Here is a 142,429-nt window from a genome sequence, read left to right on the forward strand (position 1 = left end):
CCACTTGGTCGTGATGAATAATTTTTTAATGCATTGTTGTATTCGATTTGCTAGAAATTTGTTTAGAATTTTTGCATCCGTATTCATCAAAGATATTGGTCTGTAGTTTTCTATTTTTGTGTTGTCCTTACCAGGTTTTGGTATCAGGGTAATGATAGCCTCATAAAATGAGTTAGGGAGTACTGTCCCTTCTTCAATTTTTTGGAAGAGTTTGAGCAGGATTGGTATTAGAACTTCTTTGAAGGTTTGGTAGAATTCACTAGTGAAGCCATCTGGACCCAGACTTTTGCTTTTGGGAAGGTTTTCGATGACTGATTTAATTTCGTTACTGGTGATCGGTAGATTTTCCAGTTCTTCATGGTTCAGCCTTCATGTTTCTAAGAACTTGTCCATTTCTTCTAGGTTATTGAATTTGGTGGCATATAGTCCTTCATACTATTCATGGATGATTCATAATATTTCTGTGGTGTCCGTGATAACTTCCCCTTTTTCATTTCTTATTTTGTTAATTAGTATCTTCTCTCTTTTTAACTTAGTGAGATTAGCCAAGGGTTTGTCAATTTTGTTAATCTTTTCAAAGAACCTGCTCTTTGTAACATTAATTTTTTCTTTTTTTAGTTAATGTTTTAAATTTATTGGGGTGACAATTGTTAGTAAAATTACATAGATTTCAGGTGTACAGTTCTGTATTACATCATCTATAAATCCCATTGTGTGTTCACCACCCAGAGTCAGTTCTCCTTCCATCACCATATATTTGATACCCTTACCCTCATCTCCCATCCCTCACCCCCCTTACACTCTGGTAACCACTAAACTATTATCTGTCTCTATGAGTTTCTGTTTCTCATTTGTTTGTCTTGTTCTTTTGTTGTTTTTGGTTTATATACCACATATCAGTGAAATCACATGGTTCTCTGCTTTTTCTGTCTGACTTATTTTACTCAGCGTTACACTCTTGAGGTCCATCCATGTTGTCACAAATGTTCCTATATCATCTTTTCTTACCGCCGAATAGTATTCCATTGTGTATATATACCACAACTTCTTCATCCACTCATCTATCGATTTGTGACAACATGGATGGATCTTGAGAGTGTAATGCTGAGCGAAATAAGTCAGACAGAAAAAGCAGAGAACCATGTGATTTCACTGATATGTGGTAAATAAACCAAAAACAACAAAAGAACAAGACAAACAAATGAGAAACAGAAACTTATAGACACAGATAATAGTTTAGTGGTTGCCAGAGGGTAAGGGGGGTGGGGGGTGGGGGGTGGGAGATGAGGGTAAGGGAGATCGAATATATGGTGATGGAAGGAGAACTGACTCTGGGTGATGAACACACAATGGGATTTATAGATGATGTAATACAGAATTGTACACCTGAAATCTATGTAATTTTACTAACAATTGTCACCCCAATAAATTTAATAAAATAAAATTTAAAAAAGGAAAAAAAAAAGCAAGCTAAAAAAAAATTAAAAATAAAAATAAAATTAAAAAAAAGCAAGCTAAAGAAGAGATACTGACAGGAGCCCAAGAAACAACAGATTCTTCAGAGATATAAATGTGTCGGAAGAATTCTGGATAACTAGGCTGTTGTTGCTGTTTCAGAATCATGCCATTTTAGTAAAGGAGAAGGAATGAGGGAAACTGTCCTGAATTCAAGCCAGGCAGTCATGGAGTAGCCAGTATTAGTTCAGTTGGCAATGCTAACCTTGGAAGGGATTGGGCATTGCCTCCAGAGGAAATGATATAAGCACCCCCTCAAAAATGGTCTTGCCAATGGATCCCAGGAAATAGAGGGGGCGGTCACTGCAATGTTGCTGGGTTGCTTAGATCTGTGTGAGTCTCTAAAGACTTGAGGTGGTTCACCATGTGGCCCAGGTGCTTGACAATGAAAGAGACAGGTGCACCTGCTTGATAACTGGATAACAAGGCCAGCCTTGTTTACATTCAAACGTATTATCAGTGCAGGAGGCCAGGCTCTCTCTCAGGCCAGGGCAGCCGACCTCCCTCAGATGTAGCTCCCTCCGCAACAGGCCTCCCCACAAGGTTTTTGCATAACTCAGCGGAGCTTGGAAATTTACCAACTCCGTCATACTCTGCCTGTAGATTGTAGGCTGACACTGGCACCCATGCCAAAGAGAGCCCCAGCTTTCAAAATTTGGCAAGCTCCTGTGCTCTGTTTTCCTGCTGGCCATTACCTTATAGCTTCTTTCTCACCAGCTACCTTTGTGCTTTTCTTCTTCGGAAGACTGCGATCTCCCCTGGTTGCAATCTATGGCCTACTTGCTTGCAGGGTAGGAGAAACACAAAAATAGTTAGTGGAGAGAGCGTGGCAGAGCAGAAAATAGGAGGACTCTAATAAAGTGTGAACTCCACTTACCCATCTTGGCCCAGTGGGGGGGGCTCGGGAAGGGGTTTTGTGAAGCCTTTCTTTCCAACCAGCCAGAAGTTCTCTTCTGTGCCTTTGCCCTTATAGAAAATATAGAAAATCTTAAACATGCTATAAACCTAAAGAAGTCCTTCTGGTCAATAGGGTACAAACATTTAGTTTGGCTCAGCAATTGCCTCTGCTTTCCTTTTGTCACCACTCCTTGGAGTCTTCCTTCCTACGTGGCTTCCTTGTCATATACACCTGAGGCTCAGGCAAGCTCCATAAGCTGCCATAGCAGCCAGATGGAAAGTGAACACCATATCAAGCTGCCATCCAAATGTTTTGTCTACCCATCGCCATGCAGCTCCATCTTCGAGAATGTATGGCTGTTTGGCTTCATAGCAAGCAAATATCTGGATGCTCAACTGAAGAGTTTGTTTGCCATTTTTGCCCTGATCTTTTGGCATTAGGCAACACATTGTCTTTTGTATCTAGAGTACATACTTTCAGAGTCTACCTCCCCCAACTCCCCGCCACCCAACAACTCTCACAAAACCCAGAAAGGAAACAGAACTGGAAACCGGGCTGTGAAACTTTGTTTTTAAGGCCAGGGCATCCTGGCTGCTTTGAGAGGTCTACATTTCTGCAGTGTTCTTTTCATCCTACCAAGGCATTCAGTTTGAGACATACCCCAGGGAGGTCTCTATATACAGCCCAGTTAATTGGCTGTCAAGAACCATAGGTCTGAGAAGACAAAGGGAGTGTAAACTCAAGCCGGTCATCCCACAGCTTTAGTGATGACCTCAGGGGAGCCAAATTTTCTGCCTCTGCTCTGTCCTCCCTTTCTTCCAATAAATGCTCCTCTCAATATGTTTCTCTCTCCTCCTTTCAATTCTTTCATCTATCCTCTCATTTCCTCCAATCCATTAAAAAAAAAAAAAAGATGTGTTTACTAAGACTGGGGGAAATAATGGGATGTGTTTCCCACTCATTAATCTGAAATATGGTCTTAATTTCAGGAGATCTCATTTGGAACAGTTCTAAATTGCTTAACTTAGAAATTCCAATTAGGTTTGCCCCCTTTAAATATCAAATCTATTGTTATCTATTTTACATCACATATATTCATTCCTTAATAATAATGACAACTATAATAATAATTAGCACTTTTAATTGGAGAATCTTAAACACTTTGCAAATATTTTGTTCAAGGCTCTGAACAAGCAAGCCCTTCATGAAACAAGTAGGAAAAGAATATCACAACAGCCCAACCTACATTGACTGGCAACCAACTCACTCTAAACCTCAAATAATTGGATTATTTGGGGTCACTCTGTTTTCAAAAGAGATGAACAAGTTGGAAATATATTCACATCACTCATTCTTACATTTATGCCACCCTCACTGTACCAGGGCTGAGAATACAGAGATGGCTTTGTCTTTATGGTGCTCACAGAGTAGTTATATAAAAACAACAATCAAACCATGTCTTGGGCTCTAAACACAAGCCCAAATCTTCTGCCTCCTAAGCTCTTTCTTTTCCTCAAAGTACTTAGTACAGTGCATTATACAGAGCAGTTGCTCAGTAGATAATCAGACTGTTCCGTTAACTAGAACATTCAACCTTTGAGCACTTGGAATGCTGAAGGTATTATTGGACTTCATTTTGGTAAAACATACTCTTGAAGGTCAAACGTGAGGACCCTAACCCCCAGTCCTATTTTACTATTTGTCTTAAGATCTAGAGGCTATCAGGACAGCATGCCAATCCACAAGGGAGCTTTGCAGATGCCGGGATTGTCCGGATATTTGGATGAGTCCTGGGGACACACCAGGATGCCAAAACTAATGGTTGCAAAAGAGGATGGGAGAGTTACAGGCTCAGGCAAGCTTCCAAATCGAAGAGCATGCAGGGGAGCTCGAGGGGCTCTCTGAGGTTTTGGAGCCCATCTAGGGGAATCTGTAGAATCCTAGCTCTGGTAACCCACCTTACTTCCAACATTTTGCTGAAGGGCAAAAGGGGAAACAAGTATGTAACAACTAAAGCCTAAAGCAAACTGTTTGACTCAATATCAATCTCTACCAGTCCCAGAAACCACCCCCCAAATAATAGCATCTCACTTTGGCCTGACACTTTCTTTTTTTTCAACTTTTACTTATTTAAGTGTGCTTTTCCAGGAACCATTAGCTCCGAGTCAAGTAGTTGTTTCAATCTAGTTGTGGAGGGTGCATCTCATGGTGGCCCATGTGGGGATCGAACCCGCAACCTTGTTGTTAAGAGCACCGCGCTTTAACCTACTGAGCTAACTGGCCGCCTGGGCCTGACACTTTTAAGACACTAGGCATCTCCTGTCTTATTAATCCTCACAAAACCTCTGGAAGATAGGTTTATTACTAACTGAGGTTCGTGAAGATTAAATGACTTGTCAATAAGCAGACATAGCTGGCACTTGAACCCAACTCTACTAAACTTTTTTTTTTACTATGATTTTGCTATTTTTTTATTGAGGTATAATTGACATGCAACATTTTATTAGTTAGGTGTACAACATAATGATTCAATATTTGTATATATTGTGAAATGATCACCATAATAAGTATAATTTACATCTTAGATTCCAAATTTGTATTGCTCTTGCCTCCACACTACATAGCTTTGCCAATATACTGGAGTCAAGAGGCAGGTCTAGAGGCCAAAAAGCAACTGTTAGGAATTTTAAAGCTTGTGATTAATGAGCTTCCTGATAATCACTGGTCAGAATAAGCCTCTATGTGGAGAAATGGAAGCAGAGAGGGGATGAAGTTACATGTCTAATGTCACACATTGAGTCCTTGTTGGGTCAAAAAATACAGACCAGATCTTCTTCTGACCTTCAGGACTCTGTCAATACAACCTCATTATTTCTTAGCTCAATTGCTGGTGTGTGTGTGTGTATGCATGCGCACATGTTAGTATGTATGCATGCATGTTCATGTATATGTATTAGGGGTTGAGGGTAGGGGTGGAAAAGGCTGGGGGGAAAAGAGAAATCGCAAACAAAATAGGACTACTGTTTAGGGGCTTGAGAAACATACTGTGTAGTCCCAGAATTCAGAAACAAGGTCAGAAAGTGTCCACCCCTGGCAAAGACAACATAAACTGGCTGAGAACAACCATTTGTGAAAGTCTTTTCAGCATGTAAATCTTAAGAGGCTCTGATAAATACAACAGATAAGCCAAGATATATACAAAGTCTCAGCAAGGAGCTTCAAACTTGTCAGGAAAACAGTAACTGAAACAGGACTCATGTAAGAAAAGAAGTAATAGAATGACTTATTACCAGGCCATTAGGAAAGAAATACTGAAAAAAGCAGAATTGGCCAGTTAAGTAAAGATGATTTATTCCTGGCATAGGACAAAAGGGGGTTGGAGTGGGCAGTGGGACAGCTCCCCAGAGAAGCTGAGCTTCAAATGAGTCCTCCCCCAAGCTACCTCAGCTTCCTCATTTTTGGTCTCTTTCTTTGTATCCACCACCCACCCAATTACTCAATTTTTCTATGTTCTCTTCTCTCACCCTGTCCAATCCGCATTTTTTATTCCACTGAGGGAAACAATTTAAAGTATCATCACTCCAATGAAGGAGATGGGATGGGGGGGGAAGAGTGTTGTTGTTACTAGATCCAAGTCTTGGGCCCAAGAGAAGAGACTCTGATGGGAAATTTCAAACATCAGCCAGCTGGAAGGAGAGGATGCTTTTAGCTTTGAAATCACACCTTGCTGGCCATCATATGTGGTCCTTCTGACCCACGTACTAGAGCAATTCTTGCTTTCCAGCAGCACAAAATGGATGAGTGGTGGAAAGGTTGAATCAGAATTTCTGAAGAGTGCTGGTGTTTTGGTCTTCTTAGGGATATACTGCATGTCCTCAAGGGACAAGAAATCCCCCAGTCCCTACTATGTAATGTCCAATACCTGCCCTCTGGTGGGGAGGTGGCGGGACAGTGATAGAAAGGATCTCCCCTTCTCGTGCTTCCTTTTTTGGGGTCTCACTTCCTATTATCTTCCTTCTCCTTGCCTCTTCCTTTCTTCTGAGGCCCCCTCTCTTCTTCTGTCCCAGTATGTCTCAATCTCCCTTCTTCAGGAGGCTCCTGCCACCCCAATAACCAAGACCTGACGTGGCATTAGGGGAAGGCTCTCCCTGCTTCTTCATCCAACTTGCTGTACAGCACTTTCCCAGATTCCTGGGGTGGGGGAAACTGTGAAGCTTCAAATGTCCCTTTTGAAGTAGTCCTGCTTTTGTACTTGAAACATCCAAATATATGATTGTTTCTGACTGGAAACTGCGGGGGGGCAATAAAAACCATAGAGGTAGGGGCATATTTTTCCTTTTTAGTTTCCAAAGTGGCACCTCATCAGCTCGTCAGCTTTTAAATGAGAGAATCTGTGCTCAGCAATACAGAGAAAAAAGTGCTTCAGTAAACCAAGCTGGCTTTGTCCTCCTCTACTGAGAAATGACACTATATATTGGGATCACAAAAGCCTTCGGTGATTTGATTCACTGCCCAAGTAATATCATCACCCCCATCATCTCACTGAGTTCTCCATAGAGGTAGGAAAGGAACCTCTGTCCCCTCATAAGTTACTTATCCCATCGGCTGAGAGATATTTAAAATCTTTTGGAAGAGACAAACTAGGACCAGCCAGAAAAGGAATTGTTCAGCTATAATCAGGCCTTCTAACCTTTAACTTCTGAAATCCTTTTCCATGTAAATTGCCACCACTTGGGGAAGGCATGCCAATGAGAGAAGAAGAAAAAACTGCATTACTCAGTGAGCAGGTTTTATTTTGCCCAAGAATAATCACTGAGGAAATAATTTTCATACACAATGGTGTCATGGAATCATGGAAAGGGTACTGAACGGGAAGTCAGGCTTCCTCAGTTTTGGCCTGACTTTGCTATCAATTGACTGTGTGACCCTGATGAAATTACTTCACCACTCTGGACCTTGGTTTTTCATCTGAAAATGAAGGAGTTAGATTATCAGATATTTAGAGTCTCTGACAACTGGGACAGCCATAGGCCCTGGAGTCATCCAGAGAAAGATGAAAACAATCCATTGAAATGGCAAAAAAAGAAAAATTATTCTAATCCTGAATCCCAGATCAAGTGATAGTCCCAATAGAGAGAAAAGATGGTACAAAATATTTCTCTTTCATAGGAACTGACTTTATTCCTCCTGATCCTTGGAGAAAGACATAAACAGGGGATCAATGGTGGGGATGAAAAGTCAAAAAGCATGCCCACTGATCAGGCAAATAGAAAACTCAAATTCACCAGTACTGTAGCTTATTGAACAACGTCTGTCACTGCCAAAGAGTAAACCAAATGGAAGTTAGAAAATGTAAATAATAGTGCAGATCATTGGAAAGCCAAGAGTCGGAAAAAAATGGAGGAGTTTTAACAATCCTCCTCACTGTAGGCGCATTTTAAAGAGAAGAAAACTGCAGCAAATGGGAACGATCTTTTAGAAACCACAAATGGGGCTGAAAATTCTGCCCAAATTATAGCTTTGAGGCTCACATACGATGTAAAACTCATTCAGCAGACCATGACCTCTCCAGAAGCAGGTGTGTTCAAGTGGTTTGACTCACAAAACAAATGGACATTATATCTTGAGCTCTGTCCTTCCTTGAAACTCTGCTTCACAGCCCTCATTCAGAGCTGGAAGAATTGTCATGGCACCCTGACTGACATGAATGCAATAAGCTATAAAAGAAACAGAGGCATGACTTTGGATTTTTTCAGGGAAAAATCAATGGGAAAATATTAATGTGATAAATGTCTCCACTTCTTAACAAAGTAGACCCTAAACAAAGTCCCTGAGAGAGAGCTGTAGTTAGGGTTTCACAGAAGGAGGAGAGGGAGGGATGGCCTTCATCACCAGGCCAAAATGAAGCATTAGCTGTGGCACCTATCAACTCCTAGACACTATTCTGATGAAAGGCTATGTAACAGAAAGGTGTTAATTTAACTCCAGGGCTGAGGTGGAGAAACCATCAACAATACTGTGCTCTCTGCTGAAACACAACCTCTTATGAGGGAAGTGAGGCTTCAAGCAGCCACTCTCACAGGCTGCTGCTAGGGCTGAACTCCCAAGGTTTACATATCCTACTTAAGAAACAAAAGAGTGTCTCCCATGTACTTCCATACAACTATCTTTCACTATTGCTATACTTAAAATAAAACATCAATGAGAAATGACCCAAGACCTCTGTTAACATTTTGTGGCGACTGTATATTTATAGCTGTCTTTTGGGTGGGTACATCTACATCTAGCTATGTACACACATAAATACATTATTTTCCAACTAATGATCTCAACCTTGGATAAGAATTTTACATGGGGAACTACAACTAAAAATTTTGTTGGAAACTACGTGCAATTCTTTGGTGAAGAACAGTTATTTATTAACCGAGTCAGGATCCTTGGCCTTTCTGAAAACTGTCACCCTATGAAGTAAGACCTTGCTCAAGTTGAGCCTTAAATAAAAGGCCAAGACTTATTCTCATACATGCTTTCTTATTCTCACAAGAAAGTCATTCCTCTAGAAGCTGAGTACAATTTAAATAAGAAGGCATGGCTGAAAAGAACTGGAAGAAATTCCTTCTATGTTTACTCACAATGACTATCCTTCTTTTGACAGCTCAATACTGTTGTTGGTGTCTTCCTCACTAACTCATGCTCACCCAGAACATCCGCTCAGAAAAGGTTGTCCCATTCCTAAAAGTCATGTGATCATCTAATGTGTCCCTAGCCAGCTCTATGTGTACCATTTCACTAGCATCTGGAGTCTTTTGGTAGTGTAATCCTACTGGTGGGGAACACACAGCTCAAAAGACAGAGCTCATTTCAACCACCATCCAGTTATGTGGCAAGGAGGATCACTCCAGGGCTCGGTCACTAGTCACTTCTATTCCAGAATCAGTGGGTTCAACTGGGCACAGAGGAGATATTGATGAAATTGGTTTTTTAATAGACCTATGACATGCGCCAGTCTCATATCCAACATGAGGTTAGAGGCTACCTCTTCAGAGACATTCAGTCAGGTGTGGAGTTTAATGCCATATTTCAGTGATATTTTAGCTTCCAGAAAAGCACACTAACCAGCTCCTTTAGTGCAAAGACCACATGTGTATCCCTCCTACTGCCTTCCTTGCATTGCAAGTGCTTAATAAATACCTGCTGTGTATGATTTACTCCATTTTATTCTTCCTAGCTTATCACTGGACAAGAGCTGCCCAAATCTGAAATTTCAATTTCTGCTGTCAGCTCTATATTTTCAATGTGAAATGTGTGGAGTTTCCCTGGTGCAGACGAGAATATGACTTTATTAGTCTTCTACAACCTTACATCATTCCAGGGTACTGTGCCAAATCTGCATTGCGGTTCCATGATCAATTTCACTTCATCTTGAGTTGCACTTCAAGAGCAAAGTTATATGCTTGCAGACGTTCCTGGATGACTATGTCCATGGCCTCAGCCATGACGAACTATAGAGTTCGAAGACTTTCCCAGATGTCATAAAATTTATTCTGACAACAGCTTCTAAGTTCTATGCTGCCTCCTTAATCATGGCTGCATAGGCTAGATTGACTAAGACTGGACCCATTGTGCAAGCATGTTTCTGCATGAGTGATGAGGAGTGGGGTCAGACAGGGCACCACCCACTGTGATATAGGCCACCATATCATCAGGGACTAGTTTGTGTATGTTGATAAAATTTTGGAATGGTCTGTCTTGCTTAGTAACTGCCCAAGCCAGAGGTACTAACGGCTTAAGTGTTTGTTTGTTTGTTTTTTAATATAAAAAGCATGAAAACTAAATATAGAACCTATTGTTGTTCTCTATGCTTTTCCTGTACTAGCACAAACAAATCTCTTTGCTCAACCATGATATTGGTAAAGAAAGGCACATTGTGATTCTGACATTGCCTCAGTAGTGACAGTACATAACCAAGAAAGAGTTGCAGGCAACAGACAAGTGTCATAATGGTTTGTACAGTTTTCTTCTCAAAGAAGGGAGAAAGAAGTGCTATCATTCATACCATGGATGTTTTGGTCAAAGTTAAGAGTATTATACGCAAGTTGAAATTAATTATTGAATCCCAAGCTCCTTAGGTTGAGAGATTATTGCTGGATAAATTTTAGAAGGCTATTTGACAAAGCCAGTACTCCTTGGGTCCTAACTAACTCAAAAAGAGGACTACAGCAGCAAACAGCAGCTGGCTAGGAGGCAGCTGGCTCTGGGTATGTCTCAGCAAACTAGTTGAAAAACTAAAAATGTCAGTTCCTTACCTATTTCTTTTTTCAACATGACTCCCCCAAATCCACCAGGCTGGCCAATTTTTTCCTTTACCCAAAGGATTTTTTAAGTTGTTTTGATCAAATACTGGCTGTTTCATTGTCACTTAGCTACAGCTTTATTTCTAGAACAAGAAAGGTACATGTTCAATCCAACATCACCCTCTACTGGTTTGCCATTAGAGACCACGAAAACTACGTGTTAAATCTCCTTAATCTTCTCAAATTACAATTTATTTTTCTTTAAAACATTTAAACATCAAGTACCCTGCTTTCTTTCCCCTCTCTTCAGGAAGAATCACTTTCCCAACAGTAGGAGGTTACCATCCAATCCATCCTGGTATAGATACTCACGTAACCCTATTGATTCCATGTGAGAAGCTGTGTTCACAATGTCTCCGAACAAGCAGTATCTGGGCATAGTGAGGCCTACTACTTCAGCAACAACAGGTCCTATAGAGTAACATGCAGTTGCGATTGCAGTCAACAGGAATGCAACCAATACTAATAGAAGAGCACTACCAAGGAAAGGGATGTAGCTGCCTAAAAGAATAAAGTTGCCACCAAACAGATCTGGGAATCTGAAGGAAGTCTTACAATGAGTAATAAACTCTTTGCCCTACGAGAAAGCAAGTTTATAATGATGTAGACATGACCACCCTTCTGATTTACAGTTTTTTTCTAAGCAATAGTTATACCCAAGATGCTTATATCTGTCAACAGGGGCAAATAAACATCAAACGCAAACCAGAAAAGCCTGGGCAAGGACTCAGGATCCAAACACGTTCTTTACAAGGAAAAAATGTGATGCTTTCTTGTGCCTTTGGGTTGGAAGGAGGAGTGTCATAGGGCTATCTGTCTCCCAATCTGAGTCTTTCAAGAGAATCACTGCTAAGACAGCTGGAAAATCTGAAAAGAAGTAGAGTTGATTTTCAATCATTTGTGTTAGTGGAATGGAAGAGAAGTATATGAGGTCGGACACTTAACTTTGAGAACTTGCCACCGTGCGCTTACGTTGGCAGCACTGTACAAATAGCTCAGTGAGGTATCATAATCTTGGTACATCAGGGTCCCATAGCTGTGTTCATGTGGACGTGTGGCGGTGTCTTGCTGAGTGGTGTTCATTATTGTTGTTGTATGGTTTTGTGTTCCATCACGAGAATGTCTGAGCTTGAATTAGAGCAATGAACAAACATAAAATTTCTTGTTAAACTTGGCAAGAGTGGAAGTGAAACCAAGCACATGTTAGTCCAAGATTATGGGGATAATGCCATGAAGAAAACAGCAGTGTACAAATGGCTTAAATGTTATTCTGATGGGAGAGAACATGTCACTGATGAAGAAAGGGCAGGGTGGCCAGTAATGAACAGAACTGATGAAAATATTGCAAAAACTTGTGGAATTGTGTGTCAAAATTGTCGGATGACTGTGAGAAGCATAGCAGACCAAGTAAACATTGATAGAGAAACAGTTAGGAAAATGCTAACTGAAAATCTTGGCATGAGAAAGGTGCAAAGATGGTCCTGAAGGAGCTCAGCAATAAACAAAAGCAAAAGAGAGTCAAAGTTTGCCAAGTCCTTTAGAAGAGGTAAGACAAGGTTTTGCACCGTGTTATCACTGGTGATGAAACATAGGTGTACCAATACAACTCTGAAACAAAGTGTCAAAATGCACAATGGAAGTAGCCAATTCTCCACGACCAAAAAATTTCCTTCAGTCCAAATCAAGAGTTAAAACGATGTTGTTAACCTTTTTTGATATCAAAGGGATTATTCGTTATTAATTTGTACCTACTAGACAAAGAGTTAACCAAGTTTACTATTTGGAAGTGCTGAAAAGGCTGCATGAAAAAGTTAGACCACCTAAACTCTTCACCAACAGTTCATGGCTCTTGCATCACAACAATGCACCAGCTCACACGGCACTGTCTGTGAGGGAGTTTTAGCCGGTAAACAAATAACAATATTGGAACACCCTACCTACTCACCTGATCTGGCCCCCAATGACTTTTTTCTTACCCGAAGATAAAGGAAATATTAAAAGGAAGACCTTTTGATGACATTCAGGACTTCAAGGGTAACACGACGACAGCTCTGATGCCATTCCGAAAAAGAGTTCCAAAATTGCTCTGAAGGGTGTACTAGGCACTAGTGTCAGTGCCTAGCTTCCCAAGGGGAGTACTTTGAAGGTGACTGTAGTGATATTTAACAATGAGATATTACGCAGTACTTGTTCTAGGATGAGTTCACGAACTTAATTGTCAGGACGCATATATAGATAATCCAATAGTTTCTATTTGCACTTAGAATGTTTTTTATTCGTACGTTTTAATATGGCCATCTTAGGTGTTCATAGAGTAGATATTGCTTTAAAAAACTTCTGCAGCTATACTGAAAACCTAGTTCAGGAATATCTAGGAAGCTCTCCCCCTTCACCTTTCTGGCCTCTCCTCTGTTTCTATGCTAAAATTGTTCAGCATGATCTTTTTGATGCTTCATAAGTCAGAGCAAGTAATTAATGTTTTTGCTTCAAAAAGCTCTTTCTGGACTTCAATTTTTAAAAATAAAAATGAGTACTACATCACTTATATTTCTCATTTGAATTCATTTCTTACCTATTTAGAAGCATTCATTGAGCTCTGAGCTAGGCACCAAGAGGCATCAAAAAGAAACGTAACACATGGTCTCATTTCTCCAGGAGTTTATAGTCTAATTGAATAAAGAGACTACCAAACAGGAAGCAATTCACCAACAACACAAGACATTGTATGATTGATGCAAGATAAATGCTATAGGCAGAAGAGCTACAATACTTTAAAAAATGGGGGAGGTTGCTTATTAGGATCTGATTCAGTCAAGAAGGGACCAATGAAGAAGGTAGAATTTGATTTGGATTCGGATAGGTGGGCAGGATTTGAATAGGAGAAAAGGGACATGAATCAAGAGGTTTGTGGTTGGGACTGAGCATGGAATTTTGGGGAGTTCATAGAGAAAGCAGTCTGTGTAGTTCAGGTGGCTGGGGAGAAACTAAAGATAAGGTTGGATATTGAGTTGTACAAGCTGGAGGACCTTGAACAACTAGATAATTTTGAGAAGAAAATTATGTGATGAAAATGATCATATCTTTTTTTTCCTCATATCAATGTATAGAATGCATTGAAAGGGGAGAAAGTATAACCAGGTAAACCTGCTAAGTAGCTGTTGCAGTAATTGAATTATAACGTTGTGAGTACTGGCAATGAGGTGATGATGGTAGGGGGCGGTTGAAGAAAGAGAGACATTATGAAAGGAGAACCAACAGACTCATTGGTTGTCTGATTGACAATCATGAGGAAATTGGCATGTGCTTTTGAAGTTATGCTGGTTTTTCGGAAAAGATGACTTGAAGTTTTAGACATATTAAATTGGAAGTAATGGTGAATCAGCCAAGAATAGATGTGCTGAAGAGGGTTGAAGATGTGAAACTGAAGTATAAATGAGAGATGAAAGCTTTTCTTTAAAGAAAAATACCAAACACCTACTATGTGCTAAGCATTCAGGATACAAATATGAGGAAGACATAGTACTAGCCATCTATCAAGGAGTTTATTATAGTGTAATGGACGGACAGATTAACAAACGTAGATTATGCTAATGATTATGAGAAAGATGGATAGACAGAAGTAAGAGTGGAAGCAAAAAGATGCTACTATAGATGATCAGGCAAGAGATGCTGGTGGCTTAGCCGTGAGTGGTGAGAGCCAATAAGAGACAAGACAAATTGAAGAAATCTTTAAGAGATAAAATGTTCAAGACTTAGTAATTGGTTGAACCGTGAAGGTCAGGGTGAGACAGGAGTCAAGGAGAATGACTCCCAAGACCATCTGCAATGAGGAGGTGAATGGTGATACCACCCATTGAAATAAGAGAATAAATACAGAAAGAAGAGAAAGTTCAGCTGGGAAGAAAATAATTTGAGTTGGTCATAAAAATGGCAGTGTGAGGTGAGCCTCTTGAAATCTACCCTAGAATTTAAAACAAATTGAACAACCATACCTCCACAAAGGACTCCTTGCGCAGCAGACAGGCAAGACTAAGAGGCACACTACAGAAATCACACTGTAGGCAAAATGTGCAAGCTGGGGAGGAGAGATGGGAGAAGTGCGGAGACAGGGCCGCAAAGCACAGGATGCAGGCCTAGCTCAGTGCTCCGACCTCGCTGCATCCCGAAACTACTGCAGCTGCGAGACAGAGAACAACTTGGACTGCTAGGGGACTGCTTATGGACACAGGACTGAGGGGACAGCATATAAAACAGGTGAAACCAACGCTCATGGCAGAGAACTCGTAGCAAAGACTGAGGGAAGAAGGCTGAAAAAGGTGGTTTAAGCACTCACTGCTGAGCAGAAAACGGAAGCTTTAGGCATTGAAACTTGCCGCCCCCACCCTACACTCCCAGAGCTCGCCCCGCCCCCACCTGCCCAGTGCTAGAAGCGGAACAGTAGCAATACCAGATCAAAAGAACAGAATATTTCACAAAACCAACTGAATGGGAGAAGATTTTTGCAAACAGTGCCTCCGATAAGGGGCTGATATCCAAAATATACAAGGAACACATGAAACTCAACAACAAAAAAACAAACAAACAAGTTGAAAAATGGGCAGACGACCTGAAGAGACATTTCTCCAAAGAGGACATACAAATGGCAAATAGGCATATGAAAAAATGCTCTACATCACTAATCATCAGAGAAATGCAAGTAAAACCCATAATGAGATATCACCTCACCCCAGTCAGAATGGCTATCATCAACAAGACAAATAGTAACAAGTGTTGGAGAGGCTCGTGAGAAAAAGAAACCCTCATACACTGTCGGTGGGAATGCAGACTGGTGCAGCCGTTATGGAAGGCACTGTGGAGGTTCCTCAAAAATTACGAATAGAATTACCATATGACCCAGCAATCCCTCTCCTGGGTATCTACCCAAAAAATCTGAAAACATTTATCCATAAAAACACGTGTGCTCCAATGTTCATTGCAGCTTTGTTTACGGTAGGCAAGACATGGAAACAACCAAAACGTCTTTCGACAGATGAATGGATAAAAAAGTTGTGGTATATATACACAATGGAATACTATTCGGCGGTAAGAAGAGACGATACAGGAGCATTTGTGACAACATGGATGGATCTTGAGAGTATGATGCTAAGCAAAATAAGTCAGACAGAAAAAGCAGAGAACCATATGATTTCACTGATATGTGGTATATAAACCAAAATAAAAAAAGAATAAGACAAACAAATGAGAAACAAAAACTCATAGACACAGACAATAGTTTAGTGGTTATCAGAGGGTAAGGAGGGTGGGGGGGGAGGTGAGGGTAAGGGGGATCAAATATATGGTGATGGAAGGAGAACTGACTGGGTGATGAACACACAATGGGATTTATAGATGATGTAATACAGAATTGTACACCTGAAGTCTATGTAATTTTACTAACAAATTCACCACAAAAATTAAAAAAAAATAGAATATTTGTGGTTCTGAGAACTGGTCTGTGGACACAGATTCGCAGGCCAACCAGTTCTGGCAAAGGGGAGGGAGCTTTGGAAGCAGGACTGGCTGTGGTGGTGGTTGCCGCCATTGCTTTGGGCCACCTCTCACAACCCACCCCGCCCATGTCCCCACCTATCTGGACAGATCCCTGTAGGAGTAAACAGAACTGCTGAAACACACATGTTCTAAACCTGGTGCAAAAGAGCTTTGGAACATCAAAAGCTCTCCTCATCCCCACACGGACGTGGCGCCCTATGACCTAGTTAACAGAGGAGAAGCCCACCTTCCAGGGAATCCCCCCATTTTATGAGAAGCTGGAATACTGCAGAGAAACATAACACTACAGTGTGAGAAAGAAAAAAAGGGCTGCAGTTGGAGAGAAAATAAAACATTCTATCAACACGTATTGGAAAACAAAAGAAAGACCTCTTCCTATCAACCTGTTGTAGAACCCACTCCTATAGATGTCTAGGAAGAGAAATAATAAATCATTAATTGTCATGAATAACCAAGGCAACAAGACAGCTAAGAGAGAAAATGAAAAGTCTTCAGAAAATGAACTTAAATATATGGAAAATATGTGACTTAAATGACAGAAATTTCAAGATTGCACTTCTGAAAAAACTCAATGAGATGCAAGAAAACACAGAAAGGCAGTTTAAGGAACTCAGAAACACAATCAAAGAACAACATGAGCATTTTACCAAAGAGATTGAGGTTTTAAAAAAGAAACAACTAGAATTTCAGGAGGTTAAGAACTCAACAGAAGAAATGAAGAATGAAACAGCCAGCTTAGGTAGTAGAGTTGACCAGATGGAGGAAAGAATCAGTGGCATCAAAGATAGAAACCTGGAAATGACACGGATGGAGGAAGAAACAGACTTGAGACTAAAAAAATGAAAGAATTCTACAAGAACTTTCTGACTCCATAAGAAAGAGCAATATAAGAATAATGGGCATACATGAAGGGGAAGGAAGGGAGAAACGAAAAGACAGTATATTGAAAGAGTCAATCAGAACTCCCTAAACTTGTGTAAAGAACTGTATCCACAAATCCAAGAAGCAAATAGAAAACCTAATTACCTCAACCCCAACAAGCCTTCTCCAAGGCACATTGTATTGAAGCTGTCTAAAATCAACGACGATGAAAGAATCCTCAAGGCAGCCAGGGAAAAGAAGATGGCAACCTACAAAGGAAAGCCCATTAGATTATCATCAGATTTCTCAGCAGAAACTCTACAAGCAAGGAGGGAGTGGAACCAAATATTCAAACTATTGAAAGAGAGAAATTATGAGCGAAGAATAATAGATCCAGCAAAGATATCTTTTAGATATGAAGGAGGAATGAAGACCTTCCCAGACATACAGAAGCTGAGGGAATTTTCTAATACATGACCTGAACTACAAGAAATACTAAAGGAGGCTATTTGATGACCATGAACAGGAACAATTTGTGGTAACGAAAACATAAAAAGGGGGAGAGTAAAGATCTGAATCGGAACTTGGGAATGGAGGAAGAAAGCATGCTGAAGAAAATGGAACATTCAAATTTCAAACTTTCTTTTGCATAAACTTAAGGGTAAGTGCTCAAAAAAAAAATCAAGAACTGAAATATATAATATAATAAAAGAAGAAACAGAGGGAAACATCATAGAATACCACCACACAGAAATAATCGACAAAAACAAAAAAGCAAAGAAACAATGGAGACACAGTCTTACCAGAAAACTAAAGATAGAATGATAGGAAATCCTCACATATCAATAATCACCCTAAATGTAAATGGACTGAACTCACCAATAAAAAGGCACAGAGTAGCAGATTGGATCAAAAAACTAAACCCAACCATATGCTGTCTCCAAGAGACACATCTCAGCTACAAGGACAAGCATAGACTCAAAGTGAAAGAGTGGAAATTGACAATCCAAGCAAATAGTATCCAGAGAAAATCAGGTGTAGCCATAATGATATCAGGTGAAACAGACTTCAGGGTGAAAAAGGTAACAAGAGACAAAGATGGACATTTCGTAATGGTAAAGGGGACTATACAACAGGAAGACATAACAGTCATCAATATTCATGCCCCCAATCAAGCGGCACCAAAATACACCAAGCAACTACTAACAGAATTAAAGAGAGAAATTGACCAAAACACAATTATACTAGGGGACCTAAATCCATCATTGTCACCTATGGATAGATCATCCAAACAAAAAATAAATAACGAAATAGCAGCCCTAAATGACACATTAGATGAAATGCACATACTTGACATTTATAGAGCACTTCATCCTAAAACATCAGACTATACATTTTTTTCTAGTGTACATGGAACATTCTCAAGGATAGACCATATATTGGGACATAAAACTAGCCTTAGCAAATTTAAGAATATTGAAATCATACCAAGCATAGTCTCTGATCACAAGGCTTTAAAATTGGATATCAAGTGCCAAAAGAAACAAATGACAATGTAAATATATCCCACCAAGTTTTTTGTGATGAGCGAAAGCAGTTTTAAGAGGGAAATTTATATCATTACAGGCCTGTCTCAAGAAACAAGAAAAATCCCAAATAAATAACCTCATGTCACACCTTAAAGAATTAGAAAAAGAAGAACAAATGTAACCCAAGGTCAGCAGAAGAAAGGAAAGAACAAAAATCAGAGCAGAACTAAATGAAACAGAGAAGAAAAAGACAATAGAAAAAGTTAATGTGACAAAGAGCTGGTTCTTTGAAAAGATTAACAGAATTGATAAACCCCTGGCTAGACTCACTATGATAAAAAGGGAGAAGACACTAATTTAAAAGTCAGAAATGAAAAAGGGGAAGTTATCACGGACACCACAGAAATACAAAGGATCATCCAAGAATACTATGAAGGACTACATGCCACCAAATTCAATAACCTAAAAGAAATGGGCAACTTCTTAGAAACATATAGCCTTCCTAGGCTGAACCATGAAAAACTGGAAATTCAAAACAGACCCATCACCAGTAACGAAATGGAATCAGTCATACAAAACCTTCCCCAAAACAAAAGTCCAGGACCAGATGGCTTCACTAGTGAATTCTACCAAACCTTCAAAGAGGCTCTAATACCAATCCTGCTCAAACTCTTCCAAAAAATTGAAGAAGAGACAGTACCCCCTAACTCATTTTATGAGGCCAACATTATCCTGATACCAAAACCTTGTAAGGACAACATAAAAACAGAAAGCTACAGACCAATATCTCTGATGAATACAGGTGCAAAAATCCTAAAAAAAATTCTAGCAAATCGAATACAACAATGCATTAAAAGGATTATTCAACACGACGAAGTGGGGTTCATCCCCGGGGCACAAGGACGGTTCAACATCCGCAAATACATCAATGTGATACATCACATAAATAAAATAAAGGACAAAAATCATGTGGTTATGTTAATTGATGCAGAAAAAGCATTTGACAAGATACAACATGCATTTATGAATAAAACACTTAAATAAAATAGGTATAGAAGGAAAACACCTTCACATAATAAAGGCTACATAAGAGAAAATCTCAGCTAATCTCATAATTAACGGTGAAAAACTGAAGACCTTTGCTCTAAGTTCAGGAACAGAACAGCTCTGTCCCCTATCACCTCTGCTTTTCAAAATAGTGCTGGAACTCCTCGCCAGAGCAATCAGGCAAGAGAAAGAAATAAAAGGCATCCAAATTGGGAATGAAGAAGTTAACTTGTCTCCCTTTGCAGATGATGCTATATATAGAAAACACTAAAGACTCCACCAAAAAGCTATTGGAAACAATCAACGAATAAAGTGGCTGGCTACAAAATCAACGTACAAAAGTCCATTGCATTCCTATATACTACCAATGAAATCTCAGAAAAAGAAATACAAAAAACAATTCCTTTTGCAATTGCATAAAAAAGAATAAAATACCTAGGAATAAACTTAACCAAGGATGTGAAAGACCTGTATGCTGAAAACTATAAGACATTTTTAAAAGAAATTGAATAAGACAGAAAGAAATGGAAAGACATTCTATGCTCATGGGTTGGAAGAATCAACATAGTTAAAATGGCCATATTACCCAAAACAATATACAGATTCAATGCAATCCCCATCAATATCCCGATGGCATTTTTTAAAGAAATGGAACGAAAAATCATCAGATTTGTTTGGAACCACAAAAGATTCCGAATAGCCAAAGCAATCTTAAGAAAAAAGAGCAATTCTGGAGATATCACACTCCCTGACTTTAGCTTGTACTACAGGGCAACAATAATCAAAACAGCATGATATTGGCAGAAAAACAGAGACATAGATCAATGGAATAGAATTGAGAACTCAGAAATAAAACCACATAAATATGGACAGATAATTTTTGACAAAGAAGCAAAAAACATACAATGGAGAAAAGACAGCCTCTCCAATAAATGGTGCTGGGAGAATTGGAAAGCCACATGCAAAACAATGAAACTGGACTGCTATCTGTCACCATTTACCAAAATTAATTCGAAACGGATAAAAAACCTAAGCATAAAACCTGACGCAATAAACTTCATAGAAGAAAACATAGGTAATAAACTTATGGACCTTGGGTTCAAAGAGCATTTTATGAATTTGACTCCAAAGGCAATGGAAGTAAAAGCTAAAATAAATGAATGGGACTATATCAAACTTAAAAGCTTCTGCACAGCAAAAGAAACCATCGACAAAATAGAGAGGCAACCATCTGAATGGGAGAAGATTTTTGCAAACAGTGCCTCCGATAAGGGGCTGATATCCAAAATATACTAGGAACTCATGCAACTCAACAACAAAAAAACAAACCCAATTGAAAAATGGGCAGACGACCTGAAGAGACATTTCTCCAAAGAGGTCATACAAATGGCAAATAGACATATGAAAAAATGCTCTACATCACTAATGATCAGAGAAATGGAAGTAAAAACCATAATGAGATATTACCTCACCCTAGTCAGAATGGCTATCATCAACAAGACAAATAGTAACAAGTGTTGGAGAGGCTGTGGAGAAAAAGGAACCCTCATACACTGTTGGTGGGAATGCAGACTGGTGCAACCGTTATGGAAGGCAGTGTGGAGGTTCTTCAAAACATTACGAATAGAATTACCATATGACCCAGCAATCCCTCTCCTGGGTATCTACCGAAAAAATCTGAAAACATTTATACATAAAGAAACATGTGCTCCAATGTTCACTGCAGCTTTGTTTACAGTGGCCAAGACATGGAAACAACCAAAATGTCCTTTGATACATGAATGGATAAAGAAGTTGTGGTATATATACATAAATGGAATAGTATTTGGCGGTAAGGAAAGATGAAATGGGACCTTTTGTGAGAACATGGATGGATCTTGAGAGTATAATGCTAAGCAAAATAAGTCAGACAGAAAAAGCAGAGAACCGTATGATTTCACTGATATGTGGTATATAAACCAAAAACAACAAAAGAAGAAGACAAACAAATGAGAAACAAAAACTCATAGACAGAGACAATAGTTTAGTGGTTACCAGAGGGTAAGGGGGGAGGGGGTTGGTAGATGAGGATAAAGGGGATCAAATATATTGTGATGGAAGGAGAACTGAGTCTGGGTGGTGAACACACAGTGGGATTTATAGATGATGTAATACAGAATTGTACACCTGAAATCTATGTAACTTCACTAACAGTTGTTACCCCAATAAAGTTTAACTTGAAAAAAAAAGAAAATAATTCTGTTTTGGATGTGTTAAATCTGACGTCCATTTGGAACATTTAGGTGGAAATGTCAGTAGCAAGTTTCATATATAAGGCTGAAGCCTAAGGAGGAAGACGCTGATGTTGTGGAGTGTAAGTCATCAGCATACTAGCAGTAGTTAAACCATAGACGTGAATGATGTCACCCAGAAGAGTATGTGAGGAGAGAAAAACAGTGAATGAAGGACAGAACCCTGGACAATATCAATATCTAAGGAATAAGTAGAGACCAAAGAGAATATCAGACAATGGTAGAAAATGAAAGCCAGGTTGGAGTAGGCTGAGAAATTTAGAGTTCAGCATGTGCAGAAAGCAAGGGTACCACAACTCAGAGCTTTGTAGAAAATGTGAGAGAGCCACAGTCAGAGAGCAGAGATTGCTAAGAGAGCAAATGTAGAAGAAGCATTCAGTGAATAAGGAGCATGTCAGAAAAGCCAACTGATGGAAATTTTAGGGAGGGTTGTCAGGAATACCAAATGCTGCAGAGATAAGGCAGACTAAGACTGGGAAAAGAAGTGAGGGCTGAAACCAGATTGCCAAGGGACTAAAGAGGGAGTGGATACTGAAGAAATGGCACAGTGAGTGTTAATTGCTCCTTTTAGATATTTGGTAGGAAATGGATGATAAGGATGGGGGAAGAAAAGGAGCCTAGAAGAGCAAAGCAATTATAAAGAGGAGGTGAGTGGAGAGGGGAGCCAGAAGGCTAGTAGGTGAAATATCTGTGACATCAAGTGAGGTGTCTATCAAGATACCTGTGAATGTGGGAAGGTAGATGGAAAGCATTCAGTGAAAGAGAGTTCCTGAAGATATTCAAGCAATTGGGGAGGAATGTGTGAGAGAAATACATGAGGAGTGGAGACTTGAACTAATTAAATCAATTGTCCTAAATACAACATATGCATGGCGCTCTTGTGTCATAGTCAAATATGGAAATGTTGGCTTTAACAAGAAAGGTGGACTGAAAGGGCTTGGTACTTTGAACAAGGACTGCTGTCCATTGGGAAGAGAGTAAACTGGACTAGGCTTAAAAGAATTATGCAGTACTAGGCACCTGGATGATCCAGTTGCCAATAGACAGGGAAGAGTTACCCTCTCCCCCCTTTTCTAATCTTCCCTTGAGAAGCGCAGAAATGTCATCTCTTGGTTTAGCTGGTCATTGTTACCTGAATGCAGGCCTATTCGAATCTGGACTTCTGTCATGTGCCGCATGTTGAAGGTACCCACAGAGCTCAGGATATCTCGGGACATGTTTGCAATCTCAGCTGCATGTGAACTGCCATTCCTCTTTGAGAGGCCTGAGGCCACCATGTAAGCATCTCCAATAGTCTCCACCTAGGAATCGGGGGAAAGAATTAACAAGCAAATATTTTCCGTGTGTGTGTGTGTGTGTGTGTGTGTGTGTGTGTGTGTGTGTGTGTGTGTCACAGAGTTTAAAAGGTATGATGGCAGCCAAATGTTCTTCTTGTAAAGTGCGGAAAACAGAGAAAGATTTTCAGGGGTCACAGGTCTGGCTGCACATTAGAATCACTTCAGGAACTTTATTTCACAAAGACTGATATCTAGGTCCCACATGCATAGATTCTAAAAGAAGTGCAGCTACTTTGCAGGCTCCTGGCTGGTCCTAGAGAATTATTAGGCTCCAAGTAACTCCTGGAAGAGGGAAAAGGAGAGATTTCTTTCTGGGACTGTCTGTGAATGTCCATGGGGAGCACTCCATGAAAAGGTGCACATGGTGCTACACCCACAAAACATTTCCCTAGGTGATTTCAGGTGAATGAGCTGGGGCAGCCTTAAGGAAAATGTAGGAAAAGGGAACGGAAGGTGGAAGAGTTCATTCCTTCTGTTTTGCCTTGCTAATATGAGAAAGTCCGTTTTGTGGTGCCATTGGGTATGAGAATTGGGTGTTTCACCACCAGCTACCTCTTCTTATCCTAGTGCCTGCCTCTTAAGGGGCAGAAGTACTAACCCTAATTGTTTTATGCAGGGGCCAAATAGAGCTGGACACCTGAAAATAACGGCAAATCTGTATTCCTCACCTTCCCTACAGAAGTGTGCTCACTCTTAAGTGACTAGTAAGTTGGAGCTTTTCAAGTAAATCCAAAAGATAAGTAAGCTGAAAGGACTTCTGTGAAATCTGCCAGTCAGGCTCTGCTAGTGCAAATTTGGATCCAGTTAAAATCCATGTTCTCCTAGAGAACTGCATTCAAGAGTACAATGGTTGGGTGGTGGAAATGCGGTCCACATCTGTGACAGTGGAAACGTGGTCCATATCTGCGGCTGTGGAAACGCAGTCTGCATCTGCAGCGGTGGAAATGCGGCTGGCATCCGCAGATGCAGAGACGCGGGGGATCCCAGGACAGAACAGAGAACACAAAAGCCAGGAGGTGGGCTCTTTCCCTGCGTCCCAAAGCTGATCTATCCCGCCAATGGGACAGCATATACAGCATTTGAGGCAATAAACTCAGTGAGACCTCCAGTTGGGCCCTAGGCCGGACAAAGGACACAAACTCCATACCTGGGCCCCTTCCACTGCTCTTCCAATCCTACCGCCGCCCTTCCAGAGACTTAAACTGGCCCCAGAACTGAGGAGTAGTGTCAGGTTACAGAGGAGACTTAGTGCTCGGGCTCTGGGAAGACCAGTGTGCAGCTCTGACCCAGGGAAGAGTCAGGGAAGAGTGTGATTTTTGCTGGACTAGGAGAGAAGAGACTCCTCCACCCCAAGCCACCAACTTTTCTGGCCTGCGGGAAGAGTATGACATGGCTGGGCTCGGAGAGAGAGAAGACCCCTCCATCCCCAGCCCCCACCCTTTCTGGCCTGCATAGGGGAGGGCAATTACAACTGCGGAGACATACCCAGGGGTCAGCAGTAGGTGGCAGACGCAGCTCTGGGCTTTCAGCAGCTCAGAAATCTCTCGCCTGCCCCCCCCACACACACACACACAGACACACACATGAAGGAAGTTCCCTAAGACTCAGGAGAACTGGACACAGGGCTGGTGGTGCTACTCTCAGTGCACATAAGTGCAGGCAAGGGCAGAAACTGCACTGACATTGTAGAAACTATCACCCAGACCCCTCAGCCCCACGCATCTAAATCTGCAGTCCCAATGTCACTCTGGACAGCAGGCGACTGGCTCTGCCTGAACAATATACAAAGGACTCTTTGGTACAGCACAGGACAACCTGGAGATTACTTGGTGGGCTTAAGCCAAGACTGCTGCTGCTTATTTTTTTTCAGTTTTTTGTTTTTTCTTTTTTGTCTTTTGTTTTGTTTTGTTTTGTTTTGTGTTTATATCTTTGATATCTTTGCCTGTGTTGAGTGGGGGTTGTTGGTTGTTTTTACATGTGAATGTATTTGATTTTTTTCTTCGTTGTTGTTGTTGTTGTTGTCCTTGGTGATTTGCTTTCTTCTGAAATTGCCCTACCAGGGCCCAGCTGAAGAGGCACAAGATTCAACACACCCAAAGGCCAACTCCAGACCAAACCAGAGTACTACCGGGTTTGACCTACAAGTGACACACCCAGAGGGAATTCTCTACAGGCACGAGAACCCATAGAGGCCAAACCACCATAGAGGTCAATCCTCACGCAAGAGAACACCCTGCAGTGGGCAGAGCCAAGTCTCACAACTAGTCAGCCTGGGAGTTAACCCCACCTAGTCACAAGCGAAAAGCAATTAAAGATCTTCTTTAACAGGACAATATATACAACGCAACAGTCACCTTTGGAGCACACGCAGAGGAGAAGAACGAAGTAGTGCAAGTCAAATATAAAGGTCACATACTACATAAGATAACCCAGCAAGAACTAAGAACTCTAGGGGATCTACCTAATACATCGAAGCAAACACAGAGAGTCAGCCAGAATGGGGAAACAAAGGAACATGTCCCAAATAATAGAACAAAAGAAACCTCCAGAAATGGAACCAAATGAAACAGAGGTAACCAACTTATCAGAGACCGAGTTCAGAACACTAATGACAAGAAGGTTTAAGATGTTTAGAGACGACATAAAGAAGGACAGAGAAATCATAATGAACAACCAGTTAGAAATAAAGACCACAATTACTGAAAAAAAGAACCCACTTGGAGGAATTAACAGCAGGCTAGATGAAGCAGAGGATCGAATCAGCGACTTAGAAGACAAGTTAGCAGAGATCACCCAAACAGAACAACAGAAAGAAAAAAGAGTAAAAAACAATGAAGATGGTTTAAGAGACCTCTGGGATAACATAAAGCAAAACAACATGTGCATCATAGGAATACCAGAAGGTGAAGAGAGGGAGCAAGGGATTGAGAACATATTTGAAGTAATAATGTCCGAAAACTTTCCTAACCTGATGAAGGAAACCAACATACAAGCCCAGGAAGTGCAGAGAGTTCCAACCAGGATAAACACAAACAGGTCCACACCAAGACACATTATAGTTAAAATGGCAAAGGTTAAAGACAGAGAGAATCCTAAAAACAGCAAGAGAAAGACAGAGGGTTGGTTACATACAAGGGAACTCCCATAATACCATCAAATGACTTTTCTACAGAAACATTGAAGGCCAGGAGGGACTGGCAGGAGATACTCAAAGTGATGGGAAACAAAGGTCTACAACCTAGATTGCTTTAACTAGCAAGGCTATCATTTAAAGTTGATAGAGAGATAAAGAGCTTCCCAGAAAAGAATAAGCTAAAGGAATTTATTACCACCAAGCCAGCATTGCAAGAAATACTAAATGGACTTCTGTAAATAGACGAAAGATGAAAACAATCTAACTACAAATTTAGAAATGACAATAACTATGTACCCATCAATAATCACTTTAAATGTAAATGGATTAAATGCTCCAATCAAGAGACATAGGGTGGCTGAGTGGATAAGAAAGCAAGACCCTTGTATATGCTGTATACAAGAGACTCACCTCAGATCAAAAGACACACACAGGCTGAAAGTGAAGGGTTGGAGTAAGATATTTCATGCAAATGGAAATGAGAAAAATGCTGGAGTTGCAATACTTATATCTGACAAAATAGACTTTAAAACGAAGAACATATTAAAAGACAAAGATGGGCACTATAGAATGATAAAGAATCGATCTGACAAGAGGACATAACCCTAGTAAACATCTATGCACCCAACATAGGAGCAGCTAAATATGTAAAACAGATATTGACTGACATAAAGACAGGGATCAACAGTAACACTATCAGAGTAGGGATTCAACACACCCCTGACAACAAGGGACAGGTCTTCCAGACAGAAAATCCATATGGAAACAACTGCCTTCCTTAAATGACACATTGGACCACTTGGATTTAATCGATATTTTCAGAGCATTTCACCCCAAAACTGCAGAATACACGTTCTTCTCAAGAGCACATGAAACATTTTCCAAGATAGACCATATTTTAGGCCACAAAACAAGTCTTGATAAATTTAAGAAAATTGAAATCATACCAATTGTCTTCTCTGACCACACTGCTATGAAATTAGAAATGAACTACAGGAAAAAAAATAGAAGACACACAAATTCATGGAAGCTGAATAACATGTTACTAAATAATGAATGGGTCAAGCGGAGATCAAGGAAGAAATCAAAAGTTATCTCGAGACAAACGAAAATGAAAATACGATGACACAAAATCTATGGGATATCGTGAAAGCAGTCCTAAGAGGGAAATTCATAGCATTGCAGGCCTACCTAAAGAAACAAGAAACATCACTAATCAACAGTTTATCTTCACACTTAAGGGATCTGGAAAAAGAACAGCAAAATAAGTCCAAAGGGAGTACAAGCACGGAGATAATAAAGATCAGAGAGGAAATAAATGAAACAGAAACCAGAAAAACAATACAAAAGATCAATGAATCCAAGATTGGTTCTTAGAGAAGATAAACAAAATGACAAACCTTTAGCCCGACTCATTAAAAAAAAGAGAGAGGACCGAAATTAATAAAATCAGACATGAAAGAGGAGAAGTGACAATAGATACTGCAGAAATAGAAAAAAAATTTAAGGAACTATTATGAGCAACTATATGCCAACAAATTTGACAATCTGGAAGAAATGGACAAATTTTCTAGAGGCTTACAACCCTCCAAAGCTAACTCAAGAAGAAACAGATAACCTGAATAGACTGCTTACCACCAGGGAAATTGAATCAGTAATCAACAATCTCCCAACAAACAAAAGCCCTGGACCAGATGGCTTTACAGGTGAATTTTACAATACGTTCAAAAAAGAATTATCACCTATTTTCCTCAAGCTCTTCCAAAAATTCCAGAAGAAGTGAAGATTCCCAAACACTTTTTATGAAGCCACTATCACCCTGATCCCAAAATCAGACAAAGACACCACAAAAAAAGAAAAGTACAGACCGATATCTCTAATGAACATAGATGCAAAAATTCTCAACAAAATATTAGCGAACAGAATTCAGCAATACATTAAAAAGATCATACACCATGATCAAGTGGGATTCATCTCTGGTATGCAAGTGTGGTTCAACATCCGCAAATCAATTAATGTGATACACCACATTCACAAAATGAAAAATAAAAATCACATGATCATATCAATAGATGCAGAAAAAGCATTTGATAAAATCCAGCAGCCATTTATGATAAAAACCCTTAAGAAAGTGGGAATAGAGGGATCATATCTCAACATAATAAAGGCCATATATGATAAACCCACAGCTAACATCATACTCAATGTTAAAAGCTAAAACCATTCCCCTTAAGATCAGGAGCAAGGCAAGGTTGCCCACTTTCTCCACTTCTATTCAACATAGTGCTAGAAGTTCTAGCCACAGCAATCAGACAAGAAAAAGAAATAAAAGGCATCCAAATCGGTAAGGAGGAAGTAAAATTGTCATTATATGCAGATGATATGATACTATATAGAGAGAACCCTAAAGACTCCACCAAGAAACTATTAGAGCTGATAGATGAATTTAGTAAAGTAGCAGGATACAAAATTAATATTCAGAAATCAGTTGCGTTTTTATATACCAATAATAAAACATCAGAAGGAGATATTAAAAAAGCAATCCCATTTACAATTGCTTCAAAGACTATAAAATACTTGGGAATAAATTTAACCAAAGAAGTAAAAGATCTGTACTCAGAAAATTATAAGACACTTTAGAAAGAAATGAAAGAAGATACAAATAGATGGAAACACATACCATGTTCATGGATAGGAAGAATTAATATAGTTAAAATGTCCATACTGCCTAAGGCAATATACATATTCAACGCAATTCCTATCAAATTACCAACGACGTTTTTCACAGAAATAGAACATATAATCCTAAAATTTATATGGAACCATAAAAGACCCCAGAGAGCCTCAGCAATCTTGAGAAATAAGAACAAAGTGGGAGGTATAAAAATACCTGATATCAAATTATACTACAAGGCTACAGTAATCAAAACAGCATGGTACTGGCATAAAAATAGACACATAGATCAATGGAACACAATAGAGAGTCCAGAAATAAATCTATGCCTATATGACCATTTAATGTACGACAATGGAAGCAAGAATGTACGGTGGGTTAAAGATAGTCTATTCAATCAATGGTGCTGGGAGACCTGGACAGACACATGCAAAAAAATGAAGCTGGACCACCTCCTTACACCACATACAAAAATAAATTCAAAATGGCTTAAAGACTTAAATGTAAGATCGGAAACCATAAAATTCCTAGAAGAAAATATAGGAAGAAACTTCACAGACATTACCTGGAGTAAGATTTTTACTGATATATCTCCTCGCACAAGGGAAGTAAGAGAAAAAATAAACATGTGAGATTACATCAAACTAAAAAGTTTTTTCACAGCAAAGGAAACCATCAGTAAAACAAAATGGGACCCTACTGAATGGGAAAAGATATTTGCCAACGATATATCTGATAAGGGGTTAATATCACAAATTTATAAAAAACTCAACTCAACTCCAAAAAAACAAACAACCCAATTAAAAAATGGGCAGAGGACATGAAGAGACATTTTTCTAAAAAGGACATACCGATGGCAAACAGACATATGAAAAAATGCTCAAACTCACTAACCATCAGAGAAATGCAAATAAAAACCACAATGAGATACCACCTCACCCCAGTCAAAATGGCTATCATCAATAAATCAACAAACAACAAGTGCTGGCGTGGATGTGGAGAAAAGGGAATGCTTGTGCACTGTTGGTGGGATTGCAGATTGGTGTTGTCACTATGGAAAACAGTATGGAGATATCTCAACAATCTGAAAATGGAACTACCTTATGATCCAGCAATTCCACTCCTAGGTATCTATCCGGAGAAATCCAAAACTCTAATTCAAAAATCTTTATGCACTCCTATGTTTATTGCAGCACTATACGCAATAGCCAAGACTTGGAAACAACTGAAATGCCCATCGGTAGATGACTGGATTAAGAAACTGTGGGACATTTATACAATAGAGTATTATGCAGCCATAAAGAAGAAAGAAATCTTACCATTTGCAACAACATGGATGGACCTAGAGAACATTATGTTAAGTGAAATAAGTCAGACAGAGAAAGACAAATACCATGTGATCTCACTTATATGTGGAATCTAAGAAAAGAATACGTGAATGAACTAATCAGAAACAGTTTTGTAGACATAGAGGAAAAACTGAGGGTTGCTAGATGGGAGGGTGGGTGGGGATAAGGGGAAGGTGAGGTGATTAGAAAACAGTCAGTAACCACAAGATGGCCACGGGTTTTTTTGTTTGTTTGTTTTTTGTTTTTTTGTTTTTAAAGATGCAAAGCAGCTGTAAGTCTCATTTATTGTTGGTGGGAGTGCAAATTGTACAGCCAATCTAGAAAACAGTTTATCATTATCATTTTTTTTTTTGGCGGTAAGAAAAGATGATATAGGAACATTTATGACAACATGGATGGATCTTGAGAGAAAAAAAGGGGTTTTGAAAATTAATTTGGGGAATGTAATCAATAATGTTGTAAAGATGTTTTAGGGTATCCGATGGACACTTGTCTCATTAGGGAGACCACCTCAGGGCTGATGTAGATGCCTGATCACTGCACTGTACCCCTGAAGCTGAACAATAATGAATGCCAACTATAATTATATATATATATATATATATATATATATATATATATATATATATATATATATGTATATATATATATGTATGTATATATGTATGTATATACTTACAAGAAGCAGAGTACAGCATTAGGAATAGAGACAGTGGAAATGTAATGGCTGTGTGCGATGTCAGAGGGTTAGTGGATGGGGGAGGGGGGTTCACACAATGTGAGGGATATAAAACATAAATGTCTAAGTGTCACTTTGTTTTGTGCACCTGAAACTAATAAAAAAAGAAATAAAAAATACGAGTACAATGGTTAAGAGCATGAAACTCTGAATTTATGCTTCCTTGGTTAAAATCCCTGATGCACCATTTGTAAACTGAGCAAGTCACGTAACCTCTCTGTGCTTCAGTATCCTTCTCTGTAAAATAGGGATAATGACAGTACCGACCTCATAGAGTTTTGTAAGGACCAAAAACGTAATACATGTCAAAGCTCTTAAGACCTTCCTGGTGGATGATAAATGAAAGCTATGAAATCATCATCATCATCAAAGTTGTCATTGTCCTCATCACCAAACTGCTGTCTTGAAATGAACCATGGGGCTGTGGTTAGGACTCAGCTCCAGAGAAAGGTTAGTAATCAGCAAGAGGCCCCGCATCATGATTTCCTATACAGCCAATAACAATGATTATTTGCACTTATGGGACTTTGTAGCTCAGTATGGTTCCATCCAGGTCCTCCCTTGCCTGGCACACTTTTTTTTATTTTTTATTAAATTTATCGAGGTGACAATTGTTAGTAAAATTACATAGATTTCAGGTGTACAATTCTGTATTACATCATCTATAAATCCCATTGCTGGCACACTTTTAAAAAAGGATCCTTGCTCCCAAATAAGCATGCCTGCCTGCACAGAGGAAGGCAATGGATACCATGCAAATGCTTTATGGGAGGGAGAAACTCATTGGCTGGCCATTATCAGAGATCAGTGGTTGAAACTTCAGCTGTCAGTCAATCACCTGGGAGTCCCCAAGGACATGGATGAGAAGATTAGAAGGGAAGGGAGCATGGGCACTGCCTGGCCTTGGTGTAAGACTGCTGTGGGGAATTGTGGGTTGCATAAGCCAGCATAAGGATAGAGAAAGGGAAGAGGAGGTATAAGAAGGGGTCTGGTTGAGATGAGGTTGTGGAAGGAGAATTGAAACTGAAAATAAATCACTAACTTCATAATTCTGCAGTAGTCTTCTCACTTCCATTTCAGATTATCAAGTACGAGGGGAAGTGATTCCAATTTACAGGTAAAGAAAATGAAAACACAAACAGGTTTGGTGAGTTACTGCTGGCTCAATTTTTATTTCCTGTTCACTGTGTATGCTTTTTATAAACATGACTAAAAATTAAATTCCATTTTTTGATTCATATAGTTCTGCTCTGTCCTGGAAACAGCCCACTATCTCCCTACTGCATCCATGAAGTACCAAAATACCTTATGGTCTCATCCTTAATACCCCCAGCAATTGTCTGAATGAACAGTATCATCTGGGTTGATTAAACCAGTGGCTGTGTTACTGCCCATGCTGAATCATCTTGGATTTTACTTTCAACTGGATTAGTTTTCAGCGGTTTGTTTTTCTCTTTAGCCTGCTTGAGTTCAACGAGTTGAGACAGGTAGTCTGATTCCATGGTTTTTTCCTCCTCCTTGGTCTCCATGTGTGCTTCTTGATTAGTTTGCCGCTCCTACTGATTGACAGGTATGATGTCTATTTCTGAGACCTATTTAGGTGGCTTGGTCTAACCCTGAGGCTCTCTACCTGACCTGAAAGGGCCCTGTCTAGTCTGAGATAAACACACTACCCTGTGTGTAATTTAAGACTTGGAACATTACTGACTACTATGAAAGATCCACTGAATGGAGCTACTCATTCTCCAGCTCTACCTTGGTTCCTGGGAGAGAGGAGCTGTCTAAAGTTTGGGATGCCTGGGGTATCCATCAATTAGATAAGTATCCCTGTTGCAGACAACATGCAAATGTCCCTGCACAGCTATGAAAATTTTAGCAATTTTCTGCCTAGGGACAAGATAACACATAAAACCAAGGGCAAGGAAGCATGACACCAAAATGAGTGAATGTTGTGATCTGTTCTCTACTCATGTTCTGCAATCTTTGGCAGGAAGAATGGACACTGACAGGCTGGAGGGGTAGGGAAAGGTGGGAGCAGAGGATTGCAACCTCACAATGAACCACTTCCCCAGACTTCAGACCAATCGGCATGTTTTTAGTCACCCTGTAGCAATTCCAAAAAACCTCAGGTCGAATAGCTCATTGACATGTGTAAGGCTAGAGTTCCCTCCTGTATAAAAATGGTACCTAAAGCAGGAAATCAAATTTTAACACCAAATATTAGATCTCCGAACTTTGTCAAGATGAACTCTGTTTCAGTTACCAACTATGGACAAAACACCAACTCTTCGTCTGTATCCCCTTCAGTGCCTAGCATCACACTGCCTACACTGTGGGTAGTCAGGCACTGAAGCGCAATAACACTTTTGGAGCCAACCACTTCTTAGTTCCAGTTCTATAAAACAGCTCAAAAGAAATCTTACCAGCAACCTCTCGCTTAGTTGAGACTGTTACTTTGTAAAGTGTGAAATTATATGCATTCTATCTGGCTTTCATTTCCAATGGGACACCAAAGGAAGCTTCAAAATTTACTATTTAAATTTTAATTTCTATATAATAACATTCAATAAAGTTGCACCCTTCAATTTTGAAGTACACATAGATAAGCTTCATAAACAAATTTCTCTCTGAAATATATTTCTCTGCTAAGTAACTTACTTTGTAGACATCGTGACTGCCAATGATGGCATCAAAGAGTGTGTACAGGTCACTGAGAAGATCAACCACCTCAGTGGGTTCATTCATGGATGAGATGGTGGTGAAGCCCACAACATCACTGAAATACAAGGTGACCAAGTCAAAACCCTCAGGTTCGACCGTGCAGCCCTTTTTGAAAGATTCAGCAACTGATCTGAACAGCAGACATAGCTACTCCTCAGAGGATACAGGCTTCGCTCCATGCCACACACACATCTGCTAGAATGCAATTTCTCCAAAAGCCACTGCCAAGTAAATGATGAGGAAGAAAATGTCACGTGGTTGAAAATATTATTTCATTTATTCTACAAATATATATTGAGTGCTTACAATGTGTGAGGCACTGTGCTAGGTTGCTGGAATACAGCACTGAACAGACAGCCCTGGTTGTGCCTTTGTGTAGTTTTTTCAGCTCTCTATCCTTCCTCAGCCCCTACCCCACCATGCCCTCGGGGATTGTTCCCTGGTAGTTGCCTTTACAAGAGACTAATTTCCCCAATTATTTCCTAAAAGATCATGTTACAACAGTGTAAGGTGCCTTGGAAAATTTGGAAATTGTAGTAACAGATAAGGCTCTCAATTAAGGGAGGAAAAACCTGAAAAACCAACCCCTGCTACTTTCCTCTAGGAGCTCAAGGAACTGCCTTGTTTTAATCGGTCAACTTCCAAGCAAAGTCATGTAATGACACATAGAAAAACTGAGGCACTAAAGACTTAAATGACCAGCATGATCCACAGGTAGTTGAAAATTAGAAAGTGTGCTCTGCTCCCTTGATTTCCAATTCTTCTTTGACCTGAAGGTGTAACTCAAATCTCCTGGGAGTAGAGAGAGTGCAGGAGAGGGAAGAAAGCAGTTAATTGATGGGTAAATTCTTTTTCTATTTTTAATAGAACACAGTATTACAAGGATTTACACTCCTCAGGTGTTCACACATACGGTTGTAGCATCTGTGTTAGAAGCTTTTCCATCTTCTGTTTTTCAATTTCCAGCTCTTTAGTTCATTCCTGGATCAAACCTTCCGAGTTGCTAGAATATTGCTCCAACATCCAAAGCATAGAATCAATGATATTGGGCTTCTTCCCTTTATTGAAAGTTTTAAACTGGAAGTAAGACAGAAAGAGGAACCATGGAATTCTTACTTCCACAAACTCAGAGATGATAGAGCAGGACCCCTTATGACAAATCCCTTCCTCTAAAATGCTAGAGTAGAGGGGGATCAAATATATGGTGATGGAAGGAGAACTGACTCTGGGTGGTGAACACACAATGGGATTTATAGATGATGTAATACAGAATTGGACACCTGAAATGTATGTAATTTTACTAACAATTGTCACCCCAATAAATGTAAAAAAATGCCAGAGTAGGAGAGGTAAGCCCAAGTAAAAATAGCAAAAGTCACCACCCACCCTTATTTTTACCCTGGCCCATTCGCAGGGCTCTTTTTATTTAAGTAGTTCTTCCCCTACACTTATGCTTCTTTCAAATCTGAGCAAAGGGTGCTCTGGGCAGGATCTTTCAGTTCTGAGATGCTATCACATGAATAGTAGCCACTTCAGAGGCAGCAGGATTTGGTCTTCAGCCCAGTCCAGTTGTGAGTGGGGTAAGGGGTAAAAGAGGGCAGGGAGTGCTATTTTACTCTTCCAGATCATCGGCTTATTAAATCATCCTTATCTTCTAATGCTACTGCATTGCTAGTTCTTGGGCAGTAGAAGGTTTCTTAACCTCTTAAATATGACCCAAGATCTACAGATTTACCCCTGTTTCTTACCATGGAGTCCAGGAATAATGGTGTCCCCTAGCAATTGCCCTTCATGTCAGTTGGGGTCATGTGAAAATTCAACTGGTCTTGCCCCATTCTTTAGAAATGGCTGCATGTCACAGATGTTTTATATGCTCCCTGCCCATCTACAGAGATGGGGAGCTTAGCATAGCATTGGAATCATGAGGGGGTAGCTCCTCCTTGCTACTGTGTTCAGCATGCACAAGGCTATGTTCACAACAAAAAGTCTGGTGGTGGTTTTGCTGAGCAGACACCTAGCAATCGGTCCCAATGAACCCTCCTATAAGGCTGGTTAGCACATGCTCCACTTAGCATTCAATGCCCCAAAGCCAACACTAGCTCTTCTGAGCCTGGTCCACATCTACAAGTCCATCAAGGTCCTGCAGGTAATCTCAGGAGGCAGATCAGATGCTTTGGGCTCCCCCTGTTGCCTAACCCAAGAAGCCTCACTCTCCTCTTCCCATTTAAGTTTTATTAGCTACAGGGAATTGGGAGGCTACCCCTGTCTTTTAGACAGTCTAAACTTCCACTGAAGCATTTCAGTGAGGGCAGCCCCAGCAATTTCTTGTTTGAAGGTCGTATGATGTGCATTCTTTCTATCACCAGCTTCCCTGCTGCCTTCTGAAATACTATCTCTAGCATCAACACGAGGGCAAATGCTTTTTCTCCTGCCTCATGGTAAGTTTTTAGAAATTTGACTTTCATGGTCTTTTGCCTTTTCCATACTATTGAACACCTGTTTGAGTGTCCTCAAGAAGCCCAGCCAGGCTAATGGAGGCATTGTTAGCTGGGGACATGGATGACTTCATATGCAGGGCCCCTCAGGCTTTCAATCCAGCTCTTTCTTTTTTCTGCCTCAGATATCTGCCACTCACAAAGCACCTCGGTGTTGTACTCCAGCCAGGCTCAAAAGCCTCCTCACCAGAGCTGACACAGCACTCACAGAGAGCATCTTCATTTTCAGTATCCTGTAGTTTCAACAAAGCCCTAAACTGCCTGCTCCAACATAGGAACCACATCCTAACTTCCTTAACAAGACTCGCTGTCCTTTCCTCATTTCCCCAACTCCAAGGAAAGAACTAGCTTATTCATAAATTCAGTATCTTAAGGAGAGAGTTCATCAGTTTTCATGCACTCTGTTTGTTCAAGTTGTTCCCTAGGAACCTAAGGAATCTCCTGCTTTTGTACTCCACATTTATATTTTCTTCCATCTTGAAGACCCTTTCAAACACCCCATATTTTTCCTGACACTCCCAAAACAACCTGACATCACTTCAATGGTATACTGGTCAGAGTTCTGTGGGGTCTCCAAAGCAAACACAGCTGCATGAGGATCTCCATCTATTCCAAAACACATATCTTGAAACCATCTCAATGCTATTGCCTTGCAAATGCCTGGTAGTTCAATTCCATCTTTGAAAGCTTGGATAGCTCAGATTGCGGATGGCCTGGAACAGAGTTTCAGATACAGAAGAGCACCAAAACCATCTTCTGTGTTCTCAGAAGACGTGTTGGGATGCTCCAGCCCCAAAGGCCTCTAGGTAGCCTTCTTTCTCAAGAAGAATGTCTTTTTTTCTTGCAAGAGCTTCCTACCATGATATGACAAGAACCCAAGGAATTAGTTTAGGGTACGATGGCTTCAGGATGGCTGCTGTGCAGTGCTAAGATATACACGGTCCTTGTCTGGTTAAATATTTCATTGAAAGTTGGTCGCTGTTCTGCAGCCTCAGCCCAGCACTGCTTCATAAGCTGGAGACATTCTGGAGGGGTATGCTCAGAGGAACCACTGGTCTGTACACAGGAGGAGGCTTCTTAAGTCTGTCTATGATTTCTGTCCAGAAGCAAGAAAAGAAAGGTCTACAAATTATGGGAAAAGCATCAATATTTAGCAAAGTTAATTGAGTTTTAGCCAAGAAAGGGATTGGTCAGGAGAAATCAAAGAAAGCCTTGCTTTCTCCTTCAGTGGAATGAATATAAATTGTACCTGAGCAAAGGTTGCATCAGTCAATTGAACAGGAAATGAAAAATTAGTCAACTGAGCTATTGGTATCATTTAGGCACAGCTTTATCCTGCTTCTGCTAGGTTTCAGATGTGGCCTGTCTGGTGTCAATGATAACACTCCAATAACTTGGCTCCCTTCACTCATCCCCACAGTAGTGAGACAGGTTAGTTAGCATGTCCTTAGGTGGACAGGGAGGTCCCTGGTGGAATAAACAAAGACAGCCATATCCTGGAACTCCAGGTTTTGAAATCACTCCTTCGCTCCAGGACAAAATGTAACGACACCTTGAGGTTAATCATAAAATTCCTTTTGGCCTGACAAATGGAGCATATTTGATAGATAAGAGTGGGTTATTTTGCTAATTCCTTCAGGATGGGCAAGCAGAACAAACCTGGTAGACAAATTTCATTAAAAGGTGCTAGCTCCCCTTCCCCAAACAGGCAAGGGAAGGTATAAAAGTAAGAGCTTTTGCCTCAGGCACCCCTATTCGGGACCCCCTCCCGCTCGGGAGCTCTAACTCTTTGCTTCCAATAAACTATCCTCTTTTTAAAACTTTTTGCCTCTCCTGAGTCTGTGTTTCCATTCTTTGGTCTCACGAGACATGATCCCAGCACTCACTCACTCAAAAGTCCCCTACATCATTTGAGGACTCACAGAGACATATTGGGGACTCACAGAGACATATTCCTACTTCATTAGGACAATTACTCCCCCCATGACCACCCCCGAAGGCCTAAGCCCAACTCAGATACAGACTAGGGCCCTGCATGGTCCCTAGAGAAAGGAAATTAAGAACTCCAGCAAATCATTCAGGGCCCACCTGGGATCCTCCTGGCTGCTGGTCCTTGAACTCAACTTTCAGTGGAACATTTATCAGACTATGAGTTGAGTGAGGACTTTGCATGCATTTTTTCGCTTGATTCACATTACACACAGATGAGGTAGGAACTATTCATTTCTCAGAAGGGAAAACTGAGGCAGAGAGAGAGTACGTAATTTACTTAAAGTCACATGGCTAGTAAGTGACAGAATTCAAATTTAATCCAAGGCAGTCTCACTCTACAACACTGTCCTTGTTCCAAATGCCTCAGACCTCAACTGGGAGTTTTAAACTTCAAATTCAGACACATTAGTGACCAGCAGTCTAGATCAGTCAGACTACCCTTTTTACAAGGGGAGAAAAGTCCCTGGAAGTAGGACGAAATGGTTAGCTTTCAGTGGCCCCAGCAACCTGTGATAGGCCTCAATCTGGTCTCTCTGTTTCCTGCCTAGCCTTCTTCAAACCATTCCTAAAACATGACTGTGGCCATGCCGCTTTCTTGCTTAAAACCCATTCATGACTTCTTATAATGCTCAGAATAAAATCCAAGCCCTGACTATCTCTTCAGCTTATTTCCTATCCTTAGTCCCCTCCCCACAACCCCAACCCTAACATTCTCATCATGATCCAAACCTTGCTTGCCCCAGCAGTGTGTCCTTCCCATTGGCTGTAACACTCCAACAGTGCTGCTTCATACCATGAGTGTCCCCTTGTCCCTATGAAAGAATTCTAAGAATTCCAGCTGTTGCCCCTGACTTCTCAGCTTCTTGTGACATCACACCTTCAGCTCCTTTAACCCAGGTTGGCCTATATGAGTAATGGTTTCTCCATCACAGCACCCTGCTCTCAGTACAACAGATGTCATGTGAATCAATCCCTTGGGGCACGACCTCCCCAACCATTCTCTAGTAGAGGGAGTCCTTGTCTCTTTCTCAGAGCACCATTGACTTGAATGGCTCAGCTCTCAGTGTAGGTCCAGCATGATTCACACCCTTGAAAAGCTCAGAGTCCAACTGAAGAGATAAACAATGACCAGCAATATAAGTGCTCTAGCAGACATACACACAGGTGAGCACAGAGGGGGGCACCTGACTCACACTGAAAAGGTCAGAGAAGGCTTCCCAAAGGAGGTGACAAAAGTTGTGTGAGGCAAGGTGAGAAGGTGAGGGCATTCCAATTATTGTGAACAGCGTGTATGTAGGCACTGAGGAGGGAGAGACCATGGTACTTTCAGCGCAATGCTAGTCATATGGTTTAGCTGGAGTGTGGGGTGTGCCAGAAGACAAGCCTAAAGAGGTGGTTAGGGGCCAGACTGTAAAGAGCCTCATATGTCATATGAGGAATGTGTGCTTCATTTAACAAGTGATGGGACATGGTTGGGGAGCCTTGAGTAGAGGAATGATACAGTACTCTGAGTGGGGCAAAGGGTAGCTATTTGGGGATTTTTTCTGTTTGCATTTTTAAAACCCTGTTTTAAAATAAATTTAGACTTCCAGAAAAGAGTACAATTGCCTCTATACACTTCACTCAACTTCTCCTAATGTTAGCAACTTACAAATATACCACCATTGCACAAGGCAAATTAATATTGTTACTATTGCTAATCTAGGGTCTTTATTGTAATGTCATCAGTTTCAACCCCCATCCAATATTTCTTTTCTATGTCACAACCCAATTCACTATCTCATATTCGATTTAATTGTTGTGTCTCAGTCTCCTCCAATCTTTGATGGCTCCTCATTCTCACTCTGTCTTTCATTACTTTGATACTTTTGATAAGTACTGGCCAGTTATTTTGTAGAATGCCTCTCAGTTGGGGTGTATCTGATGTCGAGGTTATGCACTTTTGACAAGAATGCCACAGAGGTGGTGTTATATCCTGTCAGTGCATCATATTTGGGTACATGCTGTGGATGTGACTTGATCACTTGGTTAAGGTGGTTTCTGAAGGATCTTTCACTAGTAAACTTAGTTTTTATCAGTTTCAGGTGTATAAAGCAATGTAATAGTTAGACATTTATACCCCTCACAAAGTGATAGTCCCCCTCCCCCAATCTACTACCCCTCTGACATCTTATATAGCTGTTACAATACCATTGACTATCTTCCTTATGCTATGTGGACTATAGCATAAACTTAGTATTTTTACACTTGTAGTTAGTAAATATCTAGTGGATTCATACTTTTAACATATGCAAGTATCCTGCTTCCCCTCAAACTTTTGCCTACTGTTTTTACCATCCATTTGGCTTTTGGCCAAACATTTTGATGGGTGATGAGGATGAAAGCCTGTGGCATGTCACAGGTAAAGCATGGGAGGACTTTGCCATCCAGTAGTACCAATGAGGGATACTGAAATACCTGGCAGGAAGTGACTCAGAGGAGTAGAGGGGGCTGCTGAAATAAAAGACTGGCATAGGTCCTGTAGGCCCCTGGCTTATGTCACAGTTTGGAAAAGGACCATCACTTCTTGCATGATGATGGCAAAGCTATAGATGTCTCCTGAAAAAGAACTTAACCTGCTGCCCCTCAGGCTTTCAATAGTTCATGGGTTGTCCACAGTAACTCTGAAAAGAAAGCATTGTGTGGTGAATGCAGGAAGGATTAACTGGCAGTACTTGCAATGCCCTCAAGGGCTCCAAGGGTGCTGCTTCATTGACTGCTTTGTATTTTTTTAGACAGACTGGCATGCTAGTGCCTACCAAGGGTCTGAATCTATGAATCTAAAGAATTGCACACAAAGAAAGCATACTACTCTCCCCACCCCAGGACCATGCAGGTAGAAACTGCAGAGGTGTAGGGAAGGGCATAGAAGCTAAAAGTAGAAAAACTATTTGGTGTTTGCTTTCTTGCTCTCTTGAGCCTGCAAGTAGCAGTTGGCAGGTCCAGAGAAAGGCAAATGCACGGCCAAACTGGTTGCCATGGATTTGTTGTTTGCCAAGATCTATATGTGTCTGGTAATTTGATTTTGCTGGAGCTCAGAGATTCATAAGTTGCTTTCTCTGGGTCTTCTCTAAAAGGAAAAGAGGATCCTCAGGCCTCCTCTCTTCCTTACTGAACACAAAGATGCAGCAATTCCTTCAACTCAGTTCTTCAAATATTTATTGAGGGTCTGCTATGTACCAGAAACTATGCTAGTGCAGGGGTGGTTCCAGAGATGAATTAGGCCTTGCCCTTGCCTTTGCAGAGTTCACAGTCCAATAGTGATGAGGCCCACAATATAGTGCAAGAAAATGCATCTATTGAATGTCAAAATTGAGCCTCACTGTGTGTTCTGCTCCATTTCAGGCCCCATTGGGGTAAAAAGATATTTCTGCTTCCAGAGACTTATGACGGTCAGAGGCTCAGAAATAATTTGGGAGCACTCTTTAAGCGATATGTAAAGAAATATACATTAACGATATAAATAGAATAGTCAAAAGTTGGAGGGAGTATTTTACACTGAACCATTTGAAATTGCCAGTTCTATTGGTCAAAAATGGTTAAATATTGACAATTCCTTGAGGTTCAAACAAGTGAAAAACTGAGATGATCAACCTAATCCAGGAAGTCTTCCTGGAAAAGTTAAACCCTAAAAGAGCTTGTTAAGATTGTGAGAATGCAGTTTCCTAGAGCTGAGAAGGTAATAGCTTTCTCATTAGAAAGAAAAGTATGTGCAAAAGAACAGAGATCGAAAGGAGCAAATTGCAGATGGGGGTGGTGGTAAACAGATTAGCTTGGCTGAAGAGAATGGCTCAGTTAAGAAATAATGAGAGGTGTTATCAAAATGGCGGCATGAGGTGAGCCTCTGTAAAGCTCCCCTGGAAATTACAACTAATTGAACAACAATAACTCAATAAAGGACTCCCTGCACAGCACACAGGCAAGATGAAGAGGGCCACTACTGAATTCACCTAAAGGTGGGCGAATCGCTCAAACAGGGGAGGAGGAAAGGGAGAAGTGCAGAGACGGAGCCCCGCGGGCAAAGGACGCAGACCTAGGTCAGTGATCCAAGCTCGCTGCATCCCGGAACTACTTCAGCTGTGGGAGAGGGAAGAACTCGGACTGCTTATGGCCCACAGGGCTGAGGGGGCAGCATATAACAAGGCTGAACCCGACGATCACGGCAGAGGCCTCGGAGAAAAGACTGAGGGAAGAAGGCTGAAAACGGTGGTTTAAGCCCTCACTGCTGAGCAGACAATGGAAGCCTTAGGCACTGAGACTAGATGCCCCCTCCCTACCTTCCCAGAGCTCGCCCTGCCCCCACCTGCCTGGTGCTATAAGCAGAAAAGTAGCAGTATCACATCAAAAGAACAGAATATTTGCTATTCTGAGAACTGTGGACAGCAGACACAGATTCGCAGCCCAACTAGTTCTGGCAAAGGGGAGGGAGCTGTGGAAGCAGGACCTGCTGTGGTGGTGGTCGCCGCCATTGTTCTGGGCCACTTCACACAACTCACCCCACCCCTGGCCCCACCTATCTGGGCAGATCCCTGCAGGAGTAAACAGATCTGCTGAAACATACGGGCTCTGAATGTGGTGCAGGAAGAGCTTTGGAACTTCAAAAGCCCTCCACATACCCACATGGACACTGCACCCTGTGACCCAGGTGAACTATTAACAGAGAAGAAGCCCGTCTCCCACGGAATCCCACCATTGTGTGAGAACCTGGAATAGTGCAGAGAAAACAAGGCACTACCGTGTGAAACAGAAAAAAAAGGCTGCAGTCTGAGAGAAAATAAAACATTCTACCAACAGTACTGGAAAACAAAAGAAAGACCTCTTCCTATCAACCTGTTGCAGAAGCCACCACTGTAGATGTCTAGGAATAGAAATAATGAATCAGTAATTCCCATGAATAACTGGGCAACAGGACAGCTCAGAAAGAAAGTGAAAAGTCTCCAGAAAAGGCACTTAAAGATATGGAAATATGTGACATAAATGACAGAGAATTCAAGATTGCAGTTCTGAGAAAACTCAACGAGATGCAAGAAAACACAGAAAGGCAGATTAATGAACTCAGAAACACAATTAAAAAACAAAATGAACATTTTACGAAAGAGATTGAAATTTTAAAGAAGAATCAAATAGAATATCTGGAGTTTAAGAACTCAATAGAAGAAATTAAGAATGAAACAACCAGCTTAGGAAGTAGATTTGACCAGATGAAGGAAAGAATCAGTGACATCGAAGATAGAAAAATGGAAATTACACAGATGGAAGAAGAAAGAGATTTGGGACTTAAAAGAAATGAAAGAACTCTACAAGAACTTTCTGACTCCATAAGACAGAGCAATATAAGAATAATGGGCAGACCAGAAGGAGAAGAAAGTGAGAAGAGGACAGAGAATATATTTAAAAAAAAATTGTTGATGAGAACTTTCCAAACTTGTGGACAGAACTGGATCCTCGAATCCAAGAAACAAATAGAACACCAAATTACCTCAATCCGAAAAGTCCTTCTCCAAGGCACATTGTATTGAAGCTGCCTAAAATCAACAATAAAGAAAGAATCCTCAAGGCAGCCAGGGAAAAGAAGATGGTAACCTGTAAAAGAAAGCCCATTAGATTATCATCAGATTTTTCAACAGAAGCTCTACAAGCCAGGAGGGAGTGGAACCAAATATTCAAACTATTGAAAGAGAGTAATTACGAGTCAAGACTAATACATCCAGCAAAGATATCCTTTAGATATGAAGGAGGAATAAAGACCTTTAGAGACATTCAGAAGCTGAGGGAATTTTCTAAAACACAACCTGCATTACAAGAAATACTAAAGGAGGCTATTCCACCACCATCCACAGGGATAATTTGTGGCAACCGAAACATAAAAAGAGGAAGAGTAAAGGCCTGAACCGGAATATGGGAATGGAGAAAGTCAGCGTGCTGAAGAAAATGGAATACTCTAAATATCAAACTTTGCTCTACGTTCAGGAACACGACAGGACTGTCCCCTATTACCTCTGCTTTTCAACATAGTGTTGGAAGTCCTTGCCAGAGCAATCAGGCAAGAGAAGGAAATAAAAGGCATCCAAATTGGGAATGAAGAAGTTAAATTATCACTCTTTGCAGATGACATGATGCTATATACAGAAAACCATAAAGACTCCAACAAAAAGCTATTAGAAACAATCAACGAATACAGTAAAGTCGCTGGCTACAAAATCAACGTACAAAAGTCCATTGCATTCCTATATACTAACAATGAAATCTCAGAAAAAGTAATACTAAAAACAATTACTTTTGCAATTGCAGGAAAAAGAATAAAATATCTAGGAATAAACAACCTAGGATGTGAAAGACCTATATGCTGAAAACTATAAGACATTTTTGAAAGAAATTGAAGAAGACAAAAAGAAATGGAAAGACATTCCGTGCTCATGGATTGGAAGAATCAACATAGTTAAAATGGCCATATTACCCAAATCAATATATAGATTTAATGCAATCCCCATCAAAATCACAACGGCATTCTTTAAAGAAATAGAACAAAATATCATCAGCTTTGTTTGGAAGCACAAAAGACCCCGAATAGCCAAAGCAATCTTAAGAAAAAAGAACAATAATGGAGATATCACACTCCTGACTTTAGCTTGTACTACAGGGCTACAATAATCAAAACAGCATGGTATTGGCAGAAAAACAGACACATAGACCAATGGAATAGAATTGAGAACCCAGAAATAAAACCACATAAATATGGACAGATAATTTTTGAAAAAGAAGCTAAAAACATAAAATGTAGGAAAGACAGCCTCTTCAATAAATGGTGCTGGGAGAATTGGATAGCCATGTGCAAAGGAATGAAACTGGACTGCTATCTGTCACCATGTACCAAAATTAATTCAAAATGGTCAAAGACTTAAGCATAAGACCTGACACAATAGACTGAATAGAAGAAAACATAGGTACTAAACTTATGGACCTTGGGTTTAAAGAGCATTTTATGAATTTGACTACAAAGGCAATGGAAGAAAAAGTTAAAATAAACGAATGGGACTACATGAAACTTAAAAGCTTTTGCACAGCAAAAGAAACCATCGACAAAATATAGATGCAACCAACTGAATGGGAGAAAGTTTTTGCAAACAGTGCCTCTGATAAGGGGCTAATACCCAAAATATACAAGGTACTCATGCAACTCAACAACAAAAAAACAAACAACCCAATTGAAAAATGGGCAGAGGACCTGAAGTGACATTTCTCCAAAGAGGACATACAAATGGCAAATAGACATACGAAAAACTGCTCAACATCACTAATCATCAGAGAAATGCAAATAAAAACCTTCATGAGATATCACCTCACCCGAGTCAGAATGGCTATCATCAACAAGACAAATAGTAACAAGTGTTGGAGAGGCTGTGGAGAAAAAGGAACCCTCATGCACTGTTGGTGGGAATGCAGACTGGTGCAGCCATTATGGAAGGCAGTGTGGAGGTTCCTCAAAAAATTAAGAATAGAATTACCATATGACTCAGCAATCCCTCTCCTGGGTATCTACCCAAAAAATCTGAAAACATTTATCCATAAAGACACGTGTGCTCCAATGTTCATTGCAGCTGTGTTTACGGTGGCCAAGACATGGAAACAACCAAAATGTCCTTCGATAGATGAATGGATAAAGAAGTTGTGGGAATCTTGCATGATACCACTACACCAGCAGCGCCCTTCAGAAGGAGAAATTAAAAAAGCAATTCCATTTACAATTGCTCCAAAGACTATAAAATACCTGGGAATAAATTTAACCAAAGAAGTAAAAGATCTGTACTCAGAAAATTATAAGACACTGAAGAAAGAAATGAAAGAAGATACAAATAGATGGAAACACATACCATGTTCATGGATAGGAAGAATCAATATCGTTAAAATGTCCATACTGCCTAAGGCAATATACATATTCAACGCAATTCCTATCAAACTACCAACGACATTTTTCACAGAAATAGAACATATAATCCTAAAATTTATATGGGATAACAAAAGACCCCAGATATCCTCAACAATCTTGAGAAATAAGAACAAAGTGGGAGGTATAACAATACCTGACTTCAAATTATACTACAAGGCTACAGTAATCAAAACAGCATGGTACTGGCATAAAAACAGACCCATAGATCAATGGAACACAATAGAGAGTCCAGAAATAAATCCACGCCTATATGGCCATTTAATCTATCACAATGGAAGCAAGAATGTACGGTGGGGTAAAGACCGTCTATTCAATAAATGGTGCTGGGAAACCTGGACAGACACATGCAAAAAGATGAAGCTGGATCACCTCCTTACACCACATACAAAAATAAATTCAAAATGGCTTAAAGATTTAAATGTAAGATCTGAAGCCATAAAATTCCTAGAAGAAAATATAGGAAGAAACTTCACAGACATTACCCGGAGTAAGATTTTTCTGATATATCCCCTCGCGCGAGGGAAGTAAGAGAAAAAATAAACATGTGGGATTACATCAAACTAAAAAGCTTTTTCAAAGCAAAGGAAACCATCAATAAAACAAAAAGGGATCCTACTGAATGGGAAAAGATATTTGCCAATGATATATCTGATAAGGGGTTAATATAACAAATTTATAAAAAAACTCACTCAACTCAACTCCAAAAAAACAAACAACCCAATTAAAAAATGGGCAGAGGACATGAAGAGACATTTTTCTAAGAAGGACACACAGATGGCAAAAAGACATATGAAGAAATGTTCAACCTCACTAACCATCAGAGAAATGCAAATAAAAACCACAATGAGATACCACCTCACCCCAGTCAAGATGGCTATCATCAATAAATCAACAAACAACAAGTGCTGGCGTGGATGTGGAGAAAAGGGAACGCTGGTGCACTGTTGGTGGGAATGCAGATTGGTGCAGCCACTATGGAAAACAGTTTGGAGGTATCTCAACAATCTGAAAATGGAACTACCTTATGATCCAGCAATCCCACTCCTAGGTATCTATCCGGAGAAATCCAAATCTCCAATTTAAAAATCTTTATGCACTCCTATGTTTATTGCAGCACTATACACAATAGCCAAGACCTGGAAACAACTGAAATGCCCATCAATAGATGACTGGATTAAGAAACTGTGGTACATTTATTAAATGGAGTATTACGCAGCCATAAAGAAGAAAGAAATCTTACCATTTGCAACAACATGGATGGACCTAGAGAACATTATGTTAAGTGAAATAAGTCAGACAGAGAAAGACAAATACCATATGATCTCACTTATATGCAGAATCTAAAGAAAAGAATAAGTGAATGAACCAATCAGAGACAGTTTTGGAAACATGGAGGAAAAACAGAGGGTTGCTAGAGGGGCGGGGGTGTGGGGATAAGGGGAAGGTGAGAGGTTTTGAAAAATAGTCGGTAACCACAAGATGATCATGGGGGTTTGAAAATTAATTTGGGGAACGTACAGAGGGATAGTGGATGGGGGGAGGGGGGTTCACACAGTGTGAGGGATATAAATGATAAACGTCTAAGTTTTGCTTTGTCTTGTGCACCTGAAACTAATTTTAAAAAAATAATAATAAATTAAAATAAAATAAAAAAAAAAAAAGAAGTTGTGGTATATATACACAATGGAATACTATTCGGTGGTAAGAGATGATACAGGAACATTTGTGACAACATGGATGGATCCTGAGAGTATGATGCTAAGCTAAATAAGTCAGACAGATAAAGCAAGAACCATATGATTTCACTGATCTGTAGTATATAAACCAAAAAGAACAAAAGAACAAGACAAACAAATGAGAAACAGAAACTCACAGACACAGACAATAGTTTAGTGGTTACCAGAGGGTAAGGGGGATGGGGGGTGGGAGATGAGGGTAAGGGGGATCGAATATATGGTGATGGAAAGAGAACTGACTCTGGGTGGTGAACACACAATGGGATTTATAGATGATGTAATACAGAATTGTACACCTGAAATCTATGTAATTTTACTAACAATTGTCACCCCAATAAACTTTATAAAAGTAAATAAAATAAATAAATAATTAAAAAAGAAATAATGAGAAATGAGAAATGGGATTGATGAGGTGGGGGAGGGAGGGTGGCTGGAAGAATAAGGGCAAAAGGTGAGAGGCCCTGAGAGCCAAATGAAGGCATTTGGAGTGAATACAAAAGGCAGTAGGGGTGCAGGAGTTGGAGAGGGATTTGATGAAAACCATGTTCAGGAAGATTAATCTGGCACAAACTGAATTGAAGAGTGAGAGAGGCTGGAAACAGGGAGATCAGCTAGGAAGTTATTACAGTAAGAGCTGGCCGCAAGGTGAAAGGGCCTTGACTGGGCGTGGGAATGGCAGCAGCAGTATGGGAACCAGATATATTGGAAGTCAGAAGGCGGCAATGGAGAGGGAAGTGACAGGACTCGGGGTAGTGCAATGTGCTCTGAAAAGGGGAGAAACTTGTAGTAAACAACAAGTTGATGACCACATAGGAAGGCTAGAAAAGTGTGTCTGCTGAGGGTGGAGGTGGCAGGGAGGAAGTACTGTCTTACTTTTCATCTTGTTAAATTTGAGGTAGTGGGAAGGGAGTCCAGGGGACGAGTTCCTATGAAGCAAGAAGGAGAATGAAAAGTCTGAGATTATTTTGGCTTGTTAGTGAAACCCAGGAAAGAGAAACTCACCTTGGAAATTCTTATTTTAAGTCAATCCTGATCAAAATGGTAAAACAGGGAATTCTAACCTTACCCTCCATCATATCCTCATGTTCTCTATTTGTCCTCCAAGTATCCTCAGCCTTTGTCCTCCCCCACCTTCACCCGCATGAAAGTATCTGATATACTCCCTACAGTGATTTTGCCCTTATGTTTTATTGTCCAAATGGATATTTACAAATAAAACTGAAAATATTGAATTATACTTAAGTCAAAGGAAGACATTTCTGACTATGGCATTTCAGGCATATCATTTTGGGGAGAGGGCAGCAGGGATATTTGGGAGCAAGGAAAAAGGTATGTGCCTGCTTCTGACTGGCATCCTCTCTCCCTGCACATTTAAAAGCACAAGAAGGGAAAAGAGGACAAAACTCTCTGGTAAAAAGCTGGGTTATTAAATTCAATCATTACCAAATAGTATTTTCAGAGAGCACTTACATGTATGTTGTTAATGGCTAAAATGAGGCTTTATCTGCACTATCCTTATATAATTGAGAGTAGGCAGTAATGAAGACACTTACAGCCCACCCCATTTCCCCATTCCCACTCCAGAGCCAACTAAGAGCCACTATCTACCATTAGACTTGAACTCTCAGGCAAACTAGAAAAATTACTTTAGCTTGTTTTGTATCTGCTGAAGGCAGTACTATTATAACTCTGAGCCTTGCTATGGTGATAAAATCACCTTTGGACAGCCAGTGTGGTGCAGTACAAAAGAACACAGAGTTGGAAGCCAAGAGAGCTGGGTTCAAAAATCTCAGCTTGGTCATGAATTAGCTCACCTTTCAGAACCTCAGTTTCCCCATCTGTGAAATGGAAGTTGAGCCACATGATCGCCAAGAGCTTTCCAATTATAAAATTCTACCAGCGCTGTCATCTAAGAGAAGGAGCAGCAAGTTTCTTTATTTCATTTTATTTAACCCATTCATTGATGCAACAAACATTTACCCTGTCAGGTAGTAAAAGGCACTGAGGGAAGAAAACCTGTTTCTAGCCTTCACAGAGCTTATAGTATAAATAGAGAGAGAAAAGAGCTAATTAAACATGTAAAAGCAACAAAGTGTGGTATAACAATCAAGTTCAAAGCCCTACAGGAAGACAAAAAAAAAAAAAAGAAGAACTTAGCCCAGCATACGGGGTCTTGGAAAGCCTCTGGAATTAGTGGTATTTCTGTTGAGGCTTAAAGAAGGAGAATTTAACCAGACTCTGATGAGTGTATAACAGAGTGGGGAGGGAAGTGTCCCAGGCAATGGGCACAGTATTGCGAAGGTCTGGAAGTAAGAGAAAGCCTAGTGTAAATACTCAGCTAGAAGGAGTTCAGCATTGGCGCAGCATAGATATAGAGGGGGACTGAATAAGCATGAAATGTCTGCAAGACCCAGACCATGCAGGGCTGGTAAGCCATATAAAAGAATTTGAACTTTATCCTAAGAGCAGTGGGAAGCCCTTCAATGAATTTTGACACAGTTTTAACATGATCAGATTTGCAGTTTAGAAAACTCCCTCTGGCTGCAGTGTGTGAAGAATGGATTGAGCATCCAGACTGCCATTGCAATTTGGAGAGGGAAACAAAACACTAAGAGAAAGAGAGGAAGATCAAAATTGCGACATGAGGTGACCCTCTGTAAAGCTCCCCTGAAATTTACAATGAATCAAACAACAATAACTCCACAAAGGACTCCCTGCACAGCACAGGCAAGATGAAGAGGCCCACTACCGAAGTCACCTACAGGTGGGCGAATCGCACCAGCGGGGGAGGAGGGAAGGGAGAAGTGTGGAGACAGAGCGGTGGGGGCACAGGACGCAGACCTAGCTCAGTGCTCTGAGCTCGCTGCTTCCCGGAACTACCGCAGCTGCAGGAGAGGGAAGAACTCAGACTGCTAGGGCTCTGCTTATGGCCCACAGGGCTGAGGGGGCAGCATATAACAAGGCTGAACCCAATGCTCACGGCAGATACCTCAGAGAAAAGACTGACGGAATAAGCTAAAAACGGTGGTTAAGCCCTCACTGCCGAGCGGAGAACGGAAGCCTTAGGCATTGAGACTGGCCGCCCCCTCCCTACCCTCCAAGAGCTCGATCCGCCCCCACATACCCGGTGTTAGAAGCAGAACAGTAGCAGTGTCAGATCAAAACAATAGAATATTTGCTGTTCTGAGAACTGTGGACCGCAGACACAAATTCGCCGCCCAACTAGTTCCGGAAAAGGGGAGGGAGCTGTGGAAGCAGGACAGGCTGTGGTGGTGGTGGTCACCGCCATTGCTCTGGGCCACCTCTCACAACTCACCCCGCCCCTGACCCCACCTATCTGGGCGGATCCCTGCAGGAGTAAACAGAACTGCTGAAACATACGGGCTCTGTGTTGGGAGCTGGAAGAGCTTTGAAACATCAAAAGCTATCCGCATACCCACCAGGACACTGCGCCCTGTGACCTAGACAACCTATTAACAGAGGAGAAGCCCGTCTCCCAGGGAATCCCCCCATTGTGTGAGAAGCTGGAATAGTGCAGAGAAAACATAGCGCTACGGTGTGGGAGAGGAAAAATAGGCTGCAGTTGGAGGAAAAAAAAAAAAACTTTCTACCAACAAGTACTGGAAACAAAAGAAAGACCTCTTCCTATTAACCTGTTGCAGAAGCCACTCCTGTAGATGTCTAGGAAGAGAAATAGTAAATCAGTAATTGCCATGAATATTTAAGGCAACAAGATAGCTCAGAAAGAAAGTGAAAAGTCTCCAGAAAAGTCACTTAAAGATATAGAAATAAGTGACTTAAATGACAGAGAATTCAAGATTGCAGTACTGAAAAAACTCAACGAGATGCAAGAAAACACAGATACACAATTAAATGCACTCAGAAACACAATCAAAGAACAGCATGAGCATTTTACGAAAGAGATTGAAATTTTACAAAAGAACCAAATAGAATTTCTAGAGATTCAGAACGCAATAGAAGAAATTAAGAATGAAATAACCAGCTTAGGTAGTAGAATTGACCAGATGGAGGAAAGAATCAGTGACATCGAAGATAGAAACCTGGAAATTACACAGATGGAAGAAGAAAGAGACTTGAGACTTAAAACAAATGAAAGAATGCTACAAGAACTTTATGACTCCATCAGAAAGAGCAATATAAGAATAATGGGCATACCAGAAGGAGAAGAAAGAGAGAAGGGAACAGAGAATATATTCAAACAAATTGTCAATGAGAACTATTCAAACTTGTGGACAGAACTGGACCCTCGAATCCAAGAAGCAAATAGAACACCTAATTACCTCTATCCCAAAAGGCCTTCTCAAAGGCACATTGTATTGAAGCTGTCATAAATCAACGACAAAGAAAGAATCCTCAAGGCAGCCAGGGAAAAGAAGATGGTAACTTACAAAGGAAAGCCCATTAGATTATCATCAGATTTTTCAGCAGAAACTCTACAAGCCAGGAGGGAGTGGAACCAAATATTCAAACTATTGAAAGAGAGAAATTATGAGAAAAGAATAATACATCCAGCAAAGATATCCTTTAGATATGAAGGAGGACTAAAGACCTTTCGAGACGTAAAGAACCTGAGGGAATTTTCTAATACACAACCTGCACTACAAGAAACACTAAAGGAGGCTATTCCACCACCATCCACAGGGATAATTTGTGGCAACCGAAACATAAAAAGGGGAAGAGTAAAGGCCTGAACAGGAATATGGGAATGGAGAAAGTAAGCGTGCTGAAGAAAATGGAATACTCTAAATATCAAACTTTCTTTTACATAAACTTAAGAGTACCACTCAAAAAAAATCCAGAACATTAATATGTACTGTAATAAAAGAAGAAAGAGAGGGAAACATCATACAATACCACCACACAGAAATAATAGACAACAACAAAAAGGCAAAGAAATAATGTAGACACAGCCTTACCAGAAAACTAAAGATAGAATGACAGGAAATCCTCACATAACAATAATCACCCTAAATGTAAATGGACTGAACTCACTAATAAAAAGGCACAGAGTGGCAGATTGGATCAAAAAACTAAAACCAACCATATGCTGTCTCCCAGAGACACATCTCAGCTACAAGGACAAGCATAGACTCAAAGTGAAAGGGTGGAAATTGACATTCCAAGAAATGGCACCCAGACAAAATCAGGTGTAGCCATAATGATATCAGATGAAACAGACTTCACGGTGAAAAAGATAACAAGACACAAAGATGGACATTTCATAATGGTGAAGGGGACTATAAAACAAGAAGACATAACAGTCATCAATATTTATGCCCCCAATCAGGGAGCACCGAAATATACAAAGGAACCACTAACAGAACTAAAGGGACAAATTGACCAAAACACAATAATTCTAGGGGACTTAAATACATCATTGACAGCTATGGATAGATCATCCAAACAGAAAATAAATAACGAAATAACAGCACTAAATGACATTATTAGATGAAATAGACATAATTGACATTTATAGAGCACTTAATCCTAAAACATCAGACTATACATTCATTTCTAGTGTACATGAAACATTCTCAAGGATAGACCATATATTGGAACATAAAATCAACCTCAGCAAATTTAAGAAGATTGAAACCATACAAAGCATATTCTCTAATCACAAGGCTTTGAAATTGGATGTCCAGTGCAAAAAGAAAGCAGGAAAAAATACAAACACATGGAGATTAAACAACATATTTTAAAGAACGACTGGGTCAAAGAAGAAATTCGAGGAGAGATCAAAAGATACATAGAAACAAATGACAATGGAAATACATCCTACCAAAATTTTTGGGATGCAGCATAAGCAGTTTTAAGACAGAAATTTATATCATTACAGGCCTATCTCAAGAAAAAAATCCCAAATAAATAACCTCATGTTATACCTTAAAGAACTAGAAAAAGAAGAACAAATGAAACCCAAGGCAAGCAGAAGAAAGGAAATAAAAAAATAGAGTAGAACTAAATGAAATAGAGACCAAAAAGACAACAGAAAAAATTAATGTGACAAACAGCTGGTACTTTGAAAAGATTAACAAAATTGACAAACCCTTGGCTAGACTCACTAAGATAAAAAGACAGAAGACAATAATTAACAAAATCAGAAATGTAAAAGGGGAAGTTATCACGGACACCACAGAAATGCAAAGGATCATCCAAGAATACTATGAAGGACGATATGCCACCAAATTCAATAACCTGGAAGAAATGGAAAAGTTCTTAGAAACATATAGCCTACCTAGGGTGAACCATGAGGAACTGGAAAATCTAAACAGACCGATCGACAGTAACGAAACTGAATCAGTCATCCAAAACCTTCCCAAAAGCAAAAGTCCGGGACCAGATGGCTTCACTAGTGAATTCTACCAAACCATCAAAGAGGATCTAATACCAGTCCTGCTCAAACTCTTCCAAAAAATTGAAGAAGGGACAGTACTCCCTAACTCATTTTATGAGGCCAACATTACCCTGATACCAAAACCTGGTAAGGACAACAACAAAAAAGTAAACTCAGACCAATATCTCTGATGAATACAGATGGAAAAATCCTAAACAAAATTCTAGCAAATTGAAGACAACAATGCATAAAAAAGATTATTCATCACGACCAAGTGGGTTAATCCCCGAGGCACAAGGATGGTTCCACACCTGCAAATCCATCAAAGTGATACATCACATAAACAAAATAAAGGAGAAAAGTCATTGATTATATCAATTGATGAAGAAAATGCATTTCACAAGATACACATCCATTTATGATTAAAACACTTAACAAAATAGGTATAGAAGGAAAATACCTTAACATAATAAAGGCCATATATGACAAGCCCTGAGCTAATCTCAAAATTAAAGGTGAAAAACTGAAACCCTTTGCTCTACGTTCAGGAACAAGACAGGGCTGTCCCCTATCACCTCTGCTTTTCAATATAGTGTTGGAAGTCCTCGCTAGAGCAATCAGGCAAGAGAAAGGACTAAAAGGCAGCCAAATTGGGAATGAAGAAGTTAAATTATCACTCTTTGCAGATGACATGATGCTATATATAGGAAACCCTAAAGACTCCACCAAAAAGCTATTAGAAACAATCAACGAGTACAGTAAACTTGCTTGCTACAAAATCAACGTACTAAAGTCCACTGCATTCTTATATACTAACAATGAAATCTCAGAAAAAGCAATACAATAAACAATTCCTTTTGCAATTGCTGCAAAAGAATAAAATACCTAGGAATAAACTTAACCAAGGATGTGAAAGACCTATATGTTGAAAACTATAAGACAAAGAAATTGAAGAAGACACAAGAAATGGAAAGACATTCCATGCTCATGGATTGGAAGAATCAACATAGTTAAAATGGCCATATTACCCAAATCAATATACAGATTTAATGCAATCCCCATCAAAATCACAATGGCATTCTTTAAAGAAATAGAACAAAATATCATCAGCTTTGTTTGGGACCACAAAAGACCCCGAATTGCCAAAGCAATCTTAAGAAAAAAGAACAATAATGGAGATATCACACTCCTGACTTTAGCTTGTACTACAGGGCTACAATAATCAAAACAGCATGGTATTGGCAGAAAAACAGACACATAGACCAACGGAATAGAATTGAGAACCCAGAAATAAAACCACATAAATATGGACAGATAATTTTTGAAAAAGAAGCTAAATCATAAAATGGAGGAAAGACAGCCTCTTCAATAAATGGTGCTGGGAGAATTGGATAGCCACATGCAAAAGAATGAAACTGGACTGCTATCTGTCACCATGTACCAAAATTAATTCAAAATGGATCAAAGACTTAAGCATAAGACCTGACACAATAAACTGCGTAGAAGAAAACATAGGTACTAAACTTATAGACCTTGGGTTCAAAGAGCATTTTATGAATTTGACTCCAAAGGCAATGGAAGTAAAAGCTGAAATAAACGAATGGGACTATATGAAACTTAAAAGCTTCTGCACATCAAAAGAAACCATCAGCAAAATAAAGAGGCAACCAACTGAATGGGAGAAGACTTTTGCAAACAGTGCCCCCGATAAGAATCTAATATCCAAAATATACCAGGAACTCATGAAACTCAACAACAAAAAAACAAACAACCCAATTGAAAAATGGGCAGACGACCTGAAGAGACATTTCTCCAAAGAGGACACACAAATGGCCAATAGACATATGAAAAAATGCTCAACATCACTAATCATCAGAGAAATGCAAATAAAAACCACAATGAGATATCACCTCACCCCAGTCAGAATGGCTATCATCAACAAGACAAATAGTAACAAGTGTTGGAGAGGCTGTGGAGAAAAACCCTCATACACTGTTGGTGGGAATGCAGACTGGTACAGCCATTATGGAAGGCAGTGTGGATGTTCCTCAAAAATTACGAATAGAATTACCATATGACCCAGCAATCCCTCTCCTGGGTATCTACCAAAAAAATCTGAAAACATTTATACATAAAGACACGTGTACTCCAATGTTCATTGCAGCTTTGTTTACGGTGGCCAAGACATGGAAACAACCAAAATGTCCTTCGATAGATGAATGGATAAAGAAGTTGTGGTATATATATACAATGGAATACTATTCGGTGGTAAGAAGAGATGATACAGGAACATTTGTGACAACATGGAGGGATCTTGAGAGTATGATGCTAAGCTAAATAAGTCAGACAGAAAAAGCAGAGAACCATGTGATTTCACTGATCTGTGGTATATAAACCAAAAGCAACAAAAGAACAAGACAAACAAATGAGAAACATAATCTCAGAGACACAGACAATAGTATAGTGGTTATCAGAGGGTAACGGGGGTGGAGGTGGGAGATGAGGGTAAGGGGGATCAAATATATGGTGATGGAAGGAGAACTGACTCTGGGTGGTGAACACACAATGGAATTTATAGATGGTGTAATACGTAATTGTAGACCTGAAGTCTATGTAACTTTACTAACAATTGTCACCCTAATAAATTTAAAAAGAATCTCCAGAGGGGAAATTTTCAGACACACCCAATCACACTGAAAAGAAAATGTAGAGAATGATTGAGACCTAGTTGGTTACAGCCTCAGAGAAATGTCCCTTGCATATGAAGGGTGAATAGTGAGACCATCAACCCAAACATTCTGTTTCTCCTCTCTTACCTTCCACCCCCTGGACATTCTGTATTCTGAGCTAAAAATGAGGTCATACAGAGAAGATAAAAATTCCAATTAACTAGAGACAGAAAAACAATCGCGGGTATGCAGACTCCCAGAAAGAAATGATACCACTCTGAAACAACTCCCTTAAATAACTGCAGAAAGTGCTAGGTCATTTTACTTATTCATAGCTAAGTGATGTAGCACCAGTTTTCCTGTGATTAATGGTCATAGTTGGTGGTTGCAATTCTCACTGCCTTGAGGCATCTGTGGAGGGAGATGTAGTGCGGCAAATGTTTCCTGCATTTACCTGGATCTGTTTTTCCCTTGTGAGAGAGGCCATTTTGGGGGTGTCTTATGCTTTAATTATAAACCAATTGGCTTAAATATAGATTAAACATTATTTTTATTTGGATTCACAAATATACTAGCACAGTAATACGAGTAATCCTGATTCTTTCAGAAGTCTGTTTCTGATTTTTTTGAAATACAAAACACCTACCTCTAAGGTTGGTGTCAAGTCAAAAACAATTATTTTATTTTATTCCCTTTAACAATGGTACTTAATTGATAATTTTCTTCTACTTGCATAACCTTAAGGATTCATCAGTCAGCAAACTCTATTTAGTTTCTGTCCAGCCCAAATACTTAAAAAGCAATACAAATATAGATTCCTTTTCTCAATAATAATAATAATAACAACAACAACAAGAATACTTTATATTTGCACAGCACTCCCTACTCTTCAAAGTGCTTTCACATCTATTTCCTGGAGCCCAGAGACTCCATTTCAGGCTGCACCAATTTGTCATTAACTAGAGATAATAAAGCAGCAAGCTCTGTGTAAATTCTGAGAATAAAGAAGTCTTATTAAGGAATATATCCAGCTATGGCACTGCATCTGGTGACCTACTGGAAGCAAAGGCTAATAATGGGAGCCTGCACTTTGTGTTAGAGGGCACCTTCTAGCCAAAGAGCTGAAAAATCTTTTACTACAGAATGGCTCTTAGAGGTCTTCATCAGCTAAACAAAACTGTGCCAGCCAGGCTCAGTGCCCATAGAGTTCAGAAAGGTAGTCCAGGATCAGTGCCTGGCAGCAGCAGAATGGTCAAAGTACCAAAGGTATCCTTACTGGTCTTGTGCCCAGCAATTCTTCAAGTGTGGTCCTGGTCCAGCTATGTCATGGTCACCTGGGAACTGGGTAGAAAGGCTAATTCTCAAGCCCCACCGCACACTTGCATTATTTAATCATAGAAATCATGAGGGCCTGACATGAGCTTGAACTTTTAGCCTTCAGAGGACTTTGCCCCTTAGAGGAGTCAAAGGCTAATGCTTAAGCTGAAAGAATAAAACTCTAACTGGTAATTTACAAAATCAGCCAATGTACGGGAAATACCAGTGGGCGATAAAGCCTTCTCAGCACCTTTGCAATTATATTACTCAGCCCATGGTCACTTCTAGCCACTATGGCACCTTTGTGCTATTTAGAAAAAGGTGCTTTCCCTCAAGTAAAAATATATATACAGAGGGTGCCAAAATAATGTATACACATTTTAAGAAAGGAAAACTGTATTAAAATTGTAATACTCAATATATACCGAAAACAAAAGATGAATACAAGTCATGTGTATACATTTTTGGGGGCGCCCCCTACTATATGAGAATACTATTTTACAGCCTGTGGCAGCCAGGTGATATTGGGCAGCAGCCCCGGCTGTAAACATACATGCATGTATCACACTCTCATTTGCTCGTACATCTTCCAGACACCAGGAAAAGCATTCTACTAGCAGCATGAATATTCTGCATACCACTAATCCCTGCCTGTCAGGTAAGGCTTCTTTGTAAGGTTTGGAGTCAGGCTGTAGAGGCGGGGTTGAGAAGATGAAATTGTGTCTCTAAGTATATTAGGCAGGAGAAAGGAGGGTCCTCAAGAAATTCATGGGGCATAGTCAAGATAGCACATAGCCAGGTGCACATATGTTACAGAGTGACTGTGTATGTGCATAGTCTGCTGTGCTAGTATAAATGTAGATAGGAGAAGGTCCTCCCACACCTCATTCCAGAACTAGACTGGGAGACCGGAATCTCTTGCCCACTCCTCCACCACTCTCATAAAAGTTAGAATATATCTAAAATGCTTACAGTACCCTCTTAGAATTGGTGCCCTTGTGCAGTACACAATTGAACATAAGTACTGATAGTCCCAACTCTGCCTATACCCAGTACCTGATATGTTCTTCCTGGAGTCAGCCCTATTACTGACAGGGGTTAACCTTACCTCTGGCTTATTAGGTAGTTAAGCAGATTGTTCTCCCCACCCCCCCACCAAATCATTAAATTTGACAGCCAGAAAAGGTCTTAAGTATCCCTTGGCCAATCCCTTCATATTTTGACAAAGGAACTGAATCCAGAAGAGATTACATGACTTGCCCAAGGACTGAAGGCTAGGTAGTAACAGAACCAAGGGCTTCCGTCTCTCACTTTGTTGCTCTTTACTTTCATGCACTTTCTTTGGTTTGGGGATTTGTGTGTTTTTGTTTTAAGTTTAAAATAATTCTCACAAACTTTATAAGCACATTTTTATTGAGTCTCTGTGTGTCCTACTTCACGAATAATGAGAAAAGGGGAGAAAATGGGCAGGTTTTATCTTTACCACACATGCACTATTTGTTTTTGTTTGTTTTTTTTTCTTTTAAGAGAAAGAATAATAAAATACTTCACTCATCATTCACTTTTTAATTAAGAGGAAGAAATATCAAACTCTATCCACTAAAGTTTTTAGAAGTAATTTAAAGTCCATCACTTTTGTACTAAGGCCATGGCGTATCAACTAAGAGTCAAGAGAACTAGGTGCTAAACCTGGCTCTGCCTCAAATACAGAGGTGGCAGTAGGGCAGCCACGTAATCAGCCTGACTTTTAGTTTCCTCACTGATAAAGCTGAACGACTTAGATGATTTCTTAAGTCCTCTTTATCTTTGATGATCTGATTCTGTGAGGAGAGTGAGAAGACAGTTGGTGGACAGGAGAGGGGAAGAGAGAGAGTTATAAGGGATACAGATGAAGGTGAGAAGATAGAAAAAAAGGCTCTGGGGAAGGGAGATGAATGGGGAGGGTGTGCAAGAGGAGAAAGAGAAATGAGACAAAGAGAAAAACACAGGGAGAGGTTGAGAAGCAGATGGAGTCAGAGAAGGAAGAAAGGATAAGTGCAATGGGTTCTCTCTGAGCGTGTCAGGGTTGCACTACTGCCCACCTCACCCCCTCCCCTAGACTGTGGCCATTAAAGCAGATCATGACTAGCTCCCACTGCACCTGCTATTCACAGCAGTATGCTCATCTAACTTTCCTTTCATAATTCAAAGAGTATTTATGAAATGATGGCTGATTTTACACAATCAAAATGTGAAACTGTGTCACTGTAGTATAATGTTATGGCACATACCTAGAGAAGACTGTCCTTTGCTATTAGGTGTCTGTTACTCAAGGCACATTTTCTGGAACTTTAGATTGTCCAATGGCAATTCTTATGAAAATCTGATTTACTTTAAACAGAAACTAGATAATGAATCTTCTTTAAAACACCAATAGAGAACTGTTTCAGAAGGTACACCGGACCTCTTTGCTTGATCTGTTGATTCAATTAACTTATGCTCTTTCCCAGAGTCCTCTTCAACCCTAGCCAGGCAGTTTTCTAGCTTCAGCTATCCTCCTGAGCACCCTGCCATCAGCCTAATCTTGACTTCATGGAGTGGTATTATTCTCAACAACGCACTCCTTTTGTGCAGATAAAGGCCCCCTTTGGCCTACACAGTTCAGAAATATTCATCATCTGCCTGACCAACAGTCATTACAGGAACTAACTCAAGTCTCTGCCTCCTTTCCAAGTGAGGAAATATCTAACACATCCTTAAAGGCCAGTTACACACAGTTGTTTATTTTTTCCCTTCTCAGTTCTACACTATAACCTTCCAACTCCATCAAATAAAACGTACCACAATTCAACACAGAAGTTCTTGCACAGAATCAGAGAATCATAGCATATCCAAGCCAAAAGAGGCCTTAGAGGTCCCTTAGTCCAGCAATTCTCAACCCCGCCTGTACACATATGGGAACTTTAAAAACTACCAATGTCTAGGGCCACCCCACAACAACTGAATCACAGTAGGGGTGGAGCTCAGGCATATGCATTTTTTTAAGTTTCCTACAGAAAGTCTAATGAGCAACCAAGATTAAGAATTTAGTTCAGCCCCTCATTTTACAGATGAAAAACCAAGAGACTAACTTAGGTAATTGAGATTTCCTGCAGAATATTAGAGATATCAATACATGTATGAAGCCATCAGCCCATTCCATTTGACATTCAAAAGCTATGTGATTATCTTATCTTTGGTCTTTGAGAGAGTAGAGCTGTCAATTCCCCGATGCCTCAAGTTTATACTTAAAGCAAATTTCCTCCTTGATTAAATTAAGTCCAAGGCAAGATCCAGAGGTTTCCTGCCACAAATTTAAGTCAAAGCACTCAGCTACACTGAGAAAATATATACCATGCTAATCTTGGTGTTTTGGGCCCCTATCAATTATTTATCCAATGGAGGAGAGCATTCATTTGGAAAATTCAATGTAGTAGACATGCTAAAAAAATTATTCTATCCTGTTTTGGACTTTCTTTGTAGTTATTATTGAAGTTGAGAGTGTTTGATGCTTTTGGGAGTATCTTCAAACAAAACAAGGGAACCACACTGGGAAGGCCTCACTTAGGAGGGACAGAAAGGCAGTCTAGTTTCCCTTTTAACCCCTGCTTAACTCTTTCCTGCTGAGAAGAAACAGTTCATTTCTCCAACTGATGCAAGATTTGTTCTTGTTGCCAAATTCCCTTGTTAGGGGTCAGAAGTGGCCTCTTAAAGCTTGAAAGACAGATTTAAGGGAAATAAAAAAGACTTCTATTTTACACAGCAAGGGGTAACCTGTTACTCCAAGATTGAGTACATGCTGAAAAAAAATAAATGAATATATTTTTTAATATTTCAATATCAGAGGATAACAGGTATAGAAAGAGCAACTAGTATTTGAAGAGATGGGTTTGCCCCAAACGCTACACAAACATGTCTTTAGACATCCCATCACAAATAGTTGACTCAGAAAGTCATTTATTCTATTATTATATGTATACATTCTGGAAGGAGTGACATGGATAAGTGTTTGGGTCTCACAGATTTTTTTCCACATGCATAGTAAATATATGGAGTTGAAAAATCAATTAACTTATAAGTAAGTCGATTAGTTGCTGAGCAAAATCATCATCAAAAGTGTCAACCACATACAAATGGCAAATAGACATATGAAAAAATGCTCAACATCACTAATCATCAGAGAAATGCACATCAAAACCACAATGAGATATCACCTCACCCCAGTCAGAATGGCTATCATCAATAAGAAAAATAGTAACAAGTGTTGGAGAGGCTGTGGAGAAAAAGGAACCCTCATACACTGTTGGTGGGAATGCAGACTGGTGCAGCCATTATGGAAGGCAGTGTGGAGGTTCCTCAAAAAATTACGAATAGAATTGCCATATGACCCAGCAATTCCTCTCCTGGGTACCCAAAAAATCTGAAAACATTTATACATAAAGACACGTGTGCTCCAATGGTCACTGCAGCTTTGTTTACGGTGGCCAGGACATGGAAACAACCAAAATGTCCTTCAATAGATGAATGGATAAAGAAGTTGTGGTATATATACACAATGGACTACTATTCAGCGGTAAGAAAAGATGATATAGGAACATTTGTGACAACATGGATGGATCTTGAGAGTGTAATACTGAGCGAAATAAGTCAGGCAGAAAAAGCAGAGAACCATGTGATTTCACTGATATGTGGTATATAAACGAAAAACAACAAAAGAACACAACAAACAAATGAGAAACAGAAACTCATAGACACAGACATAGTTTAGTGATTACCTTAGGGTAAGGGGGGTGGGGGTGGGAGAAGAGGGTAAGGGGGAAGCAAATATATGGTGATGGAAGGAGAACTGACACTGGGTGGTGAACACACAATGGGATTTATAGATGATGTGATACAGAATTGTACACCTGAAATCTATGTAATTTTACTAACAATTGTCACCCCAATAAATTTAATAAAATTAAAAAAAAAAAAAAAACAGTTTCTAATGGAAAAAAAAAAGTGTCAACCAAATAAATCCATAACCAGATAACAAACAAAAAACTGAAAAGACTTACTAAAAGTTTCAATATTTTGCCCAAAAACTAAGCCCTAAGTCACTGCCTCATTTTAAAACCCAAGAAGGCAACAAATTAGATAGCTGTTGGATACTCTACCTTGTAAATCGCTACATTGGAGTTTTCATAGGTAGCTCAAGTTAGACTCCCTAAAGAAAAGGAGAGCCTTGGGGACCTCCCATTTTGGACCTCCGAGGTGATCTGGAATCTTACACTGGCACAACTTCCTCTCTGTGAAAGGATTAGGAAACAAAGTTTATGAATAGAATTCCCATGATTTAGGACATAGCATTGAGCTATGTATAGATACTGTGCGTATCTGCTTTTTTCTTTCTTTATTCCTAAGAAAGTAACTATACAAGCTGAACTCTGTAAACGTGAGATTGATCAATTTTGCCCATCCCCCAGCACTTTTTTTTTTTTAAGGCTAGGATTGGTACTGTGCTTCAATGCCATATCCCACAAAAGAAAGGTAAAGGTTTGTAGGTACTTCCATCTCTTAGAGAAGATTAGAATCATAGATTTGGGAGGGAAAAAAAAGAACACTGGTCATAATTTATTCTGGGACCCTCATTTTATAGACAAAAATGGGGAAAAGATAAAAATCTAACATTTTGAAAAAATCAATTGCAGAAGTAGGACAGAATCCCACCCTTCTGACTTTTAGGCCTGACTCCTTTTGTTATACCATCTTGAATGGCGCATCCTTCTTCGCGCAGGCAAGATTAATGGCAGAAGGTATCCCAGAAAGATGGTAGAGAGTAAGTAGATCATCTGTCCATTATTTATGAGTCTAATGCTTAAACGGGCCAAATTCCCTTTTCCTTGATTTGTTAATTTGTCCACATAATAAGTCTGGTAAGAAGTGCACAGTTGAATGAAAGAAGGAAAAGTTATCTGTAGTCTAGATTAACCTTTAAAACTGAACATCTTTATCTTCCACTGAACCTGCAGACTTATTTCACATGAAGAAATAATAAATCAGCAAGTTCCTCATATTTTTCTCTATGTCTCCAAATTTGCCTTTTTTCAGAATGATAGCAATTCGGAACTAGCAGTTACATTTGCTATTGTCTAGGCCAACCCCCACTCCCAACTCCAACACCCTCCTTTTACAATGAGGAAACAGAGACCTAGAGAGAGATGTAGAGACGGGAGGAAGAATGTAGATGTTACATGTCCTGGTCTTGCATTCTTTCTTCTGCATCATGCTTTGTTTCACTCTTGCTTGCCAATAAAAATTAGTCTTAAGTACTTTCACACACTGCCCTTAATGGTCTTTGATAAACTGAAGGTCACCAGTTGATTTAGCCCTGAGGTAAGTTCATTCTACCAAGATAAGACTATCACAAAGTTCCAAGGCAATATAACTATACCCAACCCCTAATGTGTTGAAAACCCAACAGCTCAAGATTCAGACATGAATGAATATCTTGACTCTTCACCTTACATCAACCTGAACTCTCTTCAACAGAGCAAGACCAGAGAGGAATCTAGTTCCCTTTCATTCTTTATTTTCTTATCTCAGCAGGAACACCTAGATTTGTATATTGAGATAGACCTCTCCATGAAGGGTAAAGGGAAAAGCAAGAGACTATGCCAAAATCCACACACATTTGAGCTTCAGCTTCACTTTCCTCTAAAAACTTCCTTTCCTGACCTGACTTCTACTGACCTGCCAATTTTTCTAGACTGAATTAATTTTATATTCACCGCGAGTTTACACTTTCAGACATTCCATTTGGACGGAATTCTAAGCTTGGCTTCTTCACTGACTAGACACAGCCATCTGCAAGTTTGTGACTACACAGCAATTAAGGAAAATGTATGTCTCCCTATCTTTTACAATCAGAATGTGATACAATCCAAGTACTAAAAGGGATCTGGAGGCCAAGAGCTATATTCTTCCAGGGTAATGCCATCATTTTTAACCTGGGCCAGAATAGTAAAAAATAAAAAGAACATTCCCTATAAGCCTATCACTCCCTGTTGATATTCATTTTTCTCACTCACATGGTGAAAAGCGTGGGGTGTTTTGTTTTGTTTTGTTCTCATTATGTCAAAATTTATGCACAAGTGGAAGAAAAGATCTATCACCCTGAACAAGATTTTAAAACCCTAGGCACTTTGTTCATCTGAAGATAGCACTATTCTGATATTTACGGTGATTATGTGAGAACCAATGTGAAACTCAAGTTCATTTTGTGTCCCAGTAGGAAAGAGAGAAGGCATAGATGGAAGTTTTACAGACATTATTGGACTATTGTAAGGCCTATATAAAGAAAAGTCTAATTCACTCCAAAATTAAGCTATGTTTATTGTTTCGATACATTAGAGCCAAAACATCTAGGCAATTGATATGAACTATCAGTTTGACATGGATATCACAAAAGAAGTAAGGTTTTTAAAAATAGGTTTGTTGCTTTTGATCAGCAATATAAAACTTTATATTGCTACATTTGGACAACAACTTCTAGACATCTCCTTTTACTGTTGATAATCCATTTCTAGATAAAAAAAAATTTGTCACACAATTGAATACTTGCTTTTATAGTATTGTGTTATTTATCTATTGAGATTGCTTTAGAGAGAGCTTGCACTTCAGTATCTACCCTTTCTAATTGAGGTGAGACGTTTCATACAAGGATACTGAGTGTGGCAAATCTAGACAAATTCCACCACCATGAGACCCAGGGTCCTGTGGTGGCTTCAAACCTAGAGGCAAACATCAGTAAGTATTTATGGCATGAGGGTGAAATATAGCTTTCAGCCAAGAGTGATAATTTTGATGCTCAGCAATACATTTCCAGTAATATAATATCGACCATATAAAAGGATCTGATGATTTAAACAAGTTAGAGGGTAAGAGGGTTGTGATTGGAAATTATACCAAACAGCTGAATATTTTATTTGATTTCAACTGTGTAGGCTATTATCATGTAAATCCATTCTCACACAGCCAACTAGTTAAAGTACACCTTTCAGGATCACATTTAGGCAAATGATCAGTTTGGTCACAGAGATAATTAATTCTGAGATCTGGCACATTAGTGTAGCAAAAATAAATAGCACATGGGGATAATATGATGTGTTCACACTCTCTCGTTATATCCTGCCACCACCACACAAAAAATTGCAAAGACTAATGTCTTTATTTTGGCCACATAGATTGGGCACAGAGAGGCACACTCTCCCATTACTAGCTACATTCAACAAAACACTTCCCCACACATTTCTCTTTTCCAAGCTTTTGTTTATGCTGTTTTATCTCCCTATGATGCCTATAGGGGCCAGGAAGGTAATATAAACTGATGAATTGATTAAATAAGCTGAATATAAGACAACAAAGAGTGATGGGAACTGTGTCAAACTTCAGGGAGTATGCCTTTTCCAAAAACAGCACCTACTACTAAGTTCTAGTGAATTGTCACAATGATACCCAAGGTTGATAGATCTTCCAACCTTTAAAGAACACCCAGAAATCCAGATTTTCATGTGTGGTCTCAAAATTTCAAAATTCTGGCTAGTGTTTTTTATAACCATAAAGGTCGAACAAGAGTGGTTACCAGTTTGTGACCTGTAACCTAGACAAATCCTATTATTCCTTCTTTAAGACACAGCTTCAGTGCTTGGTCTCTGAAAAGCCTTTCTCCACTGATCTATCTCCTCTGAAGTTCTGTCATATTCCTAGTGTCTTTTGTGCGATATGGTGTCTATCGACTTTCTTGTGTTGTATGATTTGTCTCTATGACTTGACTATAACCTCTGTGAGGGCAGGGACTGCAAGCCATCGCTAGCGCAGAGACAGGACATACTAGAGGACTCAATGAAGATCACCAGTTACAACACAATCACAATCAGAACAGAACCCTGGTGAAACTCAACTGTCTTTCACTAGTTGATTTATTCAACAAACTTTCATGAGCACCTGTTATACTATCAGCACCACATCAGGTGCTATGGGTTAACATTAAAAAAAAGAAGAAAAGAAAGAAAAAAGCTGTACTTCTGCCCTTGAGGAGCTGGCAATCAAATGTTAAATCCAAATTATAAAGAAGGAATATATGAAGTCAAAGCTACATTGCTCAAAGTGCACTGCATCACTTCTGCAAAACTATTCTTAGATAGTAACATCCAATAGAAATATAACATGAGTGACATATGTAATTTTAAGTTTTCTAGTAGACACATTAAAAACATAAAAAGAAAAAGGTGAGATTAATTTTAATAATAGTCTTTATTTAACCCTATATATGCAAAGTACTATCATTTTGACAGGTTATACATAGATATGTAATTTAACGAGATGTTTTACATGTTTTATACTAAGTCCTCTAAATCTAGTGTGTATTTTACTCTTACAGCACATCTCAATTCAGACTAGCCACATATCAAGAGCTCAGTAGTCACTTGTGGCTTGTGGATACCATATTGGACAGCACAGCAAGAGAAATGGAAGCTCCTTACCTTACTGCCAAAATAGGGATTGATAAATGTCACATCCTGCAAAGTCAGTAGAATTCTGATGGGTCCTTTAATCAACTGGATTTTATTTATGTGATGCTTGAAACAAGAATAATATCAGAGGGTCACAAGGGTCTGGATGTTTTGCAAACTCAGGATTAATTTTCCCTATGATAGCAGTTAAAAAATATACCAAATTGGGATGTCATAAAAATGGTGGCTGAGGTGAGCCTCTTGATTCCTTCCCTGGAATTTACAACAAATTGAAAAACTATAATTCCACAAAGGACTCCCTGTGCAGCAGACAGGCAAGACAAAGAGGCGTGCAATTGAAATTACCTAAAGGTGGGCAAATTGCACAAGCAGGGGAGGAGGGAAGCGGGAAGTGAGGAGATGCAAGCCACGTGGGACCAGGATGCAGACCTGAGCTCCAAGCTCCAAGCTCCCTGCATTCCAGAGCTAACGCAGATGTGGGAGAGGGAAGCATTGGACTGCTAGGGCTCTGCTTATTGACCACAGTCCCACCCTAGGGATCAGCATATACCACGGCTTAACCCAATGCTCACGGCAGACACCACAGAGAAAAGACTGAGGGAAGAAGGGAGAAAGCAGTGGTTTAAGCCCTCACTGCCGAGAAGAGGATGGAAGCCTTAGGCACTAAGACTAGCTGCCCCCCGCGTACCCTCCCAAAGCTCGCCCTGCCCCCATCTGCCCAGTGCCAGAAGCAGAACAGTAGCAGTGTCCCATCAAAAGAACATAATATTTGCAGTTCTGAGGACTGTGGCTCACAACCGTGGACTCACAGCCCAACTAGTTCCAGTGAAGGTGAGGGAGCCTTGGATACAGGACTGCCAGTGCTGGTGGTCACCACCATTGCTCTGGACCACCTCTCACAATCCACCCCACCCTAACCAATCTGGGCGGATCCCTGCAGGACTAAACAGAGCCTCTGAAACTGGTGCAGGAAGAGCTTTGGAACTTCAGAAACTCTACACATCCCACCACAGAGGTGGTGCCCTATGACCCAGGCAACCTGTTTACACAGGAGAAGCCCACCTTCCAGGAAATCCCCCCATTGTGTGAGAAGCCAGAACAGTACAGAAAAAAAACATAACACTATAGAATCAGAGAATAAAAGGCTTCAGTCAGAGAGAAAATTAAACATTCTACCAAAACCTACTGGAAAACAAAAGAAAGACCTCCTTCTATCAACCTGTTGCAGAAACCACTCCTGCAGATGCCTAGGAAGAGAAATAATAAATCATTAATGGCCATGAATAACCAAGCAATGAGACAGCTCAGAAAGAAAGTGAAAAGTCTCCAGAAAATGAACTTAAAGACATGGAAATATATCATTTAAACACAGAGAATTCAACATTGCAGTTTTTGAAAACCTCAAAGGGATGCAAGAAAACACAGACAGGCAGGTTAATTATCTCAGAAACATAATCAAAGAATGCATGAGCATTTTAAGAAAGAGATCGAAATTTTTAAAAAGAACCATATAGAATTTCTGGAGATTAAGAACTCAATAGAAGAAATGAAGAATGAAATAGGAAACTTAGGTAATAGAGTTGACCAGATGAAAGAAAGAATCAGGGACATTGAAGATAGAAATCTGGAAATGATATGGATGGAAGAAGAAAGAGACTTGAGACTTAAAAGAAATGAAAGAACTCTACAAGAACATTCTGACTCCATTGAAAAGAACAATATAAGAATAATGGGCATACCAGAAGGAGAAGAAAGGGAGAAGGGAACAGACAGTTTATTCAAACAAAGAGTCAAAGAGAACTTCCCAAACTTGTGAAAAGAACTGGATCCTTGAATCCAAGAAGCAAATAGAACACCTAATTACCTCAATCCCAACAGGCCTTCTCCAAGGCACACTGTATTGAAGTTGTCAAAAATTAACAACAAAGAGGACATGCAATCCAACCGGCGAGGAAAAATGGCGGCATGAGGTGAGCCTCTGTAAAGCTCCCCTGGAATTTACAATGAATCGAACAACAAGAACTCCACAAAGGACTCCCTGCAGAGCAGACAGGCAAGACGAAGAGGCCCACTACTGAAATCACCTACAGGTGGGAGATTCACTCGAGCGGGGGGAGGAGGAAAGGAAGAAGTGCAGAGATGGAGCCGCGCTGGTGCAGGACGCAGACCTAGCTCAGTGCTCCAAGCTCGCTGCATCCCGGAGCTACCGCCAACTGCAGCAGAGGGAAGAACTTGGACTGCTAGGGCTCCATTTATGCCCACAGGGCTGAGGAGACAGCATATAACACGGCTGAAACCAAGGCTCATGGCAGAGACCTCGGAGAAAAGACTGAGGGAAGAAGGCTGAAAACGGTGGTTTAAGCCCTCACTGCTGAGCAGAGAACGAAAGCCTTAGGCACTGAGACTAGCCGCCCCCTCCCTACCCTCCCAGAGCTCACCCCACCCCCACCTGCCCGGTGTTAGATACAGAACAGTAGCAGTGTAAGATGGGAAAAAAGAATATCTGCTATTCTGAGAACTGTGGACGGCAGACACAAATTCGCAGCCCAACAAGTTCTGGCAAGGGGAGGGAGCTGTGGAAGCAGGACCGGCTGTGGTGGTGATCGCCTCCATTGCTCTGGACCACCTCTCACAACTCACCCCGCCCCTGACCCCACCTATCCGGGTGGATCCCTGCAGGAGTAAACAGAACTGCTGAAACATACGGCCTCTGAATCTGGGGTTGGAAGAGCTTTGGAACATCAAAAGCTCTCCGCATACCCACCAGGACACTGCGCCCTGTGACCTAGACGAACTGTTAACAGAGGAGAAGCCTGTCTCCCAGGGAATCCCCCCATTGTGTGAGAAGCTGGAATAGTGCAGAGAAAACATAGCGCTACGGTGTGGGAGAAGAAAAATAAGCTGCAGTGGGAGAAAAAATAAAACATTCTACCAACAAGTACTGAAAAACAAAAGAAATACTGCTTCCTATCAACCTGTTGCAGAAGCCATTCCTGTAGATGTCGAGGAAGAGAAATAGTAAACCAGTAACTGCCAAGACTAACCAAGGCAACAAGATAGCTCAGAAAGAAAGTGAAAAATCTCCAGAAAAGGCACTTAAAGATATGGAAATATGTGACTCAAATGACAGAGAATTCAAGATTGCAGTTCTGAAAAAACTCAATGAGATGCAAGAAAACACAGATAGGCAGTTAAATGAACTCAAAAAACACAATCAAAGAACAGCATGAGCATTTCACAAAAGAGATTGAAATTTTAAAAAAGAACCAAATAGAATTTGTGGAGATTAAGAACTCAATAGAAGAAATTAAGAATGAAATAGCCAGCTTAGGTAATAGAGTTGACCAGATGGAGAAAACAATCAGTGACATCGAAGATAGAAAACTGGAAATTACACAGATGGAAGAAGAAAGAGACTTGAGACTTAAAAGTAATGAAAGAACTCTACAAGAACTTTCTGACTCCATCAGAAAGAGCAATATAAGAATAATGGGCATACCAGAAGGAGAAAAAAGACAGAAGGGAACAGAGAATATATTCAAAAAAATTGTCGATGAGAACTGCTCAAACTTGTGGACAGAACTGGACCCTCGAATCCAAGAAGCAAATAGAACACCTAATTACCTCAATTGCAACAGGCCTTCTCCAAGGCACATTGTATTGAAGCTGTCTAAAATCAACGACAAAGAAAGAATCCTCAAGGCAGCCAGAGAAAAGAAGACGGTAACTTACAAAGGAAAGCCCATTAGATTATCCTCAGATTTTTCAGCAGAAACTCTACAAGCCAGGAGCGAGTGGAACCAAATATTCAAACTATTGAAAGAGAGAAATCAGGAGCCAAGAATAATATATCCAGCAAAGATATACTTTAGATATGAAGGAGGAATAAAGACCATTCCAGACATACAGAAGCTGAGGGAATTTTCTAATACATGACCTGCACTACAAGAAATACTAAAGGAAGCTATTCAACCACCACCAACAGGGACAATTTGTGGCAACCAAAACTCAAAAAGGGGGAGAGTAAAGGCCTGAACCGGAATACGGGAATGGAGAAAGCAAGCGTGCTGAAGAAAATGGAATACTCTAAATATCAAACTTTATTTTACATAAACATAAGGGTAACCACTCAAAAAACATCCAGAATTGAAATATGTACTGTAATAAAAGAAGAAACAGAGGGAAACATCATAGACTACCACCACACAGAAATAATAGACAGCAAAAAATGGCAAAGAAACAATGGAGACACAGCCTTATGAGAAAACTAAAGATAGAATGACACGAAATCCTCACATATCAATAATCACCCTAAATGTAAATGGACTGAATTCACCAATAAAAAGGCACAGAGTAGCAGATTGGATCAAAAAAATAAATCCAGGGGCTGGCCCGGTGGCTCAGGCGGTTAGAGATCCATGCTCCTAACTCCGAAGGCTGCCGGTTCGATTCCCACGTGGGACAGTGGGTTCTCAACCACAAGGTTGCCAGTTCAATTCCTCGAGTCCCGCAAGGGATGGTGGGCTCTGCCCCCTGCAACTAAGATTGAACACGGCACTTTGAGCTGAGCTGCCGCTGAGCTCCCAGATGGCTCAGTTGGTTGGAGCCTGTCCTCTCAACCACAAGGTTGCCGGTTCGACTCCCACAAAGGATGGTGGGCTCTGCCCCCTGCAACTAGCAACGGCAACTGGATCTGGAGCTGAGCTGTGCCCTCCACAACTAAGACTGCAAGAACAACAACTTGAAGCTGAACAGAACCCTCCTCAACTAAGATTGAAAGGACAACAATTTGACCATTGTTCCCAAATAAAATCCTGTTCCCCTTCCCCAATAAAATCTTTAAAAAAAAAAAAAACTAAACCCAACCATATGCTGTCTCCAAGAGACACATCTCAGCTACAAGGACAAGCATAGACTCAAAATAAAAGGGTGGAAATTGACACTCCAAGCAAGTGGTACCCAGAGAAAATCAGATGTAGCCATCATGATATCAGATGAAACAGTCTTCAAGGTGAAAAAGATAAAAAGAGACAAAGATGGACGTTTCATAATGGTGAAGGGGACTATAAAACAAGAAGACATAACAGTCATCAATATTTATGCCCCCAATCAGGGAGCACCGAAATACACCAAGCAACTACTAACAGAACTAAAGGGAGAAATTGACCAAAACACAATTATACTAGGGGACTTAAATACATCATTGACAGCTATGGATAGATCATCCAAACAGAAAATAAATAACGAAATAGCAGCCCTAAATGACACATTAGATGAAATGGAGATGACTGACATATATAGAGCACTTCATCCTAAAACATCAGACTATACATTCTTTTCTAGTGTACATGGAACATTCTCAAGGATAGACCATACATTGGAAAATAAAATCAGTCTCAGCAAATTTAAGAAGATTGAAATCATACCAAGCACATTCTCTGATCACAAGGCTTTGAAATTGGATATCACGTGCAAAAAGAAAGCAGGAAAAAACATGAATACATGGAGATTAAACAACATACTTTTAAAGAACGACCAGGTCAAAGAAGAAGTTAGAGGAGAGATCAAAAGATACATAGAAACAAATGACAATGAAAATACATCCTACCAAAATTTTTGGGATGCAGCATAAGCAGTTTTAAGACGGAAATTTATATCATTACAGGCCTATCTCAATAAAAAAAAAATCCCAAATAAATAACTTCATGTTATACCTTAAAGAACTAGAAAAAGAAGAACAAATGAAACCCAAGACCAGCAGAAGAAAGGAAATTAAAAAATAGAGTAGAACTAAATGAAATAGAGACCAAAAAGACAATAGAAAAAATTAATGTGACAAACAGCTGGTACTTTGAAAAGATTAACAAAATTGACAAACCCTTGGCTAGACTCATTAAGATAAAAAGACAGAAGACACTAATTAACAAAATCAGAAATGTAAAAGGGGAAGTTATCACGGACACCACAGAAATACAAAGGATCATCCAAGAATACTATGAAGGACGATATGCCACCAAATTCAACAACCTAGAAGAAATGGACAAATTCTTAGAAACATATAGCCTTCCAAGGCTGAACTATGAAGAATTGGAAAATCTAAAGAGACCGATCACCAGTAACGAAATTGAATCAGTCATCCAAAACCTTCCCAAAAGCAAAAGTCCGGGACCAGATGGCTTCACTAGTGAATTCTACCAAACCTTCAAAGAGGATCTAATACGAATCCTGCTCAAACTCTTCCAAAAAATTGAAGAAGAGACAGTACTCCCTAACTCATTTCATGGGGCCAACATTACCCTGATACCAAAACCTGGTAAGGACAACACAAAAAAAGAATACTACAGACCAATGTATCTGATGAATACCGATGCAAAAATCCTAAATAAAATTCTAGCTAATCGAATGCAGTGCATTAAAAAGATTATTCATCACCACCAAGTGGGGTTCATCCCCGGGGCACAAGGATGGTGCCACATCTGCAAATCCATCAATGTGATACATCACATAAACAAAATAAAGGACAAAAATCATATGATTATATCAATTGATGCTGAAAAAGCATTTGACAAGACACAACATCCATTTATGATTAAAACACTTAATAAAATAGGTATAGAACGGAAATACCTTAACGTAATAAAGGCCATATATGACAAACCCTCAGCTAATCTCATAATTAATGGTGAAAAAAGATACCATCGACAAAATAAAGAGGCCACAACCTGAATGGATGAAGATTTTTGCAAATAGTGCCTCCGATAAGGGGCTAATATCCAAAATATACAAGGAACTCATGCAACTCAACAACAAATAAACAAACAACCCAATTGATAAATGGGCAGAGGACTTGAAGAGACATTTCTCCAAAGAGGACATACAAATGGCAAATAGACATATGAAAAAATGCTCAACATCACTAATCATCAGAGAAATGCAAATAAAAACCACAATGAGATATCACCTCACCCCAGCCAGAATGGCTATCATCAACAAGACAAATAGTAACAAGTGTTGGAGAGGCTGTGGAGAAAAAGGAACCCTCATACACTGTTGGTGGGAATGCAGACTGGTGCAGCCGTTATGGAAGGCAGTGTGGAAGTTCCTCAAAAATTATGAATATAATTGCCATATGACCTAGCAATCCCTCTCCTGGGTTTCTACCCAAAAAATCTGAAAACATTTATACATAAAGACACGTGTGCTCCAATGTTCATTGCAGCTGTGTTTACGGTGGCCAAGACATGGAAACAACCAAAATGTCCTTCGATAGATGAATGGATAAAGAAGTTGTGGTATATATATATACAATGGAATACTATTCGGCGGTAAGAAAAGATGATATAGGAACATTTGTGATAACATGGATGGATCTTGAGAGTGTAATGCTGAGTGAAATAAGTCAGACAGAAAAAGCAGAGAACACTGTGGTTTCACTGATATGTGGTATATAAACCAAAAACAACAAAAGAACAAGACAAACAAATGAGAAACAGAAACTCATAGACACAGACAATAGTTTAGTGGTTACCAGAGGGTAAGGGGGGTGGGGGGTGGGAGAAGAGGGTAAGGGGGATCAAATATATGGTGATGGAAGGAGAACTGACTCTGGGTGGTGAACACACAATGGGATTTATAGATGATGTAGTACGGAATTGTACACCTAAAATCTATGTAATTTTACTAACAATTGTCACCCCAATAAATTTAAAAAATAAATTTAAATAAAAGAATACAAAACCATGAGTACTATTACCAACAGACAGAAGAAATGGCAACCCCTACACCAAATGACACTATACACCTAAACATAACATACAGGGTAAAGAAGGTGGGAAAAACACTTAAAAAAAAAAAAAGGAAAACGACAACTTGCTACTGCATTACAGAAATCAACTCACAGCATAAATAGGGATAATCTTTGAAAAACATAAAAGGAGAAAGAGTAAAGTTCTGAACCAGCACAAGGAAATGGAGAAAGCATACTGAACAAAATGGAATACTCTAAATATGAAACTTTGTTTTACATAAACTTAATGGTAACCACTCATAAAAAAAAAAAAAAAAACAGAATTGAAATCTATAACATAAAAAAGAAAAAATAGAGGGAAAAATCATAGAATATCACCACACTGAAATAATAGACAGCAACAAAAAGGCAAAGAAACAGTGCAGACATCATCCTACCAGAGAACCAGAGATAGAATGATAGGAAACCCTCATATATCAATAATCACCCTAAATGTAAATGGAGTGAACTCAGCAATAAAAAGGCACAGAGTAGGAGATTCGATCAAAACATGGAACCCAACCATATCCTGCCTCCAAGAGACACATCTCAGCTACAAGGACAAATATAGATTCAAAGTGAAAGGATGGAAACTGACGCTCCAAGCATATGGTATTCAGAGAAAATCAGGTGTAGCCATACTGATATCAGATGAAACAGACTTCAGGATAAGAAAGGTAACTGACAAAGATGGACACTTCATAATGATAAAGGGGACTATACAACAAGAAGACATAACAATCATCAATATTTATGCCCCCAATCAGGGAGCACTGAAATATACCAAGGAACTACTAACAGAACTAAAGGGAGAAATTGACTAAAACACAATTATAGTAGGGCACCTAAATACAGCATTGACACCTATGGATAGATCATCCAAACAGAAAAATAATAATGAAACAATCGCTTTAAATGACACATTAGATGAAATGGACATAATTGACATTTATAGAGCATTTTGTCTTAGAACATCAGACTATAGATTCTTTTCTACTGTACATGGAACATTCTCAAGGAGAGACCATATATTGAGACATAAAACTAGCCTTAGCAAATTTAAGAAGATTGAAATCATCCAAAGCATACTGTCTAATCATATGGCTTTGAAATTGGATGTCAACTGCAAAAAGAAAGCAGGAAAAACCACAAATACATGGAGATTAAACAACATACTTTTAAAGAACAACTGGGTCAAAGAAGAAATAAGAGGAGAGATCAAAAGATACATAGAAACAAATGAGAATAAAAATACATTCTACGAAAATTTTTGGGACACAGTGAAAGCAGTTTTAAGAGGGAAATTTATATCATTACAGATCTATCTCAAGAAACAAGAAAAATCCCAGATAAATAACCTCACATTACACCTTAAAGAACTAGAAAAAGAACAAATGAAACCCAAAGTCATCAGAAGGAAGGAAATGATAAAAATCAGAGCAGAACTAAATGAGATAGAGAACAAAAAGACAATAGAAAAAAATAATGAAGCAAAGAGCTGGTTCTTTGACAATATTAATAAAATTGACAAACCCTTGGCTAGACTCACTAAGATAAGAAAAGACATAAGTAAACATAATCAGAAATGGAAGAGGGGAAGTTACCAGGGATGCCACAGAAATACAAAGGATCATCCAAGAATACTATGAAGGATTATATGCCATCAAATTCAATAACCTAGAAGAAATGGACAATTTCTTAGAAACATATAGCCTTCCTAGGCTGAATCACAAAGAATTGGAAAATTTAAGTAGGGTGAACAACAGTAAGGAAATTGAATCTGTAATGTGAAACCTTCCAAAAAGCAAAACTCCAGGACCAGATGGCTTCACCTTGAATTCTACCAAACATTCAAAGAGGATCTAACACCTGTCCTACTCAAACTCTTCCAAAAATTGAAGAAGAGACAGTACTCCATAGTTCATCTTATGAGGCCAATATTACCCTGATACAACAATCTGGTAAGGATAACACACTCACAAAGAAAATTACAGACAAATATCTCTGATGAATACAGAGTCAAAAAATCCTAAACAAAATTCTAGCCAATCAAATGCAACAATGCATAAAAAGATTATACATCACGACCAAGTGAGGTTCATCCCAGGGGCACAAGGATGGTTCAACATTCGCAAACGGAGCAATGTAATGCATCACATAAACAAAATACAGGACAAAAAGCATATGATTATATCAATAGATGCAGAAAAAGCATTTGACAAGATACAACATCCATTTATGATTAAAAGACTTAATAAAATAGGTATAGAAGGAAAATATCTCAACGTAATAAAGGCCACACATGACAAAACCTCAGCTACTATCAGTTAATGGTGAAAAACTGAAGCCCTTTCCTCTGTGTTCAAGAACATGACAGGTCTGTCCCCTATCACCTCTGCTTTTCAACATACCATATTTCCCCTAAAATAAGACCGATCTTATATTAACTTTTACTGCGAAAGACGCATTAGGGCCTTATTTTCAGGGGATGTCTTATTTTTCCATGTACAGCGATCTACATTGATTCATGTACAACAATCTACATTTATTCATTTATTCATGTATAAAAATCTACATTTATTCAAATAGTCACTTCATCTTCTTCTGGATCATCGTCATAACTCCCCAAACCCTGAATTCCAGCTTGAATTTCTTGCGACTCCATTTCCTGTAGAACCATTGGCTCCAATCTCTCATGTCCAGCAATAGAACTCTCCTTAAATGAGCCCTTCTTCTCCATGTAGCCTGCTCGTAGTACATTGGCAACACAGCTGTCAGTGATTTTATCCCATGAATTCTTCACCCAACTCACGACCTCTTGCAGGCTAGGCTTCACAAAGTTTCCACGCTGATTTCTCTCCATTCTAGTTTCAATGTAGTCATTGATGTCCATGCACAAATGAATGGCTTGTTTATTATAATATCAAGAGTCTGGAGATAGGCACTCATTCCTGCGGGAATCATTATTTGATCTGTTCTTCTCTCTGCAAGGAAGTTCTTCATGTCTTTAGCGCAGTGAGCACTGGCTGAATCCCAGACTAGCAGACCTCTTTGGCCACCTCGCAAAACAAGTGGCAGCATTAAATCGACCCACTTCCTTATAACTGCTTGTGTGCACCAGGCTTTTTCGGTTTCAAGAACATAAATGCCTGAAACACGTTCAACCTTATCTTTCTTGCCCTTAGTGATGATTAGAGATGGGGCTTTCTTTCCAGCCAGACGAATTGCCAAAAATACAGGTAACAAGTGCACTTTTGTAACCAGTGGAGAGAATGTACATTGACAAGGCCCCCCTCTGATCAATTGTCGTTTGAGATCCTTGGCCCATAAACACTGCAGTTTCATCCATACCAATCATGTTCAAGAGTTGGTATTTAGAAAATTTGATGTCATCAACAAAGGACTTGAATGCAAGTGCACGTTTAATAACTTCAGTATCTTCCAGCTTCAACAGTGCTGTCAATCTTCTTAGAGAGAGTTCATATCACTAAAGGAAGCCATCCAGCCAGTGTTGTGGTGCTTTGAATTCTTCTGGGGATATTTCTAACTGTGGTGCCATTGCAAGGGCAAATGCTTGAATATCAGCCCTGCACACAACCAAAGCCTTTGCTCTCCTGTCAGCAATCCATTCACAGATGATGTCTTCCAGCTCAGGAAATAATGGTTGCTGACCTGATCCACACTTGCGCTTTTTAGCATTTCCCTCATCCACCTGTTGACTGAGGTTATCGTACTCTGCTCGCCATTTGTGAACCATTTGGAGATCCAACTTCTTCTCTTTGCAGAAAGCCATAAGATTCTTGCCCCAGGAGTCCTTCACGATTCCTTTCTTGTACTCAACAGAATAGCTCTTTCTTTTAGCACTCATCTTGTCTAGGGGTCAAAATATTATTCCCTTTAAATCTACCATTAAATCAAGTGTTAATTGAAGACTTACGAGACAGGAGTGGCAACAAAAATGATGACAGTTAAGAATGATGGTCCACACAAAGGCGACAAAAAATTGCAGGCACCAAAATTCAGAAAACATTTTTTATTTCACAGAAGTGCATTAAGTATATCTGTTACAACACATAATGTATTGAATTATGAAGATTCATATCACAAACAACCACATCCTCTGGTTATTGAGTGTGCATGTTAATGTGCATTGTGTCTGTTCCCCGATTGGTCATTCAGCAATAAGTCTCAAGTTCATCTGTTTACTTAGGCATTTACCTCTTGTCCAAAGATGTCCACTTGGTTATTTACAAATACTTAACTATAATTTATATTATCATTTATTTTAAGCACTAATGTCAATAATATTATTTATTTATATTTAATTATACATTATTATTATTTTATAAATCAATACATCTGTCGTGTGTTGCAACGGACATACTAAATGCGTTCGTCTGGCTGACGATCTTAACTGGGGCTTATTTGGGGGTTAGGTCTTATATTACAAGCATCCTGAAAAATCATGTTTGGGCTTATTTTCTGGTTAGGTCTTATTTTCCGCAAAACATGATAGTACTGGAAGTCCTAACCAGAGCAATAAGGCAAGAGAAAAAATAAAAGGTAACTAAATAGGGAATGAAAAAGTTAAATTGTTACTTTTTGCAGATAACATGATGCTATATATAGAAAAGCCTAAAAACACCACCAAAAAGCTATTAGAAACAATAAAACGAATGCAGTAAAGTTGCCAGCTACAAAACCAATGTACAAAAGTCCACTGCTTTCCTATATACTAACAACAAAATCTCAGAAAAAGAAAAAAAACACAACAACAATTCCTTTCTCAATTGCAACAAAAATAATAAAATACCTAGGAATAAACTTAACCAAGGATGTGAAATACTTATATAAGTATTGAAAACTTTAAGACATTTGTAAAAGAAATTGAAGAAGACACAAAGGAATGGAAAGACATTCCGTGCTCATGGATTGGAAGAATCAACATAGTTAAAATGGCCATATTACCCAAAGCAATATACAGATTTAATGAAACCCCCTCAAAATACCAATGGCATTTTTTGAAGAAATAGAACAAACAGTCATCAGATTTGTATGGAAACAAAATACCCCGAATAGCCAAAGCAATCCAAAGAAAAAATAACAATACTGGAGTTATCACACTCCCTGACTTCCGCTTGTACTATGGGGCAACAATAACCAAAACAGTATGGTATTGGCAGAAAAACAGACACACAGACCAGTGGAATAGAATTAAGAACACAGAAATAAACCCACATATATATGGACAGATAATTTTCCACAAAGAAGCCTACAACATACAGTGAAGAAAAGACAGCCACTTCAAAAAATGGTGCTGGGAGAAATGGATAGCCATGTGCAAAAGAATGAATCTAGACAGCTCTCTGTCACCATGTACAAAAATTAACTCAAAGTAATTCAAAGACCTAAACATAAGATCTGAAACAATAAAATGCATAGAAGAAAACATAGGTCCTAAACTTACGTACTTTGGGTTCAAAGAGCATTTTATGAATTTGACTCCAAAGGCAAGGGAAATAAAAACTAAAATAAATGAATGGGACTATATCAAACTGGAAAGTTTCTACACAGCAAAAGAAACCATGGACAAAATAAAGAGGCAACCAACTGAATGGGAGAAGATTTTTGCAAACACTGCCTCCAATATGGGGCTAATATCCAAAATATATAAGGAACACAAACAACTCAACAACAAAAAAACAAGCAATTCAATTACAAAATGGGCAGAGGACCTGAAGAGACATTTCTCCAAAGAGGACATACAAATGGCAAATAGACATATGAAAAAATGCTCAACATCACTAATCATCAGAGAAATGCAAATAAAAACCACAATGAGATATCACCTCACAGCAGTTAGAATGGCTATCATCAACAAGACAAATAGTAACAAGTGTTGGAGAGGCTGTGGAGAAAAAGGAACCCTCATACACTGTTGGCGGGAATGCAGACTGGTGCAGCCGCTATGGAAGGCAGTGTGGAGGTTCCTCAAAAAATTAAAAATAGAATTACCATATGACCCAGCAATTCCTCTCCTGGGCATCTACCCAAAAAATCTGAAAACATTTACATGTAAAGATATATGTGCTCCAATGTTCATTGCAGCTTTGTTTACGGTGGCCAAGACATGGAAACAACTAAACTGTCCTTCGATAGATGAAAGGATAAAGAAGTTGTGGTATATATACACAATGGAACACTATTCGGCGGTAAGAAAAGATGATATAGGAACATTTGTGACAACATGGATGGATCTTGAGAGTGTAATGCTAAGCGAAATAAGTCAGACAGAAAAAGCAGAGAACCATGTGATTTCACTGATATGTGGTATATAAACCAAAAACAACAAAAGAACAAGACAAACAAATGAGAAACAAAAACTCATAGACACAGACAATAGTTTAGTGGTTACAAGAGGGTAAGTGGGGTGGGGGGTGGGAGATGAGGGTAAGGGGGATCCAAAATATGGTGATGGAAGGAGAACTGACTCTGGGTGGTGAACCCACAATGTGATATATAGATGATGTATTACAGAATTGTACACCTGAAATCAATGTAACTTTACTAACAATTGTCACCCCAATAAACTTTATAAGAAAAAGAAAAAAAAAATGCACAAGATCATTGAGAGAGTAACGACACATGGTTCTTTACCACAGTGTTCACAGCAAAGAGAGACTGCAATACTAGTCCTCACAATTTGCAGAGTTACAAAGACCAAAAGAGAAAAATGAAAATGCTATCGAAGAGAAATCAAAAGCAAGGCGTGAGGGTGCTGCGTAGGGATGGTACCTGAGACCAAAAAATGCTGTTCCCACATCAAGGGCACATTCAAAGCATCATCTCTCAGTATTTTTAAAGAACTCAACACCTTTTCTCATATGAACAATACTAGATCCAAGAATCATTAATCTCCATTTTATAGACACAAAAGCACATTAAAGAAACAAAATAACATTAAGCAAATTGTGTGAGATCCCCTAGCCTGAGGCAGAGCTGGAACTCAAACCCTTGGTCCCTGGCTGTGGGCCCAGGTTTCCATCCACAAGACCACTTGTCTTGCAAAGTTGTATCTATGCATTACCAAAGCAACAGGTTGAAAAGTGAAAAAATGCAATCAGTTGATTGCTTTGTCTACACGATTCCAAACAATTGGGCTGACCGGCTTTTTTTTCTTTTTCTTTTTTTTTTTTTTAATTTACTAAATGGTCTCTTGTCTGAGTATTACATAGACACAGTTTAAACCTGATTCTCTCCAAGCATGCCCATTAATTTGGAGTGTAATTATTTCCTACAAATCAATTATTAGACATAGGAGTTTATGATGTCTACCCACACCGCCAGATAGGTAATCTCAGTTGAGCTGACTAGGCAACTTCAGGACCTGGAGGGAACCTTGGATTAGTCCATGTGGTTGTTTTGTTCTGTTTTGTCTTGGGGTCTCTGACAGCTAGAGTTTGGCTTCATTTTATTCCATAACCGCTTAATGGTCACCCTGTGGAATGCATTTAAGCCGAGCGTCAGTGTCATGGAGGGACTCTGCTCCCGCTCCCCGAACAAGAACGTAGGATATGGTGAGGCCAAAAAGGAACACCAACGGATCCATGGATAGGCGAGTCATACCACTATATTCTCGCTGGCAGCTGGTAGAGACACAAAAGCAAACATCCACCAGTACCCCAACGAGGGGTCTTCCTGCACCCCCGTCTTGCTGGTGGCCGGGCGAGACACAAGAAGTAGGATCAACACGATCCGCAATCCACAATCCGCTTGCTAACCGCACTTGCTAGCAGCAATCCACCTTCCGCTTCTCTGCCAACCAAACAACTTGCTAGCCGCAATTCGTACTTGCCAGCATAGCCACGGCAGTAATATTAGTGGCTAATGGCTAACTGGTAACAGTTGATGGCCAACCAGCCACAGCTGATGGCCATCTGTTAACTGAGCCAGCACCTTTCCATGTGAGGCTGAGAGCCTGGAAACTGCTGTCTGGGACTCTGTTCCCATAGCCAGAGTCGGGTAAACAAGCACTGAAGCAAAGTGCTTAGTCAAGCTGCTCGAAGAAGTCTACAGTGTCACTGTAGCTTTAAGTACCAGCAACCCAATCAATTTTTCTCAGTAACTCCACAGGTTTGTAAACAACAATGTGTTTCTAATTGTCTGCCAACAACTATGTCCCTTATCACTGTGGGAGATGCTGCCCTGCAGAGAAAATTAAGAGTCCTGTAGTGACTTCTTGGGTAGAGCACATGAATCTTTTGGCAAAGTAAAGTATCACTCCCTAACTTATCTGTTTCATATGTGTAGTGAATTGTGTTAAAGCAGGCACACCTGTCAAAATAATCATGCTACAGAATACACTCAAGTAGAAAGAGAACTGGACTCCCAATCCAAAGACCTGGAGTGTAGTGCAGATTTTGTCATGAATTAGCCAGATGACCTTGGATAAATAATTTACCTCTTCATGCCCTAGTGACTGTAATGCGGGAGACCCTGCTCACTGCGCCATTTGTCATGCGGGAGACCCTGCTCGCTGCGCCATTTGTCGTGCAGGGAGGCCTGTGGTGTCTCTACTCCCGCTCCCCACATAAGAATGCAGGATATGGTGAGGCCAAAAAGGAACACCCACGGAGCCATAGATGGGGGAGTCATACCACTATATTCTCTCTGGCGGCACTATACTCTCAATGGAGGCTGGATTCACACTGTCCGCAAACCGCCATCCACACTTGCCAGCCCAGCCACCATCTTCTTGCTAGCCCCCATTCTTTCTCCTCTCTCTCTCTCTAGCGTAGCCACAGCAATTATATTAGTGGCCAATGGCTCACTGGTTACAGCTGACGGCCAACTAGCCACAGCTGATGGCCATGCAATCACAGTTGATGGCCATTTACTACCTGAGCCAGCACCTGTCTATGTGAGGCTGAGAGCCTGGAAACTACTTTCTGGGGCTCTGCCCCCACAGTGACCTTCTCTATTTAGCGGGATAATTGTCTTTGCATTGCCCACTTTTATATAGTTGTTTTGAAAATCTAATGAGAGAATGTATGTGAACGCACTCGGAAATGCATGAAGCAATGTGACAGTATAAGGGTTCATTATTATCATTATCATCACTAGTATTACAAAGCATGGAAGAGCTTTATAGAAAGGAGAGTCCATCTGATTCAGATGAGGCAGAAAGGAGGAGTTCAAAGAATCCCTTGTTTTGGTGCGCTTGGATTCTTTGCCTGTCTTTCATTCTGATAAAACTTAAACAACCAAACATAGAAAATGAAGGAATAGGGAGTCACTCTTCTGCAAGTTATCACCACCTATTACAGAAACTCATCAGCCACTCAGCTCTTCTGATTGCAGCCATGGTGGGCAGAGAGAGAGAGAGGTAGGCAGCAAACAGAAGGCATCTTTTGTGCTTTATTAACTAAGGAAACACGGACCAAGTGACTCTGGAAAATGATGTGCTTCTCTCCCATCTCTGAGTTTTCTGTGACCACTTGAAGCACCAATTGTCTCAAACTCATGTCCCTTCACAATCATTTTAATCTCTAATCGTGTCCCTCTCCAATCATTTTCTTCTCCAGGCTTCTTTTCCCTTCAACCCACAAGTTCCAAACAAATCTCACACCTCCCAACTCCATGATTTTTTTTCTTTTTTCCTTCTCTTACCAAGAATTGCAGATTGGGCTCACTCCAAGCCCAAAGAATCAGTTCATCCCATGGAAAAGACCAGTAATACTGGTCATTTGGGGTAAGGGAGCAGGGCGTTGGTAACAACTAACATAAGCAGCTTGACTCCTTTTTTCAGCTTGACATGGGATGTTCTGGCATTGGGCAGCCGGAGCCCATTACCCTTCAAATCTCACTAGAGGGGAAGCTTTTTGAGTGAATAACATTTATTTTCACTAAATATCTAATGACGTTAATTAAATACTTTATTCTTTGGCAGCAGCTAACTTAAAGACATTAAATTTCTGTTCTGAGCAGGTGTCATGCAGGGTGGCATGCGGGGTCTCTGGTCCCACTCCCCACATAAGAATGCAGGACATGGTGAGGCCAAAAAGGAACACCCACGGAGCCATAGATAGGGGAGTCATACCACTATATTCTCGCTGGCAGCTGGGTTGGAGACACAGGAAAAAGAAGCCACATGATATGCAACCTGCTGTCTGGTTCTCTGCCAACCAACCAACCCCACTTGCTAGATGCAATCCACCCTGCTAACTGCAATCCGCTCTTGCTAGCTCAGCCACCATCTTCTCGCTAGCCCCCGATTTCGCTGCTAGCATAGCCACGGCAGTTATATTAGTAGCCAATGGCTCACTGGTTACAGCTGACGGCCAACTAGCCACAGCTGATGGCCATCCAATCACAGTTGATGGCCATTTACTACCTAAGCCAGCACCTTTTCACATGAGGCCGAGAGCCTGGAAACTGCACTCCTGGCTCTGTCCCCACACTCCACCCCTACGAGGTCTCGCCTCACAATCTACACGACAAGCGTCTTCCATGAGGGACCCTGTGCGAGGAGCCTGGAGGTGAATGCAATATCCTGGACACAGCCAGGCTCTCTGGGCACAGCCAAGATTTCTCAGGGCACCACCAGTCCTTCTGAGCATAGGTAGTCTCCCTGGACACAGCCAGGGCCTCTCAGGGCACTGTCAGTCTGTCTCACATATTCTCGACGTTGGCCGGTTGAGACACAAAAGCAAACATCCGACAGTTCCACTACATAGTGGTACGTTCCCAAGTAAACTGTCAAGCGGTCCATTAAATTAGGGATGGAAGGCAATTCCCCATAGTCCACAGTCATTCACAAGGGCTGTGCATTGGCCTCACAATATGTGCCCTCTCCGCAGGGCAAGGGCTCCAAGTCCTCCCCAACCTGGGGGTGAGGACCTCAGCAAGCACTTCCCAGCCCACAGGGCCACAACGACCTTCGCTTTCTCTGGCCTATACTGGTTGGAGAATCGTCCATGTCTTCCCACCCCTCTATGGGGGTCCAGCTCTCCAGCAGCTGCTCTTCCTGGTCTTCCTGAGACTGAGTATTCATATGCACAAACTGCTCCACTGCCCTTTGGAGAGCTTTGGCCAGCACCGTACCCTGCTCGCTGCACCATGTGTCATGCTGGGTGTCATGCAGGGTTTATTCTGGGGTCTCTAGTCCCGCTCCCCACATAAGAACACAGGATATGGTGAGGCCTAAAAGGAACACCCATGGAGTCATAGATAGGGGAGTCATACCACTACAGTCTCGCTGGCGGCTGGTTTGGAGACACAGGAAGCAGGAGCTACACGACCCGCAACATGCCGTACATTTCTCTCTGCCAACCAACCAACCCCACTTCTAACTGCAATCCTCCGTGCTAACTGCAACCCGCGCTTGCCAGCTCAGCTACCATCTTCTTGCTAGCCCCAATTTGCTGCTAGCATAGCCACAGCAGTTATATTAGTGGCCAGTGGCTCACTGGTTACAGCTGATGGCCAACTAGCCACAGCTGATGGCCATCCAATCACAGTTGATTTCTGTGTGATTTCCTCACCTTTCTGTGTGAGGCTGAGAGCCTAGAAACTGCACTCCTGGCTCTGTCCCCACAGCGGGGATATGTCACAGTCACAGAAATTAAAAGAAAAACTTCCTTTGAGGTGATATCTTTATCAAGTGGTTTTACCAATTCACAAGCTACTACTACTACTCTGTATGGCTTTACCAAGTTTCTAATACTGGGAAGATTTTATAATAGTGTTTTCTTCACAGCAATGCCAATATATTAAATACTAAGAGTGATACCTGTTATAGTTTCAATGCAGGATTTCACAGATTCATTAGAATATCAGAGCTGGAAGTCTTCTTAAAGATCATCTAATTGAATTCCTTTATTTTACAAATGACATAATTCTGGCCAAGAGAGGTTTAGTGTCTTGTCTAAATTTAAACAGCTACTTAATACATTCTAAACATTTTTTTTTTTTGAAACTCACCAAAATATCTGTTCTCCATTCTCTACCAAGCTCATGTCACACTGTTGTCTGAACCACCCTTACAAAGAGATAACAAAGGTATGGTTTGCAGGGTGGAAGGGGTAAAGTAGGAGGGTTGTAGTTGATTTCATTTTTCACTTTCCCAAAATCATCCTAACATGGGGAAGGTCCAACTGTTAAAATGCAAAGATTGTAAGAAAGGGGTGTCATACTAAGCCATCTTCAGCCATTTATCCCAGATCCTGGATTAGTTTATGAGAGTATTTTGTCACCTACCTAAGGGAGGAAGACAAAGACTTAATAATAATGATGATGTTAATGATTAGCTAGGATAGCTTTTTTCCAAGGAAGAAGGACAGTAAAAATCTTGACTATGTTACCCTGGGCAAAAGGCATGAGTGTCAAAGTGAGGATTTGGGGCTCCCAACAATCAACAGGGAGAGTCCCATGTGCCTGAGAAGGAGTTGAGATTTACCATTTGTTTAGTACCCACCATGAGTCAGCTATTGTTCTAGGTGCTTTACTTACTTTAGTTGGTTTAATCCCCATTACAATCCTGTGAGTTAGTACCATAATCCCTAAATCTAGGATTCTAGCCAAAGTCTGCCTAATTCTTGGAAGTTGTTAAAATACCCCAACTCCATTCCCTACAAGTCCATACCATTTGGGGAAGGAGGTGGTTATTAGAAGACGCTGCCAGTGGAAAAGGAAACACAGATGAGGAGTAGACAGGCCCTAAAGTACCAGTTCTCTTATTTCACGATAGTATTAAGAGCCAGATCTACTCACAGGCAACAACACTGACAACGCAGCTCAGGAAGTTATTCTTGGGATCATGAAAACACTTCACCCTAAATGGGGCCAGTAGGGATGGTAAATCACTATAGAAAAAAGAAAATCACTGGGTCATGTAATGAGGCAATTGTACTATAATATGACTTCCTGGAAATCAATATTAACAAGATTATTATGGCCTTACATTTTTATATAAAAAAGAACAAAAATGTACCTTATAAAGTAAGCAAATCCATTAATAGACAGCAGGGCTATAAGCAAAGCAAGGCGGACCATCACGTCAAAGGCAGGATCAATGCTTGCAGAGAGCGAGAGCAAGAGGAAGAATGGCATTATCAGAGAGAGGCTGTAAATAAAGGGCAGCACAGAGCGACTCCTCATGCTTTCTGGTGACTCTAAAATCAAGCCACATCTACCTAACTTAATTCCATTTTTCTACGGCACAGTCTGTCTTGTTGACTTTATGGACACAGAAAGCAATTTCACTGTTCTGAAGCAAAAGCACTCACCAGTCTGACAATAACAAATCACACGAATTAAGGCTGACCCAGGTATTTCTTTGGAGGAAAAAATCCACAAATGGAAAACTTTGAGTACCTTAATTTAAGTTGGACAGCAATAGAGTTCTTGAGAATAAATATGCTATCTCACCTGTGAAGGGTAAGTATTATGTTGCCTTCATAAAACAAAAGACCTTTTTAATTCACCTGATCCCATAGACCTTTTGAGTTATAAATATAAAACATAGCACTTGTCCTTTAAGGGTGAGCCTGGTTTTGATAATTAGTGTTTTCATCAGGATGTAAATTGGCCTCCGGAAAAATCTAAATATTTGGATGGATTACTAAGATTTCAGAGGGAAATATATGATGGCATGGGTAAAGAGGTAGGTGGGTATGTCATGCTAAAGCAAAATAGAAACCAAAGTCCGTTTCAACTATATGCGTTTGGTTTCAGAAAGGTGTGGTGTATTACATAGGAAAAATACGGATCCTTCCAAAGTTCCCCTCTGACTCTCAGAGATTTGATGGAGTTTCCCCTCTTCCATAAGCTAGAGGGGTTCCATCAGTCAATCAAACTGCAAGTATTTATTGGATGCCAATTGTGTTGGGCAGTCAGAGGGAGGCAGGCATAAGAATTATTAGCTATGGTCCCTTCCCCTAAGGAGCAGTCTATTTGAGAGGGGTAGATACAATCGATACATAAAAAAACAATTGAAAGCAATTTTGTGCTAAGCTGTGAGGCACAGACTTCTAGTTCAATGGGAGCTCAGAGAAGAGAAGGTGTAGATATGGTATTCCTGTGGTGGGACCTGGTTGACAGGATTTGGATACATCAGGGGAAGGACAGATGATCTTTCTAGCAGGGGAAACAATCGCAGCCTACAAAAGACTGAGGAGAAGGCTCATACATTCCTCTTATTAGAGTACTCTTTCTGAGGGTGGAATCCTTTTAAAAACAAGTGGGGGCAGCTTTTAAATTGTGGATGGTTATTCAAGACTACAAAGTACCTCTTATTGTCATTATTTTACATTAACTACATAGAGTGCCAATATATTTATGTCATCCGAATGCAAATGACTGATGCTATGAGTGTTCCAATATTAAAATATGCCTTCTCCTAAACAGGTTCCCTTGTAACCCAAACTGAGCTAAATTGACTACCGGTGATTTCCCATTCCTTACCTACTCGGCAGATCTTGCCTTCTGCAAACCAGCATTTTGCATCTGCTCGAGGGGGCCTGCCTCCAGGGAAGTGGAGGGGGTCCTTCCAAACCATAGCACCTCCATTTCCATGTCCACAGAGTAAGTACTATAAAGTCCCCATTCTTTCCAGTTGGTGTCCAGGATTACGTATTCTGAAATTCCAAGTCCATTTGAATCTGTTCTTATCAACTGGTTGAATCCATAGAACTGCGTGTTTCTGGAATGCTGAACCAGGCTTGCAGCCCTAGTCTGTCCATTTTCTTTCAGAGCATTATTCATGGCTTTTGCGATAAATTGAATTGTAGATGGTTCCAAACAACAGTGAAACCTATTTTTTAAAATTACAATTACCTTGAGCCCTAGTCACCCTAGAATAATCTCAGAGTGTATTCCAAGCCTGTGTTCATTATTATGGGTTGCGTGTCTGAGTGGAGGAGAGCTATGAAGACCCAGAGGAAAAAAAATGTTTCTGAGCACTTCCCTGGTTTCTCCCTTGAATTTTTCTGTGTTGCTCCCCCAGGCCTTCACATCTTTAAGTATATCAAATATGACCATTTTATGAGCAAACCAAGTCATACACAATATATTTTTATGTTCCTAAACGAAGAAAGTGATTTAGAGTTATAAAGGGCATAAAAAAAAAGACCACTAGCCAAGTATGGGATAGACAAGAGACACTCAAAGGAAATTTGCCAGGTTAATTACTGGTGCATTATGCATAGTAAAATCATTTTGCTGGCACTATTAGAATCCACAGTCCATGTCTTGTCCTGCCTTAGTTCAAAATGGCTATTCTCCTAGACACGTGCTCCCCAGAGAAGGTGAACACTAGAATACGGTTTTAAACACATACACATGCAGACATGCATACTGACACATACACATCCACAAATACAGAGCCAAATGTTGTAGTGTATGGAGAATGTGGGTTTTAATCAAGAAACCCTATATCTTACTGGTGTGCAAAGTGACAAAGCCTTGGTTAGAAGGCAGTGTTAAGCAGTAAGGCTGCTACAGTGGACAGCAAGACTCTGCCTGCTTTATAAATGTGGTAAAAGCAACAGCATTTATATACTATGCCTAATGCAGTCACTGCTCATTAAACTTGTAAGTTTATTTTTGGAACAAACCTTGTAACTTTTTCCCATAAAGGTAGAGAGGACGAGTGAAAGATCCCTCCCTCCTTCCCCCCTCACCAGCTATGGCTTCATGGTTTTCCATTACATTTCACTTCTCGGATGTAGTTCAAGAAAGCTATGGTCATGCCATTTTACTGAGCTTCAGGGAAAGCTGATACTTGCTACTTTGGTTTCACAAGGTCTAGAAAGCTATCCTCCTGTAACAACATTATCTGAATTAAAGGGTTTAAAATTGAGTAAATTGTTTTTGTGTTGGAAATACAAGTCAAGTTGCAAAGAGGTGTAGCAGCTAACAAGACACTGCCATGCCTTGTTAATGTAGAACAGAGGATTTTCAATCCTGGTTGCACATTAGAATTGCAAGGACTGTCAAAATACCAATGCCAAACCCAACCCAGATCAACAAAATGAGACACTTTAGGTTTGAGACCTAGTAACCAGTATTACTGAAAGCTCCCCAGGGGTTCTAACATACATACAGAATTTAAAACCGACAGAGTAAAAGACACACTGGCGTATGGTCTGTTCGTAATAACAGGATGTTGGTCAAATTACTTATCTACCCTGTCTGGGCTTCAGTTTCTTCCTCTCCAAAATGTAAACACAGAATCATGAATGTCTAAACTTTGGAGATTATCTGGTCTAGCTATCTTACTGTCTAGATAGGAAAGGGAAACCCAAAGTAGTTAAGTGATTTGTCAAGGTCACTCACATAGGCGTAAAATCAGGACTAGAACCAAGTCCTCCTGTTTCTTAATTTAGCATTCATCATTGAAATAGCTGTTCCCTGTGGTCCCATCTAGTTCTGAAATCCTGTGAAATTTACCAACTCTTGGTCTAGTCGAGGGACCAAATTTAGCTTGCAGACATTTTTGTTTGGCATGCATAGGTGTTATTCTTCATCTCTCTGATCTTTTACCACCGGAGTGCCCCACAGCTCTGTCCTTGGTTTTCTTCTCTATCGACATTCAATCTGCTGGTGATCTCTTCTGGTCTCGTGCCTTTAAATATCATATCTATGCTATAAATCTCAAATTTACACCTCCAGCTCAGGTCTCTTTCCTAAATTCCAGACTTGTATGTCAAATTTTAATGCATCTAAAATCAAACTCCAAATCTTTACCTAAAATCCTCCTTCTCCATCTACGAGTCTTCCCCATTTTTCTTAGCAGTTGCACCAGTCTTCCAGTTGTTCAGGCTAAAAACCTTGCCTCAGATAACAGAGATAACTAATAACAGCACAGAAATCAACACCTCAGTCTCCTGGCTTTTATTCCAATGATCTCCCTTTACCAAGTCTCCCTCAGCATGCACTATAGAAATAGGCATGGTGAATGGGGGACATGTGCTGCTGCCAAGACATCTACACTTAGTTGCCTAGCACACATTGAGTTCCCTTAAGGGGTTTTCACTAACCCTCCCTCCTGACATTCTCAGATGCTTCATTTAATTGTCTTTAAGATTTCTGCAAGAGCCTGTAGGTTTTCTGGGGCTTTGGTAGGTTATGGCAATGAGTGAAGGCTGGAAGATGGAGCATAAAATCAATACTAGTAAAACAAATGAGTAAAAAAAAACAAAAAACCCGCAGGGCAGCAAGCCCCTGAAAGCTGGGAGAATGCTGGGATGCTGTTTTGAAAGGCACAGAGCCTTCTGGGAAAGAGACTGCATCTACCTAAAGCCAAAAAACAAAGACTGAAACTCTTAAAAACAACACCTTCACCTCTGAGTTGACCCATCCCACAGGGTTTTCAGCTGGCCAGGCTATGCTGCCCTTTGCACTCTCAGATTGACCTCTATTAGAGCTGACTGACAGTAAGTCACCAAGATGACTGAAACCTGAACCCTGTTCTTCATTCTCTAGCTTCTGCCACATAACTCTCTCTCTCTCTCTCCCCCCCCCCCATCCCTCCCACAAAAGTGTGGTAGGGGGACCTGAAACTAAGGGAAAGAGCATAGCTGTAGCAACAGCATTCAGTTGCAAAAGAGTGGCTGTCACAATGGCACTGCAGAGGGCTTGGATTTGTGTTCTAGCTGGTCTGTGTTCCTCTTTCACCCACTGTGCCCTTTGGCAATGGGAATTTCCCCTTCCCATAAATCAAAGGCACACTTTGTTAGCATTGGTCACAAAAGGTCTCTAGTTGCAGCTGCTGCAAATAATGAGAAAAAGAAGAGGTAGAGGGTGGGACAAAGAAAGAAAAGGTACTTTCAACAACCCTCTGTCCTAGCTTCTGATTACAGCTTCAAAGAAGAAAGACAGGTTTGGTAGGAACTTCTGTCAGATGGATGCCCTTGTTAACATCACAGCCCAGAATGGTGAAACCACTGATGACTCAGTCTATTGGTTTCGTTTGCTTATGGACCTAAACATGAATGAACAAATGAATTTTGAATAAATGACTAATAATTAAAACTTGTCTTGGATTGTTATTCATTGACTTTATTTGGCTAGCCCTACCCTAAGCTTTTTGGAGTGTGTGTCCAAAAGAATAAAGTCTGGGTCAAGAGTAGTGATATTTGAATTTGTTCAACTTAGTGGTTCATGCTGCCCTTAAGTTCATTATCATCAGTTCAGATTTACTGAGTTTGAAAGACACAAAACTGGCTTCCAAAGAATTTTGTCCTTGGAAGCATGCATTAAAATATACCTAGGGGAGAAAGCATCATTTGAAGGACAAAATGGCAACATCACTTTTGAACAAAAAGCCAGGCATATGCAGAGATCAAGAAACCAAAGGGTAATTGAATTTCTGTTATTAAAGGTGATACCTCCAATAATGTATGATCTCAACCCTTGGACTTAGTAAAGAGGTGGCTAATAGCCCAATCTGTTTGATATTATACTCATGAACACAATACCTTTATTTTATACAGAATGAGGTACAAAAATAATGAAGTACAACGAGCTGCAGGAAACCTTTTCTGACAACCTGTCCGATGGACCCTGTCTTGGACTAACCACATTTCCTTAAGCCTAGCACTCCCCTGTCAGGCACCCATATTTAAGGTAATGGAAAAAATAGGTGCAAGGAGCTTAAGGTCCCCATGTGCTTGCTGAGAAATCCAGAGGATTTCCTTCGCTTAGCCAAATAAGGCAACATTTGGGAAAAAAATCCAAAATGTGTGTTCCAGCAATATGCATTCTTAGTCAAAAGAATTTCCTTGAAAACAAGGGAATACAATGACAGAAGAATGCAGGCACTAAGACCTTATTTCAGAAGTCTATTCTGTGCCAAAATATAAAGGTACGAAGTGATAACCCTTGCCCAATCATCCTGAGACCAAATTAGGAAGTTTGTCACTGGTGCACCCCCCCCATCTCTGTATTCTGGTTTATTGTTCTTTCATGAGTCCTCACAGCTCTATCACCCCTATATCAGAGGGAAACAATCCAAGAAACTTATTCAAATCAAAGTATTTGTCATTTAGGAATATTACTTTGTTAGAATAAAACATTAACCATGAAACACAGTGTAATTTTTTTAAAAGCTAAAAGGTCAGGTTTTGGTAGCAAACTTGGTTTGGAATCCCAGCTCCATCACCTGCCAGATGTATGGCCTTGTGCAAGTTACCTTGAGCCTCAGTTTTATTATCCATAAAATGGAGATAGTAATAATTAATTTGTTGACTTTGGTCTGAGGATTCTATGAGATCATTTATATAAACAACATTGTGCAGAGTAAGCACTAAATTCAGGATAGCTGCTATTGTTTGCATTTCAGAAGAGGAGCACAGGGCTCCCTCGTGGAATATCATCCTGGAAGTGCAATGTTCAAGTCCCAGTCTTGAATTTGACCAATAAATAATAACATCCCAGTTTTAGACCCAGTGTCTTAATATTGTGAAATGGTAAAAACTATTCCCCTTCATTGGGAAAATATTTCTATTTTGTTCTCCATTATACCAGCTGCTGAGTTCCAACCCATAGTAATAATAAAAATAACAACAACATCAATAATAATTATTATTATTATTATTATTATTATTTATTGAGGAGTTATTAGGTGCCAGGCAAGCTATTTATATGTTAACTCATTTAATCCTTACAACAACACTATGAGGTAGGTACTATTATTATTCTCAATTTAAAAATAATAAAAAGAAGACACAGAACTTAAATAAATTTACAGCAGTCCACCTTCAAAACCCACACTCTTAATTACCATGTTATATCTGAGATTAATACATACTTGCTTTTAATTAATGGATTCTGGTAAGTCCACCAATAAAAGAATATCATATACACCCTTTTGTAACTTCTTTTTCTTTTTCATGACTTCCTGATTAAAGATAGTGAAATCAAGATTTTTTTTCTTCACTCTCTTCCTCCTCTTAAACATCACTTCTAAACAACAAAAAGAACAAGAAGCAAAAACACTAAACCTCCATATCTAATGGCATTAGCAGAGTCTGTAACCCTAAACCACAGAAGATGAAGATGGAAAGCTGCTACAGGAGTGGTAACTAATTAAGCAGAGTGTAGGGCGATTAAACCTAAGTATTTGACGAGAGGAATATTGGTAAGCAACAAGCAGATTTGCCCCCTGAGAATCCTGGAAAGGCTTAGGAATTAGAGGCACCAATTACTATGGAAATGGGGGTGAGGCAGAGCTCTAAAAGTGGGAGAGCTGTTTGACCGGCTGTGTATGGAGCAGACATCTGCCATCCCCAGCTCTACTAAGGACAGTGAAATCTCTACAGGAAACAAGTTAAAATGCTTCAGAGCAGCTCCAGATTGGGCCACTTGACCCAAAGCAAGGTGGGAGTTAGGTGGGCCACAAAAAAGAGTAATGAAGTTAAAGTATTCATACTTAATATTGAGAGTCCCAGTCTCCTTTCCACAACATGGCTCCTAAAATACTGACAGCCAGGATTATGACTCCCAAGAAGGAGATTGGAGCATTCTTGTCTGAAGAAAGTGACTAGCCCAAGAAGCAAGACCTACAAATATTGACAAAATAAACAAACAAATAAAAACCACGGCTGGTTAGCCAGTTGCCCTAGACTGAAACCCCCTGGTCAACATACCCACCATGTACATACACCTTCAAATACTCCTTTTAGAGCTTCACTCTTAAATATGAACAGAAAGCCAGGATCACCAAACATTTAAGGAAAGCTTCCAACATGAAATAGAAAGACCCAAACAAAGAAGCATGAAAAATTAGAAACTGAGGAAAGCACTGAGAGCAGAAGAAAACATCAAAGAAACAATAATGAATATCTTCAGAGAAAGAAGAGAAAATGCTATATTCATGAAACAAAGGCAGGATGTTATTAAACTAGAATAATCAAACAACAAGAATTGACTCTTGGAATTTAAAAAAATGTGATAGGAGGGCCAGCCTGGTGGCTCAGGCAGTTAGAGCTCCGTGCTCCTAACTCCGAAGGCTGCCGGTTCAATTAACACATGGGCCAGTGGGCTCTCAACCATGAGGTTGCCAGTTCAACTCCTCGAGTCCCACAAGGGATGGTGGGCTCCGCCCCCTGCAACTAAGATTGAACACTGCACCTTGAACTGAGCTGCCGCTGAGCTCCTGAATGGCTCAGATGGTTGGAGTGTGTCCTCTCAGCCACAAGGTTGCCGGTCCGACTCCTGCAGGGGATGCAACTAGCAATGGCGACTGGACCTGGAGCTGGGCTGCACCCTCCACAACTAAGATTGAAAGGACAACAACTTGACTTGGAAAAAAGTCCTGGAGATACACACTGTTCCCCAATAAAGCCCTGTTCCCCTTCCCCAATAAAAATCTTTTAAAAAATGTGATAGGAAATTTTGTTTGTAAATCAGTAAAAGAGTTAGAACACAATATTGAGAAACTCTTCCAGGAAGGAAAACTAAAAATGATACAGATAATACAAGAGAAAGATCAACCCAGGCAATCATATATTCAACTAATAGTACTTTCAGAGATAGCAAAGACAATGTTGTTGAGGCAATCACCAAATAAACAAAATAAGAAAATTTTCTAAGCATAACGAGCTTCTAGATTGAAAGGCCCTACCAAATATACAGCATAATGCATGTCAGACATCATCATGAAAATTCATAACATCAAGAATAAATAGATGATCTTAAAAGCGTTGGGGGGGATAGGGAGGAGTGCAAACAGGTTGTATCAAAGGATGAGGAATGAGAATGACATTGGAGTTCTCAACACTAATAGTGTAAATTAGAAGACAATGTGCCATGTCTTCAAAGTGCTGAGGGAAAATTATTTTTAACCTGATTTATATATTCAGTCAAACTATCAATCAATAGTGAAACTAAAACAATGACTTTCAGACATGCAAAAATCTCAAAAATTTACTTCCTTTGTACGTTTCCCAGAAGCTACTAGAGGCTGTGCTCCACCAAAATGAGTGAATAAACTAAGAAAATGGGAATCAAAAGATTCAAGAAATAGTGGATCGAGCACAGAAGAAACAGAAAGGGAATTTTCAGGGTGATGGAAGATCCTAGCATGATCACTGTGCCGCAGACTTCGGCAGTAACAAGTTTAGATTGGAATAGCAGGACAGAGAGCCTCAGGAAGAACAAATGAAATCAATAAGGGATTTAACAGGTTTTACCATGTATAAAATTGTTTTGAGAGGAATCTACAGCTTTATCAGACAGTATGGAAAGAGTGTCTGATAGAAATTCAAATTAAGTAAACCAATTTTTAAAATACAGCTATTATGAACTCCAGTAAAAATCAAAAGTTATATGTGAAATGAATTCTTACCATAATATACCATATGGATCAGCTATGAATGATATTTATATAGGTACTCTGTTTCCCCAAAAATAAGACCTAGCCAGACAATCAGCTCTAATGCGTCTTTTGGAACAAAAGTTAATATAAGACCCAGTATTATATTATATTGTATTAATTTATATTATATTATATTATATTATGTTATATTATATTATATTATATTATATTATATTATATTATATTATATTATATTATATTATATGACCCAGTCTTATATTACATTAAAATAAGACCAAGTCTTATATTAATTTTTGCTCCAAAAGACGCATTAGAGCTGATTGTCTGGCTAGGTCTTATTTTGGGGGGAAAATGGTATAATATTAAAAATACTATATATAAATTTGACTAAAGATTGTGACATAACTATATTGAGGGTTTGAAGAAAGGTAAGGAAGTATATAAGAGTTAACAATCCTCAGCTGTAATAGGAAGTCAATGAAAAATATCCAAAATTGATTAATCAAGAGAGCAGTACAGTATTTAGAAATGTAGAGTTAAATACCAGAATAAAGAGCTTAAAGACATGAAATTGGTTACTTCTGATGAAGTCTGAGAGGAAGTCCTAGGGATTCTGCTTTCAGCATTTCCTAGGGAAATGCTGAAAACCTTTTAGCATTTCTTGACTTTTAAAATTATGACATGTATCACTTTGATAGTTTTTGTTTGTTTTACTTTTTAAAGCAGCAAGGGTATGAATGAAAAGAGGTTGCAAACCACTGCTATAGGCAATATAGCCTATACATAGAAAATTCAATTCCACTGGAACTTACTGGGCAAGGGAGAAATATAGCCATCTTTTTTACACATTTGTTTAATCATTTACTACCTGTATCTCTCACTAGAATTTAAGACCCATAAAAGCAGGAACAAGTGATGTTCTAGTAAATGTTTAACAGCTCTATGAGGAGGGGAACAAAGCTCTTGTTTGTAGCATTTACCAATTTCTTTGGTATAAATACTACCAATGCCTGATTTCAAGCTACCAGCATGATGCCACTGACACTGAGTTGGGAAAAGATGCACACAATTGACTTTTGTGAACTGGCTTCAACACACCACTGACAAAAATCCTTTCTTGTTCACTGTTCTATCTGGAATTCAACATAGTATATGGCACATGGCAGATGCTTTATAAATAGTTGTTAATCTGTTGACTGAATAGGGGGGGAAACCAGGAGCCCAGTGATAAGCAAACATTGAATTACATAATTTGATGTGAGAAAATACCATTTGGGATTCTAAAAGCAAAATAATTTTGAAAAGCTGGAACTGCTGAGAAAGTCTGCCAGTAATCAGAAAACATGAGAGTAGGAAGCTGAAGTTAGATTGTAATTTAATGCCAGGTCACCATCAACCAATAAAGTCATCCTGGCCCCAAAGGACAAAAAGCGGAAAGGAAGGTAGTCATAAGCCAGGAACTCTGCTAATCACTTTACACATGCTATTTTGTTTAATCTTCACAATAATCCTAGAAGATGTAGATCACTAACCCATTTTACAAGTGGAAAACTGAGACTCAAAAAAGCCTAAGTAACTTGCCCAAGGACACATAGCTAGTAAGAATGAGAGCTGGGATTTACCTAAGTTTGTCTAACTGCTTATCATATGCTCTTTTTGCTATACCAGCTGCCTTTAAAATTACCTTTTAGCAAGGTAATTTAGGAATGTGGGGGGGATTGTTTATCAAAATGTGAAGATAATTTTCTCACTCTTTATCATTCTTTGGTTATGAAGGTATAGCCTAGGCACCTGCAAAGTGGGGGTGGAAATGCATCCAAACAAGCTTTTTTATGAGCTTTTGGAGTCTTTGTTTTAGCTCTATTTCCTTGTATAAAGCAGAGGGTAGGTTGCCTAGCAACCAAGCTAATGGCGTACTTTTTTTGCCTTAATTACCTTTTCCACAAGCTCAAAGAGATTGGATTAAATATTAAGAGTAGAAGGTCTGAGTTTTTTGTATCAAAATAGCTGCTCATACATATGTATAATACACACACACACACACACACACACACACACACACACACACCCCTTCCTCCTTCCCTCAATCCTGTGATTAAAATAAAAAGATGGCCTACTCTGTATCTATGTGATGCCATACCATTGGCTAAAAGTGCAATTCACCATCTCATTGCTTTCCTATAAATATACCAAACAACTGGTTTGTTTGAACAGCCAGTCTTCACAATTTGAGGGTTTCTTGCAATTATTGACCAAATTGACCAACTGTTTTCAGTTAAATTTGTGTGTCTCCTAAAAAGAAAGATGTGTTATTAAACATTATCAGTGACAATAAAGTTCAAATCCAGCACTGTTAATATCTCTGCTAGTCACTGTTCATTAAAACAAGAATCAGCAAAATCTTTTCTATCAATGCTCAGGACAGAAAGCGATAAGTAAACCTAAGTTTCATCTGAATCACTTATTCAGAGAGAAACAAACAGTCCATGGGATAGAAATATAAAGAGTGGCTAAAAAGGAGAATATCATGGAGAATGTGTTAGACACAATGAGCTGCCTACCTGACAGCCGTTTTCCTTGCTAACAGGATCGCAATTTTGTTCACAGTTTTCCAGCAGCCATTGGTTCAGTCACAATGGTCTCATTCCTCTTTGTAATGTATTGGTTTAGGTATGGGCATGGGACATGATTGTGACCAGGAATGGTGGGTACAAGTTTGCTTGAGGAGCCTCTGGGAAAAATGTCCTCACCCTTAAAAAGAAGCACAAGAGAGGGACATTCCCCATTTTTGTCTGTAGACAGTTCCAGCTGTATGTGATATTTCCAACTGTGGCAACCATCTTGGGACTATGAGATCAACGAGATCATGAGGGCAAGCTAGCATGCTGTGGCTTGTAAAGTGGAAAGATGAAAAGAACCTGGTTCACTAATAATGTCATTGAGCTGAGGAAGAACTGACCGTGGAGCTCTCATAACTTCAAATTTTGAAAAAAAAATTAATTGGGTCATTTTGTGTTGAGCTGTCTGTTACTAGCAGCCAAAGTGTTATAACTAATACAGTATGCTAGCAAATGCTCAAACTTTTAAAATTTATTTGTCTGTCATTCTAAATACCTCTGAAAATTATTGCCTTCTACATCTGGCCTCCAACCTATAAAACCCCCTCTGTGTTTTTTTCTAATCTAATTGGCATCTTTGGCCTCCTCATCATCCTCTCACATTGCTTGTCTTCTTTGTATTTTTCCTCTTTGATTTTGTCCTTGCTCTCCATTTTTCAGTCTGCTTTCTTAGCCTCCCCACTCCTTTTCTTTCCTCTAGCCCTTAAGTGGCTTTGATTTGAATCTGAAATATGTTTATAAATACGTTCATCTATACATATATAAATATTGTTTCTTGTATATTAGAAGATAGGAATTCTTCCCCATGCCAAATGATTTGTTTCATATAGAGATAGCTCTACCAGCAAAATACCAGTTGATCTTTCTTCACTCCCTTACTCATTCTTTCCTACAAAGGAGTGACTTAATCGGACTGGTTAGTTTGGAAAGAAAACTAAGCATTGTGTAGTCCAGCCCCTTCTAACGTCTTTCCCTTGGGAGTGAGCTACCTATAGGTATCAAGTACTCCATTATGCTCCTCTGAGCTGTACATTTTACAAAAGGCATGCTGTCATGGGGCACGAATATGGTGGTGCAGCAATGCTGCTGACTAGATGCGCACATCTGATTAATCTTCAGATTCAGTATTGAATGAAAAATTCACATGCCTACAGACAGAAGCCACACTCTCTAACACAAGCTTTATCAATCATAAAGGTAATATCTTCTTGTACGCCAGCTTTCTTGTTTTCTTGTTGAATTGGTTTAGAACTTGGATCAGAAACAAGAGCTTTTTACTAGGCCCCCTTGAACAGCACTAGTACATGTTAAAGTTTTATTTCCCTCTTTTTAAATATATTTTTTCTTCATGGCTGTATGCTGTCATTGCTTGAAGGTGAAAAAATTCTCCAACAATATGTCTTTGTTTTATAAATGTTTTCCACAAACAAAAGTTGTTTTTATTTGTGTGTGATTGCCTGCTATTGATTGGGTTCCCTGTGGAATAGAGACTCTTGATAGCAAAATATTTACCTTACTGATTTTTTAGGTTCTTTCTCATGATAACTTGTGAATCTGCACTTACTTGATCTGACTCCAGTTTTTCAGGAATTTCACCTTTAGCTGCTGCCTCTGTATAGGCTCAATAGAAAGTCTTTTCTTGGGACTCCACTGTAATGGTCAACACAGCATTATAGGCTTCCCGGAGTTTTGGGTTGTTCCTCAGGACTTGGTAGGGGTATGCTTATATGGTAAATTGTAGAGCAGGGCATCATAGGGAATAAAGACATAGGTTCCATCAGTCATTTTCAGATCATGAGCCCATTCCAAGAGATGTGTCTGAGACTTTCCCCCAGTCAATACTGAGTGCATACATGTGATGATTACTAAAAGCAAAAAAGCAAGGTTGTGGGTGCAATATGTTAGTAAGTACAGTAACCAAAACTATAGATTGGGAGAAATAAATACATGTGTTATAACCAATTTGTCAATGATTTCTGTCTTATGGCTCTAAGATGAACCAGATGTTGAAGCCCTGAGCTGAGGCTGAGGTATGTTCAGGAACTCTGGATTAGGCATAGGGAGAAGACAGATATGTCTACAGGTTGCATAACCTAATACTAGACAGGAACAAGAACAATTACAGCAAATAGGAGGTAGAATAAGGAAGAGGCTCTGGGGTTGGAAAACATAGGTTTATTATATCTTAACGTCACCGGTTATTAGCTGTATACCCTTGGGTAAATCGCTTCACCTCTCTGCCTCATTCATAATATAAAGATAATACATATTTGCTTCATAGAATGTTAGTGATGACTGAAGGAGCAATTCATATAATGGGATTAACACATAACACTCAATAAATAGTAGCTACTCGTATTATTATGCCTAAGAATAAGAAGGCTAGAAGGAGAGGATGGAAGCGATTCCCCCAGCCACTGTTGCTTTTTATTGCCAAACTCCTAAATACATTCCAATAGGTTTTGACCAACTGTTCCCACCCTTACCAAGATCATTATAAACAATGAATAGTATTAATTCACATTCACCTATAAATGCTACTAATACAGTATTAGGGGTGATATTTTCAACTTTTAAAAATCTAAATTCTCAATAATTGGAATTACTCTGCACTCAATTTAATTCTCCTTAGACTTATGAAACTATGTTGTTTAGCAAGGCGATGCTAGAATAGATTCGAGGAGGCCACGGTTAAAGAATGGCAGTTAGGTTATAAGACTGAAAATCTTATATCCAATTTTACCCTTGCCATGCTAAATGAGTTTAGTGTAAGCCCACTTGTGCTTCAGTGCCCACATCTTTAAAATGTAGATTCCAGTCTATTTCCCGGGTACACTGAGTAGCTTAATTAGATAATGCCTGACAAGTATTCTGAGCTACTTGAAGAAAAGCAAAGGTCCTATTGCCACTGGTAAATATTAATTACACATGCTTATGCAGAACCTTACATCTCAGGAATTGAGTATGCTTAACTACGCTCAATGACTAGTTTTTGGCATTTACATATCTTCTGTTCCCAAAAACTTTTCTTTGCACTTGTTAAATACCCCCAGAAAGTTTCTCCTTTTGAACTAAGCCCCTTTGTTTTCTAAGGTATAACTAATACATTATGAAGTTGACTTAAATACCACACACACACACACACACACACACACACACACACACACACACCATAACTTGAGTTTCCAAATAACCATTGGCTCCTTCAATATAATTACCTTAAGAGGTTCTATATGTACTCTGATGCCCAAGCCATCCGTTGAATACTCTAGGGATATCTTTGGAGCTAGTTTATGAGGTACACAAGGACTTCTGCTTCCCTTGCTCATAATCACATATTGTATAATGGCAAAATTGAGTGCCAGAGAGGTTTGACAAGGCAAGGGTTGGATTTAGAAAGAGAAACTAGAATCGAAAGCCTCCAGCTGCCTACATTTATCTATACAATTAAACATGAATCAGTTTGGTCAAATTAGTCCGGTAACTGGTCCACTGAGGGGAAAAATTGAGTTAAGTCAGGTGCTTAAGTTGTCCAATTCGTCCAACAGTAGTATTCTTTGCAAATATGTCAGTATTGACATCTTCTACAAAAGCAGAGATTAGATTACTTGACCAAGGTTATCCAACAGAGATAGAATTTCATTTAATTTACTTAAAGAAAATTTAAAATTACTTCACTGGATGGAAAATGTTAAACAGAATTAAGTGCTTTGTGTTGGTTGAAATACAGCAATTAATTTTAACACACACTACGTGTTGTGGGTGCTGTGGTGTGCTACCCAGATGCACCCCTCAGGACTGAAGTTGCTGGGAGTGTTAGGAGATGGTAGCTGATGCCTCCCTGGGGACTGCCCTCAGCTGAGGAGAGCCCCAATTCCCAAGGTCACATCACCTCTGTAGTGTGCTGGAGTCAGCTTGCACTGGTTCATAAGAGCCTACGGTTACATTTTCACAGATTTTGTGAACTATTTAATGTGATATTTGTAAAATGAAATTGGGCATGGTGGCAGTGATGACACAATGGTAATGAGTAAATGCTACAAATCAGGGCTACTTCCCCCCCACAAAGGAGCTGACTATTAAACAATTATTATAACACTACACCCCTTTCTCTGCATCAGCCTATCCCCAATGACTAGTCAACACAAAAGATGTAAAAGCCAAGACTCCTTACCTCAATTCTGGAAAACTCTGAAGATCATCCCATCTCTGGAGCACCTGTTGGGACTGGTTAAGGCCTTTGTTGTAACTGGATGACCACTCAATTCTTTCTGTCCAAGTCTACTGCCTTCTTTCCCTCACAGGTGTTGTCCTTGAAATCATTCCTCCAATAAGCTTCTTGCACACAAACCTCCATCTGACAGAACTTTTTCCAGGGCTTCTGACACTGGTTTAGAGCCCCAATGTACCCTAAACTGACTTCTATTGTGGCACTTACCAGAAGCATTGTCCTTACTTATTTATGCGAGCCTCCATTATGAAACTGTGAGCTCCTGGGACTGTGTCTTACTCATCTACATATCCTGGTACATGATATGCACCCAGTGAATGTTGCTTAGATGAATGTTTGAAAATTTCAGAAAGAGAGATTGTGTACCTGGGTATCTTTTGTTGGTTTTCTGAGATAAAAGACATGGGCATATTTGAATTGTTAGTATGGAGGAACAATTTGAAGTGATATTTGCCGGGCAGATAGATACTACCATGGCTGCCTTTAATGCTTCGTGTCATTAAGTATGCACGAGACCTGAATCTCTCTTCTTAATTTTCCTTTCATTGGCCCACAATGAGGACATTTCAGACAGAGTCAGATTCTTTATAATTGGAAAGACCTTTTGAAACCATCTAGCTCTTCTCCCTCCCCCATTAATTTATAGATGAGGAAATGGAAGCCTCGAGAGGGAATGATCATGGGCTCTTCTGTTTTTTGCATGGCAAGACCCTGCTATTGAATACAATTAAAGCAGAAAGTATAAATACTGAATTCAAACAACAGCATCTTAATTTAATAAATTGAGTGCTTCGTGAACAGGGATTTGTGGATGCATCTGTTCTGCATGATGATTTCACTAAATAGCTTTATCGCAAAATTACATTCATTAAAATGGGATTTTACCTATAAGTTGTTGTCAGGAAAGGATTAGTGGACAGAAACCTTAGATCCTAGACGAGGCCTGGGTCAACAGGTGATCATTGAATAATAGCTATTTGTAAGTTTCCATCCTGATTGTTAACAGTCAAGCCACTCCATAACCAAAACAAGGACCAGAAAATACACACTCCTGAGATCCCATCTCACCAGGATATGATATTAGCACTTCCTCTGGGCTACCTGAGCCCCACTAGACTGTCTAGCAGCTATGTCTTTACACTGCGGTATCCACTGTGGCTGGCTGTCTAGGACCCTCTCTTTCACCCTCAATGCTAACAGCAGGAAATGTCAATTACCAAGTCATTCAACTCCTACTTCTCTTCCTATGTTGAAATACTCTGTCCAATATTTTCTTGATATAGAGGAACTGTGTTTCTCAGAAGACAAAGTTTACTTTTTTATTTCTCGCAGATTACTGGCTATGGAGTCCTCAGTAGAAGAAATTGGACCCAGTTTCACACCTTGTGAGATGGAAATGGTTCCACTAGTTTTTGCTAAAGAAGTCCTTAAAAGTCACATTCATATTGTGAGCCCACAATATTGTTCCAAACCCACAGAACTCCCCATTCTATTGTCCTTGTTCTTAATTTAAACCCCTTTGTGATATTTCCTACTACCAACATCTATTTTAACCAATTTCATTTTTTAAAACGTTGAAAGAGAGGGGAGAGTAGGCAAGCCCGAGAAAAAGGGGGTTATCCATACAGTGCGATTTATCACAAGTCTCAAATTCCTCCAGGATTCACCCCATCTGGACATACCGTAAAAGAAGTAGATTCATACCTTCTTCCTCTCAGTTTTACACTACCCACTCTGTAAAATGGATACATAATAAGGGGTGGGAGGCTCTAGAATCTGCATGTTTTCCCGTCTCCGCTCACAAGTGTGATTCAGTGCAGAAGGCCCTCAAAACATACTTTAAGTACACTGCATTAGGCAATGCGTGGCTGTTTATATCAGTTGAGGAAAACCCACCCATTTTCACTTTAAATCCTGAGACCACCACTTACTTAGTTGCCACTATTGCTGAATTGATCCAAGTAGCTCAGCATGATGTTAGATACATATTCCAGTCAATAGCCACTCTGTCTGCGTCAGATCATGTTTTTTCATACCCAGAAGAACAGGTAGAGCAAGTACGTTTATTACTTCACATTGCTGCCCAGCTTGAGATAAGTTGTTTTTTGTTGTTGTTGTTGTTGTTTTGTATTTCATTCTCATTTTATTTTTTTAAACTTTTTTTATTAGTGTCAGGTGCACAAGACAAAGTAATACTTAGACGTTTATCATCTATATCCCTCACACTGTGTGAACCACCCTCCCCCCATCCACTATCCCTCTGACATCGCACACACCCATTACATTTCCACTGTCTCTATTCCTAATGCTGTACTCCGCTTCTTGTAATTATATACATATATATATATATATATATATATATATATATATATATATATATATATAATTATAGTTGGTATTCATTATTGTTCAGATTCAGGTGTATAGTGCAGTGATCAGGCATCTACATCATCCCTGAGGTGGTCTCCCAAAAGGGACACGTGTCCATCGGATATCCTACAAAATCTTTACAATATTATTGATTATGTTCCCCAAATTAATTTCCAAAACCCCGTGGCCATCTTGTGGTTACCAACTGTTTTCTAATCCCCTCACCTTCCCCTTTATCCCCACCCCCCGCCCATCTAGCAACCCTCAGTTTTTCCTCTATGTCTCCAAAACAGTTTATAATTAGTTCATTCACTTATTCCTTTCTTTAGATTCCACATATAAGTGAGATCATATGGTATTTGTCTTTCTCTTTCTGACTTATTTCACTTAACACAATGTTCTCTAGGTCCATCCATGTTGTTGCAAATGGTAACATGGCTTCTTCTTTATGGCTGCGTAATACTCCATTGTATAAATGTACCACAGTTTCTTAATCCAGTCATCTGCCGATGGGCATTTTGCTTGTTTCCATGTCTTGGCTACTGTGTATAGTGCTGCAATAAACATAGGAGTGCATAAGGTTTTTGAATTAGAGTTTTGGATTTCTCCGGATAGATACCTAGGAGTGGAATTGCTGGATCATAAGGTAGTTCCATTTTCAGATTTTTGAGATACCTCCATACTATTTTCCATAGTGGCTGCACCAATTTGCAATCCCAATAACAGTGCACAAGCGTTCCCTTTTCTCCACATCCACGCCAGCACTTGTTGTTTGTTGATTTATTGATGACAGCCATTTTGAATGGGGTGAGGTGGTATCTCATTTGTGGTTTTTTGTTTTGTTTTGTTTTGTTTTGTTTTCACTGATGCAACAGAAGACTTTTATTTACATAATGTCTTTTAGCAACTATTTCTGATTTTCTCTTTACTTAATTACACTGGGCTCTGAATTCTCTGGTAATAAGAATATCCTTCTGCTACAGGAAGAGTCTAAAATTCTCTAGAAACAGATTGAAATTGGAGCAAATGGTACTTCTATTCTTTTTTATAAATTTTATTAGTTTCAGGTGCACAAGACAAAGCAAAACTTAGATGTTTATCATTTATATCCCTCACACTGTGTGAACCCCCCTCCCACATCCACTATCCCTCTGACATCGCACAGAGCCATTACATTTCCACTGTCTCTATTCCTAATGCTGTACTCCATCTTTGTCTTTTAACATGTTCTTCATTTTAAAGTCTATTTTGTCAGATATAAGTATTGCAACTCCAGCTTTTTTCTCATTTCCATTTGCATGAAATATCTTACTCCTACCATTCACTTTCAGCCTGTGTGTGTCTTTTGATCTGAGGTGAGTCTCTTGTATACAGCATATACAAGGGTCTTGCTTTCTTATCCACTCAGCCACCCTATGTCTCTTGATTGGAGCATTTAATCCGTTTACATTTAAAGTGATTATTGATGGGTACATAGTTATTGCCATTTTTAAATTTGTAGTTAGATTGTTTTCGTCTTTCTTTTATTTACAGAAGTCCTTTTAGTATTTCTTGCAATGCTGGCTTGGTGGTAATAAATTCCTTTAGCTTATTCTTTTCTGGGAAGCTCTCTATCTCTCCATCAACTTTAAATGATAGTCTTGCTGGATAAAGCAATCTAGGTTGTAGGCCTTTGTTTTCCATCACTTTGAGTATCTCCTGCCAGTCCCTCCTGGCCTGCAATGTTTCTGTAGAAAAGTCATTTGATAGTCTTATGGGAGTTCCCTTGTAGGTAACCCTCTGTCTTTCTCTTGCTGCTTTTAGGATTCTCTCTTTGTCTTTAACCTTTGCCATTTTAAGTATAATGTGTCTTGGTGTGCACCTGTTTGGGTTTATCCTGGTTGGAGCTCTCTGTATTTCCTGGGCTTGTATGTTGGTTTCCTTCATCAGGTTTGGGAAGTTTTCGGACATTATTGCTTCAAACATGTTCTCAATCCCTTGCTTCCTCTCTTCACCTTCTGGTATTCCTATGATGCGCATGTTGTTGTGCTTGATGTTATCCCAGAGGTCTCTTAAGCCATCTTCATTGTTTTTTATTCTTTTTTCTTTCTGTTGTTTTGTTTGGGTGATCTCTGCTAACTTGTCTTGTAAGTCGCTGACTCGATCCTCTGCTTCATCTAACCTGCTGTTAATTCCTTCATCTGAGTACTTTATTTCGTAACTGTGTTCTTTAGTTCTAACTGGTTGTTCATTATGATTTCTACATCCTTATTTATGTGGTCTCTAAGTTCCTTAAACATTCTTATCATCAGTGTTCTGAACTCTGTCTCTGATAGGTTGGTTACCTCTATTTCATTTGGTTCCACTTCTGGAGGTTTCTTCTGTTCTTTTATTTGGGACATGTTTCTTTGTTTCCCCATTCTGGCTGACTCTCTGTGTTTGCTTCCATTTATTAGGTAGATCCCCTGGAGTTCTTAGTTCTTGTTGGGTTATCTTATGTAGTATGTGTCCTTTATATTTGACTTGCACTACTTCATTCTCCTCCTCTGCGTGTGCTCCAAAGGTGACTCTTGTGTTGTGTATATTTCCCTGTTAAAGAAGATCTTTAATTGCTTCTCGCTTGTGAGTAGGTGGGGTTAACTCCCAGGCTGACTAGTTGTGAGACTTGGCTCTGCCCACTGCAGGGTGTTCTGCTGTGTGAGGGTTGACCACTTAAATGTGGTTTGGCCTCTATGGGCTCTTGTGCCTGTAAAGAATCCCCTCTGGGTGTGTCACTTGTAGGTCAAACCCAGTAGTACTCTGGTTTGGTCTGGAGTTGGCCTCTGGGTATGCTGAATCTTGTGCCTCTTAAGCTGGGCCCTGGTTGGGCAATTTCAGAACAAAGCAAATCACCAAGCTCAACAACAACAAAGAAAAAATCAAATACGTTCACATGTAAAAACAACCAACAACCCCCACTCAACACAGGCAAAGATATCAAAGATATAAAAACAAAACAAAAAACAGCGCCAGTCTTGGCTTAAGCCCACCAAGTAATCTCCAGATTTTCCTCTGCTGCACCAAAGAGTCCCCTGAGTATTGTGCAGGTCACCTGGTGCCCAGAGTGATGTTGGGACTGCAGATTTAGATGCATGGGGCTGAGGGGTCTGGATGGTAGTTTTTACAAAGTCAGAACAATTTCTGCCCTTGCCTGCACATATGCACACTGAGAGTAGCACCACCAGTCCTGTGTCCAGTTCTCCTGAGTCTTAGGGCACTTCTTCCGTGTGTGTGTGTGTGTGTGTGTGTGTGTGTGTGTGTGTGGCGAGCGGGAGATTTCTGAGCTGCTGAAAGCCAGGAGCTGTGTCTCCTGCTGCTTACTGCTGATCCCTAGGAGTGCCTCTGCAGTTGTAATTGCCCCGCCCTAGGCAGGCCAGAAAGGGTGGGGGCTGGGGATGGAGGGGTCTTCTGTCCCAGTCCAGCCATGTCACACTCTTCCCGCAGGCCAGAAAAGTTGGTGGCTGGGGGTGGAGGAGTCTCTTCTCTCCTAGCCCAGCAAAAATCACACTCTTCCCAGCCTCTTCTCTGGGTCAGAGCTGCATGCCAGTCTTCCCAGAACCTGAGCACTAAGGCTCTTCTGTAATCTGACACTGCTCCTCACTTCAGGGGCCAGTTTAAGTCTCTGGAAGGGCAGCGGTAGGATTGGAAGAGCGGGAGGGAGGAGTCCAGGTATGGAGTTTGTGTCCTTTGTCAGGCCTAGGGCTCAACTGGAGGTATCAGCTGAGGTTATTGCCTCAAATGCTGGATATGCTGTCCCCTCGGCGGGAGAGATCAGCTGTGGGACGCAGGGAAAGAGCCCACCTCCTGGCTTTTGTGTTCTCTGTTCTGTCCTGGGATCCCCTGAGTCTCTGCAGCTGCGGATGCCGGCCGCTTCTCCACTCTGCTCCCTTCCCTCTTCCCCTGCTCGCCCAATTTGCCCACCTGCAAGTAATCCTTGCGCAAGTCTCTTAGCTGTTCTTTGTGATGAGCAGAGAGTCCTTTGATGGGATATAAATGTCCCGTTTCTGATAAGATCGGAGAACTCAAAAAGTGCACCCCGCTGCCGCCATTCCTATTCCTATGACGTCTCTCTTGAGATAAGTTTTTTAATATTTCTCTACACCTTGCAACATATTTTCTTCAACTTTTCCTAAACTGTTGTATAGACAAGGGCTGTTAAATGCAGTAAGCCTCAATGTTTAGAGATTTCCTCTAGTGCTAGGTCTTCAATAATTTTATCATTACTGATAGTGGACCCATTTATGAAAGCAAGTTTTTCTTCCACCATTTATAGTCACTTATATTTATCTGTACCAAATCCTATACCAAATTCCCTATCGAGACTAAGATTCTTGGCCATAGCATTATCAGTATCACTATTGTTATTACTGGTAGGAAAACAGGGTTTTGGTACCCTGAGACACAAAAGAATTTCATGAGTGGGTCCAAAAGTTGAGAAAGAAAAATGGAAGGGCTGAATCATACACCATACACAGAACATGGGATCTCAAATGAGTATGCCATAGGGGGCACACCTCAAGTGGACAGGAGGCGGTAGAGCATAAGTCTTTTCATTAAACCAGTGATTTTCAAACTGTGGACCCGTACCAGCAGCATCAGCACCAATGTGAACTGGTTAGAAATGCAAGTTCTGGGGCCCACCTCAGTCCTCCTGAATCAGAAAGTATGGAGGAACGACCCAGCAATCTGTGTTTTACTAAGCCCTCCAGGGGATTCTGGTACACACCTAGGTTTGAAAGGTACTGCTTTCGACCAACCTGAATATATATCCTGGCTTTCCCACTCACTAGCTATAGGACATTGGGCAAGTTATTTAACCCCTCAGCCTCAGAAATCTCATCTATAAAGTTTGTTAAATAATAATTGGCCTTACTTTATAGGGATGCTGCAATAATTGAATGAGACGGTCCATGCAAAGCCCTTGCAAAATGACTAGCACATAACAAACTCTCAATAAATATTAGCTATTGCCATTGTTGTTACTCTCTTATGCACAGTAATCTTCAATAGATGGGAAGAGGTTAGCCAGATCCCTGGCGATAAGATAGTAATATGGTATCTACTTTGGAAGAACAAAAGAAGGCCATTCTGATTGTGTCCTATTTACTGAGCATCATATTGTAATGAAGAATTCCCAATTTAGAAGGATTTAAAGGAATCCCTAAATGGTTCAACAACCTAGTAAGCCCAAATTGAAAGGATTTCACAATTAGCCAAGCATTGATAGGCAAAAAGTTGAGGAGAGAAGAGGAGGGCTTGAAATAGCCATTTGAAAAGTTCTATAAAGAGCTTTTTAGTGGGGCCTCCTGCTAACCTTTGTGAGAATTAGCAAAAGAACCTATTCAGGATAACTGCAATCCCACAGCTGTTCTGCCTAGGGAATGGATGCTCTTTTTTCCCATTGGATCAAAACCTCCATCAGAGCTCATGGTTAAAGGATCAGAGTGAACTGGATTTGGCCCTGGTGCCCATTCAGATTCCCTTGTGCAGGGCACAACCTACATAACTACACAACAGCCCTGACTCTAACATGAGGGCTTTGTTTTTTTACTAATATCTCTCCTATTCAACTTTTTCACAAAAAAGATAATTGGTAACTGCCTCTGAGGTTTAAAGGAAATGAGCTAATATTCTGGGAGAAGCTGTAACCACCCTTCTCTGGGACTTCATTTACCCCATTCTTTGGTGTTGATAACACCTACACCTACCTACTTGTTATGTGAGACTGTCAGGTGTTGTAAAATTGAAAAGAAAATATCCATCTCCTCGATAATCCTGAGGATTAAATGAGATTATCTATATGCAAAAACCTGGTAAATTCTAAAGAGCTGTTCACATGTAAAGTGGTATTATGGTTGCTTTCATTGTCTCTACAGCAGCATCTAATAACCTCCTTGCTGTTTCCTTTCCCAAGACCCCACAAATATTATTATTGTTATCATATTTACTATTAAATTTTATCATTGTCTTTGTATTTTATGAGCATAATTTATTTATTTTTTTTTTAATTAAATTTATTGGGGTGACAATTGTTAGTAAAATTACATAGATTTCAGGTGTACAATTCTGTATTACATCATCTATAAATCCCATTGTGTGTTCATCACCCAGAGTCAGTTCTCCTTCCATCACCATATATTCGATCCCCCTTACCCTCATCTCCCACCCCCCACCCCCCGCCCCCCTTACCCTCTGGCAACCACTAAACTATTGTCTGTGTCTATGAGTTTCTGTTTCTCATTTGTTTGTCTTGTTCTTTTGTTGTTTTTGGTTTATATACCACATATCAGTGAAATCGCATGGTTCTCTGCTTTTTCTGTCTGACTTGTTTCGCTCAGCATTACTCTCTCAAGATCCATCCATGTTGTCACAAATGTTCCTATATCATCTTTTCTTACAGCCGAATAGTATTCCATGGTGTATATATACCACAACTTCTTTATCCATTCATCTATCGAAGGACATTTTGGTTGTTTCCATGTCTTGGCCACCGTAAACAAAGCTGCAATGAACATTGGAGCACACGTGTCTTTATCTCTAAATGTTTTCAGATTTTTTGGGTAGATACCCAGAAGAGGGATTGCTGGGTCATATGGCAATTCTATTCGTAATTCTTTGAGAAACCTCCACACTGCCTTCCATAACGGCTGTACCAGTCTGCATTCCCACCAACAGTGTATGAGGGTTCCTTTTTCTCCACAGCCTCTCCAACATTTGTTGCTATTTGTCTTGTTGATGATAGCCATTCTGACTGGGGTGAGGTGATATCTCATTGTGGTTTTGATTTGCATTTCTCTGATGATTAGTGATGTTGAGCATTTTTTCATATGTCTATTTGCCATTTGTATGTCCTCTTTGGAGAAATGTCTCTTCAAGTCCTCTGCCCATTTTTCAATTGGGTTGTTTGTTTTTTTGTTGTTGAGTTGCATGAGTTCCTTGTATATTCTGGATACTAGCCCCTTATCGGAGGCACTGTTTGCAAAAATCTTCTCCCATTCAGTTGGTGGCCTCTTTATTTTGTCAATGGTTTCTTTTGCTGTGCAGAAGCTTTTAAGTTTCATATAGTCCCATTTGTTTATTTTAGCTTTTACTTCCATTGCCTTTGGAGTCAAGTTCATAAAATGCTCTTTGAACCCAAGGTCCATAAGTTTAGTACCTATGTTTTCTTCTATGCAGTTTATTGTGTCAGGTCTTATGCTTAAGTCTTTGATCCATTTTGAATTAACTTTGGTACATGGTGACAAATAGCAGTCCAGTTTCATTCTTTTGCACGTGGCTATCCAATTCTCCCAGCACCATTTATTGAAGAGGCTGTCTTTGCTCCATTGTATGTTTTTAGCTTCTTTGTCAAAAATTATCTGTCCATATTTATGTGGTTTTATTTCTGGGTTCTCAATTCTATTCCATTGGTCTATGTGTCTGTTTTTCTGCCAATACCATGCTGTTTTGATTATTGTAGCCCTGTAGTACAGGCCAAAGTCAGGAAGTGTGATACCTCCATTATTGTTCTTTTTCCTTAAGATTGCTTTGGCTATTCGGGGTCTTTTGTGGTTCCAAACAAATCTGATGATTTTTTGTTCTATTTCTTTAAAATATGCCATTGGGATTTTGATGGGGATTGCATTGAATCTGTATATTGCTTTGGGTAATATGGCCATTTTAACTATGTTGATTCTTCCAATCCATGAGCACGGAATGTCTTTCCATTTCTTTGTGTCTTCTTCAATTTCTTTCAAAAATGTCTTATAGTTTTCAGCATATAGGTCTTTCACATCCTTGGTTAAGTTTATTCCTAGGTATTTTATTCTTTTTGCTGCAATTGCAAAAGGAATTGTTTTTTGTATTTCTTTTTCTGAGATTTCATTGTTAGTATATAGGAAGGCAATGGACTTTTGTGCGTTGATTTTGTAGCCGGCAACTTTACTGTATTCGTTGATTGTTTCTAATAGCTTTTTGGTGGAGTCTTTAGGGTTTTCTATATATAGCATCATGTCATCTGCAAAGAGTGATAATTTAACTTCTTCATTCCCAATTTGGATGCCTTTTATTTCTTTCTCTTGCCTGATTGCTCTGGCAAGGACTTCCAACACTATGTTGAAAAGCAGAGGTGATAGGGGACATCCCTGTCGTGTTCCTGAACGTAGAGCAAAGGGCTTCAGTTTTTCTCCATTAATTATGAGATTAGCAGAGGGTTTGTCATATATGGCCTTTATTATGTTAAGGTATTTTCCTTCTATACCCATTTTATTAAGTGTTTTAATCATAAATGGATGTTGTATCTTGTCAAATGCTTTTTCTGCATCAATTGATATAATCATATGATTTTTGTCCTTTATTTTGTTTATGTGATGTATCACATTGATGGATTTACGTATGTTGAACCATCCTTGTGCCCCGGGGATGAACCCCACTTGGTCGTGATGAATAATCTTTTTAATGCATTGTTGTATTCGATTTGCTAGAATTTTATTTAGGATTTTTGCATCGGTATTCATTAGAGATATTGGTCTGTAGTTTTCTTTTTTTGTGTGATCCTTACCAGGTTTTGGTATCAGGGTAATGTTGGCCTCATAGAATGAGTTAGGGAGTACTGTCTCTTCTTCAATTTTTTGGAAGAGTTTGTGCAGAATTGGTATTAGATCCTCTTTGAAGGTTTGGTAGAATTCACTAGTGAAGCCATCTGGTCCCGGACTTTTGCTTTTGGGAAGGTTTTGGATGACTGATTCAATTTCGTTACTGGTGATCGGTCTGTTTAGATTTTCCAGTTCTTCATGGTTCAGCCTTGGAAGGCTATATGTTTCTAAGAACTTGTCCATTTCTTCTAGGTTGTTGAATTTGGTGGCATATAGTCCTTCATAGTATTCTTGGATGATCCTTTGTATTTCTGTGGTGTCCGTGATAACTTCCCCTTTTACGTTTCTGATTTTGTTAATCAGTGTCTTCTCTCTTTTTATCTTAGTAAGTCTAGCCAAGGGTTTGTCAATTTTGTTAATCTTTTCAAAGAACCAACTCTTTGTCATATTAATTTTTTCTATTGTCTTTTTGTTCTCTATTTCATTTAGTTCTGCTCTAATTTTTGTTATTTCCTTTCTTCTGCTGACCTTGGGTTTTACTTGTTCTTCTTTTTCTAGTTCTTTAAGGTGTAACATGAGGTTATTTATTTGGGAGTTTTCTTGTTTCTTGAGATAGGCCTGTAGTGAGATAAATTTCCCTCTTAAAACTGCTTTCGCTGCATCCCAAAAATTTTGGTAGGATGTATTTTCATTGTCATTTGTTTCCATGTATCTTTTGATCTCTCCTCTAATTTCTTCTTTGACCCAGTCCTTCTTTAAAAGTATGTTATTTAATCTCCATGTATTTGTGTTTTTTCCCGCTTTCTTTTTACAGTTGATATCCAATTTCAAAGCCTTGTGATCAGAGAATATGCTTGGTATGATTTCAATCTTCTTAAATTTGTTGAGACTGATTTTATGTCCCAATATATGGTCTATCCTTGAGAATGTTCCATGTACACTAGAAAAGAATGTATAGTCTGATGTTTTAGGATGAAGTGCTCTATAAATGTCATGAGCATAATTTAGACCTGTGTCTGAGAAAGGCAGTATTTCTGACTCCAGTATGGTTCCAGTGACATTTCCTAACTGGAAACATACATTTACAAGAAAGAGAAGTGGCATACCAGCCAGCAGTAGGCTAGCTTTCTCTCCCCTTCCTCCCACCACTGTTCCTCACTACTACCACAACATAGGGCTGTGGTCACTGTTACTGTGAGCACATCAGACAAAACCAATCTCCCAACTATTTCTATTACTTCCAAATATTGCCAGGCCTCTCCAGGGAATGCGATCCCTTTCCTCTGTATTTTGTATATCACAAAACGTCCTTCTCTGAAGGTTTGCTTGGGAGTCCACAGTGTTAAAAAGTCACCTCATATCCAGCAGACTAGGGGAGGCCAAGCCCTGCCTGCCTCAGCTCTTCTCAGCTGTCACACAAAAACCTTGGTGCCTTTTCAGTCAAGACAGATAACAGCTAGGAATATTTTAGCAGTCTCAGTCCTACCAGTTGAGAAGGGCTAGAAAATCATCTAGAGATTTGATCTGGTATGTGCTGTGCCTGGTGTATTGTAACTTTCCTCACTGCTCTGTTGGCCCAATCCATACTCATTGGCTTCTGGCTCATTTTCTGATGGGACCGGAGATATGCCCTGAACCGTAGACTACTTAGCTAAAGTCCTGATACTCTATTTATGTTCATACTTTGAATCCTACTTTTCATACTCCCAGAGGCTGCAGCACTGCTGTCAATGGAAGATCAAGTGTACAACAAGCCTATCTTATTTTAAGACTCACTCCCCTTCTGCAACTCCTACTTTCACATCCCACCCACCACTTGGTGTGCCTTCAGATGCCAACAACTGGCTGTATCAAGTGTGAGTAAGTACCATGCACTCTTTTGGACATTTGCATACTGAGCTACCAGAGGTCATACTGAGGGCACAACCTAATTTACGGCTCAGTTTCCCTGCGCATCACCTGCCCCTACCCACCCACCTACGTTTTGACTCATGTTGCTGAGGTTGTAGCATGCCTCATCCAAGTCTGCTACGTTTTGTCAGAAACCTGAGACAAAGTCCTGGAGTGCACAGTTTTGTCTTCATTCCCCCTTTATCTCCCTTTCTGAGTCCCTACTTCACTTCCTGTTGCTGCCCTCCCTACCCAGGGTCTTCCTTTGCTCCATAACCACATACCTTCCTCTCTGGCCTTTTTCCCCCTAATTCTTAAAATTTCCATTCCCTTCATGGGCTGATCCATACCGTTACAAAGAAAACAATCTGATTAAACAAACTCATATTAAAACAAAAATAACTGGTAACTTAAAGTAAGGAATATTCATTTGCATTTGCATTAACTTAAAGCAGTAGTTCTTTACTCTGGCTAGTTTTACAAGCACCTGGGAAGGTATTTAAAATACTTTTGCTGGGGCCCCCACTGTCAGACCATCAGAATCTCTGGAGGTGGTACTCTGGCACTAATCATTTCGAAAAGGTGTCCATTGTGCCCCAACCTCTGGAGGCACTGTAATTCCCAAAGGAATGAATCTCTAATAGAAGGGCAATAATGTGTACCTTTGGTACCTCCTTGCCTCAAAGGCAAGCACTCGGTACGTGGTGAGCACTTGGTCATATCTTTTCTCAGACTGACAGCCCAAAGAGCTTGGATTCATTTAACATTTCATGGTAGAGGCCAAAATACTATTTTGAAAAGTATATTATTTAGAATGGGTGGGATGTGAAACACTCATGGAATGTTAACTTGCAGGAGACACTGGGCTTCATGATGATTTGTAACATATCGTAAAGTTATGACATTAAATATGTTAGCCTGTTTCTGATATGGCTCCTCTATGGAAATGGTTTTATATCTTTAAAAATAATTATGTGCTGTACTTTGAAAGTATCAACTCTATTATGAAATCATCAGAGCCACACCGATTGTTTAACATTGTAAGATCTTATAGACTGGAGCTGGAAGCAGAATGCTGTAGTTCCTGGAACTACAAATTCTTGCCCTCATCCTTCAGTAATGATCATAATTAAGGTCCAATACTCGAGACACTTGAAACTTAAAATGGAATTCTGGGTATGGGCCAGCCCTAAACTGGACCATTGTCTAACAAACCCATTGTTATGTTAAGGAAATGACTAGGACTAGGACTAATCCTAGAAGTAATCAGTTTAACAAAGTAGTGTCTGAGCTATCTGTCCTAAAGGAGTGGAGTAGCTGCACTGAGGAAATGAGCAGTGTTCCCAAAAATCACTGTCACGTTCTAAAAAAAAGGTAAAGTGGAGATTTTAAAAATTAGAATGGAAAAAATTCAAAACCAAGTGTCACAAGGGCTTGCAGTAAGTGTAAGTAAAAGACATTTGATTAAAAAGGACCAGGAAAGGGGCTGGTCCGGTGACTCAGGCAGTTGGAGCTCCGTGCTCCTAACTGCCGGTTCGATTCCCACATGGGCCAGTGGGCTCTCAACCACAAGGTTGCTGGTTCTACTCCTGCAAGGGATGGTGGGCTGTGCCCCCTGCAACTAGAAAACGGCAACTGGACCTGGAGCTGAGCTGCGCCCTCCACAACTAAGACAGAAAGGACAACAACTTGACTTGGAAAAAAGTCCTGGAAGTATACACTGTTCCCCAATAAAGTCCTGTTCCCCTTCCCCAATAAAAATCTTTAAAAAAAAGGACCAGGGAAGACCCCCTTCCCCAAAATGCACCCAACTTGCCCTGGTGATAATAATTAAGTGGGTCAGTCCAAAGTGCTTCATACTTTGTCCATTGTCTCTGCAAGAATCATCTTTGAACATAAAACTTCTCTTGGAAGGGGAAAGACTAAAATTTAAATGGTCTTATTTAAATATTATTTCACTTATCAGCCAGGACCCTCCATACATGCTAGTTGTGTGCTGCAGAGAAAGAAGCCCTGCTTTTGGGGGTGGAGGGCATGCATTTGGGAGTCTAGAGAAGATAGATTCTAAGTGAGATGTGATGACACAAGGGCCTTGGGCACCTATGATGGAAAATACCCAGAAGGGAGTGAAAGGAAAATCTCCCTTAAATGACTAGACAAAAATGGAGCTATAAGAATACCCCTCTTTGGTTAATCTGAAACTACAAGGGTCCTAAGGGAATAGAGGGTGTGTGGCTATAAGTTACTCTTGATGCTATTCTTCCCCACCCTGGTGCTAAGAGCAGGCACTGGCACCCAAGGGCATTTTAACCACAGAATTCTTTGTACCTTTATTTAATTCATAAAATAGGCTCTGTTGAAGCAGCACAGGTTTGGGGCCTGCGTGTTAGTGAAAGAGGGCAAACACATGAAGAACTCGGGAGTAGTAATGCAGTATCCTGAAGCCACGTTTAAACCTCAGCCAGGAGAAAGCACTCACTGCAAATTCTGTCTGCCTGTCGAATCTGCTGGAGAGCTTTCCAAATGCTTTGGCTGTCTTGTGCTGTGGTCAGGACGACCCCTACAGGTAGGCCACGGCTCCGAAGAGCATTTGAAACTTGATTGGCTGTGTGTACTCAAATGTCCTCATCTGAGGAAATTACTCCAGCATGAGCCCATTGGAAATATTTCATGACCAGCACCCGTATGGGAGAAGGGAGTGTCTGAGCAAAGGTCGGGTAGCTATTTTTATTGTCTAATTCATAATTTACACAAGCCCAAGAGAAAATCCCTTTGTTCCCGCTGTTTCCCAGGAGTGAGGCTGCTTCTCAGTAGCCAGGGTTGGCAGGTCCAATAAATCCTGAGGCCATCTGGTGGTAGGAAACGAAACTGGAGAGGGCTCTTGAAGTCTGGCAATCTTCATCAGGAATCACATACTCAAAAGAGTAACCCAGGTCAAATGATGGGTCCCTGATGATCTGCTCAGTGGCTAATCAAGCAGCAAGCTCAGGCAGGGCCTTTGAAAACAATGGATCACAAGCCCAAGGACCCACTACCCCTATCTTCTAGGGAGGTGCCCACACCTGCTGCAGGAAGGATGTGAGGGCCAGAAGGCACAAGCACCACAGGAGCTTGAATGATGCAAGGCCATGGTGTCCTCGCTGTCTTCTGGGAGCCATAAACCAGAGCACAAGGTGAGAGAAAGGCCAGGATCCCAAGAACATAGACCTCCTGTTTCCAGCAAGCTATTGAAGAGATATTGAAAGGTTAGTCTGCTTTCCTGAAATAGACAGTGGTGTTTCCAAATGCCTGTCAATCAGAGGGAAAGATGTGTTACTCACATTATTCCTGAAGCTTCTGGAAATATGGGTTATGAACAAATGGCAATGTTCACACTTTGTGTTAACAGTGGATGGAGGTGCCACCTACTGAGACTCTTCCTTCTTCTCTGTCCCCACATTCAATTCATCACCAAGTCCTATTGATTCAACTTCAGTAGTAACTGCCCACCCCACAGTATTGTGAGGATTACATGGGTTAACATATGTACAGTAAGCACTTATAACATGATCTGGTATGTTGTTAGGGTTATATTAGTGATATTCTCAATACTATAGTTATAAATATGTCCACTTTTCTCCACCGTACTGCCCTCTTGGAGAGAGACAAAGATGTAAACAGATAATGGCAATGCCGAGTAAATAGTGCTATGATTGAAGTAGCCCAGACAGAGGAAGACAGAGAGGATCACGCAAACCCAGATTTCAGGGAAGGGGAGGAGGGAGGAGGGAGGAAAGAAGAGGAGGAACATCTCTCTGAGTTGAGTATTGAAAGAAAAGCTAGCCAGGTGAATGGGGTTTCGAGGGTGGTTAGTGCTAGGAGCCTTTCAGGCAGAAGGAACAGCATGCAGTAAGACACATGGGTAAAAAAAAAAAAAAAAAAAAGAAAAAAAGAAAAGAAAAGAAAAGAAAAAACATGTTTGAGTCTCAGAATTCCAAGCCATTGGTTCTGCTCAGGTCTGTAATGTCAGTCAAGGTAGGGACCAGATTGCCAACTCATATATGCCATTCATAGGCTTTTGGATTTAATCCTGTGGACAATGGTTTTAAGCAGAGAAATGATAAAATTAGAGTTCTAGTTTTAAAAGATCAGTCAAGTACCAGTGTGGAGAATGGGCTTTAAGGGGGCAAGATGGCAGACAAGCAGACCAGTTTGGATGCTGTTGTAGTAATCCATATGAGAAATGATGACAGACCAAGAGAATGGTAGTGAAGATGTAGAAGAATGGAGATGAATTTCACCAAGATTAAAAATATCAAAGAGATTTTAGAAAGTAGAACCAATAACAACTTCATGACCGACAAGTTGTAGAAGGTAAAAGGGGGTCGCCAAGATAAGTTTGAGCTTCTCGGACCTAGTCAACTGGTTGGAAAAATAGTACTAGTTTCTGATAAAGGGACACTAGAGGAAGGAGTGGGAGATATAATGTATTCTATTAGACATGTTGAACTGGTGATGCCTGTGGAATATACAAGAGGCAATATCCAGTAGACAAATTAACATACTGGATCTCATAATAGAAGACTGAGCTAGTGATATAAATTTGAGTGTAATCAATTGATAGAGAGTAATTGAAGACATGGCAGTATATAAGATCAACAAAAGAGTTGTAAAGAAAGAAGCCTGAGGACAAAACCCTGAGACCCCACAACACAAGCAGAGAGAAAGGAAGTTATCATGAAAACTTACATGAAAAGTCCAGAGAAACAGCAAAATCCAGGAGAAAGTGGTATCTTACAATACAAGGAAGATTAAACTTTGAGGATGAAAAGTGTTTATCATATCTCACACTCTGCTGAGAAGTCAAGTAAGCTAAAAATAGAAGGGTGGCTGTCCATTGGATTTGGATTCAGAGAGGAAGGCTGCAAGTTGAAGCTCCACAATGAGTCAAAAATGAACAGGAATTAATGAAATGGAGTCAAAAAATGTAGAAGACTCTTTCAAGATGATACAGGCAAAGATTTTCTCCATCTGGCCCTTGTCTTTCTCTATTTCCTACTGTTCTCACGTGATGCTATAATAAATGGCATGCAATTCTACAGACATATATCACGTAGTCTGTCAAATATAGAAATTGGAAAATGCCATTTCTTCTGCCTTGAATACCCTTCTCCCTCCTCCCATACTCCACTTCCAGGTTCTTCAGATGAACTCTACCTTCAAGATCCAATTGAAGTGTTCCCTACTCTGTGCAGCCTTAGTTAATACCGCCAGGTTGAGTTCATTGTTTTTCCATTTGTGCCTCCTACTTATTTCCATTAGGGAAGGTGTCACTCTGATTTATAAACTGTTGTATTTCTGGTGTATATTGTGACAAGGATACTGAACTGTTTGATGTCTCTGTATTTATAGGACCTCATATTTTCAACCACAAGGAGTGGGCAACAAGGAAGGGAACTCTCTATACAGAACACAACCCACTGGATTGGGAGCTCCTAGAGTTCCTCTTCATAGCCCTGATGCCTAGCCAAGTTCCCAACACAGAGTAGGTATCAAATAAGTGTTTGTGAAATGAATTAATAAAACATTAAAGTTTATCCAAGGTCAGGAATAACCACACTGGACATAATAAGGAGAATTAATTGCTTGGGTGAGATGTTAATGAGGAAAATCCTTACTTAATTTTTAATTCCAACCAAAGATCAAAGTAATGGCATGGCTGTCTTCAGGACTGATAATCAGCACCGGTGTGTACCAGTCAAGCCTAACCTGCCTATGCCAGGCCTGTTAGATATTATCTTGACTCTTACCATTAATTTTATGAGAAAGCCTGATTTCTCAAGAGACCAGTCAGGGGCACACCTGCTAGATCTGAAAGATCTATCATAATAGTATTCCCCCAACATTTGTAAACAGGTGAAAGCTTGTTCAAATAAGGGTCAAGAAAGAAATGGGCAGGAAACGTCTCACAAAACACCACGAGTCAGAGGCTAAGCCGTGGGTAGAATGGAAAGGGGGAACTTCCAACTTTGCTTGGGCGGGAGATATGGAAAGGTGGTTCTGGGCTGACTACATGAAAAAGACCTCAAATTTATTCCTAGACCTTCAAAATAATCTAGTCTAACCTCTCTCCCCCAAAATAGATTTATTCCGTCTGCTATGTTGAAGGGATGAGTGTAAGATTCACCGTGGATAAGGTGCAAGATGTGGACTCAGCCTTCAAAGAGCTCCCAGCCTGGCACTATAAGCTGAGCTCTAGTCAAGATCCACATACTTCTCTTCCCACCCCCCCACCCCAATATTTTATCTGTCATGGCAAAACTTGGGAGCCTAGGCACTTTAGGAACAGCCCCTTCTCTGGAGTAGCATGAAAGGGATCTGGATATTGAACTGTTTGATATTTCTGTCCTTAGAGGACCTCACTCTTTTAACCACTAGGAGTCGGCAATAGTGAAGGCAATTCTATATAGGGAATAGAGCCCTGTTCACAGCAACAGGGCAAGGAGGCCAACTTACTGCTTTTTCTTACTGCTTTCAAACACACTTCGTTTGGTGGATTCTCTCCCAGAAGTGGTATATTTAAGCAAGAAATTAGCACTTGGATAACAATGGCCAGGATTTACTGAGTACTTCCTATGTATCAAACACTGGGCTAAACTCTTTGCATGTATTACCTTATTTTTAAAACTCAATAAGATTTCCAATCAAGATGGCAGAATATGTAAATGCTGTGCTCACCTCATCTCAGGACCACATCAGTTACAACTAAACTACAGAACAACCATCATTGAGAATCGCCTGAAGTCTAGCTGAACTGGAGCCCTATGGCTACAGATATACAGAAGTCACCTCAAGACTGGTAGGAGGGGCAGAGAAACGGAATGGGCTGGTCCCAAACCTGCATGTGCCCATTAAAAATTGGGATGGATAACTTGGCTGTGGAGTTCCCTCCCCTCAAAGGAGCCCCAGCTCCACACCAGGCTCCCCACCCCAAGATTCCAGTCCGAGGAGAGAACTCTCCATAACTTCTGGCTGTGAAAACCAGTGGAGATTGTGACTGACTGAGATGGAAGGTAGCTGCCGTCCCAGGCATTCCTCTTAAACGGACCGTGCATGGACTTACTTGCTCTGAGCTCCAGCACTGGGGCAGCAGCTTGAAAGGTGCCAGGGACATACAGAGGGAAACTGAATTATCTAGCTTCAGGGTGAGGGCTGGAAGGGCAGCTTTCTCCCAGACAGAGGAGCTGGTGGAAACCATTGTTTCTTTGTTGAGCATTCCTCTTCCCTACATGCAGATGCCACATGTCAGTCTCCATCAACCTGGCTAACCCTGTTCATTGGCCCTGATTCTCTGAGACACTGCCCTCACCCCATTCAACTTTTGGGCACACCCAAGCCTCTTCCAGTGGCTTTTCCACACAATCTGTCTTAGCTCATGCTGCAGACTTTCCTAAAATCTCTCAAAGGTTTACAAAACCTAAACAAGCAGCATCTGGATTCAGCGTGTCCTGTACCTCTGGCTGAGCATCCCAAGTCCCAGCACTAGCAACAGCCAGCCTCAGTTCAAGGCTTGGGCTCTCAAGGCACCTCCAAGCCCAGTACAGGTGGCTGTCATCTGGAAATTGCTTTGTGGCTCATACCAGGTGGCCCCAGGCGGGGCACAGTCTGCAGCTAAACTTAGCTTGCAGTGGGTCCCCTCCCAGGAGGCTCCAGGGCTGGCATGCCTAATGGCCAGTTTGGGACAAAGCTGGAGCATCACCTGGCCACCTCCAGAGATGACACACCCAAAGGGCAGACTGGGCAGGCACCATGGCCTTGCTAAAGTGAACCCTGCCCTGCAGGGTCAGCTCTTGCACCACAGATCCTCCACTATAGTCACAGTCAGTCCTCAAAACGAATCAGCCTGAGGGTCAGTCACTCCCATTGATGTGCAAACAGCAACCAAGGCTCAACTACAACAGGAGGGCACACACAACCCTCAGAAGGGACACACCTACAGCACCTGGCTCTGGTGACCAGGGAGACTGTGCCACGGGGTCCCACAGGACATCTACTACCTAAGGCCACTCTACGAAGACAGGAAGGTATAGCAGCCCTACCTAATACATAAAAAAACAAACACAGGGAGTCAGCCAAATTGGGGAGAGAAAGAAATATGTCTCAGATGAACGAACAGGACAAAGCTACAGAAAAAGAACTAAATAAAATGGAGACAAGGAATCTGCCAGATGAAAAGTTCCAAACACTGGTTATAAGGATGCTCAATCATCTCAGGGAGAACTTCAACAAAGAGATAGGAAACATAAAAATGGAGGTAGAGGGGCGAACAGGTGGCTCAGTTGTTAGAGTGCGAGCTCTGGGCAACAGGGCTGCCAGTTCAATTCCCACATGGGCCAGCAAGCTGCGCCCTCCGCAACTAGAATGAAGTCAATGAGCTGCCACTGACCTCCCAGGTGGCCAGATGGCTCAGTTGGTTGGAGAGCATGCTCTCAACCACAAGGTTGCCGGTTCAACTCCCACAAGGGATGATGGGCAGCGCCCCCTGCAACTAAGATTGAACACGGCAACTTGAGCTGAGCAGCCGCTGAGCTCCTAGATGGCTCCGTGGGTTGGAGTGCGTGCTCTCAACCACAAGGTTGCCATTTCGATTCCCACAAGGGATGGTGGGCTGCACCCCCTGCAACTAACAACGGCGACTGGACCTGGAGCTGAGCTGCACCCTCCACAACTAAGATTGATAGGACAACAACTTGACTTGGATGGAGCTGATGAATCCTGGGAAAAACATACTACTGTTCCCCAATAAAAAGTCCTGGAAACACACACTATTCCTCAATAAAGTCCTGTTCCTCTTCCCCAATAAAATCTTTAAAAAAAAAAAAATGGAGATAGAAAACATAAAGAAGAACCAGTCAGAAATAAAGGATACAATAACTTAAATGAGGAAATCAATATTAGGTGATTAGATGAAGTAGAGTATCTAATCAGAGATTTAGAAGATAAGGTAGCAGAAAACACCCAATCAGAACAGCAAAAAGAAAAAAAGAATCCGAAAAATGTGAGGATAGTTTAACGGACCTCTGGGACAACATCAAGTGTACTGACATTCACATTGTAGGGGTACCAGAAAAAGAAGAGAGAGAGAGCAAGGGATTGAAACCTTTTTGAAGAAATAATGACAGAAAACTTCCCTAACATGGAGAAACACATAGACATACAAGCTCAGGAAGCACAGATAATCCCAAACAAATGAATCCTAATAGGCCCACTCCAAGACACATCATAATTAAATTGCCAAAAGTTAAAGAGAGAATTTTAAAAGCAGCAAGATGAAAACTATGTAATTTTACTAACCAATGTCACCCCAATAAATTTAATAAGTAAATAAGAACAAATATATGGTGATATATTATAAAAATGTACACTTCAAATATGTAATTTTACTAACCAATGTCACCCCAATAAATTTAATTTTAAAAAGAGAAAATCAGTTAGCTACCTACAAGGGAGATCCCATATGACTATAAGTTGATTTCTCAACAGAAGTTTTGCATGCCAGAAGGGATTGGTATAAAATATTCAGAGTGATGAAAAACAAGGACCTGAAACCAAGATTTCACTACCCAGCAAAGCTATCATTTAGAATCAAAAGACAAAGAGCTTCCCAAATAAGTAAAAGCTAAAAGAGTTCATCACCACCAAACCAGTATTACAAGGAATGTTAGAGGGACTTCTTTAAGATGAAAAAATAAAAAAGATAAAAATATGAAGAATAAAATGGCAATAGCTACATATCTATCAACAATTACTTTAAATGTAAATGGATTAAATGCTCCAAGCAAAAGATAGGGTGGCTGAATGGGTAAGAAAACATGACCGTTACGTATATTGCCTAGAAGAGACTCACTTAAGATCGAAAGGCACACACAGACTGAAAGTCAAGGGATGGGAGAAAGATATTTCATGAAAATGGAAATAGTCACTGTACTAGTCAGCCTGCCCAACAGTGCCTAATCTATGAAGTCACTGAGACCACCATTATTATGTCTTTTATATTACCCAGATTGAATTTGAATGATCCATTTGTTGTTTTAAAAAATCCCTTAGTCCCCTATGAAAAAATAAATTAGGTAATGAGGGAGACAGGTGGAGAAATCCATTACCCAACTGGAAAGAATTTGCCACTAGTGTTCAAGAGCAGCATTGGGACAGCCCACTTACGCCTCACTTAGAGTTCAGTGTTGCACAAGGGGGTGGTGGTCGCCAATCACAATGTATTCTATATGAAGCTAATCATAGTCTTTGAGAATGGAAGTCTTGGGAGTACAAAGCTAACTTTGGCACGTTAGCTTTGATTCTGAATTTCCTCATCTGCAAAATGAAGATAAATTTAATTTAATGCTTTGAGGTAAGGAATTAAATAAGATAGAATGCTGAGCACGCAATTGTCTTTCAATAAATAGTAGTTCTTCCTTGCAGTTTGGAAAGAAGACTACATTGGCAATCAGAAGGCCTGGGTCTTCAACCCAGTTCAGTCACGGACTCACTGTGTGACATTAAAGAATTTGTTGCCCCTCCCTAGGTCTCTCTTTTTTTTCCCATCAGCTGAACTAGAAAAATCTGCAAGTCCCTTTCTTTTCTGATATGTGTTGATCCTGGGATTCTAAACCTTTGTGTTTAACAAGATTTCTAAACCTCAGCACTATTAAATTGCTTTCTGAATTCATTCAACATTCTTTAGCCTTTGCTGTTCCAGTTGGCTTTTTACTGGATTTACCCAAGTGGTTTGTTCCTACTTGTAGATTACAGATCCAGTTCCTGATCGTTTTTAATTATGTTCTAGAGTCCTCTATCAAGTACCTGCAATGTGAAGTGTCCCCCCACCCCACCAATGCTGGAGTTATGCTACACTAAAAATTTGGGTTCCTAAAATCATTCACTATCTTATAATTATTATTAACAAGTATACATTGAGAACATGGTTTGTATTAGGCCTAAAACTAGAAAAAAAAGGGCAAGGGGAATACAGGGCCTGGCCAAGAAATCTCACCAGGAAAAGCAACTATGTACATCAGGAGGAAGAGAGCAATAAAATCCCTCAATATGGCTCATATGTAAGGTCAAATTTGTAAGTTCCCTGTCTGCTTTTGCTCACCATTGTATCTCTAGTGCCCTGTGTAATGCCTAACACACAATAGGTACTCAACGAGCATCTGTTGACCAAATAGTGAAGAAGAGACATGGCACACGAATGAAATGTTTTATATTACTATGTTCTTGAAAGGGTTATATTTTAGGCCTTGCTCAGAAACCACCTTTGGCAAAATTATCCAGTAGATAAAGTTTGTCTTCAAACTTCTAGTCCAGCTCACTCTGCCCTCTCTATTAATGGAGAGGAACAAAACTCCAGAAAAAGAAGCTCTTTAAATAATTTCCACTGATATGTAAAATATTGATAATATTTGACACTTTCCTCTATTCCTCCCCAACCAATGGTGTTTATTTTTTAACAGGGGGGTGGGGAGGAGTTTATGGCAAAGTAATTGACCTATAATATTACAATTTAAATTTCAAGTATTATTTGCAGGTAAGCAAAGGGGGATGTGCCACTTTTTGAGCAGAAAAATGAGGGGACTTTTCATGCTCCTCAGATCAAAGTGATCAGCTGTCTATACTAGGTGTAAAGTTGGCATTCTTCTATTATAATCCAGGTCATTCCTCCTAAGCACAATGCCTACCCATTCCAAGTTCTACAAAGTTTGCTTTTCAACAACACATTCAAAAGATCATACACTATGATGGACAGCAACTAGACTTTTGGGAGTGATCGTTTGTATTGTATACAGATGTTGAATTACAATGCTGTGCACCTGAAACTTATATAATTAAAAACAGAGATGTTTGTAGCAAAAGTACTTGCAAGTTGCATTCAGCACAGTGTTTTTTGAGTGTATGGAAGTAATACTGAATGTATAATGCATGTAGTGAATTGTTTAACAAGACTTGTAAAGATTTTCTTACAAGCTACTTGCAAGCTGTGTTCAGCACAGTATTCTTTCAGTGAATGAAAGCCATAACCTTTCTATAATTTATGTAATTCTGTATAACATTTGTAATAAGATATTTCTAACAATGGTACTTGCAAGCTGCATACAGCACAGTGTTATTTGAATAAATAGAAGCATAACCCTTTCTGTAATGCATACAGTGAAGCGATTATCAAGACTTGTAGTAAAAGTGTTTCTAACTAGCTAAAAGAAAAGTATCATAAAATGTGATCAAGGATTTACCCCTGGGGTTCAGGGATGTTTCAAAATATGTAAATCAATAAATGTGACACATCACATTAACAGAATGAAGGATAAAAATCACATAATCATCTCACTAGATACAGAAAAAGCATTTGACAAAACTTAACACCCATTCATGGTAAAAACTCTCAGCAAACTAGGTATAGAAGGAATGTAACTCAAAATAATAATGGCCATATATGACAAACCCACAGCTAATATCACACTTAATAATGAAAAGATGAAAGTTTTTCCTCTAAGATCAGGAACAACACAGGAACACCACTCTTGCCACTCCTATGCAACATAGTACTGGAAGTCGCAGTCAAAAGCAATTAGGCAAAAAGACAAAAAGAAATAAAAGCCATCCAAATTGGAAAGGAAGAAGTAAAATTATCTCAGATCCTAGATCACATGACCTTATATGTAGAAAACACTAAAGACTCCACAAACAAACAAATAAAAAAACTGTAAGAACTGATAAGTGAACTCAATAAAGTTGTAGGAACATAATCAACATACAAAAGTCAGTTGTATTTGTACACACTAACAATTAACTATCCAAAGGAAATTAAGAAAACAATCTCATTTACAATACCATCAACAATAGTAAAATACTTAGCAATAAATTTAACCTAGGAGGTAAAAGACTTATACAGTGAAAACAACAAAACATCGATAAAAGAAATGAAAGAAGACACAAATAAATGGAAAGACATCCCAGCTCACGGTTTGGGAGACTTAATATTGTTAAAATTTCCACACTACCCAAAACAATCTACAGATGCGATATTATCCCCATCAAAATACCAATGGCATTTTTACAACAGAAAAAAAAATCTAAAAATTCATATAGAACAACAAAAGACCCTGAATAACCAAAGAAATCTGAGAAAGAAAGAAGCTGAAGGTGTCACACTTCCTGATATCAAAGTATATTACAAAGCTATAGTAATCAAAACAGTGTGGTACTGAAATAATGCTAGACATATAAACTAATGGAACAGAATAGATAACATAAAAATAAAACCACACAAGTTAACTGATCTTCAACAAAAGAGGTAAGAATACACAAAGTGGAAAGAATAGTCTCTTAAACAAATGGTTCTGGAAAAACTGGATATCCATAATGTGCTCATATCTCCTATGGTTAAAATTAAAATACAATCTATTAGATTTAAAAAACTGGATATCCACATGAAAAAGGATGAAGTTGAACCCTTTCCTTACACTGTAACACAAAAATCAACTCAAAATGGATCAAAGATCTAAATGTGCAAGAACTAAAACTATAAAACTCCTAGCATAAAATGGGGGAGTTTTCTTGGCTTTAGTCTGGGCAATGATTTCTTGAACATGACATCAAAAACACCATCAACGAAAGAAAAATAGACAAATGGAAACACATCAAACTAAAAAGCTCTGCACAGCAAAGGAAACAATCAAATAGAGTTCAAAGGCAACCTACAGAATGGGAGAAAATATTTGCAAACCATGTATATAATAAGGGGTTAATATCCAAAATATATTTTAAAATGCCTACAACTCAAAAGCAAAATAATAATAATAATATTAATAATAATATCCTGATTAAAAATGGCCACAGGACTTGAATAGATGTTTCTCCAAAGAAGACATACAAAGGGCCAGTAAGTATAAGAAAAGGTGTTCACTCTCACTAATCGTCAGGGAAATGCAAATCAAAACCACAATGAGACATCACTTCACATCTGTCGGGATGGCCATTATTTAAAAAAAAAGAAGAAGTTATCAAGTGCTGGAGAGAATGTGGAGAAATTGGAACACTTGCAGACTGTTGGTAGGAATATAAAATGGTGCAGCTGCTATGGAAAATAGTATGGAGGTCTCTCAAAAAATTAAAAATAGAACTACCATGTAATCAAGTAATCCGACTTCTGCATATGTATTCCCAAAGGATTGAAATCATGATCTCAAAAAGATATCTGCACTCCATGTTCATTGCAGCACCATTCACAATAGAAAAGATATAGAAACAAACTAAATGTCCATCAACAGACAAATAGATAAGGACATGTTGTATATATTACATTAAATGGAATATTATTACGCCTTTAAAAAGAAAGAAATCTTGCCATATGCAGCAACAAGAATGAACCCGAGGACATTATGATAAGTAAAATAAGCCAGTCACAGAAGGACAAATACTGTGTGATTCCACTTATATAAGATATTTAAAATAGTTAAATTCATAGAAGCAGAGTAGAATAGTTGTTGCTAAGGGCTATGAGGAGGGGGAAATGAGGAGTTGTTCAATGGATATAGAGTTTTCGGTAAGCAAGATGAATAAGCTCTGAAGATCTGCTTTAAGAATAATGTTTATGGAGAGGCTGTGGAGACAAAGGAACCCTCATCCACTGTTGGTGGAAATGCAGACTGGTGCAGCCGTTATGAAAGGCAGTGTGGAGGTTCCTCAAAAAGTTACGAATAGAATTACCGTATGACCCAGCAATCCCTCTCCTGGGTATCCACCCAAAAAATCTGAAAACATTTATCCATCAAGACACGTGTGCTCCAATGTTCATTGCAGTTTTGTTTACAGTGGCCAAGCCATGGAAACCACCAAAATGTCCTTCGATAGATGAATGGATAAAGAAGTTGTGGTATATATACACAATGGAATACTATTCGGCAGTAAGAAAAGATGATATAGGAACATTTGTGACAACATGGATGGATCTTGAGAGTATAATGCTGAGCGAAATAAGTCAGACAGAAATAGCAGAGAACCATATGATTTCACTGATATGTGGTATATAAACCAAAAACAACAAAAGAACAAGACAAACAAATGAGAAACAGAAACTCATAGACACAGACAATAGTTTAGTGGTTACCAGAGGGTAAGGGGGGTGGGGGGGTGGGAGATGAGGGTAAAGGGGATCAAATATATGGTGATGGAAGGAGAACTGACTCTGGGTGGTGAACACACAATGGGATTTATAGATGATGTAATACAGAATTGTATACCTGAAATCTATGAAATTTTACTAACAATTGTCACCACAATAATTTTTTTAAAAAAAGGAAAAAGAAAATCAACTGAAAAAAAAATAGTGTTTATGGTTAACAATACTGTATTGTGCGCTTAAAATTTTAAGAGGGTTGATCTCATGTTGTGTTCTTACCACAATAATTAATTAATTAGTTAATTAATTTTTATAGCATTTTCCAAGTTTACACATTTACAACGTGGGTGCTTCCTCAAGCCACGTGTCAGAAAGTGCCTCTTGCTATTTGTTCTCGGTTGTTTTGTTGTTGTTGTTGTAATTTTTTTATTGGGGAATAGTGTGTTTTTCCAGGGCCCATCAGCTCCAAGTCAAGTCATTGTCCTTCAATCTAGTGGTGGAGGGCGCAGCTCAGCTCCAAGTCCAGTCGCCATTTTCAATCTTAGTTGCAGGGGGCGCATCCCACCATCCCATGTGGGAATTGAACCCCCGACCTTGTTGTTAAGAGCTTGTGCTCTAACCAACTGAGCCATCCGGCTGCCCCTGTTCTCGGTTGTTGTTGCCCTTTGTTAAACAACGCCCAAGCTCTATTTCATGCACTGGATGGTATTTCTAATTCTGCTAGGACTCCTGGAGAACCAAAAAGTTTTATGTTGCTCTAGGATTTAGTCTTGATCCCTGAACCCAAAATTTTGCAAAAGGAACTTATTTTGAAAAAACAGGTACAAAGACAGGGAAGGAAGGAAGGAAGGAAGGAAGGAAGGAAGGAAGGAAGGAAGGAAGGAAGGAAGGAAGGAAGGAAGGAAGGAAGGAAAGGAGGGAGGGAGGGAGGGAGTTGGATTTTGCACTTGGATTTTGCCTCTGTGTTCTTCCTTTTTCCCTTCTAATAATCACACATCCTTTCTCTAGGACAGCTTTAAATGCCAGAACATCCATCAGCGATGATTCCAGTCCAGGATATGAAAGATGATCCAGGCTGGATTCCTGCAAATTTCAAAGTAGGTGAAGTTTATCTCCTTCTATTCCTCTTAAATACCTTTACTTCCTTTCTTTCTAAGAGAGACATCTAACTAACCCCCACACATCTGAACACTCCCCATACTTTAGATTTATCCCTTTTCCCTTAGCAGTATTCTCTGTTATGGGCACCATTCAATCAGGGCCCTGTTCTAGATTCCTAAAGTAAGAGCTAAGGTGTTGGAGGCTAATAATGACTTCTATTAAATGAGGGCTACTATATAGCAGACATTTTATTTTATTTTATTTTAAGTTTATTGGGGTGACAATTGTTAGCAAAATTACATAGATTTCAGGTGTACAATTCTGTATTACATCATCTATAAATCCCACTGTGTGTTCACCACCCAGAGTCAGTTCTCCTTCCATCACTATATATTTGATCCCCCTCTACTCTCATCTCCCACCCCCCCTCCCCCCTTAACCTCTAGTAACCACTAAACTATTGTCTGTGTCTATGAGTTTCTGTTTCTTCATTTGTTTGTCTTGTTCTTTAGTTGTTTTTGGTTTATATACCACATATCAGTCAAATCATATGGTTCTCTGCTTTTTCTGTCTGACTTATTTCGCTCAGCATCACACTCTCAAGATCCATCCATGTTGTCACAAATGTTCCTATATCATCTTTTCTTACCACCGAGTAGTATTCCATTGTGTATATATACCACAACTTCTTTATCCATTCATCTATCGAAGGACATTTTGGTTGTTTCCATGTCTTGGCCACCGTAAATAAAGCTGCAATGAACATTGGAGCACACGTGTCTTTATGTATAAATGTTTTCAGATTTTTGGGGGTAGAAACCCAGGAGAGGGATTGCTGGGTCATACGGTAATTCTATTTGTAATTTTTTGAGGAACCTCCACACTGCCTTCCATAGCGGCTGTACGAGTCTTATATGGCAGACATTTTTAAAATAACAATTTTATTGAAACATAATTCCCATACCATAAAATTCACTCTTTTAAAGTGTACAATTTAGTATTTTGTAATATATTTACGAAGTTGTACAACCATCATCACTATTCAACTCCACAACATTTTTATTACCCCCACAAAGAAACCCTGTGCCCATTTATTAGTCAATCCCTATTCTTTCTCTCCTCCTAGCTCCCGTCAACTACTAATTGACTTTCTGCCTCTATGGATTTGCCTACTCTGGACATTTCATATAAATATGAACACACAATATGTGGTCATTTGAGACTGGCTTCTTTCACTTAGCATATCGTTTCCAAGGCTTATGCATGCTGCATTGTGTGCCAATACTTTATTCCTTTTTATGGTTGAATAATATTCCATTTTATTGGACATGGCATTTTTCGTTCATTCATTTATCATTGGATGGACCTGTGGGTGGTTTCTATTTTTTGGCTCTTATGAATCATTTGGCTTCTATGAACATTGTGTACAAGTTCTTTTTGTTGTTGTTGTTGTTTTAATTAAATAAGGTATGGTTTGTTTTTCTTTTCTTAAAAAATAAATTTTTAAATTGGGGAACAGTGTGTTTCTCCAGGGCCCATCAGCTCCAAGTCGTTGTCCTTCAATCTGGTTGTGGAGGGCGCAGCTCAGCTACAAGTCCAGTTGCCATTTTCAATCTTCAGTTGCAGGGGGCGCAGCCCACCCTCCCATGCGGGAATTGAACCGGCAACCTAACCAACTTTTGCTCTAACCAACTGAGCCATCTGGCCGTCCCTGTATACAAGTTTTTGTGTGGACATATGTTTTCAATTCTTGTGAGTATATACCTAGAAGTGGAATTGCTGAGTCATGTGATAACTCTCTGTTTAACCTTTTGAGGAACTACCAAATCATTTTCCAAAGAGACTATACCATTTTAAATTCCCACCAGCAATATATGAGTGTTCTTGCTTCTCCAGGTCCTTGCCAATACTCATTATTATCTGTCTTATTTTAGTATGGTAGACATTTTTACATGCACATTATCTCATTTTATATTCATAACAACTGTGAAGATAGGTATTATTCTCCCCATTTTGTAAATGAGAATACCAAGACTTCGATAGATTAGGCAACAGTAATATTGATTGGGTACTGCTGATATAACAGGTATTCTTGGAAGCCCTATCTCCTTTAATATGCACAGTCATCCCATGGGGTAGATACTAATTGAATTCCAGACATACACAGAGGTTAATGTAACCTACCCAAAGTCACACAGTCACTAATCAGTGGAGCCAGAATTTAAACCCAGTCTTACTCTGGGTAAGTGGTGGAGTCAGAATTCAAACTGAAGGCCACTTAACTCCAACAAAGCCTATGTGCTACATTCCACTAATGCATCTCTTGTGCTATCCCTCCAAGTCCACTTGTACTTTAACAAGGGCTCCTGGAAAACACAGTGAATACCTAAAGCAAACAGTCCTTAATTATAGAATTTTGGGTGACTTGGTCGAAATGTTTGTGCAAGTGAGGACCTTCTAACCTTTTTTACCTACTGGTGCCATGGCACCATTTGTGAGCCCCAGCAGACACTTCACAGGGGAGTTCAGATGAGGATTAAGATGCTCAAGGGACCATCATTCAAGGAATGCTCCCAAATCCTGACTAGACATGAGATTCCAAATTCATAGGTAGGGGTAGCTGGGTCTCTCTCTCTCTCTCTCTCTCTCTCTCTCTCTCTCTCTCTCTCTCTCTCTTTCTCTCCTCTCTTTAATAGTAGGTAAGAGTTATTGAGGGTTCACTATATGCTAGAAACTGTTTCATGGGGCTTTCTATATACCAAATCATTGAATCATCACAACAGTCTTATAGGGTTGGTATTATTATCCACGTTTAGTAGATGAGGAAACTGAGGTACAGAGCAGTCAAGTAAAGTTACAGTGGAACACAGCTAATATGTGGTGGAGCCAGATTGTGAAAATGAGTGGTCTAGCTTTAGAAGCAAGACTCTTTTATAAATTTTTTAATGGGAAATATTGGGGAAGAGTGTGTTTTTTCCAGGGCGCATCAGCTCCAAGTCAAGTCATTGTCCTTCAAGCTAGTTGTGGAGGGTGCAGCTCAGCTCAAAGTCCAGTCACCATTTTCAATCTTAGTTGCAGGGGGCGCAGCCCACCATCCCATGCGGGAATTGAACCAGCAACCTAGTTGTTGAGAGCTCGTGCTCCAACCAACTGAGCCATCTGGCTGCCCCAGAATCAAGACGCTTAACCACTGCCTCCTAAAAGAAATCACAGGGTGGGTCCATTGGATTTATCTGTAGACTCATAAATAAATACCCATTGTCGCTCTAGACAGTGAGAGTATAATTAATGATGATTTTAGAACAGAAATTTGAAACCATTTGGGTTCCTTTTGAATCTAAAAATATACAAAACCCCCAAATACATTTATGACTACAATTTTAGGGATCATTACCAAAGACCTTTCAGAACCATTGTGTCAGAAACATCAGCTACACTGTCTGTCTGGTTAAATATTGTCTGTCCGGGGTCTTGTGACCCATAGCTCCAGAATGTTCATGGGATTCTATTGGATTTTATTGCCACTAACACCAGTTCCTGTTCTACATTCCCAATATCAAAGCCTAACAATTTACAGAATTCAATCATCTCTGGATGATCTTTACTTCCTAAGGAGCCATGGAATGAAAGGATCCAAAATGGTACCCTTTCCCCTGACAAAACTGATTGTGAAGTCAGACACATCTTTCTCTCTAGCTTCCCTCTTAACTTTAGTTGCAAAGGGTAAAAAAAACACAGCCCCTTAACATTTAATGATTTTCTTACTGCTGAACATTACAGGGAACCCCAAATTCTATATATCACGGGAAAGTGGCAAAGGCTTTCCACGACATTAGCCTGGGATCTATGCATTCCTTTTGAGACTGAGACAGGATGAATAGCTCTGCGGTGCTGGGGCATGGGCTATTAAAATAGGTGCAGAATGGTGTGTTCCTAGATAATTATCCAGAACAAGGCTTGGACAAGTAGCTCCTAGTAGTCAGGAAGTCACCTGAGAACCTGGGGGACAAGGGAGGTATGAGAAGACAACTGAGAGTGGGAGAGGAAAACTGTAAGAAAGGATGTTAGATAAATGTCCACATTTTGCCACAAGGTCTGCTGTGTCGAATAAACCTCACTGAGGATAAGGAGGAAAACAAAATTCAACGGTTGCCGAGAGCTTGACCTGCCAGTCCCTGTGCTACAAGCATGAAAGACATGCTCTCATTTTAATCATCACAAAAACTCTATGATGCATGTAATATTATTTTCTCCATTTTCAACAAATGAGATTTAGGCAGAGCAGGTAACTTGCTCTGGCCCGATATGTCTGATTCCAGTGCGGACTCCGAACTGCAACTTTCAACCTCTCTTTAAGAGTTTCAAATAAACCCTACCCCACTGAAAGTTCTTCTGCGATTTCAGTAATAATAACAATGTTCTCTCTATGTGTATAGTGCTTAAAAAGATATATATCTTATAATTTATATATATATCATATATTCTTAAAAGAATATATGATATGTATATATATCTATATAGATATATAGATACAGATAGAGATATATATCATATGTACTCTTAAAAGAAGGAGAGCTTTGGGCAGCAGGCAATATAATATTTACCAATTATTGAGTACCCCTTCTCAACTGGCACTATAAGTATAGTATTTCATTCATTTTTCACAGCAACCCTAAGAGGTGGGAACAATTCTTATCTTCACTTAGAGATGGAGAAAAAGATAAAGCCCAGAGCACTTATGTGACTTGGCCAAGGTCACACAGTTACTAAATGGTGGAGTCAGGACTCAAATTTAGGAAACATGGCTGCAGGGCTCAACGCTTAATAGTTTTGTTCTATTGCTTCAGGACACAAAGAAGCCATTGGAGGGTATTTTGCTTACCCTCCAATTACCTATCTATTTATTTATGGCATTATAGATGGGTTTATTTTTCTTCAGTTTTGAGGGGAGAAGTGGAATCCTGACCCAGCTTTCTGCCACATTCAGCCCAGAAAACTTGACCGGTATAAAGCTCAGTGTTACAAGAAGTGGAGTACAGCATTAGGAATAGAGACAGTGGAAATGTAATGGCTGCGTGCGGTGTCAGACGGGTAGTAGATGGCGGGGAGGGGGGTTATCACTGTGGGAAGGATATAAATGATAAATGTTTATTACATTGTTTTGTACACCTGAAACTAATTTAAAAAAAAGCTCAGTGCTGCCCTTTAGTAGTCAGCTCCCACATTAAAATTAAAGGTGAGACTGTAATGACCCTATACAGCCACAGGATGACACTATTATACAAATAGTCTCAAACTCAATTTTAAAAAATTAATACAAATGTTGCATGACTGTTAAAAAATATTTTAGAAAACTCAGAACAGTAAAAATCAGAAAAATACTTTGTTCTCAATAAAAAAACTATGTTTTCTAAATTTATAGTTAAACCATTTATACTCATACACTTTTGTAAGCTTTATTTTACTTTATTTTATTATTTTATTAAATTTATTGGATGACAATAAGTTATATAGGTTTCAAGTGACTTTTTTTCTTTTAATTTGATACCATAGCATACGTAAATTCTCATTACCAGCCCAGGATTTGGAGTCAAGCAGACTTGCCTTCAAACTACAGCACCACCTTTCCTAGCCATGTGACCTTCGGCTACTTGCTTAAGTTCCCTAAAGCCTAGGTTTCCCTTTATGAAAGAAATGATGATAAACAGAGCTACAGCCCAGCCCTGTTGTTGGGGATTTTAAAAGATGATGCATAGTAAGTGTCTGACACACAGTAGGTGCTCAAAACATGGCATTTCTTAACCAAGCATTTTAAGACCATGCTAAACCCTGGTTACTCTTGCTCTGAAAGGCCCTCCCTACATCTTACCATATATACCCATGTGGGCCCACATGCTACATTAAATACATTTTTGCTAACATTTTGAAGTAATTTTTAAATTTTGCTTGTGGGACTTATAATTAGTTATGACTTCTTAGCAGAGATTATATATATTCAGGAATTCTTACAAACCAACTGTTTTTCCAATGTACTGAATTTTTTTCTGAATACAAAGTGAAATAATTTATAAAATTGATGCATTACAGTTTTCGACATTTACTTAAACATTTATTGGGCAGCAGTTACCTTCAGTTACCTATTGGCTTGTTTTGTAGCCAATAATTTTTGCCAAGCTTCAAACACCTTTGTAAGTCCTTGAAAAATTCAGAGGCCTTAGGCATTGTGCCTATAGTGTTTAATGGATTAAATAAAAGTTTCTGGCTAACAATATTATCATTGCACTTATGTATTATTTTATGGCTGTGGAATATCTAATTTTGGGTTTGAGCCAAAATTTACTCAACCATTCCCTTATTCTTATACACTTAGGTTGTTTCTAATTTTTCCCTATTATAAATGATGCTACAATGAATAGCTTTTAATGTAAATCTCTTTTCAGTATATTAGGATTATCACCTTAGAATAGATTCCCAGAAGTGGAATTACTGGGTCAGAATATATGAATATCAGTAATGATTCTTAACATATATAGCCTATTTATTTTCAAAAATATTTGCACTAATTTACCCTCTCTCCAACAGTGAATAAAATAAAAGTGTCCATTTTATTGCTCTGTCACCAGCTTCAGGTTGTCTCAAATTTATATTCATTAATTTCACAGGCCAAAAAAAATGATATCTGGTTTTAATATGCATTCTTGGATCACTAATGAGTTGTTCAATAATTCTTTTCCCACAATTTTGTAAGCCATATGCATTTCCTATTTTGTGAATTGTCTGTCTCTTCCCCCAATTCTAAGGTCCAGTGGTAGGCAGAGAACACCCCAAAATTAGTGTCTTGCCCAGTTATGCAGAAGTGGGTAGTTCTTAATACCATGTAATAACTACAGACTGTGCTAATACTATGAATTGGTTTACTCCACTTCCGTTCTAACCCAGGGGCCCATGCAGGCCCACGCAGCTAGGGTTTTGCATACCAATTAGATGTCACCAAGTAGATGCACTTATGTGAAGGCTGACTGGTGGAAACGGGTTGACAAGCTAGAAAGAACAGTCCTGTCTGTATATATGAGGTTTTTCTACAGTGCTTTTTCTCCAGCTTCCTGGGTAACAAGAGGAACTGAGGGGTTACCCCTAGAAAAGGCAGCAACAGCAATTTCTTGACCTAGTTTCTAATCACTGGAGCACAGCTATGGATGATCTTCATCTTGCCCCCTGGGTATTCAGAGACAGCTGCAGCAGCTGCAGAAGTGACAATGGCAGGCAGACTCTTGATTCTGGCAGAGCTCTAGGGGGTGACATCAGAGATAGTCGCTCACTTGAGGTTTCAGCTCCCTATTTTTCTGAAACTGTTCTTTTAAATCCAACCTATACCACTCTCCTTTAGACCTTTCAGCAATTTTGTAAGTACTCAGTTCACTATTTTAGACTATTTACTGTAAATTGTTACGAACTTTTTGGAACATAATCTGTATCTATTATCATTTAAAAATATGCATACTCTTTGATCCAGTGATCTCACTTCGAAAATTCTATTGCACAGAAATAAAAGCACCAGGACTCATGGAACAAAGACATTTATTATAGTGTTAATTTCAGTGGCAAAGAGGAAAAAAAAACCCCTGGAGAAAACCTGGGAGTCCATCAATAAGGGAATGGTTACAATCATTACAATATATCCACACTATGGAATGTTTTAGATCAAACTGAAAAAAAAGGTGCTGTATATGTATTGGCCTGAAAGTATGCCATGAAATGTGATATATTTAATAAAACAGGTTGTATAATTCCATTTTTATAATAAAGAGGTAGGGACATCCCTTCTTGCTTAAACTTCTTAGAGTGGCTTCTGTTTCCTGCACTGAACTCTGACTGATACACACACTGTCATCATCAGCACTAAACATTATATATCTAAGGTGTTACAAACATCTGGTTTTCAATCCAGTTATGGACCACATAAATGGAATAAATGTACAAGAAAAATTTTGGAGGCCCTATACTTATTAAACTCTTGTACTACACAAGGGACTTGTGCTTCAAGATGAGAATAACTTGTAGCAGATCAATGTCATTGCTGAAAACAGCTAAAAGAAAAATCAGTTATTTATTTATTTTTTAAAAATCCTTTTGGAAAGCATTAGAAAGCCAGGACTTGAGAGGTGAGATCCCAGAAACAAGGGTAACTCATCAACGTAAACTGAACTTCCCACATGTTGCTTTTCTTGCCCTTAAGATATTTGTTGGGGCAGGCTGGTTAG

The 142,429-nt window shown here is 39.7% G+C and overlaps 1 protein-coding gene across 1 annotated transcript; it reads right to left on the bottom strand.

The window, feature by feature from the left end:
• Window positions 1-1,815: 1,815 nt before the first annotated feature.
• GUCY2F (guanylate cyclase 2F, retinal) lies at window positions 1,816-121,113 on the bottom strand. Its single transcript, XM_088794759.1, is given in 23 exon segments — window positions 1,816-1,893; window positions 2,230-2,298; window positions 2,389-2,481; window positions 8,021-8,130; window positions 11,080-11,178; window positions 23,178-23,346; window positions 33,936-34,128; window positions 34,912-35,075; window positions 37,433-37,536; window positions 37,539-37,589; window positions 39,573-39,594; window positions 41,028-41,113; window positions 41,116-41,148; window positions 57,383-57,413; window positions 63,727-63,858; window positions 68,095-68,190; window positions 88,853-89,043; window positions 90,335-90,409; window positions 90,412-90,644; window positions 90,646-90,683; window positions 102,393-102,547; window positions 102,550-102,693; window positions 120,390-121,113. Coding segments are annotated over 23 exon segments (3,090 nt in total).
• Between the last annotated feature and the right edge of the window lie 21,316 nt (window positions 121,114-142,429).

This window comes from Rhinolophus sinicus, chromosome 18, assembly GCF_057876585.1.
Source record: "Rhinolophus sinicus isolate RSI-liver-muscle chromosome 18, RSI-T2T, whole genome shotgun sequence".
NCBI lineage: Eukaryota > Metazoa > Chordata > Mammalia > Chiroptera > Rhinolophidae > Rhinolophus > Rhinolophus sinicus.